Raw genomic sequence first — 144,179 nt, forward strand, 5'->3', positions numbered from 1 at the left:
CCCTTTTCTCTTCCCCCCCCTTTTCTCTTCCCCCCCTCTTTTCTCTTCCCCCTCTTTTCTCTTCCCCCCTCTTTTCTCTTCCCCCCTCTTTTCTCTTCCCCCCTCTTTTCTCTTTCCCCCCTCTTTTCTCTTTCCCCCCCCTTTTCTCTTTCCCCCTCCCTTTTCTCTTTCCCCCCTTTTCTCTTTCCCCCCCCTTTTCTCTTCCCCCCCCTTTTCTCTTCCCCCCCCTTTTCTCTTCCCCCCTCTTTTCTCTTCCCCCCTCTTTCTCTCTCCCCCCTCTTTTCTCTTCCCCCCCCTTTTCTCTTCCCCCCCCTTTTCTCTTCCCCCCTCTTTTCTCTTCCCCCCTCTTTCTCTTCCCCCCTCTTTTCTCTTCCCCCTCTTTCTCTTCCCCTCTTTTCTCTTCCCCCTCTTTTCTCTTCCCCCTCTTCTCTTCCCCCTCTTTCTCTTCCCCCCTTTTCTCTTTCCCCCCCTTTCTCTTTCCCCCCCCCTTTTCTCTTTCCCCCCCTTTTCTCTTTCCCCCCTTTTCTCTTTCCCCCCCTTTCTCTTTCCCCTCCCCATTCTCTCTACACTACCCTCATTTTCCTCCCTCTATTATTCCCTCCCATCCTCCCATCTCCTCTTCTTCCCCACATTCTCCCACCTTCCCATCCTCTCCTTCTGCCCCGTCTTCTCCCCCACTCCTCCTCTGCCCCGCCGGTCCTCTCGGGTAGTCTTTCAGTTCAGTCGGGCTGCTCTGTCATTTTGGTGGGGAAGCTGTATCCCCTCCCTACCTCCCCACCTATCTTCTTTTCTCTCCATCTTCGGTCCGCCTCCCCCTCTCTCCCTATTTATTCCAGAACCCTCACCCACCATCCCCCTCTCTGATTAAGGGTCTAGGCCCGAAATGTCAGCTTTTGTGCTCCTGAGATGCTGGGCCTGCTGTGTTCATCCAGTCTCACACATTTTATTATCTTGGATTCTCCAGCATCTGCAGTTCCCGTTATCACTGATACAATTTTAACCTCACTGCGAAGCCTCTTCAGGGTGCCTACACCTGAAGAAGTTACCCTCCTCCCTCCGGACCAACCTCAGGGAATCTCTCTCCCGTTGCAACTCTCTTGTAATACCTATCCCCTCCCCACCTATCTTCTTTTCTCTCCATCTTCGATCCGCCTCCCCCTCTCTCCCTATTTATTCCAGAACCCTCTCCCCATCCCCCTCTCTGATGAAGGGTCTAGGCCTGAAACGTCAGCTTTTGTGCTGCTGGGCCTGCTGTGTTCATCCAGCCTCACACTTTATTATCTTGGTGGAGAAGCGGTTGAGTGGTCCCGGCGTGCAGCGGGGTACGCGCCTGCGCGGTGTTGAGATATGTCGGTGCGGCGGGAGGAGCTGTTAGTGTGAGTTTGTTGTGTCCGGTATGGGCTCCGTGGGGCCGGTCACTCAGGGTGAACCATGTCCATTGCGGGTATTCGGGTCGGGGTTGGTAGGCGGTGGGTGGGATCAGTGCAGCATCTCTGGCCATCATTGGATTAATTTTGACAACTTCCTCTGTTTAAAAAGGGGACTCGCTGCGTCCTGGAATCTCTCAGGCGATAGTGTCTGGTGTTTAAAATCATTAACTATTTAAATGTGATTGGTTATACTTTAATGTATCCGGAATTGTGACTTAGTGGGTGTGAATCCATCAAAAGTTATACTTTCATTTATCCCTGGCTAAGTTTCCTGACAGCTTTTTAAACGATTGTCATTCGGCGGAGAGAAAAAAAACTTGCAAATAACTGTTACTGGTCCAAGCGGGAATTAATTTTTATGCTATCCAACACCAGTTTAGATCAATTACCAGTCATTTCCAGATTTCATTTTTATCCTTCATTGTCAACATCAAGTTAAACATGAAAATTATGATCCAAAAGAATTTGAAAATAATTTGTTGTATGTAGGCATGGCACCTGGTTGTTTCTTATTCCTTGCAACTCAAACTTCCCGCAACCCGTTGAAATGATACCACTCTTGAAGCACTGCAGTTCTATCTTCCTAAAGTGTTGTTGGGTATGATATTCTAGGATTTTGAGTCCGTGACAATTAAGCCATAGCAAGTCAGAATCATTTGCAACATGAAAGGAAACTTGGCGCGATGGTGACCCTGTGCACCTTTTCGGGTTGGAAGAAGATCAGTGATTTTGGGCTGTGTTGTTGGTAGAGTCTTAAGTTGTTTCTGTGTATCCCTCACATCGTAAACTGTACAGCTGCTGTGAAAGAACTGCTAATGAAGTGAGCCACATTATTCTGTCTACTTTTGAGCTTCTTGAGTGTTAACACAGTTGTACTGATCCAAGCAAAATGCAGATTATCCCATCATATTTTTACTTGTTTCCTGTAGGTGGAGATAGTTAAACAGTGAATCTTTTGATTGTAAACATGTTAGGAAGAAAGTGAAAACAAATCAGTATAATACATCAAAACAAAACAACTGTTGACAGGTCTGGAAACATGGCCCCCTTTGTCTGAAGTTATGTTTGCAGGGATCTCATCTTTATGATAAACTCTGTTTGATACCTCCGGTCTGGAAGGATGTCCAGAGTCTTATCTAGTTTAGTGAAATGTCTTTTTTTAATAAATTGTGCAGAGATTTCAAGAAATCTTTCCAAAGGGTAACAGTAAACATTTTTTCCAAGTTATGTTTGCATTATCAGGGCTTTATTTTTACCTAGAGTTAATTTTCATTAATATGAAAATAAATATCAGTGTTCTTGTACTGTCCTGCTGTACTATAATTGTGGCAGTGCTCCTGTTAGTGTAAAATTGTGGGGTGAATTTCACTGCAACTTCACTCATGCCCAACAAAAACAGAAATTGCTGGAGAAACTCAGCAAGTCTTGCACTTTCTGTGGAGAGAAACCACGGTTAACATTTCAAGTCTAGTGACCTTCAGAGTCACAGGACTCAACTTTAACTCCACTTCTTTCCACAGATAGAAGCAGCCTGGATGCCAGACCTTGAGTTTTGAAGGCCAGTTAGGTCTGGAGATATGGACTGTGGTGGAAGGACTGTAAATTGTGTACATTTTTTATTTTTAACTTTTATTTCTGGGCGAAACTTTTACTTTTTTTTTCTACTTTATACCAATACTTAAGTATCTGTACCTAGGCATCTTGTACCTGAGATGGCACCATGTTTTTTTGTACTCATTTGAGTACATGTGACAGTAAAACTAATTGATTGATTCATTCAAGTTGATTGCATTGAATGATGCCTAGAAGTCTCAAGCCATACTTGTAACAGAGATGCAACTTGGTACTCGGATGGAATCCTTTTCTTGAGTCTATGGGTGAAGGTCAGCCTAAAAGTGAAAGGACTGCTGCTCTGGGTGGATTTTCTTGTGCAATTTCATTCTTCGCTGTTATATACATATGTAATTTTATGAGCAGCTAGTTAGGAAGTTATCGCCCAACTTGCTCCAAGCCACCAGGACCTTTCAAACGCCATACTTAAAACACAACTAAACAGCACTTCACTCTGTACAAACCAGGAGAATCAATCGTTGCTTACCATCCCCTCACATCCCAGAGATGCCAGAGGCCAGAGAAAATGTGTACTATGCCCTTGTAATGCCTCCTTGGATGTCCTCCTGAAGACTCCAGGAGAGAAGGGCGCAATTTTTTCCTATGACTACACAGTCAACCTAGCAGAGATGGTTGTGGAGGTAGTGTCCAATAGATGGCTCAAGAAAACTTGCTACTGTCTAACAAGAGGATGAATGATATGCAGTATGTCAGTGCATGTCCTTCTGTCTACTCAATGCTTCATGCCTGTTTGAGCATGTTAACATTGTAAGGTTCCTACTGCAGAGGACTGTCAAACAAATTGGATGCAAGTGATCTTCTGCAGATGCCTTGTGCAATATGTGACTGTCACTTCATTATCCTGCCAATACACATGTAACACTGATTGTCTTGCAGTACTGCTTCTCACATGTCCATTCATACTCATGTTAAAACATAAAAGGAGCTACAAAACTCAACATCTCAAGCACCATCAGTTAAATGATCTTTCTTCACATTTAGTGGAATATATTCTTCAGATATCTTGACCAAAGGCTTGCTTTGGACAGGGAAAACAATTATAAAAGTTAGCTTTGGAATGAACCTCACAAATACTCAAGCATTGTATCATACCTTTATTGGTTTTCATCAATTGTAGTTCTTTGATGGCACAGAACCAATTTTCATTCACATGCTTAAACACCCATATACCACATTTTTTTTACCATTATTGCACATGGACATCATAACCCTGGAGATCGATATCTTCACCTGCATGTATATATGCAGGCACAGTCCTCATCTACCCATACTACTGTCTCTTGACGCTTCTTTCCCTCGTCTGGAGAAGAACATTCACCATAAGTTTGAGTGTGCCCAGACTTGGAAGGAATTGATTTCTGATAAGGTTCCTGAACTCTTTGAGAAGCAGGCTGCCACTATAGCTGGAGAGTAAGGGGAATGTGCTATGCCCAATAAGTGATTGGGTATCTACAACCATCTAGTGAGAATTCTACAATCTCCCAGTTGCATATCAAGCAGCAACGTGTTAAGGGAACTTGGGGTAAGAGTGGCAGAACATGTTGCTAAGAATGAATCTATGCAGCCCCTGGACTCTTCGCCATAACGAAAAAAAAAAACAACCATCCTAGTTCTCTGGTTCATCTCTACAATTCTTGAACACACACCACTGAGAAAGACCATTCCTGAGGCTCAGAGAATGCACTATTTGAGGCTTTCTTCCCCATGCTCCAAAAGCTCAAAGACATTCACTTCAGTCGATAATCTATATGGTATAAGCTTAGGTTCACATTCTGGTGAGCACAGCATTGAGATGGGCCTGAGAGGATGAAGAAACACTCAGAGGACTGCCATTGAACAGGCCTTCGTTGAGTACAGCACAGATGCTGAACCTCTGGGCAAGGTTATTAATGAGCCAATGGTGGTGCAAAGGCAAGCAGGGAACATTTGACAGAGGTACCAGAGATCGTGTGCAGACTGATGCAAAGGCACAGGAATCTGCCCAAGTCCTCCTTCTATGGAACAGCTGGTGATCATGCATAGAATCTGTTCTAGCAGAACAATCAGTGTCTGCCTGATATGCGCGGGGTCTCACTTTATCACTCCAACTATAGATGTATTTCTTCACTGCCTGTACAAAAGAGGGGCCTCAACATTTCTTAATTTGCCCCATTCCTTAAAGGGGTGAGAAATGGATGAAAGGGATGGAGCTGAAGTAAGCAGATATCTGTCATTGTCATCTAGAAATGTTGTAGAGGTGCCCTGTTGCACAACCTCCCCCTTTTCCACAGGCCCAAAGCCTCCTTCGGGTCAATCCCTAGAGGTTGCACTGTGCAGGAGAACAACAGCAAGCTGGATCCTTCTGGGTCCTGGTCAACTGGAGAATACTTGCAAAAGGCATCTGAGGTCAGTTAGTAAAGCAATCGGTCCGCTTCCTCAAGCTCAGCTGCTGACATGGCCGCAAAAGTGAAACAGGAGGAAAAGAATGACATTGAAGGCACCATGAATGCACAGATATTATCAACCTTCCATACAACCTGACACTTTACACTTTAACTTGCTACCATTGTCCTTTGGTCTTCTTCAGTCTGTCATGGCTTCTAACAACAAAATGTGAGGCTGGATGAACACAGCAGGCCAAGCAGCATCTCAGGAGCACAAAAGCTGACGTTTCGGGCCTAGACCCTTCATCAGAGAGGGGGATGGGGTGAGGGTTCTGGAATAAATAGGGAGAGAGGTGGAGGCGGACCGAAGATGGAGAGAAAAGAAGATAGGTGGAGAGAGTATAGGTGGGGAGGTAGGGAGGGGATAGGTCAGCCCAGGGAAGACGGACAGGTCAAGGAGGTGGGATGAGGTTAGTAGGTAGATGGGGGTGCGGCTTGGGGTGGGAGGAAGGGATGGGTGAGAGGAAGAACAGGTTAGGGAGGCAGAGACAGGTTGGACTGGTTTTGGGATGCAGTGGGTGGAGGGGAAGAGCTGGGCTGGTTTAGGGATGCAGTTGGGGAAGGGGAGATTTTGAAACTGGTGAAGTCCACATTGATACCATTTGGCTGCAGGGTTCCCAGGCGGAATATGAGTTGCTGTTCCTGCAACCTTCGGGTGGCATCATTGTGGCACTGCAGGAGGCCCATGATGGACATGTCATCTAAAGAATGGGAGGGGGAGTGGAAATGGTTTGCGACTGGGAGGTGCAGTAGTTTGTTGCGAACTGAGCGGAGGTGTTCTGCAAAGCGGTCTCCAAGCCTCCGCTTGGTTTCCCCAATGTGGAGGGAGCCACACCGGGTACAGTGGATGCAGTATACCACATTGGCAGATGTGCAGGTGAACCTCTGCTTAATGTGGAATGTCATCTTGGGGCCTGGGATGGGGGTGAGGGGGGAGGTGTGGGGGCAAGTGTAGCCTTTCCTGCGGTTGCAGGGGAAGATGCCGGGTGTGGTGGGGTTGGAGGGCAGTGTTCAGTGAACAAGGGAGTCACGGAGAGAGTGGTCTCTCCGAAAGCAGACAGGGGTGGGGATGGAAAAATGTCTTGGGTGGTGGGGTCGGATTGTAGATGGCGGAAGTGTCGGAGGATGATGCGTTGTATCCGGAGGTTGGTGGGGGGGTGAGTGAGAACGAGGGGGATCCTCTTTGGGCGGTTGTGGCGGACATGTTGCGGGAAATACGGGAGACGCGGTCGAGGGCGTTCGCGATCACTGGGGGGGGAAGTTGCGGTCCTGGAAGAACTTGGACATCTGGAATGTGCGGGAGTGGAATGTCTTATCGTGGGAGAAGATGCAGCGGAGGCGGAGGAATTGGGAATAGGGGATGGAATTATTGCAGGAGGGTGGGTGGGAGGAGGTGTATTCTAGGTAGCTGTGGGAGTCGGTGGGCTTGAAATGGACATCAGTTACAAGCTGGTTGCCTGAGATGGAGACTGAGAGGTCCAGGAAGGTGAGGGATGTGCTGGAGATGGCCCAGGTGAACTGAAGGTTGGGGTGGAAGGTGTTGGTGAAGTGGATGAACTGTTCAAGTTCCTCTGGGGAGCAAGAGGCGGCGCCGATACAGTCATCAATGTACCGGAGGAAGAGGTGGGGTTTGGGGCCTGTGTAGGTGCGGAAGAGGGACTGTTCCACGTAACCTACAAAGAGGCAGGCATAGCGGGGGCCCATGGCCACCCCCTTAGTCTGTGGGAAGTGGGAGGAGCCAAAAGAGAAGTTGTTGAGGGTGAGGACGAGTTCGGCTAGGCAGATGAGGGTGTCGGTGGAGGGGGACTGGTCGGGCCTGCGGGACAGGAAGAAGCGGAGGGCCTTGAGGCCATCTGTATGCGGAATGCAGGTGTATAGGGACTGGACATCCATGGTGAAGATGAGGTGTTGGGGGCCAGGGAATTGGAAGTCCTGGAGGAGGTAGAGGGCGTGGGTGGTGTCACGGACGTAGGTAGGGAGTTCCTGGACCAAAGGGGAGAAGATGGAGTCCAGATAGGTGGAGATGAGTTCGGTGGGGCAGGAGCAGGCTGAGACGATTGAGACCACCCCACCAACGTCCGGATACAACACATCATCGTTCGACACTTCCGCCATCTACAGTCCGACCCCACCACCCAAGACATTTTTCCATCCCCACCCGTGTCTGCTTTCCGGAGAGACCACTCTCTCCGTGACTCCCTTGTTCGCTCCACACTGCCCTCCAACCCCACCACACCCGGCACCTTCCCCTGCAACCGCAGGAAATGCTACACTTGCCCCCACGCCTCCCCCCTCACCCCCATCCCAGGCCCCAAGATGACATTCCACATTAAGCAGAGGTTCACCTGCACATCTGCCAATGTGGTATACTGCATCCACTGTACCCGGTGTGGCCTCCTCTACATTGGGGAAACCAAGCGGAGGCTTGGAGACCGCTTTGCAGAACACCTCCGCTCAGTTCGCAACAAACTACTGCACCTCGCAGTCGCTAACGATTTCCACTCCCCCTCCCATTCTTTAGATGACATGTCCATCATGGGCCTCCTGCAGTGCCACAATGATGCCACCCGAAGGTTGCAGGAACAGCAACTCATATTCTGCCTGGGAACCCTGCAGCCTAATGGTATCAATGTGGACTTCACCAGTTTCAAAATCTCCCCTTCCCCAACTGCATCCCTCAACCAGCCCAGTTCGTCTCCTCCCCCCACTGCACCACACAACCAGCCCAGCTCTTCCCCTCCACCCACTGCATCCCAAAACTAGTCCAACCTGTCTCTGCCTCCCTAACCTGTTCTTCCTCTCACCCATCCCTTCCTCCCACCCCAAGCCGCACCCCCATCTACCTACTAACCTCATCCCACCTCCTTGACCTGTCCGTCTTCCCTGGGCTGACCTATCCCCTCCCTACCTCTCCACCTATACTCTCTCCACCTATCTTCTTTTCTCTCCATCTTCGGTCCGCCTCCCCCTCTCTCCCTATTTATTCCAGAACCCTCACCCCATCCCCCTCTCTGATGAAGGGTCTAGGCCCGAAATGTCAGCTTTTGTGCTCCTGAGATGCTGCTTGGCCTGCTGTGTTCATCCAGCCTCACATTTTGTTGTCTTGGATTCTCCAGCATCTGCAATTCTCATTATCTCATGGCTTCTAACAATTTGTTTTCCTTGTAGACCACCGTGTTGATCACTATACACATTCCCACGTGCATCATCTGGAGCAGTACAAAGACTACTGAGGCTATCATTTCCTGCTGCTTTCGAGAAAGAACATTAACCTACGGAAGATTGGACTTTAAACTAGATATTTGGATTTTGGGTGTCAATCAGCATGGTTCTGCCCTTCTACGTTTCTGCAATAGGTGCATGCCTCTGACAGACTAAGGTTTGAACCTTTCTTTTATTCATTGATGGAATGTGGTCAGCACTGGCTGGGCCATCCCTATTCACCATTATGAGAATGTGTTGTAGAGCTGTCGTCTTGAACTACTGCAAGTTGTTTTTGTGCAGGTAGACCCTGGATGGCATCAGAAGGATATTTCAGAATTTTGACCCAGTGACACAGAAAGACTGGTAATATATTTCTGGGGGTCAGGATGATGAGCGTCTTGGTGGACAGAACTTGCAGGTGGTGGTGTTCTCATTTATCTGCAACCTTCCTCATTCTAATTGTAGTGGGTTTGGGTTCGGAAGCTGGTGTCTAATGAACATTGGTGAATTTCTGCAGTGCGTCTTATAAATGGTACGTGCTATTGTTCACTGGTGGAGAAACAGATGAATGTTTGACCAGAAGTACCAATTAATTGGGCTTTTTTTTTATCCTGCATGATGTTGAGCCTGTTGAGTTATTGGAGCTGCACTCACGCAGGCGAGTGTGCAGCATTCCATCATACTCTTTGTGCCTTGTAGATAGTGGGCATGCTTTGGGGAATCAGGAGTGAGTTACTCGAAGCAGGACTTACCCTTGTACCCACTGTGTTTATATAGTTAGTTCAGTTCAGTTTCTAGTTTGTAGGGGATTCAGTAATAGTAATACTGTGGAATAGCAAAGAGTAATGGTTAGGTTTTATCTTGTAGGAAATGATCGTTATGTGGCACTTGTGGTGCAGATTTTACTTAACACTCATGAATTAGAGATGGATAATGTACAGGTCTTGCTACATTTCAACATTGCACAGTGTTTCTTTAATATTGAAGCAGTGAATCATCAGCAATATTACCACCTCTTATAATAGACCTTATAATAGAGAGAAGACAATTGATGAAGTAGCTGAAGATGGTTGGGCAGAGGACACTAACCTGAGAATCCTACAAGTGACATCCTGGGTCAAAACTGACTGACCACCAACATTCACAGACACCTCCATCGTGGTAACCATGATTCAACCAACAGAATTTTCTCCCAGTTTCCCATTGACAGTAATTTTACTAGGGCCAACACAGTGTGAAGCTGGAGGAACACAGCAGGCCAGGCAACATCTGGGGAGTAGAGAGAAGGGTCTTGACCTGAAATGTTAACTTTCCTGCTCTTCTGATGCTGCCTGACCTGCTGTGTTCCTCCAATTCCACACTGTATTGACTCTGACTCCGGCATCTGCAGTTCTTGGTATCTCCAGTTTTACTTGAGCTTCTTGAAGCTACAGCTGATCAAATACTGTCTTGGTGTCAAGATCTGTCACTCAAACTCCCCGCTGGAATTCAGTTGCTTAATCTAAGTTTGAACTGAGGCTATCATCAGTTCCAGAGATGAGTGGCCCGGGCGGAACCCAAATTGATCAGCTATGACCATTATGAATGATGGAGCAGGTTCTTCGGGCCAAATAGCCTACTCCTGCTCCTAATTTCTTTGTTTCTCTGAGCATTAGTATGTAATTGTTCTGCAAATGTTGCTTGATAGCACTACTGATAGCTGTTACCATTATTTTACGTACAGGTGCAGCCTTCATGTAATCCTGTGTAACTCCATACTGATGCTGTGGTGAGGAAACTGAACTGGAAATTCTTGGTGGCAAAGGAATTAGTTAACTTAAAATAACAGGCAGTACCCAGGTTGTGAATGGGTACCTTTCTTGAGTTCATAAGGAAAATATTTTGTACATAAGTTGAAACACAATGCAGGACAATACAATGTAGCCATTCATAAGAATGGGAAATATTCATATATCAGACCTTTTAAAATTACTTGTTTGGGATGCATTCATAAGTACAAACATTTGTAAGTTGGATGTTCGTAAATTGGAGACCCCGTGTCATGGGAAATAGAGAGTCTCAATGTTTAAAGGTATGAATCAAGCATTCCTATCAGAACAGGAATGGCACTGTACTATATTTGGCTTATGGTTTTGATTGTCTATGTACGTTAAAGCAAAGTCATTCAATCTCTGATCCAGCTATAATCATGGTACTGTCTGCCTTACCAGCGTTTGCAGATACACCATGGAAAGCGTTCTATCTGGGCGCATAAGAACTTGATACAGCAACTGCTGTACCCTGGACTGTCAGAAACTACAGCAAGTTGTATACACTGCCCAGAACATCACAAAAGGCCACCTCCCATCAATGGACTCCTCTCACCCCAGTAATATTCTCTTAAATCAGGCAGAAGATACAGAAGCTTGAGTACAATACCAACAGGTTTAAGAACAGCTTCTACCCCGCTGTTATTAGACTGCTAAATGGACTTCTCTAATTTCAAATCTACTGTTGATCTTGTTTTTCTGCACTTCTTGTGCAGCCATAACATTGTATTCATCGCTCTGTCTAAGCACCCTATAATCTGTATGATAATAAAATGTGAGGCTGGATGAACACAGCAGGCCCAGCAGCATCTCAGGGGCACAAAAGCTGATGTTTCGGGCCTAGACCCTTCATCAGAGAGGGAGATGGGGTGAGGGTTCTGGAATAAATAGGGAGAGAGGGGGAGGCGGACCGAAGATGGAGAGAAAAGAAGATAGGTGGAGAGACTATATTTGGGGAGGTAGGGAGGGGATAGGTCAGTCCAGGGAAGACAGACAGGTCAAGGAGGTGGGATGAGGTTAGTAGGTAGATGGGGGTGCAGCTTGGGGTGGGAGGAAGGGATGGGTGAGAGGAAGAACAGGTTAGGGAGGCAGAGACAGGTTGGACTGGTTTTGGGATGCAGTGGGTGGAGGGGAAGAGCTGGGCTGGTTGTGTGGTGCAGTGGGGGGAGGGCATGAACTGGGCTGGTTTAGGGATGCGGTGGGGGAAGGGGAGATTTTGAAACTGGTGAAGTCCACATTGATACCATTTGGCTGCAGGGTTCCCAGGCGGAATATGAGTTGCTGTTCCTGCAACCTTCGGGTGGCGTCATTGTGGCACTGCAGGAGGCCCATGATGGACATGTCATCTAAAGAATGGGAGGGGGAGTGGAAATGGTTTGCGACTGGGAGGTGCAGTTGTTTGTTGCGAACTGAGCGGAGGTGTTCTGCAAAGCGGTCTCCAAGCCTCCACTTGGTTTCACCAATGTAGAGGAAGCCACACCGGGTACAGTGGATGCCACATTGTGTGATATACCACATGTATACCACATTGGCAGATGTGCAGGTGAACCTCTGCTTAATGTGGAATGTCATCTTGGGACCTGGGATAGGGGTGAGGGAGGAGATGTGGGGGCAAGTGTAGCATTTCCTGCGGTTGCAGGGGAAGGTGCCGGGTGTGGTGGGGTTTGAGGGCAGTGTGGAGCGAACAAGGGAGTCACGGAGAGAGTGGTCTCTCCGGAAAGCAGACACGGGTGGGGATGGAAAAATGTCGTGGGTGGTGGGGTCGGATTGTAGATGGCGGAAGTGTCGGAGGATGATGCGTTGTATCCGGAAATTGGTGGTGTGGTGTGTGAGAACGAGGGTGATCCTCTTTGGGCGGTTTTGGCGGGGGCGGGGTGTGAGGGATGTGTTATGGGAAATACGGGAGACGCAGTCAAGGGCGTTCTCGATCACTGTGGTGGGAAAGTTGCGGTCCTTGAAGAACTTGGACATCTGGGAGCAGATGCGGCGGAGGCGGAGGAATTGGGAATAGGGGATGGAATTTTTGCAGGAGGGTGGGTGGGAGGAGGTGTATTCTAGGTAGCTGTGGGAGTCGGTGGGCTTGAAATCGACATCAGTTACAATCTGGTTGCCTGAGATGGAGACTGAGAGGTCCAGGAAGGTGAGGGATGTGCTGGAGATGGCCCAGGTGAACTGAAGGTTGGGGTGGAAGGTGTTGAAGTGGATGAACTGTTCGAGCTCCTCTGGGGAGCAAGAGGCGGCGCCGATACAGTCACCAATGTACCGGAGGAAGAGGTGGGGTTTGGGGCCTGTGTAGGTGCAGAAGAGGGACTGTTCCATGTAAGCTACAAAGAGGCAGGCATAGCTGGGGCCCATGCGGGTGCCCATGGCCACCGCCTTAGTCTGTAGGAACTTCCAACTTCCTACAGCTACCTAGAATACACCTCCTCCCACCCACCCTCCTGCAAAAATTCCATCCCCTATTCCCAATTCCTCTGCCTCCGCCGCATCTGCTCCGACGATAAGACATTCCACTCCCGCACATTCCAGATGTCCAAGTTCTTCAATGACTGCAGCTTTCCCCCCACAGTGATCGAGAACGCCCTATACCGCGTCTCCCGTATTTCCCGCAACACATCCCTCACACCCCGCGCCCGCCACAGCCGCCCAAAGAGGATCCCCCTCGTTCTCACACACCCCCCCACCAACCTCCGGATACAACGCATCATCCTCCGACACTTCCGCCGTCTACAATCCGACCCCACCACCCATGACATTTTTCCATCCCCACCCCTGTCTGCTTTCCGGGGAGACCACTCTCTCCGTGACTCCCTTGTTCGCTCCACACTGCCCTCCAACCCCACCACACCCGGCACCTTCCCCTGCAACCGCAGGAAATGCTACACTTGCCCCCACACCTCCTCCCTCACCCCTATCCCAGGCCCCAAGATGACATTCCACTTTAAGCAGAGGTTCACCTGCACATCTGCCAATGTGGTATACTGCATTCACTGTATCCGGTGTGGCTCCATCTACATTGGGGAAACCAAGCGGAGGCTTGGGACCAGCTTTGCAGAACACCTCCGCTCAGTTCGCAACAAACAACTGCACCTTCCAGTCGCAAGCCATTTCCACTCCCCCTCCCATTCTTTAGATGACATGTCCATCATGGGCCTCCTGCAGTGCCACAATGATGCCACCCGAAGGTTGCAGGAACAGCAACTCATATTCCGCCTGGGAACCCTGCAGCCCAATGGTATCAATGTGGACTTCACCAGTTTCAAAATCTCCCCTTCTCCAACTGCATCCCTAAACCAGCCCAGTTCGTCCCCTCCCCCCACTGCACCACACAACCAGCCCAGCTCTTCCCCTCCACCCACTGCATCCCAAAACCAGTCCAACCTGTCTCTGCCTCCCTAACCTGTTCTTCCTCTCACCCATCCCTTCCTCCCACCCCAAGCCGCACCCCCATCTACCTACTAACCTCATCCCACCTCCTTGACCTGTCCGTCTTCCCTGGACTGACCTATCCCCTCCCTACCTCCCCACCTATACTCTCTCCACCTATCTTCTTTTCTCTCCATCTTCGGTCCGCCTCCCTCTCTCTCCCTATTTATTCCAGAACCCTCACCCCATCCCCCTCTCTGATGAAGGGTCTGGGCCCGAAACGTCAGCTTTTGTACCCCTGAGATGCTGCTTGGCCTGCTGTGTTCATCCAGCCTCACATTTTGTTATCTTGGGTTCTCCAGCATCTGCAGTTCCCATTATCTCTGATACTAAAATCTGTATGTCGTTGTTATGATCTACCTGTACTGCTCACGAAACAAAACATTAAACCGCACTTAGATGCTTGTAACAGTAATAAATCAAGCCAAAATCAAAATCTCATCGCCAGTGTTGGCTCCTTGAACACTCCTGTAGAACTCCCTTCTTCTTTATGTAAGGAGCCAGATACCCTGTGAAAGAACCAGATTGTACAGGGTGCAATAAATAATTGCTTTTCTGGAGACTGTGTCTGAGGAGTGGCAGAGTGCTCTTCTTGAGCAGTCCAGGCAATAGAAGTTCATCTTCAGAAGAATAATTGTTTGTTCAGTGATAGCCTGAGTGGATGCAAGAGCAGCATTGAAGCCCTGCTCAGCATCAGACGGAAGGTTGAGCATCATTAGCCATGTCTTCTGGGAATACTGCTTATTGTTCATGAACCAGCCCTAGAGTTGATGTAGGGGAACAAAGAATCAAGAAACCGGTGAGCTGTACAGGATTAAAGTCTTGTGACAGTTCCCTGGATAATGTGTGCACACCTGCAGGAATTGTTGCCGGTAGTCACAATGAGCTGGGTCTTGAAGGAGAGAAATCCCTACCTGGTGAGGAATTGGAGAATGATGCCCTGGGATTTATAAGTGCTGCATGCTTGCAGTTGATGACCCCTTATACCTGAAGGAACTTAGCAATTGCTGCAAATCCAAAAGTTAGGGCACTTTGCTGCAGGTTGGGACATATGTTGCTGTTGAGGTATGAAAGGAAACAGTGACTCAGAGTTCAGTACCACTGATCTTCAGTGTTAAAGGCATAGATTTACCACCCAAGCCACGCAGCTGTAGATCTACCTGCAGGAGGCGGCAGATGGAGATGACAGTGTCACTAGTCAAGTGAAGGTATCTCTGGCGCTTCACTCATTTGCAGTAGCTGCAGTGCCTTTGGTACTGGTTGCCATGTTATAGAAAGGAACTGAATGTATTGGAGAGAGTGCAGAAGTGATTTACAAGTGATGGGAAATTTCTGTTATGAGGAAGATTGAAGAATTTGAGACTGTTGCCCTTGGAGAGAAGAAGCCTAAAAGGCGATCTGATAAAGGTTTTCAAAATCTTGAGTGAACTGGATAGAGTGATAGGGAAAACTCATAAAAGGAACAAGAGAAATAGAGGCACGATTTAAAATGCTTCACAAAAGAAGTAACCGAAGTGAGGATTGACTTTCACTCAGTGAGTAGTTTGGGTATTGAATGCACTGCCTGAAAGGGTGGTGGAGGCATTCAAGAAGCCATCGGATGATTATTTGGATAAAAATAATGTGCAAGGATACCAAGGAGATGCAGGAGATTGATACAAAATAATGATGCTTGTTTGAGCCAGTACAGGCACAATGGGCAAAGAGGCTGTGCCATAACAGTTCTGTGACTTGTACCCATTTTCTTAGTACATTGCCCAACAATAGAGAAGCCACTGGCTATCTTTATACTACTTGTTTGTTTACAGCTGCAGCCTCCTGAACCTTATGTTTCTGATTCTTTTGGCACTGGGCATTCTCCTCTTATATAACCTTAGCAAATCTAGTACAGTTACTGCGTTACGTTGATCAAACAATTGGCTCCGAAGTACTAATTTGTAAGGCAATATCAGAAATATTATTTTTGTTTTCCACATCACATCTTTGTGTAGTCAAACTGCCCATTAGACCATTATCTGGCTGCTCATGTGTAGATTGAAAGCCTGCCCAATCATCCTTAAGTGGCGTGTTGCATCCTTTAAACTGCACTGATTTTTCTGCTTCTTCTTTGTACACGTGAAAGATCTTTATGTTGAACAATATACCTCAAGCATGGAAAGGAAGCTGATTCTCAATGGCCTTCATGTTTCCTGTGATATAGTCCTACAATCTTGGAATCTATAGCCTGCATACCAGTTTCATCCAGTGTCCTTAACTTTCAGATACAGGGCCTGTGATGCTCTTTATAGCTGAATGTGGAATAACCTCTCACCAGCAATAGTTTCACCCCTGTTGGTAAGTCTTGGGATTCTTCTTTTCAGAGTTCAATAAATTGCAGAATGTGATTGAGATGTTGAAGTTAGGCTATCATAGAGCTTGTTCACTTTGCCGTGAGTGCTTCCCTTCATTGCTGAGGACTTAGCAATGCTCATGCAGTAGGATTTTGCCAACTCTGTTTCAAGTCCATTACTTGGGTGTGTTTGCAGGAACACATGAAAACAGGTCTCTGGTCTCCTTCCTTTGAACCACATTTTCTCTGTGAAACCTTCTGTTGAAAGCTGATGTAGAGATGATGGTTGTGAATCCTTCATTTAATTTGTTTACCCTCCGCCCTCTCTCTTGACCTATACTTTGCCCATCACCATCCTCATTATAAATAACCTTTTCCTTTGGCATTCCCTCTGCCCATCTTCAATCTCTCCCTGTGACAAACATCCTTTTCATTATCTCCCTTGATATTCCTGCTCTTCACCTTGATCCCACTGCATTCAGATCTCCATGCCCAGTGTTAGACTTCTCCCATCCCTGATTCAATTCACTGCCCTTTCTCCCTTCTTAGCACCCCAAATCATTCCCACTGTGCTCCGCACCCAAAATGTTTAAGAGGACAAATATGCCTAAAGGGATGGCATGTTTATCAAAGAATCAAGTCACTGAAGAACCTTATACTCACTGGTGTTTGAAGGAGGAAGTCAGCCCCACCAGATGTAAACTTAATAGTCAGATTCATGTACAGTTCTGGTTTCCTGTTTTACCTAACAAGATTGCACCCATTAACATAACTCTGTTGGGCTGGGGTGTTTTGGATATTCATGGAAACAATGAATACAAGAGAGACCCAAGGTAGTAATGCTGATCAGCCTGAAAGATTCTAAGAAGTTAACACCAAAACTTTAAACTGCTGTTAGGAAACCAATTTTTTTCTCCCACCCAATTATATTGACCCCCCACCCTTCTAAACCCTCTAGGCAGGCATGGATAGCTCTACCTAGGAATGGGTTACAGACTAGAATCTTGTCGAAGCATTGGAATCATTTTGTAATTGAGTATAATAACAACTTGCAGTTAGGTAGCAGCCAACTGGTAATTCTTTTGGTAAAGAATTCCACAGGTTCACTATCCTCTGAGGGAAAAATCCTTGTCATCTGTCTGAAATAGGCAACACCTTACTCTGAGGTTTTGCCTTCTAGTCCTAAACTCTCCCACAAGTAGAAACAATCTCTCAACACTTACCTTGTCAAGCCCCCTAAAAGTGTTTATACCTCAATTAAGATCAACTCTCATTCTTCTAAACTCTAATGTGTATGGTCCAACCAACTTAGCCGCGCCACAGAAAACGGACCTTCTATACCTAGGATTAACCTAGTAAAGGTTCTCGAGCTATTTTCCAATGCTAGTATATTTTGCCTGATACAAGATGACCAGAACTGTTTACTGTATTCTAGATGTGATCTAACTTGTATAATTTTGGCAAGACTCCCCTGTTTTTCTATAGCACTCCCTTCAACATAAAGCCCAATGTTTCACTTATCTTCTCTACTACTGATTGGACTTGTGTGCGAGCTTTATATAATTCTTGCATGAGAAACATCATATTCCTCTATTTTTAATGCTTTGCGCAATCTTTCTCCATTTAAATTACATTCAGCTCCTCTATTCTTCCTGCCAATGTGTATAATTTCACATTTTACCACTTTATGTTCCAGCAGTCAAGTTTTTGCTCACCCCACTGACCCTGTCAGTATCCCAATGCAGACGATTCGTATCAATCTGTGGATGTTTTGTAGAATATTTGTATTGGGGAGTTGATGGCCTAATGGTATTATCGCTAAACTATTAATCCAAACTCCCTGGTACTGTTCTGGTGACCTGGGTTCAAATTCTGCCTTGGCAGAAGGTGGAATTTGAATTCAATAAGTAACTGGAAATAGGAGTCGAATGATAACCATGAAAACATTGTCAGGAAAAACCCCTCTGGTTTACCAATGTTCTTTAGGGTAAGAAATTGCTGCCCTTGCCTGGTCTGACCTACTCATGACTCCAGACTCACAGCAATGGGGTTGGCCCTTGAGGCGGTTAAGGGTGGGTAATAAATGCTGGCCTGGCTAGTGAGGCCTTCATCCTATGAATGAATAAAAGTAGTTCTCACCAAATGTCTTCCCAACTATTTTGTGTTATTTGCAAATTTGGAAATAGTATATTCAATTCCCTCATCCAAAGCATGAGCATTGCGAACAATTTTGGCCCATGCACTGGTTATTGTGGAAATCCAGTAGGTACAGACTGCCACCATGAAAATGCCCTCTTATCCCAACTCTCTGTCTTCTATTAGTTAAGCAGTTTTCTATCCATGCTAATATGGTATGCCAAACACCATGGACTCTTATTATATAGCTTTATGTGGTAACTTATTGAATGACTTTTGGAAATCCAAACATATTACATCGATTGGTACCCCTTCATCTGTGTTACATTATTCATCAAAAAAATACCAATACATTTGTCAGGCATGATTTTCCCCTAGCAAGTTTTGAGAAGATTTGTAGCTCAGGTTGAGTATCTGGATGTGAGTTTGCTCGCTGAGCTGGAAGGTTCATTCCCAGACGTTTCGTCACCTTTTTTTTATTTGAAAAAATATACTTTATTCATAGAATGCACAAAAAAAAACATTTATACACCTACCCAGTCGTGCAAGCCGCTCCAGGTTACGTACACCAACTAAAGGCAAAAACAAAACAAACAAGAAAAGAAAACAAAGCAAAGAAAATACCCCGGCAGTCGTCTCCCCGCACAGTCCCCGTTGGCCCCCTGACCAGTTGGGGAAGGCGCCAGCTGGGCCAAGGTCATAGCCAACCGGGTCAGGTCTGTCCTGGATGTTGGTTAGGTGCCCTTCCACCTTCACGTACCTTCCGAGGAAGGTCAGGACATCAGCTGCTGGCACATGTGGATTGTACATGTGTACAGTCACCATACGGCTCCTCTGCACCGGCATCACAAACAGCGGGACAGCGGTCAGTACAGAGAGGGGGCCCTCGCCTCCTGTCTCCTTAAACCTCCAGGAAGTGCTCGCAAAGCTTGGCACTCCTGAAGGTTACATCGTAAAAACCTCCTCCGGGGAAATCCTGCAGGCAGTAAATGCCCTCAGAAGTGAACCCACAACAGTCCAACAGGACCCTCTTCACAAAGAAGGTGTGGTCCACAGGTGCAGCTTCATCCACCTTCTTCACGAAAACGCGGATGGTGTTCCGGACCCCCGACCCGGGGCACGAGCACTCGCCACGGCCATTGTTGCAGGTTGTGCAGGTTGGCTGCTCCCCTGAACCAGCATTAGGCCGAAGCCAGCATTAAGATCCACCGGTTGCAAGGCTGCACAGCCAACCCGATGTCTTCCTTCCACCTCCAACACAGCGCTCTCCTCCTCTCGGTCCACAAAAGAGTGGGTCTTTATTTTGTTCCGGATGTAAGCTGGTTCACTGAGCTGGAAGGTTTGTTCCCAGATAATCCGTCACCAATCTAGGTAACATCAACAGTGAGCCTCCGGTGAAGCACTGGTGTTATGTCCCGCTTTCTATTTATCTGGTTAGGTTTCCTTGGGTTGGTGATGTAATTTCCTGCGTTGGTGATGTTGTTTCCTGTTCTTTTTCTCAGAGGATGGTAGATTGATTTGGAGCCAATGTGTTTGTTGATGGAGTTCCAGTTGGAATGCCATGCCTCTAGGAATTCTTGTGCGTGTCTCTGTTTGGCTTGTCCTAGGATGGATGTGTTGTCCCAATCAAAGTGGTGTCCTTCCTCATCTAAAAAAACTGACCTTCCAGCTCAGCGAGCAAACTCACATCCATGATTTTCCCCTGCATGAAGCCACTCTGTCTCTGCTTGATTATAGTATCAATTTCTCAATTCTCTGTTTTTATATCCTCTATTATAAACTTTGATACTTTTTCAGGGACAGATGTTAACTGGCTTAAATTACCTACTTTTGTCTTCCTCCTTTTTTGAATAAAGGTGTTAAACTGGATTTTTCTCAATACATTGAAAAATTTCTGGAATCTAATCTTCTGGGAAGATTATTACCGGTGGCTCCATCACCTCTGTAATTATTTCCTTTAATAAACTATGATCCAAACAGTGCGAATCATCGGCCTTTAGCCCATTAATTTCCCCAGCACTTATTTTGTAATGAACATTTATTGTACTTATTTCCTTTCCACCCTGTTTTCCCCTTGATTATTTAGTATTTTTATAATGCCGCTAGTGTATCCTGCTATGAAGGCTGATGCAAAGTATATATTTGTCTTCTTTGCAATTTTCTGGTTTCCAGTAAAAACCAAAATCAGGAACAAAAACAAAGTTGCTGGAAAAGCTCAGGAGGTCTGGCAGCATCTGTGGAGGAGAAAACAAAGTTAATGTTTCGGGTCCGGTGACCCTTCCTGAGAACACCTTCTGGTTTCCAGTTACTGCTTCCCCAGCCTCATTCTCTAAAGAGCTGACCTTTGCTTTGATACATTTTTGTTTTTGTGTATTTCAAGAAGCTTATACTCTTTTTGCTTTTATGTTGCCTGGTAGTTTGCCTTCAAAACTATTTTCTCCCTTTTTTGTAATCTTTTGCTATTTTATAAAACATTCCATATCCGTTGGCTTAGCAATATTTTTTGCTGCATTATTTGCTTTCTTTCAGTTTATTCAAATCAATCCTTAATTTCCTTTGTTCACCGTTGTTGGTTTATCCCCTTCCTAGAATATTTCTTCCTCACTGGGATATGCCTGTGCCCCAAGCCATTAACCATTTTCATAAGTGTTTGCAGTTGTTCATCAACTGTCCTTTCTGCTAAACTCCTCTAGCAATCTACTCCAGCCAATTCAGTCCTTATTCATTTTATTTAAATTTAGCACTGTTGTTTCTGATCAAAGTTTCTTACTCACAAACTAAATGCTAAATTCTATCATGTTCAGAATGTTCAAGGCTGGGACGGTCATATTTTTAACCAGAAAGGGAATTAAGGTTTATGGAGAAAAGACAGGAAAGTGACATTGAGAATCAGTCATAAGGAGCCGAATGGCCGACCTCTGCTCTTGTTTTATCATCTTATGGACAGACTTTGATTTCACAGCATCAAGGGACATGAGGAGTAGATAGGAAAGTTGTGTTAAAGACAGAAATGAGCCATAATCATATGGAATGATGGAGCAGGCTTCATAGGCTATATATTCCATTCCTACTCCTCTTTCTATATTAAGTATCTTAGAAATACTTTTCCTCTCAGAGCTCATCTTCATGGCACCATGAACCACATTGAAACATTGGAAATTAGTAGCTTGAGTAGGCCGTTCAGTCCTTCGAGCCTGCTCAGGAACCCAATATGACCATGGCTATTAATACAACTCCGCATCCCGTTCCTGTTTCCTTGTCCTACCCTTTGATCATTTTAGCATTAATTCCTCTTAAAAATAAAGTTCAGTGTTTTGGCCTCAACCACTTCCTGTGGCAGAGAATTCCACAAGCTCGCCATTCTCCAAGTAAAAATAAATTTCTCCTCAACTCAGTCCTAAATGGCCAACCCTGTACTGTTAGACTGTTTCTGGACTCCATGGTTATGGGGAACATTCTTCCTGAGTTTACCTTGTCTATTCCTGTTAGAATTTTATAGGTTTCTGTGAGATTCCACCCCCCGCCCCTTTCTTCTAAACTCCTGTGAATATAGTCTGAATTGATACAGTCTATCTTTGTGCCTCCATCCTGCCACCCCACCAAGTAAAATTTTACTGCATAGATTCAGTAGCCAGAAAATCCATCCTTTGATAAGAAGTCCAAAATTGCACATGGTACTCAAGGTGGGGTCTCACCAAGACCATGTACAATTGCTGCAAGACATCCCTGCTCCTGCACCTGAATGCAGTCACTATGAAGGCCAAGATCCCCTTCTTCACCAGTGGATCATCCCCTTCTTCGCGCCTCCTCAGGAACCCAATATGACCATGGCTATTAATACAACTGATCCACTGTGGTACTTCACAAGTCACTGGCACAAGCCATCCAGAAACAGACATGTTTATTCCTACAGAGATAGTAGGAACTGTTGATGCTGGAGAATCTGAGATAACAAGGTGTAGAGCTGGATGAACACAGCAAGCCAGGCAGCATCAGAGGAGCAGGAAAGCTGATGTTTCGGGCCCAGACCCTTCCAGCTTTACACCATGTTTATTCCTACTGTTTGTTCCCTGTTTGCCAACCACATGCTTAAATTTTACATGCCAGTCTCTGATGTGAAACCTTATTGAAAGCCTTCTGAAAGTTTAAACCACACCCAATAGCGCCCTCTTACCGATTCTATTAGTTGCAGTAAAGTCCAATGGGTTTGTTACGCATGATTTCCCTTTCATATATCCATACTGACTCCAATCCTGTCACGGAAAATATATTTTATAATTGACTAAAGCATTTTCTTTACTACTGATGTCAGGCTATAATTTCATGCATTGACCCTACTTTTAAAATCTCTTTTACATTAGCAACCTTCCAATCGTATAGACCTCGCATCCGATTAGAAATGCTGGTTATCTATTTTGAGACTGCAACTCTATTCTATTATGAAAGTGTATGGACTGTTTAAAGTGAAGCTATTTATAACCCAATATCTTCAACATCTTGAATTTTGGAGACTAGCTATCTCACTACTGTGTGATCAAATATTGTTGTCATTGCCAACGGCAAAACAACCCAGGCCTCTCTTAAATCTCAATTTTACTATTCCAGGGTTTTTGATGATGTTAAGTTTATGGATGGTAGAATATAAGAGGCTTATTGGGGTAATTTTAAGAGTGGTCAAATCCAAAGCTAACAAAAGATAGGGATTAGTGTGGAAGTAGTAGGTGAGCTGAAGCAGAGGTAGCATCTAGTGATGCTAGAGTAGTGGACGTAGGTAATCTTAGTGCTGATATGTCAGCGGATGGTCGTGGAGTGAATTGTCATGCCAAGGTTACGATCAAATTTGTTCATATTTGGACAGTTGCCAAGAAGCGGAATAGGGTCAGTGTTTAGGGAATGGATTTCATACTGGAGCAAAAGATAGTGCCTTCTGCCTTTCTAATACATAGTTGATACCCTCACATTGGAACTGTCTTGGGATTTACTTCATTGTAGGTCTAGGAGCGACTGGTGTGTGGAGCAGCTTTCCAAACAGCCTTTATTAGTTTAACCAATTTAGTGTGGACTTAATGTTGGATTTCAAACTTGATTAGGATACTTGATATAAAGTGAGCTCTCACCACCGTCTTCTTAAATCATTGAAAAAACTTCAACTTCCAAAAGGGCAAAAAAGGATGGAACATGGGATTAAAAAACAAAAAATCAAGCTGATGTCTTTAAACTACCAGATTTGCACTGGAGATTTTTGGCATTGAATAAGGCTCCTATTAAAAGTGGCAGACTTAAAATACAAAAATTGCAAAGCAGTTTTTTAATATTCAGGTGGGATGGGTAACAGACAGAGTCCTCTGCTATCTATTGCCCAACAGCATGAACAAGACACAAGATATCTCTCATTTTGAACTCCATGAGAGGCATAATTCAGTCCATACTAATTAAAGTTTTGAAGAGGGGTAATCTACATAACTACTGGTTTCTAAATTACAATCCAAAATCTTCATGGCTATTTTTACTGACGCCAGCTTTTTAAACCTCTAATGCGAAGGTAGTGCTTTCACCCATTAGCCTTTTCAGTTGAAAACGGCATACCTCAACAACTAGCAGATCAATTTAACAAAACAGTTTGGGGCTATCCCAAGGAAAGATGGATTAGTATTTTTAAGTAATGATCCAGATTTGGAATATTGTAAAGGATCTGTTAATTATGGGAGATAGGGCGAGTTATTGCTGATAAGAACATTTTGGATTATCTCAGCTGCTGTGGTGTAATTTTTTACAGTTGCCACACTGTCAACGAAACCTTGTTTTCAGACTTTTAAAACTAGTTTCAAACTCTTAGATAGTTATGATGAGATTTGAACTTGTATTTTCTGAATTTTATATCCATGCCTCAGGGATTACTGTTCTAGCAACATAATGACCACCTGGTTTAGATTTGCCTCACTTCTGTTCCTAAAACATTCTTCCTAACAGTCAATTCAATGAATGTGTTTCACTAAAACTCCATTTTAGGGTTGTCTGCAATGAATCATGGGCGTAGCCAGTGAAGCTCGCATCCCATGAATGTTTATTTTCTGAAACATGAGAAATAATTTTGAGTTCTAAAGAAAAACAGTTGGACTAGGAATATTAACTCTGTGAAATCAATGTCAGTCATATGTTGGTGTGGATAGGAATTAAGCTGATTGAAGGCAGTTTCACAGAAGTGGAACTTGGAGGAGAGAATTTGGGAAATTGTTCATTCATTTCAAAAGACACAGAGATTGAGCAGGACAAGCAGGCATATCATGGTCCAGGTAAATCCAAAAATCAGACTAAGATTTAGAAAGAGAAATGCTGCCCTCGGAGTTGATATGATTTTAACCTCCTCTGCCATCTTCGATGATTAATGGATCTATGCATCCCAGTTTTGCTGTACCCCTCCGCCCACTTTAAATTCATGCAGCTTATTTTTATTGCCTCTAAATATAGCCAGCATTATTCTGATCTGCTCACTGAAAAACACTTGGCTGATTCTAGTCTAAGACATACCAGGTCATTTAAAACATATATACAGTTCTCAATACAAACAGCTTTCAGTATAAGTGCACTTTATCTATTTTGTAATAATCAACATATTAGATGCATCCTATTATGAGTGGAAAATGCCACTAATTGCCTAGAACACATTACTGACAAGAAATTATCTGCACCAAAACTATTTGATGAACTGAAATATAGCACCCCAATATGAATTAAATGATGATTTCCCCTGGTTTTTTGTCCTTTTCAATATCATTTCCCTCTTCCGTCAAAACCAAGTCTTCATGAAATCATTTTATTTAGTTTCCACTTTGCTGAACTCCTCTGCCAACCATATATATATACACACACATAAACTGTAGAAGAGGGTGGGGTGGGATAAAAAGGAGAAAAAGCTATAATTTGGTATTGGAGTCCAGATGACAAGCCCAGTTTATTTCTTGTAGTTTATCATGTCTGCTATCATATTGCTTCCAGCCATTGACACACTATATTTATTTTAATTCAGCTGCCCATTCAGACTCAATGAATGAATGAATGAAACTCTTTTTCGAGCAGAAGGATTCACAAACTATATATTTTTCCCCAAGCAGAACATTTCCTGACAGACTAGATTTATGTGTATTAAAACTTAAAATAAAAATAAACTCCAAACTTTGATTCATCTGAACTAGAATTTGGCCTGACTGCCTAAAGGGCCATTAGGCCATCGCTGAACAGCCTTTTTTTTTATCTTTCACCACGTTATTAAATCGCTTCTTTTTACCTCTGATTATCTTGAATACACTTGGCTTTTCCACAGTTTGCTTCTCTCTTGTAATGTTACGAACTCCAGGCTGAGGGAACTGACATTGGCAGATTTTCAGTTCCTCAGCAGACTGGTTGTTCTTGATGGGCAGAACTAGAATGTTGGCCTCTGCTGCCTCAAAGTACACTCAGACTTTCCAGCAAAAATCATGAAAGCAGATAAGAAATGGGGATGATAGCGTTTTTTTTTCATTTTCCCGCTTTCTAGTCTATTGGTAGTGAAAATAAAGAATTTTATGTAGAAGGAAGAGCAGTGTAGATAAGAAATCTCAGTTTGCACACGACGTAAGATTGAAAACCACCCATTTATAACTATTTGATCTCTTGTTAATTTAAAACTTCTTCTGTAAAGTTATCATGAGGAATTTATTTTAAGTTCTCATGTCTGGAAGCAGTTACCCACTTTGTTGGGTTGAATGGAAATACTTCTATTTATAGTTAAGCATGGTGCAAACCTATGTGTTTATGTAGGTTCAGTCTTGTAATTTAGAATAGCGAAGGCCTTTATTCTTGATGTTGGTTGTTCCAGTTACTTTTGACCCAGTAGTGTATAAATATAAACCTCACTTCTGGCACGACACTGGTGATCCTTCAGCTCGATTAGATTGACTCGGTCACAGATTGAAAAGCTGCACTGTGGAAATATTCCCTAGCTCCTTTGAAATTCTGTAAGTATCTCTGGATAAATTCAACATTTTTAGTTTTTGCAGAATAAGTTATCAATCAAGTGTTCGATTATAGTAACTTATTAGAACCCTCGTGAAACGTCAGTGAAATTAAGCAAATGAATTCTACATTGAGTTTGAATTATGGAGTGCATTGCTGGGGGCTAAAAGCCTTTGAGGTTTGATTGGAGAAGGATGTTATCAGAATCAAGCACTCTGTGGAATATAACAAAGCAAATCCATTGCCAGGTCTCAATACCCTGAGCATTTGAAATAGCTTATTGTTAGGTCAGGGATCTGTGGAGTTTGAATTTGTGAGTAGCTTCTTGTCTACAGAACCTAAGAAAACTTGAACCAGTGAGTGTCTAATGAGGTTCTGAGCCATCTGCAATTTGGAATACATTATTGGGTCATTGTTGTGCATATGAGTACATTTTGAGGTCTGTGAATCCCTCCACAGCTTGAGGTTTTGAGTGTTTTATTGGAAACTGTTTTTTGGACCTAACTGGTTGAGACTATTGCTAAAACCAGGATCTGGTGGAATTTGAACAGAGGCTGGTGCTGACGGTTGTGAGATTTGAACTGGTGAGAGCATGTTATCTGGTAGATCTCATAGAATTTGGAGTATTCTACCTATTGTTGGGATTTATGACCTTTTGCATTTTGTCTACTGACTGTCTTGGTGGGAATCTTGTAAATGGCAAAGTTCCCATATATCTGCTCTATTTGTCCTTCTAGATGGAAGTGGTTGAGTTTGGAAGGTGCTGTCTTAGAGTCTTGGTGAATTTATGCATTGCATCTTGTAGATGGTGCGCACTGCTGCTACTATGCATTTTTTAGAAGTGGAGAGACGGCATGTTTTTGGTTGAGGAATCAGTCAAGTGGGTTACTTTGTCCTGAATGGTGTCCAGTTTCTTGAGTGCGGTTGGAGCTGCACTCATCCAGACAAGTAGGGAGTATTCCATCACACTTCTGTGAGAAGCTGGACAGGATTTGAGAAGTCAGGAGGAGAGTCACTTGCTGTAAGATTCTTAGCCTCTGCTGAGGTAGCCATTGTTATTTTTGTGGCTAGTCCAGTTCACTTTCTGGTCAATTGTAACACCCTGGGTGTTGATAGTGTGGGATTACCATTGAATGTCAAAAGGTGATGGTTAGATTCGCTCTTACTGTAGATAGTCATTGTCATTTATAAACCCCACCCTGGTTATTGTCCAGAACTTGTTGCGTTTGGGGCATGAGCTACTTCAGTATTTGAGGAATTGTGAATGTTGTTGAACATAGTCATTAGCAAACATCGCCGCTTCTGACCTTAAGATGGAAGAAAGTCATTAATGAAGCAGCTGAAGATAGTTGTGCCTAGGACACTACACTGAGGAACTTCTGCAGAGATGTCCTATATTTGAGATGACTGACCTCCAACAACCACAACCATCTTCCTTGTGCTTCGCATGACTGCAGCTAGCAGCGAGTTTGCCTCCGATTCCCTTAAGCTCCGATTTTGGTTGATGCCACAGTTGGTTGAATGCAGTCTTGATGTCAAGGCCTGTCACGCTTATCTCACCTGAGAAATTTAGCTAATGAAATGTGAGGCTGGATGAACACAGCAGGCCCAGCAGCATCTCAGGAGCACAAAAGCTGACGTTTCGGGCCTAGACCCTTCATCAGAGAGGGGGATGGGGTGAGGGTTCTGGAATAAATAGGGAGAGAGGGGGAGGCGGACCGAAGATGGAGAGAAAAGAAGATAGGTGGAGAGGAGAGTACAGGTGGGGAGGTAGGGAGGGGATAGGTCAGCCCAGGGAAGACGGACAGGTCAAGGAGGTGGGATGAGGTTGGTAGGTAGGAGATGGAGGTGCGGCTTGGGGTGGGAGGAAGGGATGGGTGAGAGGAAGAACAGGTTAGGGAGACAGAGACAGGTTGGACTGGTTTTGGGATGCAGTGGGTGGAGGGGAAGAGCTGGGCTGGTTGTGTGGTGCAGTGGGGGGAGGGGACGAACTGGGCTGGTTTTGGGATGCAGTGGGAGAAGGGAAGATTTTGAAGCTGGTGAAGTCCACATTGATACCATTGGGCTGCAGGGTTCCCAAGCGGAATATGAGTTGCTGTTCCTGCAACCTTCGGGTGGCATCATTGTGGCACTGCAGGAGGCCCATGATGGACATGTCCTCTACATTGGGGAAACCAAACAGAGGCTTGGGGACCGCTTTGCAGAACACCTCCACTCGGTTCGCAATAAACAACTGCACCTCCCAGTCGCAAACCATTTCCACTCCCCCTCCCATTCTTTAGATGACATGTCCATCATGGGCCTCCTGCAGTGCCACAATGATGCCACCCAAAGGTTGCAGGAACAGCAACTCATATTCCGCTTGGGAACCCTGCAGCCCAATGGTATCAATGTGGACTTCACAAGCTTCAAAATCTCCTCTTCCCCCACTGCATCCCAAAACCAGCCCAGTTCGTCCCCTCCCCCCACTGCACCACACAACCAGCCCAGCTCTTCCCCTCCACCCACTGCATCCCAAAAGCAGTCCAACCTGTCTCTGTCTCCCTAGCCTGTTCTTCCTCTCACCCATCCCTTCCTCCCACCCCAAGCCACACCTCCACCTCCTACCTACCAACCTCATCCCACCTCCTTGACCTGTTCGTCTTCCCTGGACTGACCTATCCCCTCCCTACCTCCCCACCTACACTCTCTCCACCTATCATCTTCTCTCTCCATCTTCGGTCCGCCTCCCCCTCTCTCCCTATTTATTCCAGAACCCTCACCCCATCCCCCTCTCTGATGAAGGGTCTAGGCCCGAAACGTCAGCTTTTATGCTCCTGAGATGCTGCTTGGCCTGCTGTGTTCATCCAGCCTCACATTTTATTATCTTGGAATCCCTCTTGTCTGTTCCTCCATTCAATAAGGTCAAATCTGATTTGCACCTCAAACCCATTTTGTTTTTATTCCTTCAGGTGGTGAGTGTGTTGCTGGCCAGGCCAGCATTTATTGCCCATCCCTAGTTACTTTGGAGAAGGTGAACTGCCTTCTTGAGCTACTGCCACCCTTGCAGCATGCAGACATCCACAATGCTGTTGAGTACAGAGTTAATTTGAGAAGATAAGATACTGAGCTGTCTTTGCTCCATATCCTTTTTCTTGAACACCCAAGCTCAATAACACAATTTAAAAGATGCAGTTTTATCAGAATGCAGATTGTGCTGGAATGGGTTTCCAAATTTCTACAGCCCTTTGTCTAACAAAAAAAGTACTTTCTGATTCTGTTCCTGAATGGCTCAGTTCACTTTGAAGATTATGTTCCATGTTCTTGATTACCCCATCAGCAGAAATAGCTCCCTACATTTAGGCCATCAAATCTTTTTACAGTTGAAACACTGTGATCAGGTCATCCCTCAGCCTTTTTGTATTAATATCTTTCCTATAGTCTACAGATTAAATAAGAAGTAAAGATAGTCATTTTAATTCCAAGGAATTGTGGGAGTTTATGCCCATTGTGGAATAGTAAAGAAAAGCTAATGGGTGAGCAGGACTCGATGCAGAATAGAATACAGTTAGTGGACATTTAATAAGTGGCCGATGGAAATACAGCCATGCAAGCATGGCATAGTCTTCAGTGTCATTATATTGGACCTGTGCAATGTGTTTTAGACCTGTAATCATGTTACCAAAGTTGAAATCAAGCAGTGGCAAAAGTGACTATTACACAGCAGCTTGTGCACACTTTTGTTTTACAGAAATGTACATTCTTTGAAAATGTGTTAACATGTAAGATTAAGCATTTGAGGAAGATGTAATCTGTTGTTTGTCAGGAAGTCATAAATTTTATTGTTTGTGATTCAGATTATAATTATGGGCCTTTACCTTGGTTAGTCAATTTAAATAACCTTTCTAAATGTGTCATACAATGTGGCAGCATGAAGTTTATAAGGGGTTAAGTTAAAGAAATCATTGGACTTAATGTGAGCAATCAAGAGCTCTCAATAATTTCCTGTTGCTTCAACAATTAATTTTCTTTTCCTTTTCCTTCTGCTGAAGACATTAACTCTGTGACATTCCATTGTTTTACATCTTTAGCTAAATGACTCCTTCATGTGGACACCTTATGGCAACTTATTTGAATGTGAATAAAAATTATAGCTTAGCGTGATCATGTCTTTTTGACTACTAGAGAGAGCCACTAAAAGGCAAGCGGGGTCACAGTTCTTGTCTTACTCTTGTCTTGTTCTTCCTACCCTAATGATGCTGAAACCAAGTGTCACTTGCTCACTACTCTGGCTGAGATCAGCTGATAGTACAGATCAAATATCTGCAATCTTCCTGGTTTGTGTGACTTAACAATTTATAAGCGACTTGTTGAACTCTAGTCCAGCACAGTGTGTGTGGTATGATGCCTATGACACAGACATGGAATGTTCGATTTGCTCATTCTAATGGCAGGGATCTTCTTGTTCCAGATTTGACTGTCCATTGAAGATGGAGAGCACATATGAAGTTATCCTAAACACTCAATTGAAGCAGGTCAGTATACACAGAATTTACCATTGCAACATAACAGCAGACAGATGTCAACAGACAACAGCAGGCTCACATGGCACATGTTTCACATTGGGTTCAGAATTACATGTATTTAAAAAAAGGCTTAATTTTTTTTATTTACAATTACGATGTTTTTAAGAATATCATTTTGGGACTGAGGTTTAAATTCAAGGTAAACAAAAGAGGTTATATGATCTGTTCTGCAATCTGCTTATTGTTTTACTTGGATGGTTTGTTTGTTGGCAATTGAAGGATAGCTCAAATTGTTTCACTGAGAAGAAGGTGCAATTTCTTCCTAACCTAACATTTGGTGATCATGGCTGGACTGTGAATTTCTCACTCTACCAAAAAGCTGTAATAAGTACACCAAATCCTCAGTTAGATTTGTAATTGTATTTCTGAAAATTGCAACTTTAGGGGGTTTTCCCAGGTAATCAGGAAAAAACTGAAAGGTTTACAATCTTGATATATCATTATCTCTGATATTTATATTTCACCTTTTCTCCTCTCCTTATCTGAAGATGCAAACACTTGCTGGTGTGCCATTCCACTGGTGCTGGCTTCCCTCAGTGTTGTCCCCAGGTTCATACTCCTCAAACTGCAGCAATTCTGTTCACGTTTGGAGGATGACTTGCACGCTGAGATTTGTAGTGGAATACTGGGAACAAAGACAAAATGCTGATTCATACTTGCCTTTTTTTTTGATAGACAAGCGCTTATTTGATACTGAATAAAACATGCGCTGCAATGCACTACTCCATGGCATGAAACGCACTGTCAATTTCAGTTTGGATATGTTGTTACTAGCCTTGATATTAAAGCACATTCCGCTCTTGATACCAGGATTTCACTGCATAACTTTAAATGTTGCAGTAAGGCACATTCTAACATGAGCGCAGGGAGAAGAAATAGCTTTTAACCTTTCCAACTGACCTTTTGATATCAGTGCTTTTCTGCAAGTTACTTGTTTCTTTCAATTGTTTGCTTGTGCATTTCCATTCATTTAGTTTCAATTTTAAAGATACACACTGGCATTAAAAACATTTCCCCTTGCATTGGTCTCTTTAATCTCGAGATATTAGCACTCACTTCTCTTATTGCAGTACAAAACAGAATTGGAAATGTCTGATTTTGAATTGTGCCACAATAAGAAAGTTATTGATACAGTAACAAATTATTGGAACGTTTCTGCTCCAGTCCCAGGAATGCAGATCACTATGTTCTTAACTCATTACAGAACAAGTGCAAGAAAGTACCAGATATATTTAAATAAGTACGTAGTGAAAGATCAAAGAAAAGTGCAGGCTGAATAAAATAACCCAACTAATTGCATTGGCACTGTTGATGTTGGCACTGTTGGGTAAAATTTCTGCCCAATATATAGGCCTGGTTAGTATTGGTAGTCAACTTAATCTTAATCTATCCTGATATAGACATCAGCTAGCAGCCACAAATACATTCTTTTCTCCAAGATTAAAAGCTAAAACTCCAACTTTCTTTTGCACTATCAAGGTTGTTTAAAAATTAACCCAATACAGAGTGAGCAATGATCCAAAATTCAGTTCTCATTTTTCTTTAGCATTATGATTGCTCCTAATGTCCTAATGTTATTCCTGAATAAGTCAGACCCTAAATTAAAACTGATTGGATAGATCCAATTTTGCATTTTTGGTTTTAACTATGCAGTCTGTCATTGAAACTTAAACATAATGTTGCAGATTTGTTTTCAACAATAAAACTGAAGTTTCCCATGTAAAGGAAATTAAGATAAAATAGAAACAATATAAATTTTTACCTATAAGAGACATTTAAAGATTTTGAAACACTGAGTAAAAATATTATTCCATTAATCCCAAAAGCACCCCTTTACAATAACTCAGCAGAGAATTTCGTACTGTATCATTTCATTATAAAGGATTGCTTAGCTCACTTGTTTGGATGAGCTGGATGACTTGTTTGTGACGTAGAGTGTCACCAACAACATGCATTCAATTCCCACACCAGCTGAGCATACCATGGAAGACTTTCCTTCTCAACTTTCCCATTGCCTGAGGGGTGGTGACCCTCAGGTTAAACCAACACCACTCATCTCCCTCTAAAGAGGATTAAGCCCTATGATCTGGTGGGCCATATGGTGTGCGACGCTATCTTGTGGAACTTAATTTAAATGTGATTTTAAATTTGAGAATCTGATAGCATCTTCTTGGAGTTTTCATACTAAAATTTCTCAAGTTCAAATAATCCTTTTAAGGTTGAAACAACCCTTCTGTTCTGAACCTTTGCTAAACTCCTTACACTGAGATATTCTAACTCCCTTTCTTAGGAGAAACTGCTTTGCATATCTAACTTCAGCCAAAAGCCCCACAGAATTGCTCAAACTGAATTTAAATAGAAATCTTCTTATTCAGCCTAAGGATATATCCTCAAGTCAAAAGAGAGAGAATCAGTTCCTTCTAACTGGAGCCTAATGCACAACTATTTACCTTGTTTGCTGCTAAACTTTTCCAATCTACGTACAGACTACTCCCTGAGAAGTCTTTCTCTCAAGAAGCGTTTTAAAAGAAATCACCACATTTACGCACGTTTACTAGATAATCATTACATCCCTTCTGAAACACAAAAAATCTATTTGCCACTAGTTCAAATTCCATAATCCAAACACATAATTAAATGATATTAAATTATATGTAGTCATACACTTTATGCCAAATTAGTTAAACACTAATTTAGTTATAAACTAAACCATCAGGAGGTGCTCTACATTAAGAAGGCTTAATGGCACATGCCAGTTGATGTGTAGAAGGATCTTCTTTGTATTGATGGACATAGAATGGTTACAGTGCATATGAAAATTATTAAGCTCATTAAGTTTTGCAAGACTCATTTTCTTATTCCCCCACACCCACCACTCTTTCCTTGTACATGTGTTCCCTTCAGAAAACTGTCCAATTTTATTATGAAAGGCATGATTATTATCTGCTTAGTGGCATCAGACTCTCATTGCATTACTTATCCTAAGCACATGCTGTGTAAAGCATTTTCTTCTCCTATTGCTGTTGTTTCTTTTGCCAACCACATTATGGTTTTCCACTTTCCACCAACAGCTTATCTTAATCCTCTCTCTCTTGATTTTTTGAACACCTCCATCAAATCTCTGCTCAATTTTCTCCTCTTTCTGACAATCTGACATGTAACTGAAGTTCCTGGAACCATTCTTCTAACTTGTTTCTGCATCCTCTCTTGCACTTGCATAATTTTGTTAAATTGTGAAGTCCATGATTGAACAATACTCCATTAGAGGTTCTGTCTGTCTTTTGTAAAGATTCACTATAATTTACTTTGTTTTGTACTCTGTCACAATATTTATAAAACCTAAAATAAATGAAAGCTGTTGAAAAGCAGGGATTTGAACCCAAGTTGAACAAATTAACTTATACATAATAGAACTGAAATACTGTGGATGCTGTAAATCTGAAACATACACTGACAGTGCTGGAGAAACTCAGCACACATGACAGCAGTTGTGGAGAGAACAATCAAATTAACAAAAATTTTGAGTCCCGTATGACTCTTTGTCAGAACCTAAGCGTCACACAGGACTCAAAATGTTAATTCATGCATAAAACTGCTAACAACATAGGGAATTAAGAAAATGAACACCGGTACCAGTTACAAACTCTATATGTTTTAATTAATTTGAGACTATGATCTGAATGAATTTTATAAAACTACATTTCATATAGAAGTTTTCAAAGCTATTTTTAATCCACACAGGATTTCTCTATGCAGTTCTGAGGAAGGGTCACCAGACCCGAAACGTTAACTCTATTTTTTCCTTCACAGATGCTACCAGGCTTGCTTAGCTTTTTCAGCAACATTGGTTTTGCTTTCTACATGCTAAACTGGGTTCACAAACCTGCCTCATATGGTCAGGTGCCCATAGCAGTGATTTTTAGTTGGTATTGTCCCTTTTTTCAAAATGTTGCTTTAGTCCATAGGATTTTAGTCGCATTTTCATTAGGATCATAACTACTTTCTGAAACTCAGCACTTCGTAATGAACCAGCAGCATTTTGGACAAGAATCTGGTGTCTAAAATACAGCAATATTTGAAAGCGATAATGGACTTGGTTGTTGTCTTTGCTTTGCTATTCCTTTCTCTTCCTCATTGCTTCATATAGCTATCTCTTTTTGAACCCTTTCATCTTCTTGCTTTCCATTGTGTGCAGAAGCCCCTACTATGAACATCCTGGGGGTTACCATTGACCAGAAGTAGGGCAGAAAGCAGTTCTACAAATGCTGTGGCTACAACAAGTCAGACAAGGATCACTTTCTGTTTCCCAAGTGCCTGTCCACCAACTACAAGACACAAGTCAGGAGTGTGATGGGATACACTCTATTTGCCTGAATGAGTGCAGCTCCAACAACACTCAGAAGGCTTGACACCATCCAGGGCAAAACATCCCATGCACCACCGTCAGCATTAACTCTCTTCACCACCAGCATGCAGTGACTGGAACGTGTACCATCACAAGGTGCAGAGTAGTAATTCCGAGGCTCCTTTGACAGCCCTTGTGAAATCAATGAATTCTACAATCTAGAAAATCAAAGGCAGAAAGTGCAAAGGAATACTACCACTTGCAAGTTCCTTCCAAGCCCCACAGTGTTCTGACTTGGAACTACATTGCCATTTCTTTAATGTGGTTGGGCCAAAGTCCTTTAACTCCCTTCCTACAGCACTCTGGTGCCCCTAATCCTAATGGCTCAAGAGGGCAGCTCACCACCACGAGATTCTCCAAGGAAATTAGGGGTGGGCAATTAATGTTTAGCCCAATGACACCCATGTCTTGTGTAAAAATAAAAGAACAATGTAAGCCTGAGTCTCTCTTTAATTCTTGCAGCACGAGTACCGTCAGCTGTATGGTGTGACCACATAAAGCATAGTCAGTATTTTGCTGGCCGTCTGAAAACTATGGTTATGTTGCAAGTTCGTACGTGATTAACAAGCAAAATAGAGAAGTTGTTGTGTCAACAATTGGTCAAGTTTCTATCATGTGAATATGTCATCAAATGCATGGTTCACACAACTAGCTAATTAAGTAAAAAAACCATAAGTGTACTGAGAATCTCATTGTACTTTTTCCTCTTTTACATGGAACATGTTTAACTATCAAGGTAGTCTACCATTTTTTGTTCCATCTGGGACTGAGGTAGCCAATTTCATATTCTTGCAGAAAACAAGAGTACAGCATCATCAAGTCTTTCATTCTCAAAGTTCTCACTCATGTAGAGTAAATACTCTGTTACTATAGTGATTAATAATGGAAGATGCACAGGAGGAAGGGGACAGAAGAAAATAACCTATTCAGCTCTCTGTATTGGAACCTGAAGTGCTGTTAAAGTACTCATTGATAATTTGACTAAATTGTGACAAACAAAAGATTCTTTGGCAGAACAAAAGTTATTACTCGCAAAATATGACAATACACAGCACCTTTAATGTGAGTACTGTCCCATGGTATTTAACAGAGGCAAAATTGAAGATAAATGAATGCAAAGACAAAATGCTATGTGCTGTTTGTTGTACAACCTGCTCAGCCACAAGCTTCCTGTGCCATTCTATGTTTTCATTCTAGTTCTAGCTACCCATCTGATTGCATTTACCCCAAAACATAGAGCTGATATGGAGAGTTATATTGCATAGAGGGGTGTGAGCTTCTGCATGAGTAGAGTTTGAACTGAAGAAACTCCTGTTTCTTTTAAAATATTGGAGTATTGAAAATCTGACCTAATTTTGAGGAGGATATAAGAGGAGAACGTTAATTCATGTACACCCCCCACAATCCACTTGGCTTCTGCTGTGTTTGGAGAGGTGATCACTGAGGAATATTATAGTTAGACTATTAATCCAGGAACTCAGCTAATGTTCTGGGGACCTGGGTTCAAATCCTGTCACAGCAGATGGTGGAATTTGAATTCAATAAAATGTATCTGGAATGAAGAATGTCCTGGTGACCGTGAAATCATTGTAGATTGTCAGAAAAATTCATCTGTTTCACTAATATCCTTCAGGGAAGGAAATTTTCCATCCTCACCTCGGCTGTCCTACGTGCAGTTGATTTGCAATTTCCCTCTTAAAATGGTGTAGCAAGCCACTCGGTTTTATCAATTGCTATGATGTCTCAGAAATGAAAAGGGATGGACCACCCAGTAGTGACCTACGCACCATGAAGACAATGGTAGAAACAGCCCCGTTGACCCTGCAAAAATCCTGCTTACTAACATTTCGGACCTGGTACCAAAATTGGGAGAGCTGTCTCACAGACTAGTCAAGGAACAACCTGACATTGTCCTACTCATCGAATCATACCTTACAGACAATATCCCAGACACCACATCACCATCCCTGGATATGTCCTGTCCCAACAGCAGGACAGATCCAGTAGAAGTGGTGGCACAGTTGTATTCAGCCAGGAGGGAGTTGCCCTGGAGTCCTCAACATTGACTGCAGATCCCATGAAGTCTTGTGGCTTCCGGTTAAACATGGGCCATGTACTGCCCTCTGAGTTGATGATTTGATACTCCTCCATATTGCACAACATTTAAAGAAAACACTGAGAGTGGCAAGGGTGCAAAATATATTCTGGGTTGGGGATTTCAATGTCCACCACCAAGAGAGGCTTGGCAACAAAATTACTGATCGAGCTGGTCAGATCCTGAAGTACATAGCTACTAGACTATTTCTGCAGCAGGTGGTGAGGGAACCGACAAGAGGGAAAAATATACTTGACGTCATCCTTATCAGTCTGGTGGCCGCAGGTGCGTCTGTCCTTGACAGGATCAGTAAGAATGACCACCACACAGTCCTTGTGGAATGAAATCCCACCTTCACTTTGAAAGTAAGCTCCAATGTGTTATGTGGCATTATCACCATGCTAACTGGGACAGACTTTGAACAGATCTAGCAACTCAAGACTGGACACCCATGAGGCATTGTGGGCCATCAACGGCACTAGAATTGTACTCCAGCACAATCTGCAATCTCATTGCCTACCATAGCCCCCAGTCAAGCATTATTCCCAAGCTAGGGAATCAGTCCTGGTTCAGTAGCGTGAAGGAAGGTATGCCTGGTGCAGCACCAGGGTAACTAAAAATGAGATGTCAAGCTGGTGAAACTTCCAAACATGACTATTGAGTGCCAAACAGCAAAAGCAGCAAGTGATAGACAGAGCTGTGTGATTCCATTATGAACAGATCAGATCTAAGCTCTGCAGTCCTGCCACTTCCAGTCATAAATGGTGGAGGACAGTTAAATAACTTGCCGGAGGAGAGGATCCACAAATATTCCCATTCTCAATGATGGAAGAGCACAGCACATCAGTGTAAAGGATAAATCTGAAGCATTCACAGCATCATCAACCAGAAGTACCGAGTATATGATCCATCTCACCCTTCTTGAATGAATAAATGATTTATTTATAGAGTCATGTAGCATGGAAACAGACCCTTCCATCCAACTAGTCCACATTGACGATGTTTGTGTACTTAACCAGACCCACATATCCTTCTAAACCTATTTCCTATTCAGGTACTTATCCAAATAATTTTTAAATTTCGTAACTGTATCTGAATCCACCACTTCATCTGGCAGTTCATTCCACACACGAACCACTCTGTGTGTAAAAAAATGTTGCCCCTCATGTCTTTTTTAAATCTTTCTCCACTCAGCTTAAAAGACCCTTGCTATTAACTTATGTACACATTCGCGATCCTTCAGATACTGAAGGAGTCCACGTTCAAATGCAACAAAGCCTGGACAAATCCAGACTTGGGATGACAAAAGGCAAGTAACATTTGTGCTGCACAAATGCCTATCACCAATAGGAGACAATCTAACAACTGCCCCATGATATTCAATGGTGTTTTTGCCACTAAATCCCTCACTATTAATATCCTGGGGGTTACTATTGATTCAACTCAAATGGACTTGACACCAACACAGTGGCTGCAAGTGAATGACACCCTTCCTGACTCCGCAAAGTCTGTCCATCATCTACATGTCTCATGTCAGGAGTGTGATGGGATACTCCCCACTTGCCTTGGTGACTGCAGCTCCAACAACACTCAAGAAGCTTGACACCATCCAGAACAAAGCAGTCTGCTAGATCAGCACCTCATCCACAAACATTCATTCCCTCTACCACCAATGCTCATTAGCAGCAGTGTATACTATCTACAATATGCATGGCAAAAATTCACCAAAGTCCCTCATACAGCAGCTTTCAAACCCATGACCACTTCCATCTAGAAGGACTAAGGTAGCAGATACATGAATACACCACGATCTGCAAGTTCCCCTCCAAGCCACTCACCATCCTGATTTGGAAATACATCGCCATTCCTTCACTTTTGCTTGGTTAATATCCTCGAATTCTGTCCCTAACAGCATTGGGTAGGAGTTGGGGGTTGGTGGTTAATCCATAGTAAGTGGACTGCAATGGTTCGAGAAGACAGCTCACCACCACCTTTTCAAGGGCAACTAGAGACAGGCAATAAGTGCTGGCCAGCCGGCGATACCCACATCCCATGAATGAATTTTAGAACATAGAACATAGAAAAGTACAGCACAGTACAGGCCCTTCAGCCCACAATGTTGTGCGGTGGAATAATCCTAATCCAAAAATAAAATAACCTAACCTACATTCCCCTCAATTCACTGCTGTCCATGTCCAGCAGTCGCTTAAATGTCACTAATGACTCTGCTTCTACAACTTCCACTGGCAAAGGGTGAAGAACCTCCCTCTGACGTCTCCTCTATACCTTCCTCCTAACACCTTAAAACTATGACCGCTTGTGGCAGTCAATTCTGCCCTGGGGAAAAGTCTCTGGCTATCAACTGTATCCATGCCTCTCATTACCTTGTACACTTCGATCAGGTCACCTCTCTTCCTTCTTCTCTCCAGAGAGAAATTTTAAAGAATTGTTGTATCTAATACGGAGATGTTGAGTAAAGGTTGCGTCCATGTATCAGGGATGTTCTGCTTGGGTTCTAACATGTTCCTTCTTGTAGTGGAATTAAGCAACATTGGCAATCCGGCAACCCTGCAGCCCATACTGAATATGATCAAAATGCTTGCAATGTTTGACAATCTGAACATAGGGTTGTATTATATCAGAAATTATAAGCTCATTCCTTCAGTTTAACCTCTCATTCTCTCAAGGCACAAAATCAGACTGATTCCAGATGACGTGCTATTAAGGCAACAGGACCAAACACCTAACATGGAATCTCATGCCTCAATAACCACCCCCGCCATGTGCACTCCCCTCTCTTGACTAAGAGTGGCCATGGTCGTTCACTGAACATCATTATAAAGTGAAACAATCTGTGTTATATATGTACAGTGTTATAAGTTCCAACCAAATGAGGAGTGGGTAATAGGCTCTTTTCAAATTACTCAGTTGACTGCAACAAAGATCTGTGTTCATTTTAACAATAAAGCTCTGCATGTTTCTAATGGGAACAAAAAGGTAGTTATCCAATGTATAAAGTATTATATGAGGCCAACCTCATGGTTTCCTTGAGTGAAAGAAAGAGCAATTTTAGTATCTGCATCTCCAAGAAAAATAATAAAGGTGCAAAGTATGTATACATAGTACAAAATTAAATAGAGTTGTTATTGAATACAAAAGGAAGATGAAAGGATTTTGCAGTGTAAAATCCTTAAGGTGCTTTTGTGAAAGGTTTTAATCTATAACCATAGCTCTTTAACTTATGTCTTGTATCTGTAGCAGTGATGAATTGTAGTTCTCTTCAAATTCTTGGTGTTTGAATGTTTTTCTTTAATCTGTGTTGTCATCTTTGGTTTGTTCTTTGAGAAGCAGAGAGAGATAGTGAGCTTTCTTCATTCTAGCCGTCACAAATCCATCATTTCTGCTCTGCCAAAAGCAGCTTCTTGAAACACAGCTATAATGGGAACTGCAGATGCTGGAGATTCCAAGATAATAAAATGTGAGGCTGGATGAACACAGCAGGCCAAGCAGCATCTCAGGAGCACTCTGATGAAGGGTCTAGGCCCGAAACGTCAGCTTTTGTGCTCCTGAGATGCTGCTTGGCCTGCTGTGTTCATCCAGCCTCACATTTTATTATCTTGAAACACAGCTGTTTTGTTTATTTCAACGTTTGGGCCCATTGCTTTCAACTTTGAGAATGACAGATGATGTCTTTCATCTCTAAAACATGAAACTTATCGGTTATCAGGAGGTGATGGTTCTTTATACCTGACCAGTTTCACTATTTTCAGTGTCTTTTGATAAATATATTAATGACAGTTCAAGTAATTTTTGTTTATTTCTTTGGTTTCATGAATCTTAACTAACCTTTATGGTCAGCTGATTGATATGATCATTTTAATTCGGTGTATCTTCCTTTGTAAAGGAAATTCACTGGTTTTAAAATTATAATGAAATTCAAAATTCAATAATCCATATTTTAGCACAAACAGGACATAACCCATGCACTGGGAGGGTATGCAATTTTTTAAATACAAACTATTATAACATTCTGCCTCACTCCCACTCAGAAAGTTCTTATAGGAAATGCTTTTAACTGACATGAATATGAAAATATAAATTTCAGTTCCTTTCCGCTCTTCCCCATACCTGATTTATGCTGATACAAAATTTCAGTGATGAGGCATTCCTTTTCCAGAGTCTTCTGTGTTTATTCAAATTTCCAGCACCTACAGTATTATGCTTTTATTGAAAGCTATGTCATTGCTGTCATGATCGCATGATAACCACACGAAAACATGTTGAGAAGGTTAGTGTAAGAACACTAGGTTGGTCTCAAATAGAGTCATAGTGATGTACAGGACAGAAAAAGGCCACCAGCCCATTGTGTCCAGATCAGTCATTAACAACCACCTAACTATTCTAATCCCATTTTCCAGTATTTGGCCCGTAGCTTTGTAAGACTTGGCATCACAAGTGCATATCTAAATGCTTCCCAAATGTAATGATGATATCTGTGTCTACCACCTTTAAAAGAATGGAATTCCAGATTCCCACCACTCTCTAAATGAAAAACCTTCCTTATATCCTGTCTAAACCTCCTGCCCCATCCCTTAAATCTGTGCCTGTTGGTTATTGATCCCTCCACCAAGGTTTCCTCCCATCTGTCCTGTTTATGTCTCTCATAAATTTATACTTCTCAATCATGTCCCCTTTAGTTTTCTCTGATCCAAGGAAAACTACTCCAGTATGTCCAGTCTGTCTTAATATTTGGAGCTTTCCAGTCCAGGGAATATCTTGGTAAATCTTCTCTGCATCCTGTCTAGTGCAATCACATCTCTCTTGTAATGTGGATTCAGAAACTACACACAATTTTCCAGCTGTGGCCTAACCAACATTTTATACAGTTGCAGTGCACATTGCACACTACTGACCCTCTGATCCTCAGTTCTTCCCGGGACCCTACCACTCATTATTATTCTCTTGCCATGTTTGTGCTACCCGAGTGCATCACGCCACATTTATCCAGATTGTATTTCATTTGCCACTGCTGTCAATATCCTCCTGTAATCTAAGGCTATCCTTTTCACTACTGCACCAATTTTTGTATGATCTGCAAATTTATGGTGTAGCAAGCCCATTATAGATTTAAAGTCTGGAATTTTGCAAAAGATCAGTAGGTTGTATATTAATTATCAGTGTTTTTATGAGATTATTAACAAACAAAAGCAGAAATTCCAAAAACAGACTAAGTTCAGCAGTTCTGTCGAATATTTCAGATCATCCCCTTGAGATGGAAAGATTGTCGTCCCTGAAGTTGGTTTATTTTATTGCCAGCCGCTTGTTTTATATAAATGTAACTTTGAGGTTAGGAAATATAAGTTTCAAATTACATATTGAATTTCATGTCTTCCTTTCTTGGTAGTAAGTAATTATACTGGTTTTGTTTCAAACCCTGAGGTCTTTTAACAACGTGTGCATCAATTTCGGCAGTTCTGCAATCTTTTGCTATGTTGTGGTCTCTATCATTCTCAGCTTGCTTTTTGTTCTGGAGCCACCATTTGGCACAGGTTTGAAAAGTAAACCATATCGCATCTTTGTTCACTGAAATGCAGTTTCAGTTTGTGGGAAAATGAAAACTTCGGTGTTTTAGGTATTCCAAACTTGGCAGCCCTGCCCTGGACCACGTGATAAGATTAATAAACACAGGTATCTTATACTTGCACAAAAGGCTTAAATCTCAAATAAAATATTGGAATTTACACATTGAAAATTTACCATTTTCAAGACATACAATAGAAGTCTTATTTTACTCCATTGCCTGTCTTCAGTTTAATATGACACATCTGTGTCATTTTATGTAATTTCGAAATTTCACTTTCCTTTTGACTTGTGGACTGGGTGGTTGTGAATGTCAGCAATTATCGTATCTGAATGTTTGTTTCTTGCTACTCCCTAGCCATGTGACTGTGCACAGCTGTATAAAAGTATTAGCATAAAAACGTGTGATTTTTGGAATGCCTCAAAGAAAGAACACAAGGTAGCGGGTTAGAGTGGTGAAGGTAACATATTCCAGAGCTGGGAAACCAACACAATGGTATAGAAAAATTCAAATTGGAATGTGCATGAACCAGAATCTTAGGAGTACAGGTAACTTTAACAGCTGAATGGCTGCTGAGAATTACAGAGAAAAGCAGGGCAAGACTGTGGAGGGATTTGAAAACAGGGATGAGAATCCTTAAATCAAGATTGTTTGAATGTTTCATGACCCTGGATCACAAACACACATATCAAACTCTGATGAAGGGTCTAGGCCCGAAACGTCAGCTTTTGTGCTCCTGAGATGCTGCTGGGCCTTCTGTGTTCATCCAGCCTCACATTTTATTATTTTAAATTCGAGTATGTGCTTTTTAATAGAGGACTAATAGAGCCAAAATTACTATCACTATAAATCCAGTGGCTGTCCGGAGAGCGAATTCTGGAATGTCACATCTGCAGGTGTTGGAACCTGCTAAGGGTGAAATGCACTATAATCCGATCTGGAGTCCCCTGTGAATTTCTCACACTGTGAACATGATGATTAAAAAAATTACAGCGGTTTGAGCAAGTCATCTGTTGTGTTTTCCCATTCAACAATGCAAATGGGCAGAGGTCAAAAGCTAACTTCACCCTAGGATTATATGTGTCGGTAGCCTGACTTCATGGTGTGTGAGCTAGCATGCTATGAAGATCACAAGTTTGAATACAGACATTAAAACACCCCTACACTACAGGGGAAATAAAGGGAGATAGCTGGGTGCTGCCAGCCACTTACTGTTGAAAGGTATCTTAATGGACATTAGCGCTGGAGACACTGACATAGAGAGAGAGGAGTGAGGCCCTAGAAAAATTGAATGCAAGGATGAGAACTTTAACATTGAGGCACTATTTAACCGGATGGTATTAGAACCGGGATTCAGTGAAATTCCGTATCCTACCTTTGCCCATTGAAGTAAATCGAGGTACTGCTTTTAGAAAATAAAAACCGAAAGAACTGCAGATGCTGTGAATCAGGAGCAAAAACAGAAGTTGCTGGAAAAGCTGAGCAGTCTGGCAGCATCTGTGAAGACAGAAATAGAGTTAACTTAAGTGTCAGAGATAGTAGGAACTGCAGATGCTGGAGAATCTGTGATAACAAGGTGTCGAGCTGGATGAACACAGCAGGCCAAGCAGCATCAGAGGAGCAGGAAGGCTGACGTTTCGGGGTCACCGGACCCAAAGGGTTAACTCTAATTTTTTTCTTCACAGATGCTGTTGGACCTGCTGAGCGTTTCCAGCAACTTCTGTTTTCGTTACTACTTTTAGAAATAATATTCTCCTGGAATCCAAAGAGTTAGTCATTCTGTTGAGCCTGTAGTCTTTAATTGCACAGTTGTTTTCATCACGTCTTTATTTCCGTTTTTTCTAAGGAATGATTTGCCTCTATTCTTTATTTTTCTGCAAAGCAAATCTTATTTCAGGATGACCTGTTATATGGAATTCCATGCCCTGATCACAATCTGTTATAGGTTGTTAGAGATTAGGATTATCCTCTTGGACAAGTTGATCAGTGATAGACATGAGCATAAAAAGATGCTCGCCCTATGATGTACAGCACCCCAAAGCTATTGCGTAGCACATTCAGAATTTATTGTGCAAGAGTATTCCAGTTCCATAGCATCACAGGCAAATCATGAAATATGAATTCACTAAAAAACTGGACTTAAAAAGTAAGCCTAATAGTGACCATTACAACAAATGCTGATGATCATACAACCACATCTGATTCCCTAATATCTTTTAGGGAAGGAAACCTGCAGTCCTTATCTGTTCTGGCCTATATGTAACTCCAGCAATATGGTAGACTCTGAATTATTCTCAGTAATGGCACTAGCTAGCTCCTCCATTCGTGTGGTAAATGTGGATAGCCAATAAGTAGTGGCCTAATCAGCAACATCCACATCTCCAGTGAACAAGTAAACAAGAAGGAAATCATTGTGGAGTAATAATGGAATCAAAGATTTAACAATTTGTAACCTGAATCCTCTCCATTACCATAACTGAGATATGAATATGACATGCATTATCCTGCGTTACACTAGCCATTTTCTCTCCTTTCCATCTTTTCGATGCAGAAAGACCCAAAAGAAGCCGTTTCAATTGCTATCTCAGCCCGGGCTCTCTTTGATATGGAAGAAGAGCATGAGTTGTTCTTGACAGAAGGAGAAGAAGAGTTTTTGAACCATCAGATCACCAATGAAAACATACCACTAAAGGAGGGCGTTGTTTCCCCATTCGTCAAGGTAGATTGTAAACTAAACCCTGGGTCTGTCTCCAGCCATTCTGTGAACTATTCATAGCCTTGCATTCGGGCAATTCAGAAGGCATATTGGCAATATTTTACTGTTACGTTTTGAGGTGTGAAATTAATTTAAAGGCTCTTAATTTTCACAATTCTTCAACACATCATTGCCATTCAGTTTCGTGGACCTTCGATTGATTCTTACCCATCCCAATTTCTGCATTACACATGTTGCAGGCCACTCAGATCTCTTCAGTTTGTCAAACAACTTGAATTCCCCTTATGTGAAAAGCCATTATATATGCTCTCAAAACTTTTATCTTCATACCTCAAAACTATCTGTGTATTTGTTGAATGGCAACAATAATTTATGGATGAGTAATCACTTCTGTCCTCCTTGGACCTTATAGTACACTTTAATTTCCTTTATTGCATCTTTCAGGCAATCCAAATGGTAAATAACAAGTTATTGGCAAGAAATCCTGATGAAAAGCAACTCTTTGAAATTATTCTTCTGTCAACTCACAGTGCTGAAGGTGGGGTGAGGATCATTAATAGTGTTAATCATTATGGTGAGTTGGAATATACGATGGATCATATTTGCATTCATTCTTGCATACTTTAAACATATGGGTTAGGAGCAAGAGTAGGCCATCTGACCCCTTGAATTTACTCCATCATTTCATACAATTGTGGCTGGTCTCATTACTCCACATTCCCGCTAACTTTGAATAACTTTTCAAACACCAACTTATAAAGAATCTATTAATCTCTGGCTTAAAAATATTCAAAAATTCTCTTTCCACTGCCTTTTGAGAAAGTGTATTCCAATGACTGTCAACACGTTGTGAGAAAAAATTCTTCTCATCTCTCTGTTAAATGCAAAACACCTTATATTGAAACTTGGACATATAGGACTAAGTTCACCCACAGGAATTAGTAAAATGCTTTCAAAAGTACTCTGTAAGAATGGCACATTCTGAGAACAGAATAGAGAGTAGACTGTATTTATTTTAGCATTATGTAATGTGGCATCGCTTTCTAGCATACCCACATGAAGACTGCAATACTTTTTCAATTGTTCTGCTATTTCCTGTATCACTAGATGTTGCCAGACCTACTGAGTTTCTCCAGTAATTTCTGTTTCAGATTTCAAGCATTGACAGTTATTTTGTTTTATTTCAGTAACTTTTTTTTAAAATGCAATGATCTATTAGCCTCCCCAGCTCTTCAAGTCAAGGTTGTAAAGCTTCAGTAAATACATGTAAACAAAATAAACCTTCAACCTTCTTGGCAGGAAGCCCAAAACAATTCTTAAACAATGAAGCTAAAAATCATATCATCCTCCTCTTGCACATAAAATATAAATGAAATTTAAAGTTATGCATTGTTTTAACAATAATCATGGCTAATTTTAACCAAACTATAAACTGGAAAATTCTGATTGGCAGTATGTATGAAGAGTTCATAGAATGTTTTCAAGATAGTTGCTTGGAGCAGCCAGATTCCAGATTATACTACACTTGGAATTATATAATGTGACGGGATTGATTAATGACCTCAGAACGGTGGCGTCTCTAGGTCCCAGCAGCTCTAATATGTTTTGCACCAGTTTGAAACGGAGAAAAGTGGATCTAAGACTGGTATTTAAAACTTAAATAATGACATTTATCTGAGCTTGAAAGCTGAGCAGTTGAAGTGAATCTGGATATTAGGCTAGGAGATAGATCAGATGAGAAACGTCGCAGACATTTAAATGAGTACTTCAGAATTATCGGAAAAAATACATACCTACTGTAAAGAAGAATTCATCTGTGGTTAACTACAGAAGTTATGGAAAACATCAGACTTGAGGTAAAAGCATATAATTTGCTCAAGGATGAGGGGCAGTCCAGATGATTGGTTAGAATACAAAGAATGACAGAAAATGACTTTAACTTTGATCGGGACAGTAATTCAGAACATGAGAGGAGGCTAGCTAGAAATGTAAAAATAGTTAGCAAAAGTACTTATAGATATTTAACAAAGGAAGGAATAAGTAAGGTGACTGTTGGCCTTTTAGAGGATGAGAATAGTAGATAATAAAGAAACAATGGATGTATTGAATAAATACTTTACTTTGACTTCTCCAAAAAGGATGCAAAATATATCCCAGTAAATCAGTGAATTGAAGGAAAAGAGGAACTTGGTAAAATTATAATCAGGAGGGAAATGGTACTGAGCAAACTGATGGAACAATGGGTTGATAAGCCTCCAGGTCCTGATGGACTTCATTCTAGAGTTTTGATGGAAACAGGAATTGAGTAGTAGATGTTTTTGGTGAATTTTGTTAGGTTCAAGAAGGGTTCCAACAGTTTGGAAAATGGTAGCACATAGAGTTTCTTTCTGTTCAAAAAGGGGTGGAGGCAGAATGCAGGAAATTATTGGCATCTCTCCAGCATCGGCAGTTCCGACTATCTTAACAATTTTAATCCCACTGCGAAGCCTCTTCCAAGGATGCCCACCTTAAAGAAGTTACCCTCCTCCCTCTGGAAAAACCTCAGTGTAACCCTCTCCCACTTGCTAACCCTCTCGTAATCTCTTGGACCCTGAAACTGCTTGACCACGTCCTAAAGCAAACCAGGTACTACAGCCACATTGTCTTTCTGAGCACCTGCCTACAGAACCGGAATCATCCCCAACGGACTATGGTCTACAATTAAGCCTTCCCAATTTAGCCCCAACCACGATGACCACTACATTCAGAACATTGATATCCTACAGAAGCGTTTCTCCCTGCGACTCCTGAAATACACACTCGCAGCAATGCGCCGGCATCTCCTGGCACTGCAATTAAGCCTACCCCAGCTCAGAACCACCTTCTTCTAGACCTGCAAAGGACCTCTCCTGTTTTTTATTCTTCATAAGATCCACAACCTGAACTCACAATTCTACTCGGCTTTATTGGACATTAAAAACCGAAAGTACTTGAAACTTACTGGTGCCTGCCACCCTACCCAGGACCTTCCCCACCATGTTTCCACCGCCTTTGCCCATGTGGCCACCTTCGGAGCACCAATGGTTTCCACGGATGACGTCACATCTGCCGCCGCGCAGTACACCACTTCCAATACAGCCAATGTCATCGACACCACTGCTGATGCCACCGCCTCTGTTTCTGAGGCCAACACAGACATTGAGGATGCCGCTGCCACCGACATCCAAGATTTACCAGCTGATGTTGCTCCACCCACCGCTGACATTGTTCCGCCCACCGCTGACATCGCTCCAACCACCACCTCCACAGCCAGCAGCTCCAGAGGAGACTGTAGCACCTAGCCCTGCCGGGTCATCACCAGCCCCTCAGACCACCTCCCTACTGAGGACGAATGGTCAGTCCTCAGTAAAGGACTCACCTTTGCCCCCCTCCAACCAAACATCAACAAATATAACTCATATTTGGACATTGAGCAGTTTTTCCACTGCCTCTGCCTCCACGCTTACTTCATTACAGTGAGCTCAACTTTCCCTCTACTGACCCCTTCTCCCTTCTCCAACACACCCCCTCCTCCTGGACACCACCCTTAGATCTCATACCCTCCCCAAAAGTCTTCATCTCGAACTGCCATCGAGACATCGATCGCCTCAACCTCTCCACCCCTTCACCCACTCCAACCTCTCCCCCACAGACCGTGCAGTCCTCCGCTCCAATCCCAACCTCACCATAAAACCCGTGGCAAGGGTGGCGCAGTTGTAGTATGGCGCACTGACCTCTACATCGCCGAGGCCAGATGCCAGCTCTCCTCCTATCACCCCCTTGATCATGATCCCACCTCAATCACCAAACCATCATCTCCCAAACCATCCACAACCTCATCACTTCAGGTGACCTCCCACCCACAGCCTCTAACCTCATTATTCCCCAACCCCACACTGCCTGTTTTTATCTCCTTCCCAAAATCCACAAACCTGACTACCCTGGTTGACCCATTGTCCTCGCCTTCTCCTGCACCGCCAAAGTTATCTCCACCTATCTCAAGAGATAGTAGGGACATCTGATGCTGGAGAATCTGAGATAACACGGTGTAGTGCTGGATGAATACAGTAGGCCAAGCAGCATCAGAGGAGCAGGAAAGCTGACATTTCGAGTCGAGATCCTTCCTCAGAAATGAAGAAGGGTCTCCACCTGAGACGTCTGCCATTCTGCTGTTCTGATGCTGCTCCACCTATCTCAACTCAAAATTTCCCCCTTGGTCCAGGAACTCCCTACCTACGTCCGTGACACCACCCATTCGCCTCGTCCAAAACTTCCAATTCCCTGGTCTCCAACACCTCATCTTTGCCATGGATGTCCAGTCCCTATACACCTGCATTCCCCATGCAGATGGCCTAAAGGCCCTCCGCTTCTTCCTGACCCACAGGCCTGACCAATCCCTCTCAACAACTTATCTTTCAATTCCTCCCACTTCCTACAGACCGAGGGGTTGGCCATGGGTACCCGTATGAGCCCACGCTATGCCTACCTCTTTGTAGGATGCATGGAACAATCCCTCTTCCAAAGCTACACTGGCCCTATCCCTCACCTATTCCTCTGTTACAGTGATGACTGTATTGGTGCCAGCTCATGCTTCCACGAGGAGCTCGCACAGTTCATCCACTTCACCAACACCTTCCACTCCAACTTTAAGTTCACCTGGGCCGTCTCTGATACCCCTCTCACCTTCCTGGACCTCTCTTCCTCTATCTCTGACATCTACCTGGAAACCGATATCCATTTCAAGTATACCGACTCCCACAGCTACCTAGAATACACCTCATCTCAACCACCTTCCTGAAAAAATGCCTTTCCCTATACCCTATTCCCAATTCCTTTGCCTCTGCTGTATCTACTCCCAAGCTGAGGCATTTACTCCTGGACACCACAACTTCTCCTCCACAGTGGTCAAAAATGCCATCGACCGTGCCTCTCGCACTTCCCATAACTCATCCCTCATATCCCCTACCCGCAATAACAACCAAAACAGAATTCCCCTCATTCTCACATATCACCCCACCAACCTCTGAATCCAATGCATCATCCTCTGACTTCCACCATCTGCAATCTGACCCCACTACCAAACACATTTTTCCCTCCCCACCCTTATCTGCTTTCCAGAGGGACCACTCTCTCCGTGACTCCCTTGACCGCTCTGCACTCCCCTCCAGCCCCACCACACCCAGCACTTTTCCCTGCAACCGCAAGAAGTACTACACCTGCCCCCACACCTCACCCCCATCCCAGGCCGTAAGAAGGCGTTCCACATCAAACAGATGTTCACCTGCACATCTGCAAATGTGGTATACTGTATCCGCTGTTCCCGTTGTGGCCTCCTCCGTATTGGGGAAACCAAGTTGAGCGTAGGGGACCACCTTGCCGAACACCTACGCTTAGTCTGCAACAAACAACTACACCTCCCCCAGTCGTGAACCATTTCAACTCCACCTCCTACTCCTTGGTCAACCTGTCCATCCTGGGCCTCCTGCATTGCCCCAATGATGCCATCAGAAAGCTGTAGGAACAGCAACTCATTATTTCGCCTGGGAACCCTGCTGCCCAAGGGTATCAAAGTGGACTTCACAAACTTCAAAATCTCCCCTCCCCGACCGCATCCCAAAACCAGCCCAGCTCATCCCTGCCTCCCGAACCATTCCTCCCACCTCAAGCCCCACGCCCATCTCCTACCCACTAACCTCATCACGCCTCCTTGACCTGTCCCTCCTCCCTGGACCGACCTATCCCCTCCCTAACTCCCCACCTACATCACTTTTACTGGCTCCAACCCCACCTCTTTGACCTGTCTGTCTCCTCTCCACCTATCTTCTCCATTATCCATCTTCTGTCCCCTCTCTCCCTATTTATTTCAGTATCCTTGTTTCTCTTGTGGGGAAGAGACCAGTAATTTTAAAAATTGCAGCTGTGCACTTAGAACAATTAAGAACAATCAGCATTGTTTTGTCAAAGTGAACCCTTGTTTAATCAATTATTGGAGTTCTTTGAAGACATTACATGTGCTTAGATAAAGGGGGGTCTGTAGGCATACTGTCCTTGGACTTCCAGAAAGTATTTGATAAGGGGCCACATCAAAAGGTCATTGCAGAAAATAAAAGTTCATGTTATAAGGGCAAAATATTAACATGGATAGAAGGTTGGCTGACTGGCAGAAAACAGTGAGTATGCGGAAGCGAATCTTTCGCAGAATGTGATGAATGGAGCCCCACAGGAGTCTGTACTGAAGCCTCAACATTTTACTATTTACATCAGTGATTTAGGTGAAGAGCAAAGGTCCACAGACATCATTGAGATAGGTAGGAAAACATGAGGACACTGACAGATACAGATAGGTTCAGTAAGTAGTCAAAATCTTGCAGATGGACGATAATGTGAGACAATGTGAAGTTATTCATTTTGGTAAGAAGAATTAAAAAAAAGTGTGACTTAAATAGAGAATAACTGTGGTGTTCCGAGTGGCAGAAGATCTAAATTTCCAAATGCATGAGTCACAATTAGTTAATACGTAGCTATAGCAAGTAATCAAGCAAGCCTCAGTTTCTGAAGGAATTGAACATATGATTGTTATCCTTTACTTATCCAGGCTGTTGTTGAGACCAAATCTTAAATACTTTGCAGTTTTAGCTCACTTCTTTAAGAAAGGATATACACACAGTGGAGCTGGTTCAAGGGAAGTTTACTAGATTGATACTTAGAACCAGCTGGCATTGGCAATTCAGTTGCAGTATGCAGAACCTTGGAGCAATTGTGCAAATTTAGCCATGTACCTTAGAGGGAACATTGCCTGGAATGTGAGTCTTATAAAGATAGGTTAAACAGCTTGGGCTTGTCTCCACTGAAGTTTAGAAGAACGAGAGTTGACATGATTAAGTATGTATGATCCTGAATGGACTTGACATATTGGACATGGAAAGGATGTTGCGTTGTGGATCAGTCCAAAAGTAAGGACACTTTTTTAAAAATCTTGAGTGTTGTCCTTTTAGGACAGAGGTAAGGAGATATCCCTTTTCTCTCTAAACAGACTTAGGAACTTGCTGCCTCAGAAAATTGTGGAGCTGGCTTCATTAAATATGTTTCAGCTGGCGTTGGATAGAATGTAGAATTGGTAACAAACAGAAATGACATGATTATATTTAGTGGTGGAGCAGACTTAAGAGACCGGCTTGTCTACTCCTACCTGTTTTGCATGTTCATAAGAGAAAACCTTTCCTTATCCACCCTTTCAAGACCCCTCAGGATCTTACATATTCCAGTCAAGTCACCTCTTATTCTTCTGAACTCCAGTAGCTGCATATCTAGCCTATCCAATCTGTCCTCCTGAGATAAGCCACCCAGACTAGTTGTTTGTCTACTAAATGATCTCAGTTTGGGGTTCAGTTAGCTGAACAGCTGGTTTGCAATGCAGAATAACACCAACAGCGTGGTCTCACTTAATGCACTGTATAATGGAAGCATAACATCTTTTCTATTCAGTTGCCCTCTCAATAAATGATAATATGCAAGTAACTTCCTTATTTATTTACCATACAGACTATGATTTGTGCACTAAGACACCTAGACCTGCGTCTTAGAGGTCTGCAGTCTTTCACCATTTAGTTAATGTGTTCTTTTTCATTCTAGCTGCCAGAGTGAAAAATCTGACATTTTCTTACATTACATGCCATTTGCCAGATATTTGCCCACTCGATGAACCTTTCTCCAAACTATGTGTTTTTCTTCCAGAAGCAAAGAAAAATCCTGACTCTTCTATCTGAAAGCAAGCTAATGCTCTTCAATGTTTACACTCTCTGTTTATAAAACTGTCCCACTGCAAATAAATTCCCATTTATGGAAGAGGCCACGTTGGGAGCAGCGGATGCAATAGACCACATTGGCGAATGTGCAGGTGAACCTCTGCCTGATGTGAATGGAATTTTTGGTTCTTTGGATGGAGGTGAAGGGGTTTGGTGTAGGGGCAGGTGTAGCACTTCCTGTGGTTGCAGGGAAAATGTGCCGGGGGTGATGGGGCTAGTGGGGAGTGTGTTCCCGATGTGGCCTCCTCTACATTGGTCAGGCCAAGCGGAGGCTCGGAAACCACTTTGTAGAGCACCTGCGCTCTGTTTGCGACAAATGACAATACCTTCCAGTTGCGAACCACTTCAACTCCCCCTCCGTGGGTGACATGTCCATCCTGGGCCTCCTCCAGTGTCATAATGCTGCCACCTGGAAACTACAGGAGCAGCATCTCACATCCATCTTGGGAGCCTACAGCCCAATGGTCTCAACATGGACTTTAACAGTTTCAAAAGCTCCCCATCCCCAACCTTATCCCATGACCAACCCTCCCTCTCATCCCCATCTCCTTGACCTGACACAACCCCACCTATCCACTCCTCCCACCACTGCCGACCTGCACTCGCCTATCACCATCCCACCTACATTCCCCAGCCCCACCTCTCCTTTTTCTATTTATTTCAGAGCTCCCTGCCCCCTTCCCCATTTCTGAAGAAGGGTTCTGACCCGAAATATCAACTTTCCTGCTCCACTGATGCTGCCTGTGCTTCCTCCAGTTCCACAGCATCAGCAGTTCTTACTATCTCTGCAATTACCCAAGTCTATCTTTGGCTGAGATCAACTAAGTCATTGATGTTAAGATATAACCATTGAACAAATTACATCTCATCGCTTGTATTCAAGTTAATCATGGATTCACCATTACCATTGGGAAATGCCATGCCAGTTGATGATGAAAATGATACTTCAAGAACAAAATCTTATTTTGTTTGCTGATGTTAGGGGTGTCAGGTTTCTCTATAAGAGTGGTTGGCATGTATTTTGTTAGTACAGCACAAATACAGATGGTTCAAATAAAGCAAAGAAAGGTCACCTATTGCAACAGGTAGATGCTTTAATTGCATCTCCCATGCCAATGCATCGACATTCAAGCGAATGTTAAGCTTATGCATCAGTCATTAAGATGTGCAGTTGATAGATTCATTTTTTAAATATCTGTACAGAATAATAGTAAGATGTGGTAAATTGGATCTTTCGTAGTATGATGGTTTCTTATGGTTCAAACTAAAATTTAGTAAATTAAAGGTGACCACAATCCCCGAGAGCCATAAGGCTGCTGTCTCGTTATAAAGAGATGACATGATGATTTACCCTAAGGATCACCATGCCTCAGACAAGGAGAGGGGTTTGTAAAGGAGAGACCTTTATTCATGGCAACTTCAGCCAATTTAACAAATGAGCCCATGGTATCACTCTGCATTGAAAACCAACCATAGAGCCAACTGTGCTACCTGCAACAGTCTGATACATGAAATTTTGAATTCAGCATAGTTAATTATTCAACAACTGTAAGTAGACAAGTGGAACTCTGAACCAGAAAAAATTAGAGTTCAAGACCAAGTTCTTGACTGATTTGGGAATGTAGGCCTCTCTGAAAGCTGCAATTCGGAGTTTCTTAGTTGCATCACAGAACTGATCACTTTGACTAATGGCAGTCTCAATTTTTTCTTGGAGAGGAGGGAAGGAAAATAGTGTCTTGCCTTTCATGAATTCAGGATGTCCCAAGCAATTTGCAGCCAGTAAAGTATTTTCAAAGCACAGACGCTTATGTGATGTGGCAAACATTGTAGCCAGTTCATTCACAGCAAGATTCAACAGCAGCAATTAAATAAATGACCAGGTTTAGTGACTTATATTGAAGGCTACATGTTGATGAGAGCACTGGGAAGAATTTCCAGCCTTTTCAATTGCTTTCACCAACTCAGTAGGGCCAACTCGAGCTTTGACAGTACTCGCTAAAGCTTTCTTTCCATTGTGGTGCCAATTTAGTCCTTGTTAATAGCCAATACTCCATATCTATGTAAACAAGATAGGGGTGTGTAGTGGGCAGATGGTTTCATTTGCAGAGATTTTAACTTTCAGCACCTGCTTCAGGTCTCAAGTTTCAGCTGGTGACACTGTCTAATTTTTTAAAAATCCACAGAAAATCGGTGGTGTGATACCTAGCTAGGAGGAAAGCTTTACACCACAAGATAGTATAGTCAGGGTGGTCAAATGGGCTGAACAGTGGCAAATGGAATTTAATTCTGAAGAGTGTGGGGTGAGGCATTTTGGTTGAACTAACAAGGAAAGGGAGATCAAGTTGAATGGTAAGAACTTAGGAAGTGCAGAGGATCACAGAGACCTTAGTGTACATGTCCAGAGATTCTTGAAGATGACAGGACAGGTAGACAGTGTGGTTCAGAAAGCATGTGGGATACTGCAATTAACCAGAATGTTGCTTGGACTGGACCAATTCAGTAAGCAAGGGGCATAGTTTTAAGGGAAGAAGCAGGAGGTTTAGCAGTGATTTGAGGAATGATTCTTTTCACCGAGAGGGCTATCTGAACCTGGAACTCACTCCCTGAACGAGTGGTAACCCTCATAACATTTAAGAACTGTTATAACACCATAGCATACGAGGCTACGAGTCAAGTGCTGGAAGATGGGATTCAAATATATAGATGTTTGAGAACTAGTGTGGATGTATTGCGCCAAAGGGCCAACCTTTTTAAAATTAATATGACTGTATGACCCCAACAATTTAAAGGCGCCACAAAGTTTCTAGCACTATGTTGGGATTGCACTCCATTTCTACTTTGGAGCAGACAACACTCAAAAACTTCGACTCACAGTTTGATAAACGCTAGTCTAACATCTCATATTAAAGACCGTACAGTCCAAGATGCACAACTATTCATTCTTACAGTGAGGCCCCGGCATAATCTTGTGTCAGGTCTTGGTATGTGGAACCTAAACCTGCAATCCCACAGTAATATCCTACCTGGAAATGCAGTTGCTATTAGCTTAGAGTGCTGATTAAAAATCTACATCTTGTATTTCCAGATTTCGAGATTAGCAAGTTTTGCTTTCTAGATGGAAAAGATCCTGTAAAGTTCCTACATGCAGAAGATGTAAAGCTGTTCCTTTCAGCATGTGAAACTTCTGTTTGCAATGCACTGAAGAAAGGTAAGTTTATTGATTTGTGGAGTACGTATGTTAGACCGAAGAAAAACGGATCCTTCCAGACTTTCCACCTGAAATATCTGCCGTGGAATCAGCGGGATTAGTGGTATTAGGATGGAATTTCTTGGGTGATGAAGTATTTGGAGCAGGAATTGCATAGAAGGATGCAGGATGCAACTGAGGAAATTGCATTGCAGTTGAAGTCAACCAGCAAAGGAGATGAAGAAAATGAATTGGAAAATACTCTTGTGATTTTGGAAAGAAGAAAGGCCATGCCGAATAGTTGCTGTGGCATAAACGAAATGTACCTTGTTGAAATGCTAGAGTGTATTCGTTCTTTGCACACATTCTCCCTGGGGTGCTTGTTATTTTCCTGAACAGTTACTGCTGAAAAATGAGTAATGCCTAACTAATTTTAATATTTGCATTCAAGTTCTAAATCATGGAGTCCAACTGCAATCATGCAGCTTTATTACTATAAGCGTAAAGACAAAAAAAAAGGCTTAGATGACAGGGAGCTTTTCAGAATCACTGGACTGTGAAGTGAAGTACTTTTGAAATGTTGGAATTTTTGGAATGTGAGAAACAAATAAATGTGAATTAAAGCACAAGTTTTTTTTCCCTCCAAAGACATTCCTGCTGCCCTCGTAATACAACAAATGAATCAGATAACAGAAAGTCAACTGAAGGTGGCATTTGATGGGGATTCAGTATTGTTCTCAGATGAGACTGATATTGTATTCAAAGAGAAAGGTCTGAATGAAGTTATCAAATACGAGAAGGACATGGAGCATGTTCCTATTGGAGAGGTAAGATTTTAATTGTTTGATCAAAATTGTTAGATGATATTTCAAATTTAACTTCAGCGCTTAACCATTTGTCTTCTGATTTACGCCTTACATATCATCCTGAAGCAGCTTTGCTGCATCCAAACACGTGATGTTAATAGGGTATCTTAATGACTGCAGTTCTTCAGGACGGAATGGAACTGTCCAGTTGGGAGATTTTGTCTATTACATCAGTAGTAGTAGCTGGTACAAATCATAACCTTTCTACAAGAGGCTTATGCATTGTCTTGGTGCTCTTTTGTTTTGTTTTTGTGCTGGTGTCTAATTTCAGATGGTGGGGTGGGGGGGTGTCGGGGGCGGGGGTGGTGGCTGGCGGTGGGGTGTACACAACAGGACAGACCATTCTACAACAATTACATAGACTTGTCTTCACTTGTTGGATGTTGTTTTGGAATAGCCATGCCTCCAAAAAGTATATTCTTTTACTGGTGACCAGAAGTAGAGTGAACAGTGATGCAAATCACCTTGGATCAACATCCCATAGTAAGATATGCAGTAAGTGGAGCAGCTAATCTAGTTACATGAATATAAAACAAGAACCGACTTCCAGCTTGCATTGTTAGTTACAGTATTTATTCAATCCCTAACATTTTTTTCTTTACATTAATTTTGACAAATCTAAAAACTTTGTTTTGCATTTCCAGAATCACTAAGCTGTCAGGGAAATATTGTGGACCGAAATGCGCTTGTCTTAAAGGGGCACTGTGTCATTAGTGTGAGTCAGGCTGCTGATGAATAGTCCATATTTTTGCTGAGCGTCCCCCTCCCTCACCCAAAGATGTTTGGCATAACTTTAGCAATTTGGGCAGTACTGCACTATTCATTGGATAATCGAAGCCTCTTTTAGCTCAAAAATGACTTCTGTGACAACACTGTCTTATTTGACAGGAATTGTATCATCTGCCACATTGGTAAAAGGGTTTGCACAGGGACACCTAACAGCTACTTGCATGATACAGCACGGGCTAAACATTCAGTCAGTTAGTGTGCAGTGTTGATTTGACAAAAGCACTGCCATTTCCAAATGTATGCTCCAGCCATTGTCTTATCTTAATCCATACTGCTGATGATGATTTATGAACAAGTGTCATTCTATCAGAATTTACCGAAAACATTGACCCTTTTACTGGTTAGTTGCCACATTATTCTGTTCTTGGTGACTGTTCCTGTATAGGGGACCCTGATTTAAGTACTTAAGTATGTGATCCACACCTAGTTTTTAATTTTGGAATATCTAACATGCAACATTTCCTGTATTTTATGAACAGCTGCTTTCCATTGTCCTGCATTGTGCTCTGTCTTGCAAACAAATCAACTTGAGAACATACTGCAGAACAGAACCTGTGTGCAACCTAGGGATTGCCTGTACTTCTCTGTAATTTCAACCTACTGAGAGTAATCAAACTAGTGCTGGTGTACTTCAAAAAACTATTTATTTGTAGACATTGTTAATCTAGTAGAACTTGCTTTTGGAATTATACGTGACTGGAAGAATAAAGACAGGCCATAAGGGACAGAAAATGCTACTAATAGATTGAAATTTCAAAGAAACAGGGACTAAGCAGTTAGGTATTTAGGGAGCATTTTGTTCTCTGTGCTTTGACCATAATCACTGTTTGCGATATCAGCATTTCACTATAGAGCTCATTGCTGAAATTTCTAAACAGCTACAGCCGTCACTCCAACTTCCCTACCCAATGGTGCTATTAGTAAACCTACAACATGTGTCCTGCAGCAGTTTACAAAGCTTGCCACTCCCTCCTCCAGGACATTTAGGAATGGACAATAAATATTGGCCTTGCCAAATTTCATGTACAAATAAAAAAGAACAGAGCATTCCATAGGCCCATTGCCTATGTCTGCCAAAGCATAGTGAATGTGAAGATTAATGCATCTCTCTTTATTCTTTTGTGAGAGTTGAGATTAATGGCTATCTCTAATTCACCTTGTGATAGCAGCAGCATCAGGTCTCAATAAACCCAACGCTCCTCAGCTCAGTGTCTGAAGATATGAGTTCATATCTTCAATCTTGCCATTATGAAGGAGCAACCCTTCCACTAACTGTCAAGCAAGATGCTGAGAAGGAGGAAGACTGGCTGTAACAAAGACCGCCCCTTTCTGTCCAGACTCTACACAATCACGTATTAATGAACTATAACTTCCCATTTAGTAAAATTCACATATTCTTCCCACCATCATGACCATCACATTATCCTTTTCCTAATAGGGCAAATACAAAAGCCAGCACAAATTACGCATTCTAAACTAAATTTATAAATGCAGTTTGTATATGTTGTATCACAGTTAAAAATGATTACTCCTGTGCATTTCTTACTGTTTTCCATGCATCATTACCACTCCTAGTACTTCCACAATGTAATTTATAAAGGCTCTGGAATAGTGGATGGATATTACTGACGTTCCATAAAGTAGTCTTTGAAGAATGACTTTGAACAATGACCAACTTCAGACTGCACCGTTCTGCCTGCGCTACAGAGGTTTGAGCTAACTGACTGTCAGAAAGAGGAAAAGCGTTGGTGGAGTGGCAGGATTAGCAAACTAGATGCAGTCATCCTGAGGTTAGACAAGTTTGTATTCTAAGGAGGCATTGCCATCCACACGGCCCACTCCCCCCACACCATGTGTGCCATAACAATCTTAGCAATCTGTTAGAGATTTTTATTTCTTAGATTTAATGCCCTTTCCCAATTGCCTTGAATTGAGTGACATAATGGACTATTTCAGGGGGCAGTTAAGTTTTAACCACATAGTGATGGTTCTGGAGAAATTGGAGACCAGATCAGGTAAGGATGGTAGATTTCCTTTCCAAAAGGACTTTAGTGAACCAGATAGATGTTTAAGACATTCGGTGATGGTTTCTTAGCACACTGAGGTGAGTTTTCAATCTCGGAAAAAGGTTTTATTAAAACGCTGAATTTATGATTTAATGAAATTTAAATTCTACCAGTGTCGTTGTAGCATTTGAATTTGTGTCCCCAGAGCTTTAGGCCAGGCAGTTGGATTAATTGCCCATTGTCATATGTATTAGAAATTTCCGTTTCCTTTGGGGATTTTTCCTTAACTGTTTTCTGATTTGCTTTCTATTGCTGTTGTCAATATAGCTTGCATAATAGTTGTTAGTAATAGTAACACCAGGTGGAGCTGGAGGAGCACATCAGGCCAGGCAGCATCAGAGGAAAGTTGACATTTCTGATGAGGACCCTTCTTCAGAAATTTCTGCGTGGTCTGCTATGTACTTCCAGCTCAACACTGTGTTATCTCTGACCCTAGCATCTGCAGTTCTAACTATCCCTTGTTAGTAATGGTAGTTTTCCATTTTTAGCTGTAGCAGCAAACAGTTTACTCTTTAGATAATGTTTCAATCTATAGAATACACATTCATGCTCTTTAACCCCTAGCATACAGATGTATTGATCCATCATACTGCATAGATACGTGTTTTTGGACATTATGTTCACTCACGCGTACATGCAAACACTGTACACTTGTACAGCATGTATGCATCCAGCCACCCATGTATGCTGCCACCAAAGGTGTCACCTATAAAGAAGACACCCAGAGAATAGACAAGATAATTAAAACTTGCAAATACCTTTATGATTGTGGATAAGCTCAAGTTCCAAATACAGTACCCAAAATATTGCCTCATCAAAGTTCAGACAAGGGAAAACGTAGACCTCTTAATGTAATGCTAAGGTAGTCAATTTATGTACAAAACTAATCCATCAGCAACAATGCAATGGTGTTCAAATAATCTGTTTTAGTATTGTAGGTTGAGGGATAATTTCCAGATCATCAGGGAGAACTTCCCCTGCTTTTATTAGAATGAATCGTAGGATCTTTTAAGTCCACATATAAGAATAGACATGTATCCAATGTAATTTCTCATCCGACAATAGAGTGAAAATGGTAGTGAAATAAATTACCTATTTGAATTATCTATGACAAATGATAAATGTTGTCCATGGCAATTCTTTGATAAGACATGCAAGGCTTTGTTTTAGTCAGACAGATGACCCTCTCATGGTGCGACCTCTCTTCGGTACTACGTTGAATTGTCAGCTGAAATTATGAAATGGGATTTAGCCCCATGATCATTTGACTCGGAGGTCAGAGGACAATCTGTGAGCTAAGGTTTAACCTTTTTTTAATCACCTATTTTAAACAAATAAAGGAGGCATAGGTTGATTCAAAAGTAGAGTACCCACAACTATACCAAGATAACAAAGCAGATCCAAGCACTTGCCTGGCCTGCTGTGCTCCTCAGCTCCACCCGATGTTACCATTAACAATGACTATTGTAGTCTGATGTAACCTTTGAGGATAAATTGTACCACAATAACCCAGTAAACAACATCCAATACAGATTTCAACACAGAAGATCCCATCCAAAAAGGTAAACAATTTTTTTGAGGAAATGCCAATCAGTTCGACTTTTGTAAATATTTTTTAAAAAATTTATAAAATTCCATATTTATTGAACACAAACCCATGAAGATTCTGGTCAGAACTTAACAGCCCCAGAAATTGTCGGAACTGTAGAAAGTAGTTGGTTTGAAGGGTGCAATTCATGCTGATAATTTTTAATGTTCTCAGGCACTGTTCCCATTTAGATCAATGACATAGCACAGTGCCAAGATAGGAAGGGCAATGTCATCGGAGACAACCTATAAGTCACGATTGAACTACGTAAAATATGCAAGTGAGCCAAAAAAAACAAATAAAATATTACACATGGGTGTTTAAATACATCCTAAGTATCAAGTCGAAAAATCATCGTTTTCCATGGACCCTCTGTTCAAAATGGATTGTTCTGTAGAGTCACATGGATGTGATGGGCTGAATGCCCTCCTGCTCTGCTATGATGATCCCATTCCTAATTTGGAAAAGGAATCAAGACAATGAAACAATGAAATCTATGGTCATGGCTAATATCAAAAGTTGATTCTTTTTTGGTATGACCTCTTAGTGAGGTAGTGCAACTGAAGGTTAAAGTAAATCAGAAGTAGTGATTAAGCTGTACCATCAGATTGTACCTTGATTGTTATGTTTAATCTTGATTAGTAAGAAATATGGGAGATATTCAGTGCATTGAATTGAATGCAGTGCAAAGGTGAGTCACGCGGCCAATTATGATATTGGAATTATTTGGGTTGTGAGTTTTTAAATGTGGGAAAGACCTCCAAGTAATGTGTTTTTTTTGAGGTATGTCGTATTCTTAGAAATGGAAATGGTTAATCAGGAAAGCAAAAACAAAATATTGTGGATACTTGAAAATCAAAATGTAAGCAAAATATGCAGGAAAGACAGAATTAATATTTCAGGCTGTTGGCCTTTTTTTTCATAATTGGCCAATTCATTACGATTAGAATACACTTTCACCTTCCTCGCCTCTGTCTTTTGGAACATCCTCCCTGGCATTTCCCCATTTTTCAAGTGACCACTTTTCATGAATGAATAATGACAGAGATCAGTGGTAGGCTATTCAACTGTGGAGTGTATTAAAGTCAGTGCTTGTCCTATTCTCATCTGGAATTATACTATAACGCAGTAGTTATTCAATGGAGAGTAAACTTAGCTTTTACTTATCTTTACTGTAATAAAGGCAAGGTAATGGCATGTGGTTGAATGTAGCACATTTGCAGACTAGTTGTACCACTGCTATAACTTAGCTGATATCAACCACCAAGATGCATACCAAGGCCCAAACCTGGGAGCTCTGCCGATAAAACAGAATTTCTGTTGGGTACTAATTTAAAAGCTTAGTTATTTAAAATCCTCTTAACTATTTACTTGCAAAGTATTCTAGCCTGCCTCTGAAATGACTAAATTAACAGATCTAGTAATAATTGCAGCAATATGTCTTTATTTATAAGCTGTTTCCTTGGCAGTGTGTTGTTTAAAGGTGGGTGAGAGGAAGTAAGGAAAATGAGTTGAGAAAAGGGCGTTCTACAGGGTAAGAACTAGAAAGCTGGAAGTTCTTTCGTTGATGAGGAATAACAAAACAATGGCAGCAAGAATTTGAGCGGAAAATAGTTCTTGGAGAGAAAACAGTTTTAAAAATGAATAATACTTGGAAATGGGCGTACTGGTTATACTGGAACTCCGTTTTTAGGTATACAGGATGAATCTGAATAGTATGTCATTCGCCTATTTTACTAGTTTTTCCTTCTGGATCTACTGTGCAAAATAATTGGAACATTCACCAAGGTAGGGAATAGAAAGGCTGGAGAGATTTATAGGTAATATTAGATTTTGATGAAGGAGCACTGAAGAATAAGAAGCTAATTCAGGGTAAGAATTATTGGTATCATGGGAACCAGAATGCAGAAATGTTGATGAAATGGAATTTCTGACTGTGGAGCTTGATAGGGGACTGGTGAGGAGAACATTTGAACTATAAATTTGGGAGGTGACCAGGGTATGGTTTCAGTGATAAAAGATGATGAAACTGAAGTAGATTGCAGAATTAAGCTGTCATGATAATGACTAGCATTGGTCCCCCAGCTTATCTTGCTGTACACAGCCAGCTTTGTTATGCTGCATAGTTCCTTTAAGATTTGGCATGTAACTGCATGTGAGCACATCTTAAAGAAAATGTTAATTGTGCAAAGCCACTTTGTTCCCTGCAGAACACATTCCCAATTGCTAAAGTGTCATCTACCATGCAGCTTAGAAGGAACATTGGGGACTGAAATGTGAGCTTTGTAATTCACTTCTGCAATATCAGTTAATAAATCAAGGTGCAGCAAATTAAGCATTCAGAGAAGGAGATAAAATCAATTCAAAGAATGCAGATGAGTTTTGTGCAGAGATGGCATACAATTGCTAATGATCCCAGATACACTCTGGAGTACCTTTACCCACTATGTCATCACTGGTATTGTGACAAGATAAATCCTTAAAACAAATGAAATAATTCTAATACTCAATGATTTTCACTGTTGACCGCCTTAAGTATTGCCTAAACTTCCAAGTCAAGCTTATGAGTTGTCCTCAAGGGTGAGTAAGCTGCTTCAGATTAGGAATGGAGAAAAATTAAATGCATTTATGTCATAGTCATTTAAGCATGGTCTTACCATTTATCATATACAATTGGTGTCACTCATTTTAAGTTTACAGTAACCCCAAACGTATTTCTTTAATATATTTTTGTATCATTTATCTGTAATATATATCCCTTGTAAACTTTATGAAAACTTGTTGTTGTTCATTTAATTATCTAATTGTTCTGTCAATAGGGCCCAATGAAGGAGTTTGCCATGATTCTTGGAGAGATGAAAAAGAAGTTTAGTCCAGAGAATGATCCGATTTGCACATACCTGGTGACGGCGAGAAGTGGCAACAAGCTGGGTATCCGAGCCATTAAAACTCTGCGTAGCTGGGGTCTCAAGATAGACGAAGCTTTCTTTATGGCAGGGAGTCCTAAAGGCCCACTTTTAGCTCACATCCAACCTCACATTTTCTTCGATGATAATGCACGTAATATCAAAGGAGCACGTGAATATGGAATCCCAGCAGCCTTTGTACCATTTGGCTGTGAATAGTTGAATATGACACTTTCCTTTTCATTAGGCAGTGGTGGAGATGTGGGCTAGCATCATAGGGTAGTTGTTTTGATTGCTCGATGTAAAGGCAGAGCCTTGCTAGCTAGCCTTGTCGCAGCCTGCAACTTTTTATTCATTAAAACCATGAGCTGTATATGCACAAATTGCTAATATGCACTTCCAACAGATGAGGGTCATCAGAAAAGGCGCACATTTGAAGAATTTATCCCAGTGTATTAAAGCCTTCCATCCCATTACAAATTAATTTTACTTGCTGAAGAGCACTTGTAAAATGTTATGAGTTTTTCTTCACACTTTGTTCCATTCCCAGCATTTGCAGCTTCCACGTTGTGATTACATAATTGTTAAAAATGTATTTTTGAAATCAAATCAAAAGCGTTGTCATCAGAATGCCACTGTCCTCATGAGTAGAATTAAACTCAGAAATTTTAACATTGAAGATTATGATTTTCAACATGCTTTATGAACTTTTTTATTAGAACTTAAGGCCTTTTTTACCATTTAGATTTCCTGGAATTCCATTAGTTTGTTTCAAGTTTTCCTAAATTTAGGCAGCTGTGTAGAATTGTACCAAAGTGAATAGAAAGAGACCATAACTCCCTGGACTGGAGCTTTATCAAATTCTTGATTGTCTGGCTAAATTGTTGTTTGTAATTCTGGCATTTTTGGGAGATATTTTAAATGATAGCCCATTAAAAATTTAGTCCAATTTCAAGGGCACTTTAACTTCACAGATTAGGGCATAACATCAGTTAAAGTTGAGCAGCTGTTTTTGAGCTTTGATCCCAAACTTCAAAGTGTTTTAATGCTGGGTGGTTGCATGCTTCATTATAATATGTTAATCAGGGTCCTATCCTTAAGATAGGAATAAGAGGTGATTTTAATAGTTCTCTGGCCAGACCAATGAAATCTATCTAATGCTCAGTGAAGGCCTTAAAAAAGGAAGTAAGGTATTTTTCTTTGTGGGGCCAAGATAAGCAGCAATCTTCCTAAATCCCTTTTGCCAATGTTACAGGAAAGCAACCGGCCAACAAAATCTTAAATTCTTCCAGGCCTTCCATCAAACATGTTACTCGTCTAATTCTGATTTTTCACAGGGAGTTAAAGGCCATACACTTCTGTGCAGATATTATCAGTAAGCCAGCACAAAGGGAAGAGATCCCACTGCTTGAAATGTGCTCCAATATGGAGTTTTTTTAAAAAGCACAGAGTAACCTTTGCTTATACAATGAACAGTTCCTCCTCAGTGAATTCCTGTATAATCTCCAATTTACCAATAAATATTAAAGCTGGAGAACCTGGTGAGCAGTACCACATGTGAAACTCTGTCAATTTTAGCTATGCTAGCACAAAGGTTGAATAGTGTTTGAATACAGGAAGGAACCCAGGCTTTGGTTTACATCATCCCACTGTGTGAGATTCACTGTTGCACTGCTGGATTACAGGGTGCACAGGGCCCTGCAATGGAGAACATTTTAAAAAGTTAACTGTATTAGGCTGAAAAAATACGTGCAACAGTCATAATTGGTCCTTTACGAGCTCTAATTGCTTCTGTATCAATCGTGTTAGTATAGTTTGATATGTCACAATTTTGAAGCTGAAAGGAGTTCTTTCAGATTTCTGTTGTATTCAATTTATGTTGATGATGCTGACAACCTGTGTGTAATTTTGAAAGGAGTGTTACTAATACTTCTTAGCAATATAATGCATTTGTGATCTCAGAGATGTATGGAGTACAAATTGGTTTGGCAGTAGAAACTGGAGTGAAGTTGTTACATCTAGGAAATGAGCCATGGCTAGAGTCCAAATACGTACAAAACACTCATCCCACAGGTTACTTGCACTTCAACAGCTTATATCTGTACAGCAAGCTAGAAGAAACATGCAGCTTACCCTGCTATGAACAGGTTCCGTATAGGCTTTGTGAAAATATGTATCGGAGTATGAAATGAACCTTATCCTGTAACTTCATCTGTTGTGGATCTTTTTGCAGTTTATATCCTCCTTTTATATATTTACAGATTATTGTTCTCCCCCTCCCATGATAGTTCGTGAGTTTGTGCTCTAGGGGATGAAACTGAATAGGTAGAGCAAGTGTTATACTTGATTCTGTTCTGTGTTGAATTACGTGATCTAAACTGGGAGAGGAATGGAGATGCTATAGTTTGCCAGAATACATCTGGATTAAGGAGGAAGACATTGGCTTGTGCTTTGCCCAATCACTATCTGGTGACCCTTCCAAAGAGTGCATTGGCATTAGTTGTCAAGTGAAGATGATCTGAGTCCTTGTAGTATATCTGTGCCCTTGATGAACAGCTTAGCATTTACTGGTAGGTTTGCATATGGAGGATCGTTTGTTTCAGACGTCAGAAGATTATTATCAGTGCAATCAGCACAAGGAAAGCAAAATGTTAAGGCCAGAGAAGGGAGTAGTGAATGTCATAAATGGCAGTATTTCATTATTGTAAAAACTGTGCTGTCAACGAGGAACTGAACTATCAGAGCACATTTGAAAATGCAATTGAATATTACAAAATTCCGAGTTGAAGCTTCAGTGAATTCTTAACAATGCCATCACACATATTCCCTGCTGAATGATTTCAACTATTTCGTGTTAGAGAGAAAACTAGTAAACTGAGATTGATAAATTATTTTAATATAAAACCAAAGAGTTTTTTTTGGATTTTCTTTAGTTGTAAAGGTTTTTCAGTACGTACAGAGAGCTTAAAACTCAACACTCTAGACTCCTGTTTACATGTTGGAATATTGCAAGTTCATATCTTGAGAGGCTTTTTGTTATTGCTTCTGCAAGTTAATGCCATTGATCTTAGAATCCTGAGTTCAAATGGCAGAAGGAAGGACAGTCGCACAATAAAAAGGCACCTCCTGTTGTTCAGAATTGAGAAAGATTATGTTGTTACAAATAGATAAGGATGGATGATTATCTCACTTTTTTTTAGCATGTAGCTGTTACATTTCAATTGAACTTAGTTAGGAGAGCCAACTCCATGGTTTTCCGAAGCGAAAGAGAGTGGAGCTTAATATCCATTAAACCTAAAGAAATAGGAAAATGCAACATTAAACACACAAATGCGGGTATAGATTTAAAAAATGTGAGAGGGAGGTGTCTGTGCACACAGAAGGGTAAAGGCAGTTGCAATTAAGTGTTTAATTTCCTTGAGCTGAGAGTGAAACCTAAGACTCAGCTGCTTAGCTGTTGTCTTGTTTTCTTGTGACTGACAAAGCTTGCAGATTTGCTTGCTTAGTGAATAGTGATATTTCTAAGTTGCTTTTCATCAGCCCTAATTTCTGAGGTTGAGAGAGAGAGCATCTTTTAATATCCTTGCTGTTATCAGTTCACCTTGCTTTCCTTCTGTTTTGTTGCCCAAAGGCTGTTGTTGATATACATGCTCTTTTGCAGATTTGGATTTCTGTGTCACTGTTACGTTAGATAACTTGTAGGCAGCTTTGCATCTCTCCAGTAATGCCACCGTGGCTGATCTTATGTGAGTTGCCTAGGTTTGTCAGGTGATCAAAGCAGCCAATTAAATGTGTAATCTTTTACAACCATTTTAGTCTATGAGAGTCTCAGGTATTAAAAGTTAAATAGTGAAAGTTGAATGTTGATAATCCATTTCCACTGTTATTGACAATTTCCACAAGCCATAACATACCATTTCAACTTCTGGCTTAAAAGTGATGGAGTGACAGGATGGAAAATGATTAATTACATTTCCATTTTCCTATTGTTGTAACTTCCTGTCTCCAGGTGTTAAGCCTGAGCATTCTGGTTGCTCTCAGGCCTCACTGTAATTTTAAAATTATAACTTGTTCAAAGGTATCACTAATGAACATTTTAAGTTTAAATGTTATAAAAATACAGACTGTAGCATTGCTTATTGTTTGATGTCTAAAAGATGTGATATGAATCTTGCAATAGCTGAAACACTGTTACAAAACTGTCGTACAATAGACTAGATGATGTAAGATCAAAGCCAAAATGCGAACTCATCCAGACAATCTAGATTTAGTTCAACAAAAGAATTGAGCACTTATTTCTACGGTCACAAGGGCTGAATATTTAATAAGGTTGTTGTACTGTACCTATCAGTATTCATAAATTTTCATCTTGTAGGAAGATAAATAGTGTAAATATGGAGAATGGAGTTCTTGTAGGATAGTACACAGTGTATATTTAGGGAATAGCATTCCATAGGAAAATAACATTTTAAATATCTAACATATAGAGTAATGGCATATTCTATGAGAATGACAGGGTAATTTTAATCGGTATCCTAGATGTTCCATTGTTTCATGGAATGAACTTGGGGTGTTTAGCTGGATATTTGTGCACTCCTTGTATTTCTGCCCCTTTATGAGTGTGATTGTTCTTCTATTGAGAAAGCATGCGATTCTCCACTCTGTACTGGTGTTAACTGGGAGAGACATCTTTTCAAAAGCCGAGACCCTGACAGATAACCCAAGTGCTCTGCGTGCTAAGTTGGCCTCACTAAGAACGTCTTTAAGAACAATTGATACAAGAGGGATGGATTTTCGTTTGGATTTCGTACCAGGCATAAAATATTTAATCAGAAAATCTTTTAAATCCTTGTAGTTCCTGGCCAAAACAGTATGTTAACCCTGTCATGACATTTGTGACATTCCATCACTTCAGGTGAGTGGTCACTTTTTTAGTGCTACCAGGAACATATGCAACCACACTTTAATGACTCCACCTCCAGCATTTGGGTCGGTTGATAGTGGGATTAAAAACAGTGAATGAAGCTGTGGCTGATGCAGTCCTGCACTGTCAGAATTCATACTGTTGTGTATTTATAATGAAGATTAACATGCTGTCTATGCACGTTGTATGAGCACATTCCAAGCTATATTTTGTCTCTCTCATGAAAAGAACAGGTAAAAGATGGGAATTGTGTTTTTTAGTATCTAACAGGGCTTTCATCATTTTAAATATTGTACATTGACACATGTTCTCTCAACCAAAGTTACTGGGATTTATGTTTCAGTTTTTTGCAGTAAGAGTTCTGACAAACACTTTCCCAAAGATTGGGTTCCATGCAAAATGTAATTGTATTCAATCAAATTATGCAATACTATTCAATGCAGATGTCATCATTAACTAATCATGTAAACTGTATAATTCCTCATTTTGAAATGTTGTCTTTGCAATTATACATACAAAGCTGGAGGTAACCAAAATAAGGTGGTTTCAAATTATTTCTCCTTGATTTGAGAATACTTTAGTTATACTGCAATTTATCATACATTGGCTTTATTGTTGGTTTATGTGTAATAGTTAGGAAATGGCTAAGGGAGTAGATTGCTATTTATTCTGTATTGTACATAACAATGAGTTGATGCACACTGTCAATGTTTACAATAAATGGTTTTACAAAATACTCTTGTTTTTATGCACTTTCAAGCCTGTAATCATCTATACATCACTGTGGGACCCATACGTACAATGGAAGTGTGCTTTGAATGTCCAGACTTAACACAATAAACAGCAGATATCAAACTTTGGTTTTGCTAGTGGATATCACACTGCTTGCCTGGAATAAGCTTAAAGCTGTGTGAAATATAGTCAGTAACCTATTTTTGCTGAATTGTCAGCCCAAAACTCACCCTATCACTAAACGTTGCATTTTCTGTAACACCATCCACCTCTGTTTCATCTGCTGTAGAATCTTTGGACATGCCTTTGTCATCTCCAAAATTCACTATTTAAATGCTATCTTGGCTGGATTCTGTCATCAGTCCTCTGTAAACCAGTTCACTTTGTTATCTTAGAGATAATGGGAACTGCAGATGTTGAGGTGAGCATAGCAGGGGAGGTAGGTAGGGGATAGGTCAGTCCGAGGAGGACGGACAGGTCAAGGGGGCGGGATGAGTTAAGAGGTAGGGAATGGAGGTGTGGCTTGAGGTGGGAGGAGGGGACAGGTGAGAGGAAGAACAGGCTAGGGAATTGGGGAGTAGCTGGGCTGGTTTTGGGATGCAGTGGGGGATGGGGGAGATTTTGAAGCTTGTGAAACCCACATTGATACCATTGGGCTGCAGGGTTCCTAAGCAGAATATGAGTTGCTGTTCCTGCAACCTTACATTGGGGAAACCGAGCAGAGGCTTGGAGACCGCTTTGCAGAATATCTACGCTCGGTTCGCAACAAACAACTGCACCTCCCAGTTGTGAACCATTTCAACTCCCCCTCGCATTCCTTAGACGACATGTCCATCCTGGGTCTCCTGCAGTGCCACAATGATGCCCCTGAAGCCCAGCTTGTCCCCGCCTTGCTAACCTGTCCTTCTTCTCACCTCAAGCCCCACCCTCATTTCCTACTTACTAACCTCATCCTGCCCCCTTGACCTGTCCGTTCTCCCTGGACTGACCTATCTCTTCCCTACCTCCCCATCTACACCCACCTTTACTGGCTCCACCTCACCTCTTCGACCTGTCTGTCTCCCCTCCACCTATCTTCTTTATCCATCTTCTATGTGCCTCCCCCTCTCTCCCTATTTATTTCAGAATCCCCTTCCCCTCCCCCATTTCTGAAGAAAGGTCTAGGCCCGAAATGTTAGCTTTCCTGCTCCTCTGATGCTGCTTGGTCTGCTGTGTTCATCCAGCTCTACACCTTGTTGTCTCAGATTCTCCAGCATCTGCGGTTCCAACCGTCTCTGCTCTTTATGATCAATTGTGAAAGCTGGCAGTTGAATTTCAATAGGTCGTGAATTCATTCAGGTGACCTATGCTTACTACCAAGCAGACTAAGTTTACAGATTGTCAGCCAGGCCAAGTTTTATTCCTGGTTTCTTATCATTGTTATATATTTTAAGTTTATTTCATCGTTTCCGTGTGCTCCCTTGATCATTCTTTTGCGTTGGCTAAATGAAACACCTTTTTAAAAAAAAAGTCTCATCCAAGTCAATCCTTGAGATTCAGAACCTTCACCTCCTGGGGTCAGAGTTTTAACCAGGTATCTGCACTGTACAGTGCTGCATATATGAAGATGAGCATAGATAATCCACAACTGGACACACACAAATACATTCAAAAATACCAAATTGTATGACGTGCTATTGTACAACGCAATTGCATTGCTGCCTGCAAGTTGGGCAGTTTTGGTGTTTCTCCTTAGGGATTAAGACTCACTTCTGAAGCTTGGTGTCGGCAATGAGTTGTGTGAATCAATGAGTTAGGTTTTATTAATTATTTTTATAATTGCATGTATTTTTATGAAAATCTCAATAGGAAGTTATTTATATTGCCAGTTATTTTGTTAAATCATTAGAGTCTATTTTGTATTTCTCATTGCAGTTGATACTATGGAAATATCACAGAATTAATTTTTATTTAAATAATATTTGCCTTTGAATTTTTTTTGTCCTTCCTTTAGAGTACAAATGATTTCATTCATCTCACTACAAAACAAAAAGCTCAGTATTTTGGTTGGGCATTGATGATATTATGATACTTCACTGAGATAAATGTGCTGACATTTGCAAATAGGCAACACACATCCTATGATCTAACATCATGTGATTAAATATCTCAGCAAGTGAGGTCACTTGATTGAATGTCATCTTTTCAAATGTCACCTGACTAGATTCCCAAAAATGTCACCTGACAGCCTTCCAATAGACATTGATTGAATGCGTCAAAGTTGAAATGGCCATTCTTTTTAAATCTCTGTGTTCTCACCCTTCATTATTTTTATAATCTCTGCAGTTATTAAAACTTCATCACTTCTATTTTTCTGACTCTAGGTATCCTTCTTGCTTCGATTCATTATTAGCAGTCATGTCTTTGGCAGGCTAGGCCTTATGCCTTAGAATTCCTATAGGCCTTTTCTGGGTCATAAACTACCTGTTTGACTAAACCACTAATTAGGTCTGTAGCTAAGCCAAGGGGTAATACGTTTAGAAGAGGATTCTTTATCCATTCACAAGATGAGGGAGTTGCTGGCTCAGTCAGCATTTATTGCCCATCTCTAATTGCCTAGAGGGCATTTCAGAGTCAATCAATGGCTGTGGGTCTGGAGTCACATGTAGGCCAGACCAGGTAAGGACATTAGTGAACCAGACAGGACTTTCCCCGACAATCAGCAATGGATTCATGGCCATACTTAGACCCTTAATTGCAGATATTTATTGAATTCAAATTCTACCATCTCTGTGGCAGGATTCGAACCCAGACCCGTAGAATGTTACCTGGGTCTCTGGATTAACAGTCCAGTGACAGTACCACTAGACCATTGCCTCCTTGGTACTTCTGCCTCCCAAGGATAAGAACTCACTTATCTCAATTTATAATGTAAATGCTAGCTTATTTATTTTTACTGAGTGTTTAAATCTGTATGAAAGGGTAGCACCTGTCCTACTCAATTGCAAAAAGTATTTGCTTAGCAGTGTGTGTTAAGACACAAGTACCAACGTTGAATGCTCGTTTCTTACGAAGTTACTGACAGTTGTTGAATTCTGACTTCTCATCAGCTTTCTAATAGTTAACCTAAGTGACCATTTTACCGATGTAAGCTTCAATACCCTCACCTAGGTTTTCTTATGATTGGAAAAGTGATATTGGATGACCTCATTACACAGGTTCACCTCAATCTAAAGAGTAAAGCCAAATTTCTCTAATGAGAATTCCCTTGCTATTTATTTTGAATAAACTGTGGGCACAAGAAAAACTTAACCTAAAACTTTGGCCTGGCTGCCGCTCTGTAAACTTATGTGGCTTTTTAGAAGTTCTGGTTGGCAATAAGCATAAGTCACCTGAATGAATTCACGGCCTATTGAATTTCAACTGCCAGCTTTCACAACTGAACATAAAGAGCAGCTAGCTTTGCAATGTTGATCGTTAGAGACTTTGAACAGAGTGTATCCCAGAAACAGAGCAAGAGCAGTTGGGAACAACAGGCGAAGACTGGTCTTTCAGTGTTAGCCATCAGGCACAATGTAGAAGTGAGTATGTTCCAATTTGGAGAACTAGAAACAGTTTTTAAAAAAAATTAAGAGCCTGGAAAGACCTTGGCATGACCAGGAGAAGCAGTGACTGTAGTGTGCCTTGCTGCTGGACATCCTGTCAGCGATCTCAGAAGACTGAGGGAAATGAGTTTTGCTGAGCAGTGTGACTCAGCAAAATAAAGAGAAGTGAGCTTGTTGGAATCTAGAAGTAACTTCAGACTGGTTCCCTTAAAGACTACCATTCTGCACAGTGTGTTGTAATCTATGAGCACGATATTGGGGTTTCTGGACATGTTAGGAATTTAAGATATGGTATTTTTTCTGTAGTTTTACATATTGCTTGATTAATAAGTAATGTTTGCTCAGTGTTGCTTTTAGTATTTGTTCCAGAAGAAGTCTTACTATGAAATGTCACGTAATCCTTTGAGTTGGTAACTGGGAATTCAAATCTCTTTTAAAAAGTTATATGCCTCGACAAGGAGAACAACAAACAACTGAATAACACCAAAGAGTTGAAGGGTAAGTTAAATTATAAAGCCACTTCCAACCCGTCATAAAAAAGCAAACATGAAACAGCTACTTGAAATTTAATTTATTTGTGCAGCAAGTGATACTGTACCTCAAGTTGAATATTGTAATTTATGCAGTAATACTATCCAGTGAATCTCAGAAACCCTGTAAATTGCAGGAGTATTTAATTTCCCACCAAGAAATATTTGAGAACAAGCAACATTTATTGTTTGAATGAATTGGCTAAGGACCTAGTTGTCCCAAAATGGTAGGAAAATCCAGAGCTGGTAGTCTCTCTGATAATCTTTTATTTTCATCAGAATCAAAATAATTTCACACATTTCAAATAACGCAACACCTACTAGTCCTATTGAACCTACGGGAATAAAATGCATTTTCAGGAAATGGGGAAAGAGCGCAATAGAATTTTTAAAAATGGATCATAGATTGGTTACAGCATAGAAGGAGGCCATTCACCCTGTTCAGCCAGTTCCAGCTCTTTGACAGCCTTTGTTCCCCTTGGTAGTTAAATTATTCCTTTCAACTGCTGTTCCAGTACCTTTTTGAAAGCTAGTTTAATCGGTTTTTGCTATCCTTTGAGGATGTGCATTTCCACATTCTCACAAGTTACAACTGTGCAAGAGTCAGGCTGGGCAGAGAATAGTGAAGATGCCAATTTCCTATAGAGGACCAAACCCCACATTGGCTCCACTGCATAGTAATTAGATGAGGCTATTATTGGGCCAGGCTACTGCAGAAGTAGACATACCCAAATGTTTGTAGTATCAGAAACCGTGTTGAATAGCCAGTACTCATTGTTAAGGAATACAGAGGTAATACTACCCATCTGACACTGGTTTTTGAATAGAGCTCAGGGCCCATTGTTTCCAACCTTTATTTGGTCGGTTATCACCTCTGTTACTCTACCTTTGAAATAAGCCATGGTGGAACTTCTATCTCAGTTTTTAGGCTAGCTCATGAAGAAGCTACCCAATATCTGGTTGCTGCAGTGCACGCTGAGATTGGTGACATTGTGGCTCTGATACCATTTCAAAGGGGCCTCCATACACTACAGCAATATGTTCTAGTGATCACTAGGATTGCTGAGCTACTGTCCAGGGAAATGACTGTTTGCTTGCAATATAAACTTACACAATCTCAAGATGATTGTTTTTATGCTGTCAACCCCACCGGTAGTTCCCCCAATACTTTTGCTGTTCTTTGTCAACTGGTCAGCTCAGTTCAGACTGGTGCAACCCAGGCAGAAAATATGCAATTTGAAGCCTGTCATTCCAGATCCACAGCTACTCGTAATCAATCTGAAAGGTCATCTGCTGTATCCTTTAAAAATCAAGAGTATTCCATCAGCCAATCTGCACATGCTCAGGATACACCTCATGGGAGCACTAGGAGGAGCAAAAACAAATGGACACAAGGAGAATACAGGCAGACAATTTATTAACTTTTGAAAATGATGTAATGAAAATTTGGGTTGGAATATGAGTTTGTTTTTATTTTTGTACTTTCATATTCATGCTTACAGAGGTGGCATGGTTATGTCACAGGATGTCTATCCTTACATTTTGTCTCAGTGAAGAGGTACATATCATCTTGACTAATAAGAAACGAGAACTTATCAAGGTGTTGAATGATGGTATACGGATGAATTCTCACAAATTTAGCTCCCATGTCTTTGCTCCCCACATTTGCATCAGTCATGTAAATTATAAAAAGGCTTCATCATGGACCTCTGCAGGACTCCACTCATCACTACCTGAGAAATCAGATAAACATCCATTTAAGCAAATGTTCTGTCTTCGCCAGCCAGACGACCATTTTTCTGCCCATGTTAGTATGTGACCTCCCGCACAATGCACTTCTTTATGACACAGCAACCTTTTATGCAGCATCTCATCAAATACTTTCCAAAAATCCCAATACAGTACTTCAAAAGGGAATACCCTTATCTACAGCATATGTCACTCCTCCGAAGAATTCTAATAAATTGGCAAAACATGACTTCACTTTGACACATCATGCTGACTCTTCCAGAGTACCTTGAATTTTTCAAAGTATCTAATTGTGACCTCCTTAATGACTGATTCTAACATTTCCAAACAACAGATATTAGCTAATTGGCTTCTGTGCTCTGTTTTCTGCCTCCCTGCCCTTGAATAGAGGTTATACTGCTACTTTTCTATTAAATAAAACCTTTCCAGAATCTAGCAAAAGTTGAAAAGTTCATACTAATATCCAGAACTAGGCATCATAGTCTAAGAATGCATGAGTGGCCATTGAGGACTGAGATGAGGAGAAATCTCTTCATCCAGAGAGTGGCGAGCCTGTGGAATTCTCTGCCACAGAGAGCAGTTGAGGCAAAACATTGAACGTTCTCAAGGCGAAGTTAGATATAGTTGTTAGGGCTAGAGGAATCAAAGGGTATGCGGAGAAAGCGGAAATAGGGTACTGATTTGGCTGATCAGCCATGATCATATGAATGTTGTGGCAGGCATGAAGAGCCAAAGAGCCTACTCCTGCTATTATTTTCTTGGCAGGTTTTTAGCAGAACCTCTTTCCTAGCTCTACACATGTGGTGATAATAATATAGACAGCTGTCACTGGATCATCCCTCTCTCAATGTAAGTTTTCCAGCGCAGAGCAGATATCACAAACTTTGGAATTGGGCAGACAACACAACCATCTGACTTGACAAATGATTTCAGTCTGAAACAATGAATTTTCTGCTCTTTGGATGCTGTCTGACCTGCTCTATTTTTCCACTTTCACATCTATTGGTTCTGGCTTCCAGCATCTGTCTCCACCACCATCTGGGTTCCTGCTCTTCACTGTACAAAACCATGACAACCCCTCTGTCCACTTGAATGGCTTCCTGAATCACATTTCCATGGTCAGTCAGCTCATTCACCCAGCGGGCCTCACTCTTACTGCAGGGAAAAACAAAGGGCTTGAACTTCCACACTCCTGCTGTCTAGGTCCCTTATTTGTCTTACTCACAGTAACACACCCCTGGTCCTGGCCACTAACCAGAAGATACCAAGATGATGCTGTTCTAAGGGGTGTGATCACCTCCTGGAATAAAGTCTCTGAAGTGTTCAGATCTTTTAATGATATGCACGTGAGTTGCTATTGTCAGTTTGATATCTGCTTGTTCCCAAAGGGTGTTCCTTCCCTGTGGAGTATCATCCCTGTTCTGAGTGCTTGATCATTTTTTTTCAAATTCATGCCTCTGCTGGGTCAACGGTTCCAAAGTATATTGAGCTGTTGTTCCTGGCATTTTGATTTGAATGAACTGTGCCTCAGTATTGCTGCATATTCTTCACAGTGAGCAAACGCATACTCTGATGACAAATTAAGCAAGAATGTTGCTAGGTAGTTGACAGATCCAACAGATCATTGCTCTGCTTTCACATCTGTTTTTCAGCTCTTCTCTATGACAGCTGTCACACCTTGTCAAGATCTGGCCAGAATCTTTTTGCTGTCAGAACATTCTCCATGTATATGCCTTCACCACCCTCCTTCACCTAACTTCTTTAACTTATCTCACTTTCTCCGAGCCAAAGGTATGGCTCTCAGCTGTGCCTGTTTCCTTATGGGGTACGTGGAACATTCCTTGTTCCAGGGCTACTTGGAAGCCAGCCCACAACACCAGCTCTGATACATTGATGATGTTTTTGGTGCTGTTTCCTGCTGTCATCTGAAATCAGAAAAAAAAATCATTAACTTTGCTTCTGATTTCTATCCTTCTCTCACCTTCCCCTCGTCAATCTCTAACAATTCCCCTTCATTCTTTGACTCCTTGGCTTCCATTTTGAGGGTAACCTGCCCACAGATAACTATTATGAGCCCACTGACTCACACAGTTACCTCAACTGAAACTCCATATGCCCACTTTCTGCAAGGGTTTCCACCCCATTCTCCCAGTTTCTGTGTCACCCCATCAGTTCTGTTGATGCCACCTTTCACTGGGCTGCATCCAGCATGACATCATTTTTCCTCAACTGTGGATTACCCTCGCTATGGTTAATCGGGTCCTCAGCCATGTCCAACCCATTTTCTGTGCTTCAGTCCTCACCCCTTCCCCTTCTTCCCAGAAGAACAATAGGGTTCCCTTCGTCTTCACTTTCCACCCCACTTGTCTCCACATTAAAGGCATTATCCTACACCATTTCCACTATCTCCAGCAGGATGCCACTATCAAATACATCTTCCCCTCCCCTCAACTGTCAGCATTCTGCAGGGTCTGTTCCTTCTATGACATTGTGGTCCACTCTTCCATCACTCTAAACACTTCCTCAATCCCCCAAGGCAGATTCCCATGCAATCACAGAAAGTATAACAACATCTACCTGTCCACCTTCTCTCTCCTCACAACATCTACTTGTCCACCTTCTCTCTCCTCACTCTCCAAGGTCCCAAACAGCTTCCAGGTGAAGCAGCATTTTGCTTGTACTCCATGCAATACAGACTGCTATATTCACTGTTCAAAACACAGTCTCCTTTACATTGGCGAGATCAAATACACACTGGGTGATCACTTTGCAGGCCAGTCATAGTTTGTTTGTAGGAATGACCCTGCCCTTCCAATTCCTTACTATTTCAATAAACCACCTTGCTCGCGTGATAAGTCTCTGTCCTGGGCCTGCTGCAACATTCCAATGAAGCACAAGTCAAGGTCAAGGAACGACACCTTAATTACCACTTACTCCTCTGCTTCTGTCAAAGGCATAAACACCATAATTTTCCAACCTTTCCAGTTCCCAAAGAAGACTTATGTCGTACTAGAAGCGTTCACCTTATTTTCTTTCTTCACAGCTGCTTCCAGACCTGTTGTTGGTTTCTCCAGCCTCTTCTGTGTTTGTTTGGTAAAAAGCTTCTAGACTTATTCTGGTGTGAACACAGTAATCAATTCATTAGCTTTTCTGTGGCCCTGGAAATGTCAATATAATTTAGTGCAACCTGTTTATGCGAAGCTGAACTTGCTGCAATGACATTAATGAAAACAATGTGCTTAGCCAAGTTGAAATTTTGAGCATGACGTGGATATACCTATGAAGGATACCTCCACATCTTATTAGAATTTTGCTCAGTACCAGCAACAAGCTTCACATTAAGTAAAATAAAAATAATAATGGTAAATAGATATGTTTAATTGTATAACTAATCTTGTATACACAAGATTATTGTCTGGCAGAAAGCAGAGAGTGGGAATAAAGGGATCTTTCTCAGGATGGCAGCCGGTGAAAAGTGGAGTTCCGCAAGGGACAGTGTTGGGACCACAACTTTTCACTTTATACAATAATGATCTAGATGAAGGAACTGTGGGCATTCCGGCTAAGTTTGCAGCTGATACAAAGATAGGTGAAGGGACAGGTAGTACTGAGGAGGTGGCAAGGCTGCAGAAGGATTTGGACAGGTTAGGAGAGTGGGCAAAGAAGTGGCAGATGGGAAAGTGTGAGGTTGTACACTTTGGTAAGAAGAAGAAAAACATGGACTATTTTCTAAATGGGGAGAAAATTCAGAAGTCTGAAGTACAAAGAGACTTGGGAGCTCTAGTCCAGGATTCTGTCAAGGTAAACTTGCAAGTTGTGTCAGTAGTCAGGAAGGCAAAAGCAATGTTGCCATTTATTTTGAGAAGACTTGAATATAAAATCAGGGGTGTACTACTGAGCCTTTATAAGGCTCTGGTCAGGCCACATTTGGAGTATTGCATGCAGTTTTCAGCCCCATATCTCAGGAAGGATGTACTGGCTCTGGAGCGGGTTCAGAGGTTGTTCATGAGAATGGTCCCAGGAATGGCATGTTTAACATATGAGGAACATTTGAGGACTCTGGGATCATATTCATGGAGTTTTGAAGAATGAGGGGGGATATAATTGAAACTTTCAGTATACTGAATGGGCTGGACAAAAGTGGCTGTCGGGAAGATGCTTCCATTGATAAGATAGTCTAGGACCAGAGGACACAACCTTAGAGTAAAGGGAAGACCTTTAGAATGGAGATAAGGAGAAACTTCTTCAGCCAGAGAGTGGTGAATCTATGGAATTCACTCTTTCAAATGGCAGTGGAGGCCAGGCCATTGAGTACATTTAAGACAGAGATGGATAGGTTCTTGATTATCAAGGGTTTTGGGAAGAAATCTGGACAATGGGGTTGAGGAACTTATCAGCCATGATTGAATGGTGGAGGAGACTCGATGGCCCGAATGGCCTAATTTCTGTTCCTATGTCTTATAGTCTTGGTCTTATGGTCTGCACAAAAACACACATTATGTACATGGAGTCTATGGATCTTTTCATGGCAATGGATGAGGGCGGCAGGAGCAAACTTTTTGCAAACACCATGCACATGGCCACTGGGAGAAGCCTTTGTCTTTGTCTTCAGTTAGCTTTAATATGTGGTTGAGCTACTGACGTGTATGTTTCAGTATGATAGTCAAAGCTAGAGTATTTACCTCTATGCCTTAAACCTTATTTCTGAGTAAATTAGGGCAGATTTACTTCAATGCTTTTCTAACTAATAATGATGGCCCTCAGGATTGCTTAAAGTGGCCTGTGGGCCTTTACTTATAGCTAATCTAAGTAATTAGTTTGGAGGTTGAAGGTTAAATGATCATTGCACAAAAATAAGGCATTTTCATCTTAGACAATGGAACAATCAGTTCCAAGCATTGTTAAGATAAAGGGTTGTCTGTGAAATAAACGCAACATCACAGTTATTATTTGAAGTGCATGCCTACTGATTCTGACTTGAAAATATTTCAGGATCCAATAGAATAGCAGCATTGTTAACTGTGACATATTTTGAGCAGATTATTATAGTTTGGTTTGAGCTTGATTATGTCATGCTTCTAATTTCAAACAGTGCTGAGTAAATCTAGCGTTCAGATCCAATAGAATAGCAGCATTGTTAACTGTGACATATTTTGAGCAGATTATTATAGTTTGGTTTGAGCTTGATTATGTCATGCTTCTAATTTCAAACAGTGCTGAGTAAATCTAGCGTTCAGATCCATTTAAGAGATTTAGCAGGATTGAGTTGTGAAACTAAAGTGTTAAGTTGACCTTTCATCTTTTAGAACCCATCCTCCATTTACTTACAAGAAATAACCCAGTCGAATATATGTGATGTTTTGCAATTGTTCACAAAAATTTTTTTGATTTCAACTCCTCGAATGCTTGTTGGTTTTTTTTTTGGCTGCTTCGCTGTGATAGCCATTACAATGCCATTGTATGAGTAACTTTGACCTGACAATGCAATGAAAGACCTTGAAGCAGCCAGCGCTATCCTTGATACTCTTTAACTTACTGTGGGAAAGTGCAGAGTCTAAGCCACTTGTTTCTCGGCTTCTGTTCATGTTCAAATATTTGGAACAGAATCTTTGGAACTTGTTAGCTGGTATTGAGCTGCCTGTTTGTTATGTAGAATTACAAGATGTCACGCCTCAGAAGGGAGGCCTCATGGTACAGGAGGTAATTTTCTGGCTTTGACTATATCAGCAGCGTCATGACAATGGATCAGAACCCCAAAATACATATGGACATATGGAACTTTTAATTCCAAAGTGTCTTTTGCTTTTAAAATGAGGACGGCTACAGCAAAAAGATATTTATTTGCAAATTTAAATTCGCAGATGGTCTAGACGCATGGAATCCATGGAATGTCACATGTGCATTGAGCCTTCAATTAGAAAGTCTAAAAAGGAGAAGATAGTGAGAGGCTGTCTATCCACATTTTGGCAGGGAACAATCTCCTACAGCCATGTTTCTGGTTTACCCTTCCAGGGACAGATATAAAAGAGCAGGTAGGAATGTTTTTGGCCTGAGGTACTAGACTAGTGTATCATGAAGGCCACAGTTTTAGAACTGCAGCGAACACTCCTGCACTGCAGGTAAAGAATGGTAGCAGGTACTCTCTCACTCTGATTGCTGTCATCCAGCCACCATCAAAAGGAACTGGGAGAAAGGACTTCAATTAGTCTACAAGCTGAAGAATCTCAAAATTGATTGTGCAATTACTACAATCAATGCTATTGGTACCATCCATTGAAACAGCAGTAATATTCTACTATCGACTCTTCATGAACAACTCAGAGACTGATCCATACATCCTTTTTTAAAAGCTTTTATGTATTTTGGACTCATTTCTTATTCCTAACTTGTGTATTTGTTGTAATATTATTTTTTCCTTGACTTCGCTTACCAATAAACTCATTTTTTTCCTTAACTTGAGAAAGCATGGTTACATTGTCTCCTTCTAAAACTTCAGCTCATTAGGTGTGTGAGAATGGTATCCAAAAGGATCCTTTTAAATTAAACCTAGTGAAGAGGGCAGATGATGAAAAAGAAGGGCAGCCAGTTCATTTGTACTCACCTGAGAGAACTGGATGTTTTTGAGTGTCCTGACTCAAATAGTAACAATTGAGGAATCTTGCTAGGAGACTGGTATTAACAGTACCAGCCTGCAAATCATTCAATGACAAAGCATAAGATGGGAGAGATTCCTAGTCAGCCATGTGATAGAAAGAAAATTGGGCCCAATCTTATCACCAGAATACAATATGCTTGCAAAAATACATGTTGCCAGATATGCTCAGACATCCCAGTGATCTGTAAAACACCGCTACAGCACAGAAACAGATCATTTGGCCTAGCCAGTCCTTGCCAGTGCTATGCTCCAATTGATCCTACTTTCCTCATCTAACCTGAATAAGCAGAACTGTCCATCTCTTTCTCCTTCATATCTTTACTTAGTTTCCCTTTAAATGGATTTGAACAATCACCTCATCTCATTTCAAAAATAGCAAATGCAACATTTTCATCAGTCTTTGGGTGAGAAAGTTCTTCTAAACTCATTATTTGATTTCTTGGTGACTATCTAATGTTTGGCTGTTTTCTACAATATTCTCTTTGTTATCATTCTATCAAAACCTTTTGTAACTTTAAATACCTCCATTAGATCATCCCTGAGTTTCTCATTTCACAAGAATTGAAATGAAGCCTGCTCATCCTTTTCTAATAAGTATAGTCTTTCCTGATCAATGCACTGTGGAGCTAGAGGAACACGACAAGTCAGGCAGCATCGAAGGAGTAAGAGAGTCATCGCTGTAGACCACCCCATCCAACTTTTGCAGATGAGCAATCATATCTGAAAGGATTGAGCTGAATTTCATCTTTTGAAATGTCCTATGCTTTATTTTCATTCATTTATTCTTGTGTATATTTAGGTAGTTACTATGTTATTCTTGATTAATTAACTTACAGCAGTGTTTTGATATAAACTAAACTTTAAGACTAAAGCTTTGCTGCTGGTTATTTTAAAATTGAATCCACCTAAATTGAAAGGAAGCTTTACCTACACACAAATTCTTTGCTGTTGGAAGAATAGCCTTTTTATATAGTTGTGATCCCTTAACCAATCCTATTATTACATCCGAGAAAAAGCTGTAATAAATTTGTCAAACACTACCTTTTTTTTGTAAAACAATGTTGGCTGTTCATTCGATGATTTCATAGAATCCCCACAGTGTGGAAACAGGCCCTTCAGCCCAACAGGTCCACACCAACCCTCAGAGCATCCTACCCTGACCCATCCCCCTATAACCCACCGAATCGACAAATCCTGGAACACTGTGTGCTATTTAGCATGGCCAGTCCACTTAGCCTGCACTTCTTTGGACTGTGGGAGGAAACCAGAGCATCCAGAGGAAACCCATGCAGACACGGGGAGAATGTGCAAACTCGACACAATCAGTCACTCGAGGGTGGAATCGAACCTGGGTCCCTGGCACTATGAGGCAGCAGTGCTAACCACTGAGCTACTGTACCTAAATTTATTATTAGTATTTCATTAATAATAAATTTTAGCACCTTATAACAACTAATGTCAGGCAAATTGATCTGTAGTTCCCTGCTTTTTTTGACTCGCTCTCTTGTTGTATCACATCTAGGACAGGTCACTGTTAAATACACTTACATTCTGTTCAATTCAGTTCAAAATCTTTGGTAGATTTGGGAAGACAGCATAGCACCATTTAGGTAAAGCATATTGTGGCAGCCAATTTAAAATAAGGAGAAGGATGGCAGGAGCAGTTAGATTCTAAAACTTTACTCTTTTTCGCCCATTGTGTCACAAATATGCTACTTTATCATGTGTTTTCACATCTTGAAGAAATATGTTGTTAAGAATCATTAAAAGATAAAGTACTGAGGCCATTTCTGAAAGTATTTTGAATTCTTTCTGGATTAAGGGGTAAAGGTTTTGTTTGAAATGATATCTTATAAGGTTCTAAGCTGATAATGTGGGAGGATAGCCAAGAGGAAATTGAAATTGATGTCAAATGCTTTGTCTTCCCTCTGCAATTTTGTGTGAACTTAAATTCATCCTTTAGCTGTGGACTAAACATGAAGATAAGAACAACCTGTTACAATTAGGGTCTGGTCTTAACTGTTCTCTCATATTTTTGTTCGTTAACAGGATGAGCGTGTCACTGGCTAGGCAGCATTTATTGCCCATCCCTAAATGCCTAGAGGGAGATTCAGGATAAACCAAATTGCTGTGATTCTGGAGTCACATATTGGCCAGCATAGGTAAGGATGGCAGTTTCGTTCCCTAAAGGACATTAGTGAACCAGATGGGTTTTTCCCCAACAATCGGCCAAGGGATTCATGGTCGTCATTAGATTCTTAATTCCAGATATTTTATTGAATTTAAATTCCACCGTCTGGAATTGGTGGGATGATGGAATCTGCTATTGCAGGATTCAAACCCAGGTCCCCAGAATGTATCTGGGTCTCTGCATTAACAGTTAAGTGATAATACCACTAGGCTATTGGCTCCCCTGTGCAGTATTCCTTACTCCCATTAATGGTTTGAGCATTTTAAATTTACCAGTAAGCTTGTATAGTATCCTGTGTTCAACCATATGACAACTTAACTTTATGGTTGGGAGAAGCTTGTGAGACATTTACTAATACAGTCAAAGGATGTCCAGGGAGAAAGAGAGGAGTAGGATTGGGTTGGGTCCAGCGGATTGGAGGATGTCATATTGGGGTGCCCAGTCCAGGCCATTCTGGCAGCAGAGGAGTTGGGTCGGCTCAGGTCGAGCCCAGTGAGGGATGGTGGTTGGTTGGATCGTGTCAGGCCAGGCAGCAGGGGGATTGTTAGAATTCTTCAAAGGATTGACAGGTGCTGTAGATAAAGGAGAGCCCATGAATATACTGTATCTGGATTTCCAGAAAACACTCATCAAGATTGGGAAATAAAAGACTCACAGTAAAAGATTATCGTGCAACATACCATCAAGGTTTTGAGAAGATTTGTAGCTCAGGTTGAGGTTCTGGATGTGAGTTTGCTTGCTGAGCTGGAAGGTTAGTTTTCAGACTTTTCATCACCATTCTAGGTAAAATCAACAGTGAGCCTCCAACGAAGCACTGGTGTTATGTCCCGCTTTCTATTTATCTGTTTAGGTTTCCTTGGGTTGGTGATGCCATTTCCTGCGTTGGTGATGTCATTTCCTGTTCTTTTTCTCAGGGGATGGTAGATTGGCTCCAAATCAATGTGTTTGTTGATGGAGTTCCGGTTGGAATGCCATGCTTCTAGGAATTCTCGTGCGTGTCTCTGTTTGGCTTGTCCTAGGATGGATGTGTTGTCCCAATCAAAGTGGTGTCCTTCCTCATCTGTATGTAAGGATACTAGTGACAGTGGGTCATGTCGATTTGTGGCTAGTTGATGTTCATGTATCCTGGTGGCTAGCTTTCTGCCAGTTTGTCCAATGTAGTGTTTGTCACAGTTCTTGCAAGGTATTTTGTAGATGACGTTCGTTTTGCTTGTTACCTAGAATGGTGACGAAACGTCTGAAAACTAACCTTCCAGTTCAGTGAGCAAACTCACATCCACAATACCATCAAGGATTGCAGCAGTTCAAGAAGCTAGCTCCCCACCCCCAAGATTCCAAGATAATTAAGAATAGGCAGTAAATACAGGCCTAGCCTGTGAAGCTAACATCCCTTAAAAAAAAACAGAAGTTGCTGCAAAAGTTCAGCAGGTCTGGTAGCAACTGTGAAGAGAAAATCAAAGCTAATGTTTTGGATCTGGTGACCTTGCTCAGAACTGTTATTTGAGGAATCACAATTGTTATTGAATGCTGCGCGATCATCAGTGAACAACCTCTGAGTTTAACTGGAGAGATCCTCTGATGTGTTTGTTCTGTGATGGGACAGGATATGCCCAGCAGTGATGTTGGAGGAGATTGGGCTGAAATATTGATGTCATAAGTACAAAACGTCTGGCACTGGACATGCTCTGACCATATTAATAAATGTGTCACATGTTCCCCCAATCATTAAGTTGTCATATAGTTAAATATTGGATGATATGTAAGCTTACTGCTAAATTTAAGATGCTCACACTTCGAGTGCATTGCCCAGACTTTCAACCTCTGAAACTGAAGTTCTGGGTTCAAGTTCCATGTCAAGACCTGATGATCAAGGATAGTGTGTTTGTTATGCAACCAGCTTTCAATCTGTAACTCTTCCAACATACACCAGGGGCAGATAGTAAGATTGGGAGACTTTCCTAGTCACCAACATGATGGAAAGAAAATTGGAAACTCACCCATCACTGTTCATGGCTACAATTACAACGTGCATTTAAAAACTCATGTTGTCACAGCAACTCAGGGAGTCAGTCAGCTCAACTGGCTGCATGGGATTGTCATGCCAACAGCACAATGTTTGATCTGCACTCCGACTGGGGTGGATTTGGGACTCGCCTCCTTGCTCTACCCATGGTGGATATCATACCAATGTGGGTCAGACCTACTTTCAGACAGAGAACTGAAAGTGAAGGAGAAGATGGGGAAGAAGAGGATAACTATGTTAAGGTGTTGCTTGCTGACTGTGCACAGCACTCTAACTTTTGGTACAAGTCAATCCTTTTGGAGGGTTGGTTAGGCTTGATGTGTCATAATCTACGTGATGGTCTGTATGGTTTTATTTTTGTTCATCATTTTCATGACTTTTTACCTTAATTCATAAAGCAGTTAAGAGATTAGAACTTAATTCTTTCCAAAAGTACATGAGTAAACAAGTTTCTGTGACAATCCTGTGTCACAAACTTTCTTTTGTTCTAGATTTTTAAAATTCATTGAATTTAAATTTTCCAGCTGTTGCAAACACATCTCAGAAACATTAGTTCAAATGTCTGATTCACTAGACCAATAGCCAATGGGAAAGCCACTTCACTTTTGTTGGATAAGCCCAGTTGAATTAAATGCACCTAATTTGTTAATTCTTCAATGTAATTTCAGACCACAGCAATGAAAGGCTAGCTCGCTGAGAGCTGACATCCAATTAGATAGAGACCTAGCTGGTCCTAGTTGCACTTAGGTTAGTGAAATGGATAAGGATCACAGAGAGAGGTCACAAGAGATGGTGAGAGTGAGTAGGCAGGGGCAAGGGCAAGGGCAAGGGCAAGGGCAAGGGCAGGGGCAAGGGATGATTTTCATTGGACATCCTCACCCATACTGTCCTGAAGGCAGATCCCTCAATAAAGCACAGAGTACCTATTGATGAGGGATCCCACCCCAGTCTACCACTAGCAAGCTTATTGCGGTTTCCTGAGCAGGTTTCAGGAGGAGTGGGAGAGCTGTGCAATCCCCACTCAAAGCCTGAGCCAGAACAAAACCCAGCTGGGCTCAGAGACAAATTGTATCATTTGGCTTAGTAATGAGCAAATCGATGTCTGAGTTTCCCTCCCAAACCCCTCCCACCACTGACAAATGTGGGAGGCTTTCCCACCACCAGGAGACTGATGTTTGTCCCATAGCAAAAAACAAAACAAGAATGCTTGGAAATGAACTTTACTACATACTGGGCTTCCATTTGGAAAGCTACAAGTCTGATTAGTATGTTTCATTCACCAGTTTTTCCAGGTTTTCCTTCTGAGGGGCAGGCTCTTTCAAAATCAAATGATCAGAAAACCACATTGTCATAGACTGGATTAGATTCTGCCCATTAACCATATATAACTCATTACAATCTTACCCCCTTATCAGAGTGGAATTTGCCTTTATGTATTAGTGCAAAACAGATGATAGTGTGTGGGTAGTCCATCATGCAGCTCTCCAGATTCTCATTTCCAACTATTTCATGATCTATCCCATTGTCTCAGTGGCCTATTGTCCATTTGCATGAATACACTGAGCTTTAAAAGATAATCTTTAAAATAAAACTCTTTCCCAACACCCTTTTTCAGAAAATAAATTCTAACGATTCTACAATGTGGCAAGAATGAACTCATTTCTCCTCATTACTCATGTGGATCACATGTAGCTGACGATGACTGGGTTATGCAACAGATTAAGCAAATCTCCTAGTCATGGGTCATTTGAGTTGTTCAGAAAAACAGCTCAAATACTTAATCGTGTGGTTAACATGACAAAATGAAATTCCTCCTCTCCTACTTTTATTTCTTTCTATCCTCAAATTTGCATTTAGGTGCTGACAAAATTCTTTTTCAATATTCTCCCCATCATTCCCGAACCAACTCTTTCTTAGAATAGGTTTGTGTGGGCCTTTATAATCCTTTGATCTCCTATTGAAGTGCTCCGTTATGAGACTAGATAATATTTTCTGGCAGGTATCTGGCCAAGATCCCCTTCTCACCTGATGTCCATACATAACTTGCCAGCAGCTTTTTCAGTCAATGCTTATCAATCAGAATTTTTTTTACTTTTACTCAGTTCTTTACTTAGAGAGTAGTAAGGGTGTGGAATGCCCTGCCTGAAACAGTAGTAGACTCACCAAGTTTAAGGGCATTTAAATGGCCATTGGATAAACATGGATGATAATGGAATAGTGTAGGTTAGATGGGCTTCAGTTTGGTTTCACATGTCGGCGCAACCTTGAGGGCCAAAGGGCCTGCAATGTGCTGTAGTGTTCTATGTTCTATGTAAGTTAGATTTTTGCCTGTTCTTGCTGGCCCAGACATGCAGTCATGAGCCAATCCCTAGATAATAAAATGTGAGGCTGGATGAACACAGCAGGCCAAGCAGCATCTCAGGAGCACAAAAGCTGACGTTTCGGGCCTAGACCCTTCATCAGAGAGGGGGTTGGGGAGAGGGAACTGGAATAAATAGGGAGAGAGGGGGAGGCGGACCAAAGATGGAGAGTAAAGAAGGTAGGTGGAGAGAGTATAGGTGGGGAGGTAGGGAGGGGATAGGTCAGTCCAGGGAAGACGGACAGGTCAAGGAGGTGGGATGAGGTTAGTAGGTAGCTGGGGGTGTGGCTTGGGGTGGGAGGAAGGGATGGGTGAGAGGAAGAGCTGGTTAGGGAGGCAGAGACAGGTTGGACCGGTTTTGGGATGCAGTGGGGGTGGGGGGGAAAGAGCTGGGCTGGTTGTGTGGTGCAGTGGGGGGAGGGGACGACCTAGGCTGGTTTAGGGATGCAGTAGGGGAAGGGGAGATTTTGAAACTGGTGAAGTCCACATTGATACCATATGGCTGCAGGGTTCCCAGGCAGAATATGAGTTGCTGTTCCTGCAACCTTCGAGTGGCATCATTGTGGCAGTGCAGGAGGCCCATGATGGACATGTCATCTAGAGAATGGGAGGGGGAGTGGAAATGGTTTGCAACTGGGAGGTGCAGTTGTTTGTTGCGAACTGAGCGGAGGTGTTCTGCAAAGCAGTCCCCAAGCCTCCGCTTGGTTTCCCCAATGTAGAGGAAGCCGCACTGGGTACAGTGGATGCAGTATACCACATTGGCAGATGGGCCCTCCGCTTCTTCCTGTCCCGCAGGCCCGACCAGTCCCCCTCCACCGACACTCTCATCCGCCTAGCTGAACTCGTCCTCACACTCAACTTCTCTTTTGACTCCTCCCACTTCGTACAGACTAAGGGGGTGGCCATGGGCACCCGCATGGGCCCCAGCTATGCCTGCCTCTTTGTAGGTTACGTGGAACAGTCCCTCTTCCGCACCTACACAGGCCCCAAACCCCACCTCTTCCTCCGGTACATTGATGACTGTATCGGCGCCGCCTCTTGCTCCCCAGAGGAGCTCGAACAGTTCATCCACTTCACCAACACCTTCCACCCCAACCTTCAGTTCACCTGGGCCATCTCCAGCACATCCCTCACCTTTCTGGACCTCTCAGTCTCCATCTCAGGCAACCAGCTTGTAACTGATGTCCATTTCAAGCCCACCGACTCCCACAACTACCTAGAATACACCTCCTCCCACCCACCCTCCTGCAAAAATTCCATCCCCTATTCCCAATTCCTCCGCCTCCGCTTCCACGATAAGACATTCCACTCCCGCACATCCCAGATGTCCAAGTTCTTTAAGGACCGCAACTTTCCCCCCACAGTGATCGAGAACGTCCTTGACCGCGTCTCCCGTATTTCCCGCAACACATCCCTCACACCTCGCCCCCGCCACAACCGCCCTAAGAGGATCCCCCTCGTTCTCACACACCACCCTACCAACCTCCGGATACAACGCATCATCCTCCGACACTTCCGCCATTTACAATCCGACCCCACCACCCAAGACATTTTTCCATCCCCTCCCCTGTCTGCTTTCCGGAGAGACCACTCTCTCCGTGACTCCCTTGTTCGCTCCACACTGCCCTCCAACCCCACCACACCCAGCACCTTCCCCTGCAACCGCAGGAAATGCTACACTTGCCCCCACACCTCCTCCCTCACCCCTATCCCAGGCCCCAAGATGACATTCCACATTAAGCAGAGGTTCACCTGCACATCTGCCAATGTGGTATACTGCATCCACTGTACCCGGTGCAGCTTCCTTTACATTGGGGAAACCAAGCGGAGGCTTGGGGACCGCTTTGCAGAACACCTCCGCTCAGTTCGCAACAAACAACTGCACCTCCCAGTTGCAAACCATTTCCACTCCCCCTCCCATTCTCTAGATGACATGTCCATCATGGGCCTCCTGCACTGCCACAATGATGCCACCCGAAGGTTGCAGGAACAGCAACTCATATTCCGCCTGGGAACCCTGCAGCCATATGGTATCAATGTGGACTTCACCAGTTTCAAAATCTCCCCTTCCCCTACTGCATCGCTAAACCAGCCTAGTTCATCCCCTCCCCCCACTGCACCACACAACCAGCCCAGCTCTTCCCCCCCCCCAACTGCATCCCAAAACCAGTCCAACCTGTCTCTGCCTCCCTAACCGGCTCTTCCTCCCACCCCTCCCTTCCTCCCACCCCAAGCCGCACCCCCAGCTACCTACTAACCTCATCCCACCTCCTTGACCTGTCTGTCTTCCCTGGACTGACCTATCCCCTCCCTACCTCCCCACCAATACTCTCTCCACCTACCTTCTTTACTCTCCATCTTCGGTCCACCTCCCCCTCTCTCCCTATTTATTCCAGTTCCCTCTCCCCATCCCCCTCTCTGATGAAGGGTCTAGGCCCAAAACGTCAGCTTTTGTGCTCCTGAGATGCTGCTTGGCCTGCTGTGTTCATCCAGCCTCACATTTTATTATCTTGGAATTCTCCAGCATCTGCAGTTCCCATTATCTATGAGCCAATCCCTGTTGAGATTAAGATTTGTTGCACCCATTACAAATTGAGAAGAAAAATATCTTAATGAATACAGATTATTATCCAGATGGTGTATGCATTAGGCATGAAACTACTGGGAATCATGAATTTTAACGTATTTTATTTCACGTTATTTTTGTTAAGTACCTAAACAGAGTATAATAGGGCAAGGCTAGGATCACAGCTTGATAGTTTTCAGAAAGTAAAAGATTTTAATCTACATGTCAGTAAAATATGACTAAGCATTTTTAGATTATCTTTCTTGTTGATTGTCAAATATCTGGTAGAGTACATCATTACTACAATTTTGATAGCTTTGAGTCAAGCTGCTGCAACTTTTATAGAACAATGGTGGGGGCTCGTCAGACAAGGGGAGGCTGGATTGACTTATGAGGGGAATTAAGTCCTCTAGAAATAACCTTAGGTTGAACTGCTAACATTAACTCACCTATGAGTTTCACCTGAATGGATCTGAGGCCAAATGAGGCCCTGTGTGGATGTTAAATAAGATATTCGACTATTTAACCTAGTAATGGAGTTCTGCTTTAGTTAAGGATTCTGGTCTTAAATAGACAGGAGATCTAATTCCTGAGCTGTCAGCTGTATGAAAGATTCACTGAGACACCTGCAAAGTGGGGAATATTATTCAGTGAAACTGATAGGCCATGGAGGCTTTAATCAGTGAAACTGAAGAGCTGCAGCAAGATGAGCTGACAGGCTGATGCTCAAATTCTTCTCGAACTATTCTTTCATTGGATGATAGGTGATTGCAAACGTCTTGAAAGTCACTTCAGCCATGCTTAGCTGGATTTCCCTGTTGCCAGCTTTCACAACAGTGTGGAAGCAGCGCTGTCCTGCTCTGATGAAGAACAAGAGGAACATCAACACCAACAGTGAACCAAGTGGTTGCATATTGAAAGTGGCCATTTTGATAGCTATTGACAATAGTTCTCTGTTTCTCCCTGAAATTATGTGCTCTCAACCCCTGCAAGGAGAGGGTTATGAGTGTTAGAAGTGATTTCTGTGGATCAGAGAAATGTACAACAGTTTGTGGGATGACTTTGAATTACAAGCACAAATGGCCACTTGGACAGTGTGTACACACAGTGCTTTAATGGAAATGTGAGATGTCTGGAGACATAAATGAGTTGATCCACAAGATGCATAGTTCTGAAGACTGCTGTGCCGAAGAAAGCTAGGCAAGTGAGGGTGTGGGGCTTGGTAATTCTAAATCCACTGATGTATGAAGAAAGGTTGGATGAGTTAGAGCTATAGTCACAGGAGTTTAGACGCTTGAGGGGAGAAACCCATACAACTCTAACGGGACTAGACAGATGAAACTCAGGAAGGATGCTCCTGATGACCAGAGGTGACGATCAGCCATGATTATATTGAATGGTGGACCAGGGTCAAAGGGCTGAACAGCCTTCTCCTGCTCCTAGTCTCTCTGTTATGCCACCTCTTCTGGTCCTCTGTAACCTTGGATCCTATTTCTGTTTCTGCAGAAAGGATGGACCACAATTCTACTGAAGACTTCCTGGGTCACTACCAACTATGCCCGTTTAGATGGAGTTTTTCTCTTTCTCCAGATCTTTGGAAGAGCTCACCAAGCTGTCATCCCTCTGATCCAGTCGCAGGCACTCCAGGTAAAAGTGAGAGATGCAGGGAGTAGCCTTCCAAAGTCTCCATTCCATATATGCAGTTAGTGTAACATAAAAAAAATTATGTGCAGGTCTGAATTAGAAGCCTAGTAAATAACTGAAAACTTGGGACTGAAGCTGCTCATTCCATTGAACTGGCAATATTTTGGAAGAAAAGAAATTTGCAATACAAATGTTCTAAAAAAGCAAAATGGCTTTGACCTTTGGACCATGCTAGCTTTCACTGACATATTCAGAGATGTAGTCAGTCATGTGACACTGCGTCTGAGCACTTAATACATACATAATGAAGTTCTTTGTGCTTCATTCTAGTGCCAGAATCTGAGTTGCTATTTCTCAAATCAAAGGAAAGGAAGCAGATTTTGAAGATGTCTGTTGGTGGGTTTAAAGATCTAAGCCACTGTATCACAGCTCTGGAACTGAAAACTTAAAACGTTTTTCTACCTTCCAAAAATGCTACATTGATAATGTCCCAGGCCTTGCTGTTATAGTACTTCTGACAGTGCTTGTAGTTGTTTAAATGTGTTATTCGTTTAGGTTATTACATTTTTCATGTTGTGCATTCCTGTATATGATTGCTGATGATAGCACAGTGAACAAAACGATGCAACTGAGACATGAGCGAACAGGACAGTTAGTTGCATATCTTCCTGATCTGTGCGGTTAAAGGATTGAGAAATACACAAAATAATGATGATAAAGAAAGAAGTGTAATCTATATTGGATAGTTTCAATTTCAATCAGGCACAGAAAAGGAAATAAAAGGAAGGAAATATTGTGTTAAGATTGATGAGAGAGACACAAAGGAAAAATGAAATGAAAATTAAAATTGCCATTTACAATTATAATCTGCAAAAATTGGATTTCACACTTGAGTCAATTTTTAGTCCCAGGGAAGTTGACTGACACTAAATCATGTTGATTTAAAAGGTATGATTTTACCATTTGAGGTGTAGTTAATGGTATAACATTATTGGGGTTGTGAAAAAGACTGCAAGCTGCCATTTTCCTGAACTAATGGCAGATAGATAAAACTCAGTTATTTGATAATAAAAGTATCGCATCCTACTTTCTGAAAGGTACGGTTTTAAAAAGAACAAGTAGATGCCTGGATAAAGGACAATATAGGTGAAATAATACAGTAAACTGGGTATTTCAGTAGACTGTACTAAATTAATGTAGCAACAGAGGTTGTAGCTTATTTTGTATGATGAGGTAGTGTGGTATCTTGAGGTTGGTGTCACGCTTTCATTCAACATCTCACACAGGCATCCCGTCATATCCTTGTTGGTGTGTGATCTCTGCACACAGAATTACACAGACACAATTTTGTATCATGTCCTCCCTCTGTATGCTTGACCTTCCACACATGGAACCTCAGATGTGACCAGAATGTCCTTTCATAATCTCTGTGTCTGTCATGTCCCCAACAAAAGCATTATGATCATTGAAGGTTGAAGGCTGAGGAAGATGGCAAACATGTCTCCTGCTAACAGTTTCTGCACTTAAAGGATTGTAATGCCTGTTCAAAGTGAAACATAACATTAGCTTCCAGCTCAATCTCAGTCATTCAGTAAGTGATTTTGAAATTCTACAGAACTCTTTCTGCGCTTTAAAACATTTGTCAAGATCAACATTAAAGAGACTCTAAAAGTTCAGTGCATCAGGCATCATTACAGAGCAATTATGCGTCACAACCTTATGACTGTGCAGCCTAACAGGAAGCTACAGGACCTTTGAAACACCTTAAGGTTTTTTAAGGCAATAAATATCCTTATAGTCTTAAAGTGTTTGGGAATCATTAATATATTCCCCTTTCATGCACACCCTTTAAGATAACAGACTACTTAAATAACTTTATTAACTTCTTCTAACTCACCTTCATGAGTTGTCTCTGCCACTTATCCAAACTCTTGGATTAGCCAAGATATGAACTTAAAAATATTCACCCACATACTGTCACATCTTCGAGGATCAAGCTAAATATTACAACTTCATTTTCATTTAAAGAGCAGCATTTTTCTTGTTCTTTGGAATCCCTGGTAAATCCCTGAATTAGAATCTCTGATTGAAGGATGGTCTGCTTGAAATGCATTTGAATGCGCAGTTCATCATTCTTCCAATATGCAAGTCAAGTGTGCACTCTGACACTGTTGGTGCAATTGGAATATCCAGGCCTTTGATCTGCTTGCTTCTTCTACAAATTACCTCATATCTATGCCATCTTGTGCTTCTTATATGAGTAGAGACAATTTCTTCCTATCTACTCTATTCAAGCTATACATAATTTTGAAAATCTCCATTAGATCTCTTTCTAGCCACTTTCCATCCAAAAAGAACAGTCCCAACTTCTTCAATCTATTCTCATAATTTTAACTGCTTTTGCAAATCACTACTGTGCTCTCTCTAATGTGTTGACATCTTTCCTGTAATGTGGCACCCACAACTGTGCACTTTGGCTGAGGTCTAACAAGTACCTTTACCCTGGATGGAACACTACTTTGGATTTCTATGCTATCTTCCTCACAGTTTACAATTCTTAAAAATTTTATGTCATCTGTAAGCTTTGAAATTGCTCCCTGTCCAACAAAATGAAGGCCATTAATATATTTCAGGAAAAACAAGGCTTCTAATCCTAACCCCTGGGAATGCCACCACAAATTTTTCTCCCATCTGAAAATTATCCATTAACCATTACACACTGTTTCCTACCACTCAGCCAATTTTGTATCCACTTTGCCCTTTTCTTCCATGACTTATAATTTTCCTCACAAGTCTGTTGAATGGCACCATATGAAGCAGCTTCTAGAAGTCCATAGTATATACCACATTAACAGTGATACCCACATTGATCCTGCTTGCTATCTATTCAGAAATCTCCAACAAGTTAATTAAACATGATATCCCCTTTGGAAATCTATGCTGACTTTTCCAAACCAACTCACCTCTATCCATGTGACTACTAATTCTACTCCAAATAGCTTCCCACCATTGACGTTAAACTGACTGATTTGTAATTGCTGGGTTTATCTTGACAACTCCTCTTGAACAAGGCAGTAATGTTTAAATAAAAACCAAAAGAACAGTGGATGCTGTGAATCAGGGACAAAAACAAAGTTGCTGGTAAAGCTTGGCAGGTCTGGCAGCATCTGTGAAGGAGAAAACAAAGTTAACGTTTTGGGTCTGGTGACCCTTCCTCAGAACTGAACTTAAATGTATAATGTTTGTTGCATGGTAACTATAGCTATTGCATTATGGGGTAACCCTCTCTCTCAACACTTCAGGCCCCACCATGGCATTGACAACAAAAACAAAGTTGTTGTCATGGCATTTGTTGCTTTCAGCACAGCTATACAATTTTCGCGTACTCATTGTCCCCATTATCAGCTTATTTTTTTCTCCCCTGGCTTACTGTCAACCATTCCTTTGTCTGCATAACTTTCTTTGTCTCTCTTTGGGCTCCAACTCTGTTTATCTATTTATTCCTTTTCGCCCTTACCCTGCCATCAGCATATATACCATCTTTTCCTAGCTAATTCTAACTTCCCACACTGCCTCTGCTGGGGGATTGCCTTGGTCAGTGTTATGGTACAGAATAGGTGACTCCCCACTGTAGCCATGAATGTGCCTGCATTGGAACAATTACAATACAATTGATGGGCTAACAAGATGTGGAGCTGGAGGAATACAGCAGGCCAGGCAGCATCAGAGGAGTAGGAAAGCTGGCATTTTGGGTCTGGTCCCTTCTTCAGAAATGGGGAAGGGGAAGGGGGTTCTGAAATAGAGAGTGCGGAGTGGCGGGGAAAGAAGGTGGATAGTGGAGCGGATAGGTGGAAGAGAAAATGGACAGGTCAAGGAGGCGGGATGAAGCTAGCAAAGGTGAGTGCAGGTAGGAAGTGAGGATGGGGTTTAGACAGTGAGGAGGGAGGGGCTGCTAGGTGGACGGAAGATGGACAGGTCAAGGAGGCTGTGACATGGGGGTGGTGCGGGGCTGGTCTTGGGATGAGGTCAGGGGTGGGGAGATTTTGAAGCTAGTAAAATCCACATTGAGACCATTGGGTTGTAGGCTTCCAAGGCAGAATATGATGTGCTGTTCCTCCAGTTTCCAGGTGGCAGTGTTTTGACGCTGGAGGAGGCCTATTGATTCCTGGCTAATTAGACCCCAACTCTTTACAGCTCGTTAAAACATAATGCCCCTTTCACTGTGACTTTACACCATTAACCTTTCTTGACTAAAGATTATCTATCAGCTTCTTTTTATTTTTGGAAATAAATAAAGCCCCAGTTTTAGAGATTTTTTATACTGCATATTATTCTCAAAAAATATTATTAATGGTATTCCTTCGGTGGTAAGATGTTCCACTGTCCTGCTGATTTGGTACATGACATTGCCTGTGTTGAGTTGGCACACTGCCTAGGCCATGTTGGGAGGATGGATCCTGGTGTTGCATTAGTCATGCTTTCCCTTGCTGGCAGTGTCTTGCTGAAGAGTGATGTTTCTAATGTTCTGTTAATAATCTTTTCTCCACTGTAAGTCAAATTTGGATTTTAAAAAAATTTTTCTCATTTCCTTACAAGTTTCAGATCAACTATCCTTGCCCTTAGAGTGTAACTTCTGTAACAATATTTGTTGGTTTCTGCTTTTCATGATTGGAACGTGATTGGTACAATTTGTCCTTTTAACAGAGCAGGTAGGAATTGAATATATTTCATGAAGACCTGATCTTCTTTCTTGTGCTTCAGTGAGCTGTCTGATTTCCCTCTGGTCACTTTGTATTTTGCTTGAAATGGGTGGATTAGAGTGACAATAAATCCCCAGCCCTCCTCCCTCTCACCTCCTTGACCTGACACAACCCATCCGTCTTCTTTTCCACCTATCTGCCCCACCATTCCCACTAGCCAATCCCCACTACCTCCAACCTGCATCCACCTCCACCTACCTTCCTCCAGCCCCACCCATCCTCCCCTTTATTTCAGAGCTCCCTTCCCCCTCCCCAATTCTGCAAAAGGTCCCGAAACAAAACGTCGACTTTCCTGTTCCTCTGATGCTGCTTGATCTGCTGTGTTCCTCTAGCTCCACACTGTGTTAGTCTGACTCCAGTATCTGTGGTTCTTACTATCTCCAAAGGAAAGTTTGGGTCTTCCATTGGTTCCATCTCAAAGGTTCCTTTGACCATCTAGACATAGCTTTACATAAACCTGTGCCACTCAGGGTAATGTGTTGATGAGGAGACAATGTTCAGAGAATTCCTTAAATTCCAAGTTTATGTCATTGCCATATATTAATCTTCCCAGAATTCCTTGCTGACCAAACAGATCTCATACTGCTGAGATGATTGTTGTGGCTATCAAGTTTTTCATCATCAGAGTAAAGTGGAATTTCAAGTAGTAGTTGGTGATTATGAGACACCATTCTTAATTATGAATAGACCAACTCCCACAGTTTGCCATGTTCCAGGTGGCACTTCTATGGCTACCATCTCCTCTAACTACTGTTTGTTTTTGTACCTCTGCTATACACAGCATATAGACTCCATGTCTTCAATGTGTATGCCTATTCATGCACAGCTGAACTGGCTCTGAATTTACACTTCCTGACTCTTATGTTGCCTTCATGTACCTCCCGGAGGGGTGCTTCTTGTTTTGGGTACGATGATTTCAGATCCAGTTCGCACATCACTGTTGAACCATAACCCCTGGCAGTCCAGTATTGCCGTATTGTTGACTATGTTTATTGTATGCCAGGCCATCGCTGGATCACTTTGTGTGGGAACCTCTATAGCTGGTCCCATTTCTATTTTGACTAAGTTTTGAAGATGTTAAATTTACTAGCTGATAGATATTTATACCTGGATCTTCTATTCTGTCTTTCTTCTAAGACACCAACTAAAATTGTAGCACCATTTCTCCGAGTTTCCAAGGAGTGAAACCATAATACTGCAGCCTCAACAGTAACCTGTGTAGTCCTTTCAGTGCGGTCTGAATTCTACACCTTGGTAAACGTCATGAGTGCTTTGCAGGGTGTTTGTACCTGATATGGCAATGCTTATGTTTTATTTTGTTACACAAGGGCTGGGCATGGGTAACTGGCATTGATGAATCTAACAGAACATTTGTTACCACTCACTGGGCTGAATCATACTGATATGTTATTAGGATAACATGCCATTGATTTCTATATTCTCTATAACTTAACACTCTTTATCTGCTTACACAGAGGTACGCAGACACCGCCTTAAAACTTCCTGCCTGACTAGAATTGGGTATAAACTTTGTCAATCTTTATCTTCCTGCACAGGGTATGTGGAAACTGTCTCAAATAAGATTAGGTGGGAAGCGAATGTAAAGGTGTGAGACTTCTGAAATCCTGTAAAGAATGTAACTTCTGTTTCTGCTAAAGGGGCCAGGGCACTGACTTTTGTTCAAGCCAGACACTTCGGCGGCTTGAAATTACATTCTGTCACTTCGGCAACTTGAAATCAATCGCCTCCTGTTGTTAGCAGTCACTTCGCGAACAATCAATGCTGTATCCTGCTCTCTCTATGTTTTCGATGTAGTAATTGTTTGTGTATCATGTCATCGTCCGATGTAGTGATTGTTTCATGTATCATGCCATTGTGAGATGTAAAATTGCTTTATGTAGTATGCACTCGATAAGGTATAAAAAGCGGGGACTGTCCGCTGCTCAGGGAGAATCACTTACAAGACTCTGCACTCTCTACCAGGTTGAGTACAGTGATCCTCCATGGCTTGTACTTGCTTTGTAATAAAGGATTCGTGTTTTTCTAAACAGGTCAGTGTATTGTTATTGCATCAAGTCCATGAGGGTCTCCGAAAACAAACCTAACAATACCTTTTGTTAGCTATGTCCAAATTGTGTATTTTTTTGCAGTGGGATTTTTTTGTCCTACCTTACCAAACATGCCTCATTCATTGCAAGCATTGCCCATGGTCTCTCTCATGTCAGATTCATAGAAGTCCTACATTGTGGAAACAGGCCCATTGGCCCAACAAGTCCACACTGAACCTCAGGGCATCCCACCCAGACCCATCCCCCTAATCTACACCTCCCTCAACACTACAGGCAATTTAGCATGGCCAATCCACCTAACCTGTACATCTTTGGACTGTGGGAGGAAACCGGAGCACCCGGAGGAAACCCACGCAGACACAGGGAGAATGTGCAAACTCCACACAGACAGTTGCCCGAGGCTGGAATTGAACCCAGGTCCCTGGCACTGTGAGGCAGCAGTGCTTCCCACTGCGCTGCCTCACTTTTCTGCCTTTCCAGAACAACTCAAAACTCTGCAAAAGTCATTGTAACATTGTAACATTAGCAACCTTTGTGCCAGCTCCATTTTTAAAAGCTCCAGCTCGGTCATTCTATTACGTGCAACACCTTTGCTTACTTACTTTTGCTACCGTGCCCTATCGTACAAATCTTCCAGACCTTTAACATTGTATGCATATGTTCTACCATTTCAGTGCCACTTCACTCTGAATGCATTAGCACTAGCCAAAGTACCACTCTGCATTCCACTGCAACTCTCATGTTAACCTCACTGTCACTCTTAATCATTGTACACCACTTCTAACCATTGGCTTTGACACCTCCTCTCTCTTACAGATTCAGCTAACCTGCATGCACAAAGGCCTGGCTCTCCGAGAAGTGTATTCCTGGGACTCTGAGGAATGACTACCAAACTGTCAGAGGAGGCATCAGGAAAGCTGCCTGGTGTATCCCTCATCAACTTAGAAACTGGAATTGTAGGCATAGTGTGTGAAATTGTGACAGCTCCTCAGCTGACCAAGAAACAAACGTGCCTGAAAGAAGAAGACATTTTGGTGGAACTTTGTTGGCATGGGTTACAGGCACTTGAACGACACTCTCAGTTTAAGCATACGTGTTCTCGATGTTAAATTTTGATGTGGTTATGAGTCACTCTGTATAGGCATTAGACCCATTTTCATACTATCCAGCAGCACTTCATGGCTACAGCTAAGTCTAGACGGGTAGAGGGTTGCTCAGAGAACCTATGGCACTACTTGCAAACAGGGATATCAACACATGCACATGACATTGGCCAAGAGAAAGCCCCCCAGCTTGAAAACAGAGGTAGCCTATAGTTCAAATCAGAGGACACCTACATCTGGATATGTATTCTCTGCAACTTTTTAAATATTTCAGATGAAAAATGTAGACCTCAGCAACCAAGACACTACAGTTGAGGGGAAACTCTTTCACAGGTTGGCTGTGGCAGACAGTTGGAGAGGTCCTTGTAGCTTCCCTGAAATGCAGCCACTAACTCACCCAATCCCCCAACTCCTCATTCCTCCCCTACCCACCCCTGAGAAGCCACTTTTTGGGCTTAAACTCCATTCAAACTCTGACAGTTGACCTCCTTGAGGACATTTCCCAGCCTCAGTTGTTATTTGTGGATGGACAGTCCTTCTAACACCCATCTTGCTTCTAAGGAAAATGGCTCTGCGACAGGATGGAGTCTGACAGAACTACAATTGCAAAGCAAAATGCAACAACTATGGAAAGTGTGAATCAAAAAAAAACTGTTGAAAATAAGTTGCTCTGATAGGCAGCCACTGAGTGCATGAGGGTCATGCCGGTGTTCTGGAAATGAACAGATTGCTCAGGCAGATCAACAACTCTGGTGACAAAAATGATAGATCCCAATGAAAGCAGTAAGATTTCGTAATTTTCCGGAAGCCTGTTGATGCTGACAAGCCTGCAAATGAATGAGAAACTCGCTGGGGGAAACGATCCTGCAGGAGGAGAGTTTGCAATTTTTTTAATAGGTTGTTCTGTAGCTTCAAGGCGGGGCGTGCTGGGGGCGTGGGGGTGGGGCGAACGGATTTTTTTATATATTCCACTTGACATAGACCGGAGCTGTACGGCTATTTCAGCTGCTGCCATGAAGTTGGGAGCGGAATTGTGGCTGTTGCTGTGGGCAGCATTTGCTGTCTGTAATGGGCTTCTGCGGTAAGAAAGGGGTTTGAAAGGAGGGGAGGTGACTGAGGCAGCCTGGGCTGGGATGAAGGATTGTTTTGCTGGCTCACCGGCCCCAGTCCTGCCTTCAAGCAGCTCTGTTGCTGCGTTTTCTGGGAGCCGCTTCTCACTCTTCCAGATAACAACCAGGGGCGCTGGTCTGCTGAAGGTCAGCGCTGTTCTGGGAAGGGCTTTCCGTGTCGCATTTGTAGCTGCTGGTAGTTTATTTTTGCAGCGATTGTTAGCTTTTTCTCCCTGTATATTCGATTTGTTTCCACGTTTATTTTTAACGTGAAGTAGTCAGTATAACCGGTTCTCTGTTTTAAGGTGTAAAATGTACTATGTTGTAAAACTATCTTTAGTGCCCACGGAAACTAAACCGATAGACTTTTTTTCCTCCTCCCCCCCCCCCCCGATTTGCACCCCCCCGATTTGCAATAGTTGAATCCAACAGCTCCCTTTTTAGATGACTCGGTGCTGTTAGAAGCGGGGGAGACTGTGTGGGGTTTTGCTTTTAAAGGTTATTTTTACTCCCTTCGCGTTGTACAGCAGCGACCCAGCGCCAGGTCCTTCGAACTGGTAGGTTTGAGGCGGCTTTTTTAGTTTTAATGTTGTTTTAGCTTCAGATTACTGTGATGTTAAATAATAGCGTGTCATTTCCCAAACCGGATCACCTTGCCTGTCATGGAATTAAATTCCAAGTGTGTGACTTGTGATGGCAGCACAGCAAGTGGGTGCTGTTAGAGAGAGGCATTGGGATGGTGGGGGGAGACTTGTGATATTGTCGCGGATTTGCACTGCACTGAGAATAAATTTGAGTGGGTGGAATTAGAGTACTGTAAAGACCTGTACTTCCCAGACTTTATCCCCCACTTGTGACCCTTATCCATGTTTGGTAGATGTCATGAATCCCTAATGGAAAGCTTTGGGCCTGTTAGTCATTATTATAATTCGGCCACAGCTTAGCACCGTAACGTTTCAATTTCTGATTCTCCCGGGCATCCTGACTCTCGCTTTGCGAAGCACTGCAATTCTGCATCAGATTATAATATGAGTATGAACTTAAGAAAATGAATTAGTCCTTGCCCAATGCATATGAGTCAGACTGGTATACCAGTGCAATAGCAGCATTTTGTCTTAACCCAGAATAATGTTACATTTTAATCTAAGCCGGAAGACAGTCTTTGGCCACTCTGTAGGGAGCCCTAACTAATAGTGAGGCAACAAGCCTCATGATAAAGGTACTGCTCTACTTTGAGGGGTGAAATCTTCTGCTTTTGGAGATGATTGACAGGCATTGAATCAGGGGGAATGATGTGATGTACCCAAGCTGTGCTCCACCAGGATTAAGTTTTTTTTTTAGGTAGGAAAGCCCAATGTTGATATTTTCATATTCATTAAGTGGAATGATCTGCAAGTGACTTTCATTCCAACATGAAATTTTCAGGAAGGTGTAAATGCAATGGTTGAAGATGGTGTTGGCTGTGACAGTTCTGGAACCTTTCTGTGAAGCCTTGAATCACCCCTGGTTGCTCTACTGCCACCCTCCAATCCCCTGGCCTGAGTGCACTATTATCCTCACCTAAGGATGCCAGCTGCACTTCTGTATCCCCAAAGGTGATCATTCCTCTTACTGCAATGTCACATGCTTTCCTGTAAAGCACAGTAGATAATGACAATGCCAGAGGATTTCCTGTGGAGCATGTCGAAAAGCCAACTCAACTGGTCACTGTATTAAAGATTTGAATTTTCAATAATCCACTTGTCTGCTCTCTAATTTCCCTGGTTATGCTGTGTTCTAACACTCCTTTATTCAGAACTTTGGAGACAGCACAATGGTGTCATGAACCATGTCCTGAGGGGATGGGCCTTTGTCTCCCAGGATCCAACCCTGCACTCGGGTAAAGGTTTCCAAATAACTGTGGCCCCTGGGAGTTCCTCCAAATGTACGTGTCATGACTTCATTAGAAACAGCACACATCTGTTATTCTTTTCTGGTGTTGTCTAACTGAAATTCCTTTCAGTTTGCAAATGTAGCTGCTGTTCCTAGGGATCTGTAATAGCTGCCTGTACAGTTGATGACACACTGTACCTAAACAAACCATCTGATGGCCCTGAGGCCAACTGTTCTGCTGGCCTGCTGTTGGCATCTGCTGAGTATCTGATTCATCGGGAGCTCTTTTTTTAAACAGGGTGTTGGTCTCCTTTACATACCTGTGCATCATAGCCTTGTATTTGCAGTGCATTTCTCATTGATCGCTGAAGTTTGCAGCTGAAGTAGAAATTTAATGTTGCTGTTACATTGAGAGCAACAGGCATGGGTCTCTCTCCAAAGCCATGATGGTTCAATGTCTTATTGTGGGAACCTGTACAGGCCTGTGACTGCCTTCCCAGAAAGCTTTGTAAACTGTCTCTGACATGTGACTGAGAGGCATCTGGAGCTGGTTGATGCATGATCAAAACCACATTTGTGTTACAGCACAGAAGGAGGCCAGTGTGCTTGCCCTAGCTTGTTAAATAAGCATTATTACCTAATGACAATCTTTTGTTTTCCACCCCCCCCCCCCCCATACCCTTGTGCAATATATAATTCAGATAATGTTCAATGCCTTTTCAAATTCCTCAAAAGAAACTGTCTCCACCACACTTCCAAGCAGTGTATTCCATGCCCTAACTATTCTGGAAAAAAATCATGCCTTCACTCTTATAGAGATAACAAGAACTGTAGATGCTGGAGTCAGAAGACAAAGTGTGGAGCTAGGAGAAACACAGCAGGCCAGGCAGCATCAGCTAATGTTTCCTGTTCCTCTGCTGCCTGGCCTGCTGTGTTTCTCCATCTCCACTCTGTTATCTTTGGTTTCACTCTTGCTGCTTTTGCTCATTACTTTAAATCAGGTACTCTGTTCTTGTTCCTCTTGATTGGGAACAGTTTCTCAATGTCTACTGTATCTAGCTGATGGATTTTGCAAAATCTTATCAGATCTGTATATCCTCCTCCTATTCTGTAAGGAGAACAACCAAATCTCTTAAATCTATCTTCATAACTTGAGTTCCTCGTTCCTCTGTTGTGTTCACGTGTTCTTCTCCTTGGTCCTCCTGATCTCCTCCTTCTTTAGCCTTCATTACTTGAAGACCTGTGGCTATGTACAAATGTAAAAGTTATGAAAAAGAGTGAGCCACTCAGCGCTTCAGGACTACTCTGCTATTCAGTAAGATCATGGGTGATTTGATTACTCCGGCTTCCTGCCTACCTAAAATGTTTTCAGTCCCTTGCTCATCAAGAATCTTTTCATCTCTGCCATTAAAATATCAAGGACTCTGCTTCCCTGATCTCTTTGATTAGTATCCCAAAAAGCCCTCCTCACCCAGAGAAAAGTTCTTCTCTTTGCTTTTAAAGTGGATGACCCCCTTCTTTGGGAGTAAAGACCCTTGGTTCTTTCATAAGAGGAAAGATCTTTTTCCATTCCACCCTGTTGGATCCTTCAGGATCATGTGCATTACTTTTCTAGACTGAGTGGAAGCCTAGCCTGTCCAAGTTTTCCTCAAAAAAAAATTTCAAATATTTTCCTAGTAAATCTGAACTGCTTCCAACACACTTGCATCCTTTATAAGTAAGGAAATCATTACTGTACACTGTTCTAGATGTGATCTCACCAATGCCCTGCAGAACTGGAGCATCACATTGCTCTTTTTTGTACTCATTCCCCTCAATAAATGGCAACATTCTATTAACATCACTAATTACTTGCTGTGCCCATGTGCTAATATTTAGTGACTCATTCACCATGACACCTGGATCTTTTCCATTTTAAGTTGCTTCTTTAGTTCTTCCTGCCAAATGCTTCCACTTTGGGGCAGCATGCTGTTTCAGTGGTTAGCACTGCTGCCTCACAGAAGGGACCAGAGTTCCATTCCAGCCTCAGATGACTCTGTCTGTGCACATCATTCTCCCTGTGTCTCCATGGGCTTTCTCCCACAGTCCAAAGATGGACAGGTTAGGTGGGTTGAACATGATAAGTGCCCCAGCGTGTCCATGGATGTGCAGGCTGGGTGGATGGGTTATGGGGCCTGGGCCTGGGTCGGGTTGGGATACTCTCTGAAGTGTCAGTGTGGACCTGATGGGCTGAATGGCCTGCTTCCATGCTGTAAGGATTCTATGATTTTATGAAAATGGACAATTATGTAATTTCCCGCATTATATTCCTTTTTACTAGATTTTTGCCTGCTCATTATGGGTGGAGTGGCTTGATGGCAGTGTTTAGCACTGCTGCCTTTGTGTCAGGGACCTCGGTTTGATTCCATCCACTTGTCACTGTGCAAACGCCACACACAGACATTCTCCCAGTGTCTGTGTGGGTCTCCTTCAAGTGGCCCAGTTTTCTTCCACAATCCAAAGGTCTGTCTAACCCCATGTTGGGGGGGGGGGGGGGGGGGGGGGGGAAGGTTAGTGCGGACTCGATGGGCCATATGGCCTCATTCTACACTATAGGGATGCTGATTCATGATCCATTTTTTTGTTCTGTAGCTTCCTAGTACCTTGTTCACAATTTTCTTTTGTCTTTCTCATCAGCAAAATTTAAGTCATATCTTCAATTACTACTTCAGTCACTTTTTCAGTTGTGACGCCAGTACTGATACCTGTGGTACACCACTTGTTATATCTTGTCACCAGAAAATTTCTTGCTTTGTTTTCATTTCCTGTCAGCTAGCCACATAAACTTCTATCGTTTGCTAAAATGTTTCCACTACACCCAGAGCTTTTATTTCCTGCAACAGTTTTGGTGGCAGTTTCAAATAGTTTTTGGACGTTCTATTTAGAATTAGAATCCCTACAGTGTGGAAACAGGCCCTTGGGCCCAACAAGTCCACACTGAACCTCAGAACATCCCACCCAGACCACTTAAACTACACCTCCCTGAACACTCTGGGAAATTTAGCATGGCCAATCCACCTACCCTGCACGTCTTTGGACTGTGGGAGGAAATCGGAGCACCCGGAGGAAACCCACGCAGACACGGGGAGAATGTGCAAACTCCACACAGACAGTTACCCAGAGCTGGAATAGAACCCAGGTCCCTGGTGCTGTGAGGCTGCAGTGCTAACCACTGAGCCAACGTACCGCCCAACTAATTACTGGCTTTCCCTTTAATCCACAGTACTTGTTACTTTTATTCCCCTGATTTTTCTCTTGCTGATGTAAACATCACCACGGTACATTGTCCCTAGCTCCCCACCTACACTCACCTTTTCTGGTTCCATCCCTGCCCCTTTGACCTGTCTGTCTCCTGTCTGCCTATCTTCTCTTCTATCTGCTTCCCCCCCCCCCCCCCCCCCCCGCCTCCTCTCCCTATTTATTTCAGAACCCCCTTCCCCCACCCCTCCATTTCTGAAGGGCTGCGGCCGGAGACGTCAGCTTTCCTGCTCCATTGATGCTGCTTGGCTCGCTGTGTTCATCCAGCTCTACACCTTGTTATCTTGGATTCTCCAGCATCTGCAGTTCCTACTATCTGAGTCAGTGTAACTTTTTGGTGATTGTATTGTGCATGGCCCCTCCCAGAGGCTGTGTATCTTAGGGGGTGTGTTGCTTATTTTGAGTTTTAATTTGGCCAACCGATGGGCATGTTTAAACCTCCCATGGACCATACCCAGAACTCCTCTCCAGACACAGTCTCGCCCGACCTCTTGTAAAGAAAGATTGCTAGTTGCACCTGATCTTCAGCAAGCTAACAGCTTCTTAGTAATGTTCATGCATAGTTAATACTTCAGCTCTGCAGCTGAAGCCTATCCAACTACATCCACCCTTCCTTTTTGTCACCTATTTCTTCCCATCCCTCATTATCCTCCCAACATTGTCCTGGCCTAGCTTCCTGCTCTCTCTTGGAACATCCAGAAATCCTTTTCCTACTGCTTTTTGTTTTCCCTCCAACCTGCTTTTTGCATCATGTACAGAGAGGGTAGTTACAAAGACATTCAACATGCTTGCCTTTGTTGCTCAGTTCCTTGGGTGTGGATGTTGGGACATTGCATCAAGTTTACAGGATGTTACTGAGGCCATTTCTGGAGTACTGTGACGAGTTCTGGTCACCCTGCTTCAGAAAGATCTCTTCTAAGCCCTCTCCAATTTAATATCCTATCAGATGTTGCCAGGATTGTAGGGTTTGAGTGATAAGGAGGGGCTGGATAGGCTGGGAATTTTTTTACACTAGAGCACAAAAGGATGAGGGTGACCTCTTTTTCTTATAGAGGTTGAAAAAAGATCATGGGGGGGGTGGGTATAGATTATGTGAATGGCAGGTGGCTTTTCTAGGGAGGGGAATTTCAAGACTGGGGGCGTATTTTTAGGGTGAAGAGAAAGGGTTTTTAAGACAGACATGGGGTTGTACTTTTTGAGTGGTTCATGTGTGGATTGAACTTCCAGTGGAAGTGGTGGATGTGGGTAAAATTGTACCATTTAAAATACATTTGGATAAGTATATGAATACTAAAGTTTAGAGGGAAAAGGGCCAAGTGCAGTCATATGGGACTGTTTTAGTTTGACATTATGGATGGAATGGAATGGTTGGACCAAAGGGTCTGTTTCTTTGCTATATGTCTCTCTTTCTCCTGCTTTAAATGCCAGCCCTTATCCTGCCATGTCTTGTGCTGCTGTCTTTCTTGAACCCACAGGATGAAATCATTCCAAAATGGAATGCACGGTGTAGAAAAGCTCCTGATTCATATCCGATGCTGTGCTGCGCTACAGCTTGAGCATCTGAGAACCAGCCTTGTCGCTTACCCATGAGTGGCTCTGAGAGGATGGTTTCTTGGCTAAAGGTGCAAAGTGAAATTTTGAAGGGAAGAACAGCTGCATTCTCTATTTTTAATATAAACTACTGTTGATTTTCAAATGGGCAATCTTGTTGTGCTCAGTAGCCAAGCGTGATCGTATATTTTATTTCCAAGTGCTTGTCAACTCCCAACACGGTATAGCCATTCCAGCTAAAGCTAACACAAATTGCTTGGTGATAACTATCTATTCTGCTACGCCCTGGATAAGAGAACCTCACAATCTATTATGTTGCAATGGGTGTTAATACTTAACTCTTTGCTTTATAATGGAAACCCTGGGAAGCTAAAGCTACACTTTCAGCTCAATCTTTCCAGTAGACTGCTGAGTTAGTCATAGAGCTGTAGAGATGGAAACAGAAACTTCGGTCCAACTTCTCCACATTGACCAGATAGCCTGAATAAATCTAGTCCTATATGGCCCCTGTCCCTCTAAACCCTTCCTATTCACATACCCATCTAGATATCTTTTAAATGTTGTAATTGTATGAGCATCTATGACCACCTCCTGGCAACTCATTCCATACACGTTACCACCTTCTGCTTGGAAAAACTTATCCCTTTTTAGATCTTTTAAATCTTTACCTTCTCATCTTTAAACCTATGCCCTCTAGCTCTGGACTCCCCACCCTGAGGAAAAGACCTTGTCTATTCACTTTGTCCATTGCCCTCTTGATTTTATTAACTTCTAAGATCACCCCCTTAGCCTCCCATGCTCCTGAGAAAATCGATCCAGCCTGTTCAGGCTTTCCCTGTAGCTCAAACTCTCCAACCCTGGCAACATTTTAGTAAATCTTTTCTGACCCTTTTCAAGTTTCACAGTATTTCTCCAGTAGCAGAGAGACCAGAATTGTATGCAGAATTCCGTAAGTGACCTAATCAATGTCCTGTACAGCTGCAACATGACCTCCCAACCCATATACCCAATGTACTGGCAAATAAAGGCAAGCCTACCAAATGCTGCCTTTGCTATCATGTTTACTTGCAACTCCACTTCCAAGGAACAATGAACCTGCACTCCAACATCTTTGTTCAGCAACACTCCCCAGGACCTTAGCATTAAGTATTAGTCCTGCCCCGATTTGCCTTTCCAAAATGCAGCACCTCATTTTTCTAAATTAAACCCCATCTGCCACTCCTTAGCCCATCCGATCAAGGTTCTGTTGTACTTTGAGCCAACCTTTATTGCTATCCGCTATGCCAACAATTTTGGTGTCCTCTGCAAACTTACTGACTATACCTATGTTCACATCCAAATCATTTCATATAAATGACAAAAAAATGGTGGACCCAGCGCCAACCCTTGTGGCACACCATTGATCGTGGTCCTCCAGTCTGAAAAACAACCCTCCATCACCATCTTTTGTCTTCTACCTTTGAGCCAGTTCTGTATCCAAATGGCTAGTTCTTCCTGCATTCCATGTGATCTAAACTTGCTAACCATTCTATCATGAGGAACCTTGTTGAATACCTTACTGATGTCCATATAGATCACATCCACTGCTCTGTCTTCATCAATCTTCTTTGCTACTTCCTGAAAAAACTCAATCAAGTTAGTGAGACACTATTTTCCACTCGCCATGTTGACTATCTCTATTCAGTCCTTGCCTTTCCAAATACACACACATCCTGTCCCTCAGGATTTCCTCCAACAAATTGCTCACCACTGATGTCAGGCTCACCAGTCTATAGTTTCCTCGCATTTCCTGCCCACCTTTTCTTAAATAGTGGGGCCACCTTGGTTTATTCCATTGAAGGGCTATGGAGGTGGGGGTGGGAGGTGTGCTGGAAGAAGAGAAGGGGTTAAATGGAACAATATCTCACCATCTCTGGTTTAAGAAGAGAAAAGCAATTCTAATTTTAAACTCACTTCCACGGTCCTTCTGGCCTTGACAATGGTGTGTGACACGCCATAACTCCTACAAAAGTTCTGTTGAGCAGCAAGACTACTGACATTTATTTTACACGTTCTTTGTAACGTCAGTCCTCTGCTCTCCATCTAAATTAAATTTGAAATATTTATTCTAAGTTTGGTTAGAGGTAGTTGTTAAGATTCTTTTCTTGTACTAAGTAATCTCCTGTAGTTCTTTAAGTGCTATTGAGTTAGGAATGCTTTGAGAGTTTCAGCCCTATAACAACAGGTTTGAGTTTTGCAATTTAATCCTTTTTGGGCAAACTTCGTTACCTTTGTAGTTGCTGTGTCAGTGAAAATGTTTATTCAAATAGTTTCAGAGATTATTCAAGTATCCTCCATGCCCCTCCCCAGCTGCATAGTAAATTTGAATGTAAAACAATCTAGCGCTACTATTCCGAGAGCAAGAAGGGCCTACTAAAATATGCGTTCCTCTTTCAGGCACTACTGAAATTCTACCCTCGGGCAACTGTGCAACTTCCACACAGGCATTCACCCCATGTCTGCATGGATTTCCTCCAACTGCTCTGGCTTCCTCCACAGTCCAAAGATGAGTAGGTTGGGTGGATTGGTCATGCTAAATTACCCCATATTGTCCCAGGATGTGGGCTTACAGGGATAGGGTAGGTGGCTGGACTGTTCTTCAGAGGGTCCGTGGACCTGATAGACCAAATGGCCATGTTTTAATGTATATTTGATTAACAATGATGTGGAAAGACCTAAGATTGTTTGCTGGCCAAATGTTCCATTATTTCCACATTAACTGCTCGGAATTTTTTTGTTCTTGAAAATACAAGGAATGGGGCATTGTGCAGGTGAAAGATCCTTTCAGTTGTTTGAACCAGCTTTTGGTCGGTTACTTCTCTTAGATGAAGTGACGTGGCTTTTATCTACAAGATCATCATTTTGTTATTTCCTAACTGAGCATTTGATTTAGATCAGTGACTTGCATGATGCAACAGTTTTGGAACCTCTAGGCTTGGTCTCTGAAGATGCTTGAACTCTAAGGGGCAGAGAGAATGTTATCAAAATTTTGTTTTCACTTACAGAATTCCTTTGAGAAAATTTCGCTCCATTCGACAAACCTTCACTGATTCTGCAAACAGCATCGAGGAACTTGTTGCAGGAGACCAATCCACCAAATACAATTTGGGCTCCCCACAAAGCAAGGGGCCCACTCCAGAAATGCTGAAAAACTACCTGGATGTGAGTATGGCTTCTAATGTTAATACAAAAGGGAATGTCATTTCCGATGTGAAATTGGGTAAATGACAACAGTAGTCGTCACTGGACACAGCTCTTGCAACAGGGCTCAACTGAAGCTTTACCTGCCAACTTGCATGACTTGGAACTTTTGTAGTTTAGTTTTTGAAATTTCTTATTGACCATACGATTGAATCTTGAAAGGTTGTGATCACAACCAATTTTTGGTCTTTCTACGGCCTTCACTGCAGAATTTTGTACTGCAGTAACTTGAAGCATGGTTGTTGGCTTAAAAAAAACTCTAGCTGACCATTTTTGTTGTCCTAAAGTTATTTACCTTTATCCTCTTCTAAATGGAAGAGGATGATGGACAATAAGTATTGCATAAGTTAAATTATCCACTTTAAAGAACAAAATGCAGCATGTTTTAATGTTTTTGTTTAGTTATTTTTTCATATTCTCACATGCAAGTAAAATCACTTCAGCCTGGTCAAAACAATCGTGTGGAGGTCATGTAATGTGTTGCTGAACTGAGCAGAACAAGTAAATTTCCTCAAGGATGTCAGTGCTAGGCTTTCTATGTTGACTTAAAATGATGAGTTATTTGATGACTGTTGTTGAAAGCTAAACCTAGTTCCGTCTACATCTCTGCACAAACATGTTGTTCATGGTCAAATGATTTTGCTAGATTTGGAAGGATCCTAGGTGTTGTCACAGCTGTGATTGGATCCAAGTGCATCTAGTTGGTGTAGCAAATTTTGTATTGTTTTTAAACCTGAGAATTGTGGTAACAAATCAGTTTACCTTGTAATGTAGAGAAACATATCATTATGCCTCCAATAGGCTCTTCCATTACAACATTGCCAAGCTTTGCTGTCAATATTTCATGTGGGCTCATTTAATAGTAGGACTGTATACCCAATGCCTGCAACTGGAGACGAGCATCCAAATTTGAATATTGGTTGTGCAGTGTGTAGTACAGGCAGAGCTGAAGAGATTTGTTTTGCATATCATGCTTAGGTTTTGGCATTGTTCAAAGGGCCAGCAAAATAGGCCACCATGTTTTGGCAGCATCCCAATTGCTGTTTCTCATCAGTGGGTTAAAATAGGCAGTTTATTTGCCTATTTTCAGGGATTAGCATTATGCCAATGGCAGACTGATCTTGCATTGCGTTTTGAGTCCACTAGCTTTGTGGATGTCTGATCTGTCTCATTGTGTACTTATCTCTCCCAATGGCACTACTGAAGTTTCAAAGCTGTTGCCCTATCGAGCAGCATCATTCACTTCCAAAATAGAAAGGAGGCCAGGTTAAGGTGGGGGGGGTGCACAGTGCATGGGTGGGAATAGGTGTTATGATGAAAACGTGAAGATAAGTGCATTAAAGAAAAGTGGAAGGAATGGAAATTGAGAAGGAGAGCAATGGTAACAAATTTTAAAAACGGTAAAAGAAACACAAGATTTGAGAAAGGTCATGCTGAGCAAAAGAGGGGCAGACAAAGGAGAGACAGTTTTCCCCAGACAAATGAGAATTTATCATGAATGCTGTAAAAAATGAGTTAAGACTCCATCAATAATGAAGAAGAATTGTTAAGCTGTCACCGATATGTCTTAAATGTAAAAGTAAACAAATTTATTGGCTGAATTTCCAAGTACTTGACACCCTGAGGCTCCAAGATTAGTGTTCTGAGAGAATTGGCAAGCCTGACTGAAAATAAAATTGTACTAACTTCACCTGTCAAACACATTTTGCTTGGGACCGTTTTCAGTTCTTGCAGTCTCGGATCATTGGCGTTATAATAGCAGGATTGTTACAATATCCCACATAACTTGTAAAAGTCTGTGTGTCTTTCATTTCTGTGCCATGTAAATTTTTTTGTTCAAGTGTTATCACACTCCTCCTGGAGCTCAGAGGACTGAACTTGGGCCTACTTGGTTTTGATGTAGGTTAGTTACTGCTGTACCACAAGAGCCCTTCAGAAGATTGTATGCAGTGTAAAAAAGTGGAATATGTCTCATGAGATTCATACAAACAGATTATAAATTGCAGGAAGACAGAGGACACCAGTCTAGAACGCATATGTGCGGGGTGGGGGGGGGGGGGAACTTTGACACAGACCAGGAGAGGAGTATTTGGTGACCTGCAGTATGCAGTCCTAGGAGTTTTTATAGTAGTTTTGTAAAACCTTACTTGGTGAAAAGACGCCTCGAACAGTATTTGTGCAGATACACACAGCTTGCAATATTACAGACTCGGGTCCAGACCCGAAACATCAGCTTTTGTGCTCCTCTGATGTTGCTTGGCCTGCTGTGTTCATCCAGCTCTGCACCTTGTTATCTGAGTCTCAATGTGCTTCGCAAATGCCCAACTAAGTTTTTGCCTGAGAGGACTATTAGGCTGAAAAACATGACTACCTCAGATAAATGTTAGGATTATTTTGCATGAGAAGCACATTTTAACATTTTCATCCAAAAACTTTAACAATGTAACACAACAGAAATTCTCTGAAACACAAGTGTCACAGGTTGAGTTCATATCTCAAGTTGGGATATAATCTGACTACAGAATGAATGTGCTGTCAGCCTGATTAGTTAGTGTAAGCACAAATCGCTGTGCCTGCTCATCTATGATACTGGTAATTTCAGTTCTCCAATTCGTTGCTGAAACAGGGCCAGGCATGCAGTGTTTAAAAGACTGTTCATGCCTAATATCAGGAATGGCTCACCAAATCAGGAGTTAGCCTCTTTGGTAATGAGCTGACTAGCTAGCTTCTCAACCTGTCAAATACCTCCAGTGGAGCCTGCCTTCCTGGAAGATGTTGGTCAATTGAGTTGGGTAGCTTTTTGATCCCAAAGTTCATCCCTTCCCCTAGACTTCAGGGGATCTAGTGGTGAGAAAATGAGGAGTTTTCTTATGTCTCTTGCAGAGAGATTGATTTTTACAATGCTTTTTCCCCCATCCATGTCTCCAGCCCGAGATTGGGGCCACCCTGGTGTTGACACTTCTTCATCGAGCCTACCAGGAATTCCAGTAGTTGGGGGCAGCTCAGACTTGAGGCCCTTAAGAGCATTAGTTGATGAAAGTCAAGAATCCCATATGCATCTTCTCAGTCTGAGATGACAAAGTTAGGTTTAGTGTTGGTATTTCGCCAGGACTAACTCCTCCATTCTTTCTCCTTTTTGCCACGTCCAAAGTCAGACAAATTCTGACCTGCAAGTGTTGGCAAAGGTGTTGTCTAGTTGAGGGAAATGTATTTCTAGTGCTTGCTAACAAAATGCTAAATTGAAGTCAAATTAAAATCAGCATTCCAACTTTTGAAACTAAGTGCGAGCATTATTAAAAGCTCGCTGTACTTTTCTTCAACTCTCTGTAGATTGTGCTCGTCTCTCTTTGCATTCAAGTAAACATCCTGCTGCACTGTTCTCTGAAAGCTGTGAAATTGTTGCAGTTATGTTTGAGAGGGAAAAACACACTTCTTTATTTAAAAAATTGATCAATGTCGGTATAGTTGAGCAAATTATAAATCTAATTTCTGTCTGCAGTTTGGACAGCCTAGTCTGTTTCTGATGCAAGTGATGAGTAGGCTAACTGTCAGATGCTAACTTCACGACTGCCAGGTGTTACCATTGCTTTTTAACGATCTTTAAAAATAAAGTATCTTTAATGTTACAATCTTTCAAAGCATTTAGCAAGACCAGAATTAATTTTTTAAAGTTTTTTTTTAAAAAAAAATTTGATGTTGAGCTACGCAGAATCTTAAATGAGCAAAAGCTTGATTGGGGCAAGGACTAACAAACTTTAAGAGGAGACAGCAAGAGAATGCAGTGGATAGATTTAGGGAGAGAATTCCAGAGCTGGGAGCCTAGGCAGCTGAAAGCTAATGACAGTGAATTGAAAAATTGAAAGTGCAAGAAACTAAATAGCTGTAGGGGTGAGCACACGGATGGATTTTAATGGTAAGGATTTCCAAAATTCGAGCCTATAGATTGATGGCTGCAGAACTAGCATTACAGCTAACCAGCCATTTCTGGAACAGCTACAACATCTGCCATTCAGAATTTAGCTGAAAATTATCCAATATCTCCTGTGCTCAAAAAACCCAGAATAAATCAAACCTGTGTTCTTACAGTCCTACCGGTCTGCTCTGAGCCTTCAGAAGTGTGATAAAAGGCTCATCAACAGTGCTATCAGATGGCACTTGCTTGGTGGTAACCTACTTGGGCAGTCTGTTTGGGTTCTACAAGGGCCACATGGTATCAGAAAACCCTAGTAAATCAATGAAAGTTGTGCTTTGAAGGGGAAACTAATGGCTTGTTCAGAGTCAGAACTAGTGCAAAGGAAGGTGGCTATGGAGGTTGGAGGCCACTCATTCTCTGGATTGCTATTTTGGTCAACTTTTGTTTGTCATTTTATATAAATGATTTGAGGGGGGGGGAAAAAGGAGACACGGTTAATATTTGTGACATGCAAATTGATGGTATAGTGGATAGTGAAGAAGGTTATCTAAGATTACAGAATCGATTTGACCAAAATCGGCTGAGGAGTAGCAGAAGGAGTTTAATGGATATCGTTTTGGTAAAACAAACCAGGGCAGGGCCTGGGTAGTGTTGTAGAACAGAGACCTAGGGATTCTGGTACATTATTATTTGAAATTCATGTCACCAGTAGACAGGGTGGCTAAAATGTTTAGGATGCTTGCCCTGACTCTGAGCACAGGAGTTGGGATGTTGTGTTGAAGTTGTACAGGATGTTGGTGAGGCCCCTTCTGGTGTACTGTGTATAGCTCTGGTCCCTGTGCTATAGGAAGGATATGATTAGAGTTCAGAAAAGACTTACCAGGATGTTGCCAGGAATGGAGGGTTGGAGCTGTAAGGAGAGAATGGATAAGCAGGGTCTTTTGTTTTTTCATTGGAGCATCAGAGGTTGAGGGGTGCACTTAGTTTATAAAATCAATGGGCACAGATTAGGTGACTAGCCAAAAGCCTTCCCCCTAGGATGGAGGGAGTTTAAAACCAGGGGGCAAACTTTTAAGGGTGAGAGAAACTTCAAAAGGACTTGAGGGGTGACCTTTTTTAAAAAAAAACAATAGTTTGTGAGTAGAATAAACTGCTAGTGGAAATAGTGCATGAAAGTACAGTTAGAACATTGAAAAGACATTTTGGATAAATACATGAATAGGAGGGATATGAGGCAAATGCAGGCATGACTATTTTTGTTTGGGAACATGGTCACCTTGGACTAGTTGGTCCATAAAGCCTGTTTGCATGCTGTATGGCTGTATTTTCTACACAACCTGTCCAGATGGTATGACTCACCTCTGGATCAGGTGAGACATGAATGCTGGTCTCCTGGCTCAGAGATAAGGGTACCGTTACTATGCTGCAAGAACCCCGGAGTTCCTCAAGGTAGTATCCTAGGCCTGGCCATCTTCAGCTGTTTTATCAGTGACCTTCTCTGCCATCACAAAGTGGGGGTGTTTTTCTGACTGACTTGAAACAATATTGTCACCAGGTCAAAATCCTAGGATTCCTCTCCTGCAGCTTGTGCACTCCTGCACCTCGTGAAGGCAATTCACTACCAATATCTCCTGGGCTACTAGAGATAACAATAAACTGTGGCCTAGCCAGTGACCCCTATGTCCCATTTAAGAATGAAAGAAAAAGTACTGGGTGTTGGTGAATGAATTGAGATGGGTAGCGGAGTTTTGGATGAGCACAAGTTTGCAGTTTGGTAGATGGGAGGCCAGCAAGGAAGGCACTGGCATAGTTGAAATTTGAGGCAACCTCAGTATAGACTTGGAAATTTTGGTATCAAGTGATATTATGGAGGTGGAAGTAGATGGACTTGCCCTGCTGAGTTGTGATCAGAATCTTGTGGTAGTGTCAGACATGCATAAATGTTTTTGTATAAAGGCTTTATTCAAGTTGAGGCAGTTACCGGGCATAGTGATATGGAGGGGGCTAATATACAAGGGTTTCAGTCTTTTGCTATTTGTTTTGAAGAAAATTTCTGCTTACCAAATTGCAAGTGCAGCATGACACTGGAGATGCTCAATGAAGGCTGTGTGCATTTGTGGCTCCTGATGGGCTAGTTTGTATTTTGAGTGGAATCTACCTTCTGTTTGAGTCCAAGATGTTGATTGTTTTGTTACTGAAACATGAAACTCAGATGGATAACTGGTTTTGAGAATGCGACAGTCACATTACGACCTCAAAAGTTACATGCTGGTCAGTTTAAAAATAGTTCATTGTTGCAAATTGCCAGCACTTAAAAGATAATCAATTTACTTGTTCATCTAAATATTTGTACTCATCACTGTCCTCTAGTTTTTGTTTTATACTGTAGTTATTTTTACAATATTGTATTTTAAGGATAAATCAGTGTCACCTGTCTTTAACCACTCCAAGGTGGCAACTTGATTTAACTTTCTATTTTCCCTTTTCTTAATAAAAGCAATTACTTATTTAATCTGTTGGAGGTTTTAAGCTGATGAGTTTAAAACTTGCAAAAATCATCTACTCCCAAAAATGGGTTCCTACACTGAATTTTTTTTCAAAATCCCACTCCCAAGAAGTGACTGAACACGATTCACCTTGTTTCCACATTCTGGGGGAAATTGTTAGCTTATCAGTAGTTTTATTGTTTACAACATCTGGATTTTTGTCGCAGTTTGTGCAAGAAATGGGCAGAACCACTTCCCCCATACTAATTCTATTTTGGGAGGGAAGGCTCCACAATTTTTTTGTTTTTAGTCTGTGTGTCTACCTATTTTGCTGATGCATAGGTCCAGAGCTTGATTTCTTTTTTGGATACCCCATTGGTTTGGGTATGACCAGTGACTGGCTAAGGGGACTGAGTGCACATGTCTTTAACATAAATATCATGAGCAAGGCTTTTTTTTGCATAGAAAAGTAGAATAATTGATTAAAGTGGACGTATTTTGTCCTAAACATGGGCACTTGTTCAGGTCATAATTGTACTTGAGATATTGTTTGCAGTTGTGCATTTGATGCTTTTTACAGGTAGACGGTATCCCCTTAGTCTGCAAGCTAATGTGAAGCACCTAGTGGTGCAGTGTCCGGCTGCTAATGGATCAATGGATTCACACAATCAGAATGTTATCTTGTAATAGTTCATGAAATATTTCATATTGACACGGACCTGAAGCAAAACCATTTTTCTTATAACCTTGGGAGTAAATAGATTCATGCACCAGAGATCAAATGTGTGTTTTGATTCAATTCCAGTTTCCAATTGTTTTTGGAGTTGTTAATAACTTAGTCTGAAAAGCAAAGCATGAGCCATATGTGATGTCCCAGATGTGGTTGCTACTTGTTGAAATGACTTGGTTCCCTTATGGCCATAATTTTCCTGTACACCCCAGCCATCTACCTCCATTGGGGTTTCTGAAAGCAAGAAATTGGAGAATCCATCAGCAATGTAGGAAAACAAAGCAAGAATTTTGAAAGTCAGCATCCATTCAAGGATTTGAAAAACGCCAAAAGGGCATTGGGTTTGGGTCAGTAGTTCTTTTAAAGACATTGAGAATGGGCATTGTGAGGAATGTAATGATGGAAGGGGAGTGCTAACTCTGGTCAGTTTATGCAGAAAAGGGGATGTTTGAAAGCACAAGTTTAGATTCTGGGGGTGTGGCTGCCAGTTATGGAGGTAGGAATACTCATTGAGCGTGTACCCACTGTTGTGGATATGCAGTGATACAGCATGATTGTAGAGAGAGGAGAACCTGGAACTTTCAGAGGCTGGCTGTATAATAGCTTTAGAATGGGCTGAATGTAATGTAGGTTTCTTTGAACTGGCCATTTGAATACAGAACCACTGTGTTTTGAATGCACCCTTTGGTAAGCGCTGTTTTAAGGGTGCTTTTGTCCCTGTATCAGGAGCAGTTGACCCAATTCCTGCATAACTTAGTGACCTACATTTTTCCACTTGCTGAAAGTTCGGGCTCAGTTTTTCTCTGTCACTCAAATGTCATGATTAGCACAAGTCTTGAATAAATATAAATCCTTATTATCAGTAGCATACAATGGGGAGGAAATGTCTATTTTAGTGCAGTTTATTATTCTCTCGTGTTACAAAGCAATCACTATTATTATGCAAATTCCCCCCACCCCTTTTTTTGACCCAACAGGAATCTGTTCAATACAACCTTAAATCAGTGCATTTATGTTTTGAGGCACTCTTTGAGCCATGTCTTTGACACAAAATGCTCGCGCACCCCCTCTCTCTTGCGCACACCCTCCACTGTGGTTGTATCTGCATGCAAGAGCAACATCTACTCTGCACATTTCTGCCATGGGTCAGCTTGTGACTAATGGGTCAATTCTTGACCTGCCAATTTCTAGGAACATGATAGGGTATGGCACATGGCTGTGGGCTCTCCAGGGTCAGGATTTGCTTCCACTCTTGTCGGCGACTGTTCTCTCTCCTTTTTATTCCCCCCCCCCCCCGCCTCCTTGTTTGAGGGGCTTGGACTTGCTGCACAAGCTATCTTTGTAACATTTGGACCATGGGCTGTTTTTAAGGGTAAATACATCAGTCAATGCAGGAGATGCTTTCAGGCCATCAGGCGTGCCCATCCATAATAACTCCTTTATTCTTTGCAAGCATTTTGACTGGAACTGGCTTCAAGATGAACATTAGCATTTATTCGGTGGTTGTCCCTCAGAATCTGATGGATCTGACAGGGGTATTCTTGATTAGAACTGCTCTTGTAGATCATAGATCACTGTCCTGTGCAGCATTGTGGTGATGATGACAGCTGATCTGTAGTAGATCCTGGGTCAGAGGGGTATGTCATTACAACAATAATTGGTGTTTGGGACTGTGGGCAGTTGGTAATGGTCTGATTTGCTGGTGTAAGGTTGGGAGCAGGGGCTTGTGATTTACTGTCCCTGCCTCTGCTCTGTGTATCTTGTGGAGGTCATAAGACATCAAACCATTCTCAACTGCAGTTGGCAGAAGGCTAAGCTGAACTCATCCATGGTGACATTTTGAAAGAGGTGGCTGCCAAAGTATAGGAAGTGCTCAGCATGTTTGTGTTCCAACATATGTGTGGTGGAATGTGCAACTGACAGTGTGGGTTGAAACAAGAACAGGGTAAGTCACTTGAATGCAGAATTGAGAGTCTGTACAAGTAGTTTGTAAATTTGGTGCAATGGTAAATGACATTATATATAGTTATTCTCCTGACGTTCCCTCTTTCTTCCCACCAAACACTGCCTCAGTTTCCCATGTTGGTCAGTGTAGTTTTGGCATGGGGGAGACCAAGTTTAGGGTTTTCCATCTGCAGCATTTAAAAGCGACATTGAAGGGCAGCTTCACTCTTTAGAACATAGAACATAGAAAAGTACAGCACAGTACAGGCCGTTCGGCCCACCATGTTGTGCATTGGAATATTCCTAATCCAAAAATAAAATAACCTAACCTGCATTCCCCTCAATTCACTGCTGTCCATGTTTCCACTTTTTCCACTTGTCTTATGAGGAGAGGTTGGTTGAGCTCAGACTTTTCTCTCTAGAGAGAAGGAGGAGGAGAGGTGACCTGATCATGTTCCTAGAAATTGGCAGGTCAAGAATTGACCCATTAGTCACAAGCTGACCCATGGCAGAAATGTGCAGAGTAGATGTTGCTCTTGCATGCAGATACAACCACAGTGGAGGGTGTGCGCAAGAGAGAGGGGGCGCGTGAGCATTTTGTGTCAAAGGCATGGCTCAAAGAGTGCCTCAAAACATAAATGCACTGATTTAGGGTTGTATTGAACAGATTCCTGTTGGGTCAAAAAAAGGGGTGGGGGGAATTTGCATAATAATAGCTGATTGCTTTGTAACACGAGAGAATAATAAACTGCACTAAAATAGACATTTCCTCCCCATTGTATGCTACTGATAATAAGGACTTATATTTATTCAAGACTTGTGCTAATCATGACATTTGAGTGACAGAGAAAAACTGAGCCCGAACTTTCAGGAAGTGGAAAAATGTGCGTGTCCAGCAGTCTCTTAAATGTTACTAATGACTCCGCTTCCACAACTACCACTGCCAAACTGTTCCATGCGCGCCCAACTCTCTGGGTGAAGAACCTCCCTCTGACGTCTCCTCTATACCTTCCTCCTAACACCTTTAAAACTATGACCCCTCGTGGCAGTCATTCCTGCCCTGAGGAAATGTCTCTGGCTATCGACTCTATCCATGCCTCTCGTTACCTTGTAAACCTCGATCAGGTCACCTCTCCTCCTCCTTCTCTCCAGAGAGAAAAGTCTGAGCTCAGTCAACCTCTCCTCGTAAGACAAGCCCTCCAGTCCAGGCAGCATCCTGGTAAATCTCCTTTGCACCCTCTCCAAAGCCTCCACACCTTTCCTATAATAGGGTGACCAGAACTGGACACAATATTCCAAGTGTGGTCTCACCAGGGTTTTGTAGAGCTGCAGCATAACCTCGCAGCTCTTAAACTCGATTCCCCCTGTTAATGAAAGCCAAAACACCATATGCTTTCTTAACAACCTTATCCACCTGGGTGGCAACTTTGAGGGAGCTATGCACTTGAACATCAAGATCCCGCTGTTCCTCCACACTGTGCCAAGAATCCTGTCTTTAATCCTATATTCAGCATTTAAGTTTGACCTTCCAAAATGCATCACTTTGCATTTATCCAGGTTGAATTCCATCTGCCATTTCTCAGCCCAGCTCTGCATTCTGTCAATGTCTTGCTGAAGCCTCCAATAGCCCTCGATGCTATCAATGGCACCTCCTGGTGTTCAAACTGTGTTTGAAGTGAATAACTGCTGTCAGTGTAGATTGCACATTGTATGAGGACTATCATGTTGTATTGACACTGACACTGATCTAGATTTTCGACATGCCTGTTTCAAATCTCCCACTCATTGGTTGTCATACGGAGCAATTGCAGGATTGCAATTCAGTTTCTCAGCCATCTGAATATTTGGAGCGCAATCCCCAAGGGCCCTCAATTTACCAAGCTAGATGCTTTGATTAAGCTAAATGTGATGTGGCGTTCTCATCAGACAAATAGGTGAAAAATGTCAAAAACCTCCTAGAAGACCTAAGGCTGCATTTCTCCTGTGGGAAGACTTCCTCATCACAGATTCAGAGAATGCATGTTATGGACTACATGGAAACATGGTTTTTCCACCGAGTGGATTAACTACCCTTCTTGAAGATAGTGACAAGATTCTTGTTTTTCTGAAGTTGCTGGTCATAAACTGGGTTTTCATTTTCCTCCCAAATCTCTAAGATGACAGTCTTGGTAGGAACAAAACCCATCTTGCCAAATTTGCTGTCATCCAGCCTTGCCCTGCTGCTTTTGTTACTAACTACATTAAACTATATCCAGTTAACAGGTACTTGTTCTTTTGCGTATTTTAGATTAATAGTCAAATGAGCCTACTTTCCGTTTGGTCTCCCTATTTTCATTTAAATAAGTAGAAGACTTGTCAGTCACTACATTTTTGCCTTTCTGGTCTCAGGGTGGCCATATCCAATTATAGTATCCTCACTGCAGATCCAACTGGGATAATTATTCTCTCATACTGAATTTTTAAAATCGGGGTCTGTTTAGTGCAACATCAGTTATCATCCTGCTGGATATTAAAACGTTAATATAGCAATGTGAAGGGATGGAGAGAGACAACCTACTTTAAATGGCACACTTCTAATGAGTGCTTAGAGACATGGGGGTGTGTACACAATCTTTAAAGTGAATGGAAATAGAATATTGGGTTACGTTAATAGAAACAGTGCATACAAAAGCAAGGATATTATGCTGAGCACTTTAATGCTCTCATTAGGCCACAGGTGGAGTATTACTTAGCTTTCAGTTGCAAGATTTGGTGGAAGAGCCAGGCATGTCTCCATGGAACAGAAGTGTAAATTTGAGCGGAAAAAAAAATCTTCCCTATTGGTTGATAGAAGAACAAGGGAAGACTGATTTTAAGGTTTTGGCAAGATGCAGACTGACCTTTTCTTCCTATTCTCCTTTATACTTCACGGCAATCACTACTCCACACTAAGACACAATATTCAATAAGTGATGATAAATAATGTGTAGCGAAAGAAGATTTCAGAAGAAAGCAGCCGTAAGAACAAGGTTATTAAGAATTCCTTCTTTATCAGCAAATTATGGAGAAGCTTTTATGGCTTCACTAATGGCTCAGTTAACCTTTGCATTAGCAAATATGGAACTGAAATATTTGAAGCAAAACAAAGCCTGTGCCACTTAAAGGTCTTCTGCTTGGCTTTTGGAAATTTTTTGAAATGAGGGAAAATGGAAGTGACATGGAGGTAAAAGAGAACAGAGGAGAGATTGTTCCCAATGACTTGGCTATCAGCAGTCGCTTGGATAAATCACTAGATTCCACCTGTGTAAATAGATCTCCGTGATATGTCACAGTCAATAGAAAGGTACTTCAAACACTTTTTTTATTATACTGTGGCTTAATTATAAAATACTGAAAAATGTTTTATGATATATGCCCTTTATAAAATGTAGATATCGCAAATGTTCCATGCAGTTGCTATACCTTATTTTAAAAATTGTTTTTCTTTTAGGCTCAGTACTATGGAGAGATTGGTATTGGAACACCACCTCAAATCTTCACTGTGATTTTCGACACTGGCTCCTCCAACCTGTGGGTTCCTTCGATTCATTGTTCTCTAACTGACATTGCATGCTGTAAGTTTATCTATTTCCATTTTCCCATGGTCACCCTATTGCCATGCACTATCAGGTCTATTACATGCCTAGCCTCTTAGTTGGTAACTTTGGAGTTGTACTATGTACAGAACATGCTTTTTTTTTGAGTCCTTGGGTATAAAACATCTTGGAGTTGGATTGAGGTGTTAGTTATTGAGTTAATCAGCAATTTGGGTTACAAACTGAATTAGGAATTTGAGTTTGGCGGTGCAGTTTGAGTCTGTTTGTTTTTCCTTTAGGGTAATTGTGCCAAACTCCTAGCAGTCACAAATGCTTTTAAATTTTTTAGCTTAAGATTGAGAATAACTGTTGAAACTAGGTAAGTTTCATACTAGGATCAAAGTGGGTGCTCAGAAATATGATAGGAGGAGGATTATTCTCCAGTAACTCACAATGTACCCAATCCTGTATTTGCCTGGGGAGAAACCATAGGTCACTCCAGGATGTGTGAATTGCTGGTCAGGCCAGCATTTATTGCCCATCCCTAATAGCCCAAATGGCAGTTAAGAAGGAAAGTTGGATTTGATAATAGTGATCTGAATTGAAGGTGTGGAGAAAAGTTTGAAAGTGTTTTTTGTTCAAAACACCCCATTTTGATGAAAAATATAGAATTGATACTTATTAATTTAAAGAACACGCCATGTAGCTTGGTGTAATTAAACTTTTCATAAACTGGTGGTTTGGAGTCTTTTTTTTTGATCGGTTGTCAGCATTAGAATGTCTTTTCATGACTAGAAATCTGCAATCAAGCAGAAAGGAAAACACAACCTTAGAACAAATGTCAATACATACAATTATACCTCTAATTTTGATAATTTATGCCTCAATTGTTTCAATATTCCTTGTCACTTGCTTCAAAAGAGCTATAAGTAGGAAGTTGTTTGAAGATTTTTTTTAAAGCAGCAATGCCCATATTTCACCACCACCAGAATTAAAAAAGGGAAGTGAAACAAACTCATTGAAGCTATAATTGGGGATGCCCACCTTCTTTCTGAAAAAGCCTGTTTGAAGAATGGATACACGTGCTCGTTCTCATGTCTGGACATTAAATGAGGAAGAAAGGAAGATAATGAAGTATTTTATCTTGGATGGCATGTGAGAGTGCAGCCTCGGAATGTTTCTTCTTCAATCACTTAAAATCTATCAGCCATCTTTTCACCAGCATTTGTAGTTTGAGACCTAAATGTGTTGAGTTTCAATTAATCCCTTTTATCATTTCTTCTTTTTAAAGTGGTGCATCATAAGTATAATTCTGACAAGTCTAGCACATACGTGAAGAATGGGACCCAATTTGCTATTCAGTATGGTACCGGCAGCCTATCCGGATACCTTAGCCAGGACACCATTACAGTACGTACAAACTTTTTCATTCCTGTTGGGGAAGACAGTTGGCCAATAATTTTTAATGACTCCTTTTTCAGATAAAGTATTTGTCACAACCATTCCATAGGCAAAGGTTCCCCAATTCATTAAAGCTTCAATTAGAGTACCTCAAATTATTATCTTCCCAGATAAGGGAGAATGAGCTGGTTGCCCTTATTATTCACCCTTCATTGCTGCAGGGTCAAATTGAAAAGGATTCCTTGCGTTGCAGACAGGGCACTTGCTCCCTCAAACTGAATTTAATTTTTGCTTTGAAGAGGACCCAATTTAACCAGGCCCTTTTTTCTTTTGTCCATGTGATTTGATTAGTAAAAAACTAACTGTGGATGCTGTAAATCACAAACAAAAACAAAGTTGCTGGAAAAGCTCACAGGTCTGGCAGCATCTGTTGAGGAGAAGGCAGTTAATGTTTTGGGTCTGGTAACCCTGTGTCAGAACTGAGTTCCTCAGTTTTTGAGTCCAGTGACCTTTCTCAGAACTCAGACGCACTCACTTGTGTGTGTTGTGCCTTTTATTGCTTCTAAGACCTGTTCAAATTTAATGTCTCGACTTGACTTCCAACCAATAATCTTACAAATTCATCCACTTCAGATTTTCCTCTTCTTAGCTGGTAATTTTCACTCCCTGGACCTGAGCATGAGGAAAAACCAATTATTTGAAGATAACAATTCTAGTGACTCTTTTAGGTCTAGCTGTAACCAGAGGTTCTAACTAAGTTTGGGAAATGGCGTTTCAGTAAATTGAGTGAACAAGAGGCAGGGGGTTCAGGCTGAAGGGTGGCACGGTGGCTCAGTGGTTATCACTGCCGCCTACCAGTGCCACGACCTGGGTTCAACTCTACCCTCGGGCGACTGTGTGGAGTTTGCACATTCTCCTTGCGCCTGCGTTGGTTTCCTCCTGCAGTCCAAAAATGTGTAGCTCAGGTGGGTTATAAGGGCATGGGTCTGTGTGGGATGCTCTGAGGGTCAGTATGGACTTGTTGAACATGTTTCCATACTGTAAGGATTCTGAGTGTGACATTTTTGTTTTAAATGTGGTCTGCTGTCTTTGTCCTGCAGATTGGTGATCTCAACATTCAGAACCAGTTGTTTGGTGAAGCCATCAAACAGCCTGGTGCAGCCTTTATTGCTGCCAAATTTGATGGAATTCTTGGCTTGGCCTACCCACAAATATCAGTTGATGGTGTTGATCCGGTGTTTGACAATATCATGAGGCAGAAACTGTTGCAAAGGAATGTGTTTTCTTTCTACTTGAACAGGTAAGGGGTAGCAGTCAAACCAATTCAAAGTATTTTGCCATTCTTCCCTATGTTGTAGGAGCCGATTGTAACCATTTTGCCAATGTCAGTATGCCAGAATAAACTGGCTAGTTTTGGGTTCTCTCCACATGCTCCACAGTTCTTTAGTCAGTCAGCCTTGTAAAGAAGTCAGCATTCAAATGAGAAGTAGAAAGCCTACAAACTAGGCAGCTTAGTCTGACATTATATTATTTGCTCGCGATGATGTAGATGCACTTTTTTCCTCTTCCCCCATTTTCTAGGAACCCAGACACTCAACCTGGGGGTGAGCTTCTGTTGGGAGGCACTGATCCCAAATATTACACTGGAGAATTCTTCTACTTGAATGTCACCCGGCAAGCATATTGGCAAGTGCAAATGGATAAGTAAGTTGCCATTGTGTTTGTTTTTTTAAAGTAGAACTTTTATCTGTGACACGTCCGTGCAGCATGTAAAGCTGGAACTGAATCCGGTGGTAACGTTTTGTTGAGGATAGTTGATCACTTCAGGGCAGTTGTGCTGATAGATTTTTACATCTTTTCAGAATTTTTTAGAATCATGCAAAGGTGAGATACAGGAAGTAAGATGTCCTATGTCATTGCTTACTGGAGCAATTTAAAACTAATCTAAGCTTTGTCATTTTGTGTGTAGAATAATCCAACATTCTTCTCAAAAAAAACCTGAGTTAGTATCTATTACAGGTGATGGGCCTGAAATGCTTGGTTTAGGCCTTCAGTAGTGAATGTTGATTGTCCATAGGTACTGCTTTAGGGAATAAAACTGTTGAGCGCTGCATCTTGTTTGGGTCTGGCCTATTGATCTTGCTATGTTGTCTTTTTTTTGGTGCAGTATTGCCATTGGTGAGACCTTGGTCCTTTGTAAAGGAGGCTGTTCAGCTATTGTGGACACGGGAACATCTTTGATCACTGGACCTACTGTGGAAATTCAAGCCCTACAGAAATCCATTGGAGCTATACCACTTACTCAAGGCCAGGTGAGGAGAATTTACAGTTCTTTCTCTTACAGGAATTTCACTCCACACACCAAAGGTGCCTTGAGTAGTGGATTAAAGAAAGATGATGCAGAACTCTTGATCATGTGATATGTTAAACTTTGGGTAGTAATTGAATCACATTTTGACTACATGCTTTCCGTGATTTGAGAAGCCTGTTCATACTTGCTATCTGAAATCACATGAAGCACAGGTACTTGGGCACAGTCCATGAAGGTATTTTCCCCCCTTCCTTTTGGAGCCAGTAACTGTTGGAGAATGGCAATGTGAATTAGTTATTCATTCAGGAGCTGATACTTGTTTGCAGAAATGTGTACTGCTGATAAATCACCAATAGCAATCACAAGAATAACTTTAATATACTCCCTTCCACAGTACAAAGTTGATTGTGATAAAGTTGCCTCACTTCCTCCCATCAACTTCCGCCTGGGAGGGCAGACCTTTACTCTGACTGGAGAGCAGTATATCCTCAAGGTGGGTACTCTGTTTTTATTTTCTGCATGATTGCTCAGAAAGGAGTAAGCAGATACACTATTATTTTAAATTTTAAACTCGCATACTTTTGGCATTTTGAGGAAGCATCCCAGTTTGTAAACTTTTTGCAGCTATACTAAATTAGGATGATAAGTGCCCTATTTTTAATAATTCAGAATCTCTTCTCCTAGGATGTGTTGTTTACAAAATGGTTGTTTTTTTTAAAAAAAATTCTGTATGTTTGTCTCTTCCCTGTTTCTTCAAAATGTTAAGATAAGGGCAGTTGACATGGTGTACATGGACTTCAGTAAAGCCTTTAAGGTTCCACATGGTAGGCTATTGGAGAAAACTAGAGGCATGGGATTGAGGGAGATATAGCAGTTTGGATTAGAAACTGGCTTTCTGTAAGAAGACAACGAGTGGTGGTTGATGGAAAATATTCAGCCTGGAGTCAGGTCACTAGTGGTGTGCCTCAAGGATCTGTTTTGGGATCACTGCTGTTTGTCACTTATAAAAATGACATGGACGCAGGCATAGGTGGATGGGTTAGTAAGTTGGCAGGTGACACTGAAGTCGGTGGAGTGGTGGACAGTGTGGAAGAATGTTGCAGGGAGACTTGAATAAACTCCAGAATTGGGCTGAAAGATGGCAAATGGAGTTTAATACGGATAAATGTGAGATGATTCACTTTGGGAAGAATAATAGGAAGGCAGAATACCGGGTCAATGGAAAGATTCTTGGTAGTGTGGATGTGCAGAGGGATCTTGGTGTCATGTACGTAGATCCCTGAAAGTTGCCACCCAGGTTGATAGTGCTGTTAAGAAGGCATACGGTGTGTTAGTTTTTATTGGTAGAGGGGATTGAGTTTGGAGCCGTGATGTCATGCCGCAACTGTACAAAACGCTAGTGCAGCCTCACTTGGAATATTGTGTGCAGTTCTGGTTGTCCCATTACAGGAAGGATGTGGAAGCATTGGAAAAGGTGCAGAGGAGACTTACCAGGATGTTGCCTGGTCTGGAGCGCAGGCCCTATGAAGAAAGGCTGAGGGACTTGGGTCTGTTCTCATTGGAGAAAAGGTGGCTGAGGGGATTTAATAGAGACATACAAGATGATCAGGGGATTAGATAGGGTGGACAGGTGAGAGTCTTTTTCCGAGGATGATGACTTCAGCTTGTATGAGGGGACATAGCTACAAATTGGGGGGGCGGTGATAGATTTAAGATGGATGTCAAAGGTAGGTTCTTTACTCGGAGTGGTAAGGGCGTGGAATGCCCTGCCTGCCAATGTAGTTACCTCAGCCACATTAGGGGCATTTAAACAGCCCTTGGATAAGCATATGGATAATGATGGGATAATGTAAGGGGAGGGGCTTAGATTAGTTCACAGGTCAGCGCAACATCAAGGGCCAAAGATGTTCTGTGTTCCCTTTCTTCTTTGAAAAGGTTTGTGGAGGTATAGCCTCTTGAACTACTGCTGTCTTGTACTAAAGTTACAGAAATTTGATACTTAACAATTTTGTCAAAGTCAGAATGATGTGTAAAGGAAACCTGGTATTCTCATGTTGGCTGCTCTTTGTCAAGGTGATAGAGGCTGCCTGTTGGGGAGGGACTGTTGGTGGAGCCTCACCAACCTTTTTTTACATGCTGTAAAATGGGCACACTGTAGCCATAGTACACTAATGGAGAAGGAAACAAATACTTACTGGGTGTTCTGGCACAACTTGGGCTGTTGGGGAGCGGGGGGGAAAAGGTAGTTTTTTTTTGTTCAAGGTATGTTTTAACACTGTTATTGGGTTTTTTCAGGTAAAGCAAATTGGCATGACCATCTGCTTGAGTGGATTCGTGGCTCTTGACATCCCTCCACCAGCTGGTCCAATGTGGATTCTTGGAGATGTCTTTATTGGGCAGTACTATACAGAGTTTGACCGGGACAACAATAGAGTTGGATTTGCAAAGGCTGTGTAACAAAGGCGACCATGTTAACAATCCACTAGAATATTGATAATTGAAGTGCACTAACATTCAACACTAACTTGCAGCAACAATCATGGGAATCCTTTAGACTAGTAACTTTATCGTAATGACTTCCAAAGTGCTTGATTGTATGCTGATTTACTTTTCAAGCAAATAGAAGTGCAGAATGTTAGTGTTCTGTTGGGAATGTAAAATTCTCTTTGCAGTGATTTAGATGCTCTGTTTCACAATATTGTTTTTACTTTGCAGTCTGAGTATCTTACCTTTTTAATGTGGTCATTCCTTATTGAGGTAACATCTATTTCTGTTCATGGCTCTGAGTCCAGTTTGCTTCACTTGAGATTCCACTTTGTATTTTTTTAATCTTAAAAATCTGATGCTTAGCACAATGGAGCATCACATTACAGTGACTGTATATTTTGTTTCCAAGGAGGCAGCGATACTGCACTGATTTTTGGTTTTGTCAAGGACTTGTACTCTACCCAATCTGGGAAGGAATTTTGGTCCTAGTGATGAAGGTGCTAGGTGAAATATCATCCCATTGGAGGGAGGAAAGGGTGGGGGGGGGGGGGGGGGAGCGACAGAGAAATCTGGAAGTTTACTCCTGCTAATTGGCACAAAGGTGAGGCAAAAAAGAACTACAAAACTGAAAAAAATTTGGTAGGGAGGGATGACAGGTAGAATCTAGCAATGTTAAACAATGGGAAGATTTCTTATTTAAGAGATGACCGCTTTTTAATTGTTTTTAGGATTATTTGACATTTTGTTCTATTGTAATAGGACTAGATGGAATCAAATAAACTGAAATACAATAACTGTGCCTATGCAAGTCATTTCGTAGTCTAACATGATTTTAGTTCAGACCACTTGCTTCAAGTCAGATGACTGTCTTGAGTACTATTTGAACCCAATGTTAGCCTCCCATGGTGAGATGTTCAAGCAGGGTGTCTCTACACAGTCTGATAACATTAAAGAGTTTGTCACCATTTGAAAAAGGTATCGCGTGGCCTTTGATGATTTCCTTGTGCAAAAAGGATTAATTGATGTCTAATTTGCAGTTGTCCATATTATAATACTCAGTTATTCAGATGTAAGATTTTTGACACAATGAGCAACGTAAAGAACTTGAATGACTTCCTTTTGTCTAGTGATGCTGTGGACAGACAAAAGTGTTTTGACTGTTTCTGTAGCTAGATTTTACTCGAACAAATCACCACCCTGTTGCAAGAGGCTGTTTTCAGGGGCACTTCTCTTAAGTATAGCTGACTGGGAGACACTGTCTTCTTGCCTCCTGTAATGGCAGATTAGAAGGATTGACAGATTTATTAATCAACCAGTTTGGCCAACCTATGAATGTATCTTCTGTGACTGAAGTCCTGGAGTGGGAACTGAACTCAAAGCTTTTGTCTTTAGAATGCGGAACACTACCTGCAATACCACAAGATCTTGTATTCTTAGAGCTCCCTTTTTTTTAAATAAAGGACCAGGAGTGTGTTCTGCTCGATACGATCATGACTAATCTTTGGCTTAAATTCCTTTCCCTCCCACTTTTCATATGCCTTGATTTTTAACTGACACCAAAATATATCTTGGCCTTAAATATATCCAGTGGGAGAGCATCCACAACCCTCTTTGGTAACTACAACGATTCATAACTTTTTTTGACGGAAGGAATTACTTTGCATTCTTGTCCTACATTATTAGCCTTTTTCAACGCTGAGACTGCTCCATTGTTTTAAATTATTTAGCCAGAGGATACATGTGTCTACACTATCAAGCCCTTCGGAATCCTTGTATGTTTGTGTGAAATCACCTGACATTCTTAAACTGAAATTATTAACCCAGTTTACGCTCATTGTGAGTCTCAATTGTGCAGAGCCGGAAAAGTGCAGCTGGTCAGACAACATCCAAGGAGTGGGAAAGTCGATGCTTCAGGCCAAAACTCTTCCTTTACTCTTTATGCTGATTCTCCATCCAACTGTATCACTTCTCATACACCACTTTGTCTACCATTCTTGTGATTGGAAGCGGAGTCCAATAGTATGCATAGGGATCAATTCTCAAATTCCTTGTTCTTCTATAGAAATAGATGGTCTTGGATTACAGGATGATAGATGTTTTGGACGGATGCCCTGATCAGTGGCAGATGGAATTTAACTCTTGAGGTGATGCGCTTTGGAAGAAGTAATAAGATTGGAGTACTCTATGTACCAGGATGTTCGAAGGAACTCCAGGATCTTAGTGTGTTTGTCCAGATCTCTGACGGCAGTTAGGCAGTCAAGAAGGCATAAGAAACATTTGCCTTTATCAGTTATGACACAGATTAAAGTGCAGGGACATCATGTTAGAGCTGTACAAAACTTGATTAGGCGACAGCTGGAGTGCTGTGTGTAGTTCAGTTTTCTACTTTATAGGAAGGATATGATTACAGTGGAGTGGGTGCAAAGGAGATTGACTGACTCGCATTGAGCACTTTGTTTTGAAGAAGCAACCTCTTAGCTAGAGAAAGCTAAGGCAAGTTGTACATGACTTGTATAAAAATTGAGGGCATAAACAGGGTGGCTAGAGTGCCACTGTTCCCTTTAGTTGAAGGAGTGTTATTTTCCAGTGAAAGGCTACAGGTTTAGAGGGGAGTTGAGGAATTGTTTATCACTCAGTGCATTCCAGGATCCTCTGGGAGAGCAGCAGAGGCAGGAAACTTTTTTCCCCCAGTGCTCATCAAGGTACATTGTTAAAAGAAAATTTCGTAAAATTCAAGGCTATGGGACTAGTGTAGGTGGAGTAGTTTTGTGGGTGCAGAATCAATGGTCCAAAGGGCCTCTTCCATACTGAGATTTTTTTATATATATCAAATTTTATCTTGTCAATATTCTCCATTCTTTTTGTTTTGAAGTTCTACATTACTGTTAGCAGTTTATTATATTTCCAAGTTTCTTTTTTAAATCCTTTGCAAACTTTGAAATTTATCCCTTTCCTACTGTGGTTGAGATTCCTTAATTTCACCCCCCCCCCCCCCCCCCCCCCCGCACCCTGCCTCTCAGGGGAAAAAAAACCAGACCTTAATGCTGACCTTGGAATCTTGACTGAAATCTTCCTCCTGTCCAAAAATAATTGATTTGACCATTACTATTGCCTATTCTCTCAGCCAAGTGGGTGTCACATTGCCACTGATCTTTGAAGTTTTTGTTCTTGTGCAGTCTACTCTCCTGTGTGGCACTGCATAGAACACCTTTCTGAAGTCCATGTACTCAACATCAATACTCATTGCTCTCAATGAGCTTTTACCTCTTCATAAAATCCCAGTGAGTTAGTTAAACATGATATTCACTGAAAAAATCTATGCTGGCTCTCTGGTTAACAAATATTTTTCCACATGACTATCTTAATAATCTCCAAGTTATTGTTTTCTAGAAATATCATCATCATCATCATCATCATCATCATCATCATCATCATCATCATGTCTTTATTCTTGCATTCCCTTTTGCATACAATGCTTGAACACAAGATCAGAATGTTTGTAATTTTCTCATCTTATCGCTAGTGTCCAAGTCTGAAGGCAGAGAAAAGATGGCCAGTGCTTCCACGGTATGAAGAGACCCAGAAGAAAACTCCAGATGCTGGAATCTAGATAGATAACAGGAGGCTGGAAGAATGCAGTAAGCCAAGGAGCAGTCAATTCTGATATACTTGAAACATTGACTGTTCCTTTCCTCCAGATGCTTCCTGGCTTGCTGTGTTCTTCCAGCCTCCTATTTATCTTCCACAGTAGTGTTGCCTCTCCTGAGAGACAACATTAAAAAAAAAGCTGTAAGTGTAAGCACTTAATAAATGAATTGTGGTTTTAAACAAACAACACACTTTTTTGACTACTGTCTTTCACTACCCTGATTTCTTTAACCAAACCCAAATGTTATTACCAGAGAAAGTTCACAGCTGGCCAGGCTAAAACTGCTTGATGTCTTCATCACTCCTCCTGATGGGGAGGTTGGGGGTTACCTTCTTACAACATTAGCATTTAAACTGTTGTTGAACAAAGGAATTCCTTCAGGACTTTTATACACAAGTCTGTGTCCGATTCGTCCCTTACTTGGAATTATGCATGCACGTGACCAGTCCTGACTGTTTTGTCCAGACTTGTATCTTCTTTGGACTTAACTGTGCACATGGGCAATCCAAATGTATACCTTTATCTGATAGAGCTTGCAGGCTCTAACTCTTAGCGTACTTCCATTCACAAAGCAGCCCATTGTTAGGCCTCTTATCAGGTCCTGTTATCTTCAGCCTTATCTAACAGTATCCACTTATCTGTTCCCTTGGTGTCTTTGGATGCATCTCATATGGTTCCACTGTTGGTCAAACTTAAGTACCAACAGCTAATCCAAACCTAACTTTAACCCAGTCTTTAAATCCTTTTAGTGGCAAAATTCCCTGTCACTGAGGCCTGGGAAGCATCTGCTTCCCTTATAAGGACAGATGCGAAGCATAAAATACTCCAACCATGTTCCCTGCTTCCATGTGTAAATGCTCCTCTTGGTCCCTAATTGTAGCTATTGGGAGCTGCCATTTTGAATTGCTGTGGTCCTTCAGTTGTTGTGCAACCTTTGAGCTGTTATAAAGGGTGCTTTAGGATTTTCAGTGTCAACTATATCTAAAGTTCCATTTCAGGCTGGTGTGTAGCTAGGCTAGATTGAAAGAAATGCAAGTACTGCTTCACCTGGAAGATGTCTTGGAGCCTTGGATGTTGAGGAAGTGAGAAGGGTGGCCATTGGCACCTGTATATGCTCCAGGTATGCCTCGCGCCCTCTGGTATATCAATAACATCAGTGCAGCTTTCCTCTCTTTCAGAATTGGAAAAGTTGTAACTATTTTTGCTTCCAATTTCCATTCTGCTCTCCCCTTGCCCTGCTCCATCCCTGACTCCTCCCTGCCCTCTCTTGACATTTCTGCTTCTATTCTGGGGATAAGCTGGCCACCAATATCCACTACAAACCCACTGAGTCCTACAGTTACCTTGCCTATACATCCTCACACCCTGCTTCCTGTAAAGGCTCACTTCCATTCTCCCAGTCACTCCAGCTGTGTTGCATCTGTTCTGATGATACCAACTTCAGAGGTGGCCTTCTTCCTCAACCGAGGGTTCCCCAGCACTGTGGTTGATGGGCTCCTCAACCACGTCCGACCCATCTCCTGCACTTCTGCTCTCGCTCCCTTTCTTCCCTCCCACAGCAGTGATAGGGTTGACCTTATCCTCACCTACCATCCCACCAACATCCACATCCGTGGGAACATTAGCTGCCATTTCTGCCATCTCCAGCAGGATGCCACTGCCAGATACCTGTTTTCCCCTGTACACCATCTGTAAGGACTCATCCCTTTGGGACACCCTGGTTCCCCTCCACTCCCTACAATGCAAGCAAGCCCCATGGCAACTTCCCTTACAACTGTGGGAGGTGCAGCATCTACTTGCTTCCTCTCTCCTCAGTATCCGATGCCACAAACACATCTTCCAGATGAAGCAGCACTTTACCTGTACTTTACTCAATCTGGTTCACTGTGATCAGCAAATGCAATGTGGTCTCCTCTACATCAGGGAAACAAAGCATAGGCTGGGTGACTGCCGAACACCTGTGCTTAGTCAAAAAAAAAAATGACTGAGCTTCCAGTTGCCTACACCTCAACACACCACCTTGTTCTCTGGCCAACATCTGAGTCTCAGGATTGATGCTGTGCTCCTGCGAAGCTGGAATAACAGTACCTCATTTTCTACTTGGGAACTCTACAGCCTTCTGGACTTAATATTGAGTTCAACAATATTAGGGTTTTAACACCTTCCCCATGTCTTTCCCCACCCCTATACACAAGGCCTTGTTATCATTTGTACTGCAACTGAACACAACCCATTGTCGGCCACAACAGTCCTCACTATCAGTCAATCATTCCCTAGGCTGGCCTTTTCTCACTCCTTATTCTGGACAACTGTTTTTACCTGTCTTTGGGCTCTATTATTTACACCTGTCCCCACTCCCCACATTTATTGTCTGCATATCAACCTTTTGCTAGCTACCATCAGTTCTGAAGAAGGGTCACTTTACCCAAAATATTAGCTCTGATTTCTCTTCACAGATGTTCCCAGACCTGCTGAGCTTTTCCAGCAATTTCAGTTTTTGGTACCAACCTCTCCAATTTCTTCTCATCGATACAATTCTCCAGCCTGCCAACATTCTAGTAAATCTCTGCATTCTCCTCAGAACAATTAAGTTTATCCTGAAATTTAGTGACACTGAGCTGTGGCCTCACCAGTGATAGTTTGATCATTATATCTCTACTCTTGTGTTCTATATCCCTGCCAATGAAAGGGAGAAATCATATCTCCTCTTTATATCTTTATCTACCTGTACTGCTACCTTTAGGGACCTGTGCAATGTGCCAAGATCTCCAACTTCTTCTACCCCTTTCTGTATATTCCCATAAACATTATGATACAAAGATCTCTATCACCTAAATGTTCTCCCACTGATATGGATCTGCCTCTCAAGAACTAGACACATTCTTCTCCAAAACACAATCTAGGAGTGCCCACCTCTTTTGTGTTTTGCACAATCATTATTCCAGTTTACAATCATAGATTTAAAATCCCCTATTGTAATTATTCATAGAATCCCTATGGTGCAGGAAAAGGCCATTCAGCCCATCAAGTCCACCTCCAATGCGCATCTCCCCAACCCAGTCCTTCACTCTACCCCTGTATTTCCCACAGCTAACTCACCTAGTCTACTTATTCTTGTCACTACAGGGCAATTTGGTGTAGCCAATCTACCAAATTTGCACATTTTTGGACTGTGTGTGTTGCTCTGGTTTCCTTACAGACACAGGGAGAACATGCAAACTCCACACAGACAGTTGCCCGAGGTTGGAATTGAACCCAGGTCCCTGGCACTATAAGGCAGCGATGCTAACCACTGGGCCACCCTGCTACCTCCAATTTGAGCTTACTGTCTGGATTGTTATTCACTGACAGCTTACAGTTTTTTGAACTACATTTTTGCTGGGTTATTTATGAGTTGTCATATATTTCTTTGTGTGTAAACTCATTTTGTGTAAGTTCACAGCAACAAGCAAAGAACTTATCTTGCACATGTTCAATATTTACCAGTAGAGGTGAGGCACTGTGCACATTACCTGAACCTTAAATTCTCCAAAGCTAACCTGAAGCTCTGAGAGCTCCTTCCAGGGTGACAGAAGATCCTTTTCTATCTCCATATCCACGATTTCCCATTGATTTTTCTTTTTTTGCCCCACCAGAATATGGACATGAAGCAATGAAGAGGGCCATTGACTATCTCTTCCCATTTCATTCACCATTTAACAAGCTCTGTTACCTTCCCTGTTAGCTGGTTTTGGATTGCCTCTGTAAAAACCTCTCCGGTCTATACCAACGTTATATTGCAAAAGTAGGAGTCAAAGGATTAAACAACCTCATTATATCGTGTAGTTTCTTCTTTGATGTCATGATCCGAAAGAAATTCATTGGTTCTGTTGCCAATGATGTATAGGAGCAAACTTACCTGAACTGTGGTTGCTGGTCAAGCCTGGAGGCAGCCTGGTTGCAAATGACGAGTCAACGCCAATCAATCCAATATGAGACTTGATTGAGGCAGCCTACACTGTCAAGGGGTCCTCTATTGGATAAGGCTTTCTACATCCTTCTGTGTATCTGTCAACAGCAGGCATGATCACTTGTTTTAGGTTTCATTAATATTCTTATTGCTGCATGAGTTTCTTGACACTTTTCTGTCTGGCAGATTGCTTCTTTAGTTTCCTGCTTTTCACAGCATTAACCAAAGGCCCCTCAAGACTGTTCATGTTCTGCTGCTACCACGTTTGAATATCTGTATTGGCTATTGTAATGTCTGTTAGTCCCTGGCAATGAAGGAGCACTTGCTAATGGCTAATGACTGAACGTGAAGCACATGATTGTGGGAGGTGATGCATTGCAGGAACCTCACAGTTCTGGCTAACCAAGAATCTGTCTTACTCTTTGCTATAGGCAAAGCAAAATAATTTATAGATTGATGATCCATCTATTTTAATGCTTCATAACGATGTGTATAGATAGAGTTGATGGAAGGTTAGAAGATACGTTTTTAAAGGTGAGAAGAGAGAGATTTAGATAAGACATGAGGGGCATATTTTTTACGCAGGGGGTAGTTGTGTGTGGAATGAACTTCCTGAGGGAATGGTGGATATGGGTACTATTACAACATTTAACACACACTTGGATAAGTACATGGATAGGGAGGATTTGGAAGAATATGGGCCAGGATCAGGCAGGTGGGACTAGTTTAGATTGGAATTATGTTCTGCATGGACTGGTTGGACCGAAGGGTCTGTTTCCATGCTGTATGACTCTATGATGCTATGTCACACCTTCCAAGGTGTTCAAGTCCTGAACTTCTATGCCAGATGCAGGAAGCTATCACTGTACCACAAGACCTCTTCCAACAGATTGGTGTTTTGTGTTCTCATGACAGAAGACAGTCTGCAACCATATTTGTCATAACAAACACTTTTATTACATATTTACACGAGGTACAGGAGAGGCTTAAGCAGGATGTCTCCAGTATCTTCCATACTCAACTCCAGTTTCCATAGTGATCTGACCTCATCTGACATCATCAACAAATCACTCTAGTTGTTAACATATTGTTGTTAATCCCATTCACAACAACCAGCAGGAGGTTCCCTTGCCTATGTTTGACTTGACTCCCCAAGACGCCATAAAGTGTTGAGTCATTTTGAGGAATCCAAGATTCCTGACTGCAGGTACATCTGATACTCTGTCCTGCCAATGGTACTTGAAACATCTCAGAATGATAATGACATATACAGTGTACTGGCTGTAGTGTGGTTTGGTGAGTGTGACCATGTCAGATTAATAATTCTTCATCTACTGGTTAGGAGGATTTCGTATAATAAACAGAACAGAATATGCCTTTGTCATTCCTGCTACCTGAATCCAGGTGGTTTCTCTAGTTTTATTTTTAGCAGTGGTTGGATTGAACTGACTATCTTGCCAGACCTCTCTGAGGGTAGTGAAGAGTCAACTGTGTTGCTGTTAGGATTTGCTGTTTGAATTTAATTCCGCATGTGCACCTTTTCCCATAGTTTCCATAAATTCCCCCCTGTGCTATTTTAACTCTCAACAAATGTAAGCAATTTTCAAAATGCAAGTTAAGTCAAGGATTTATGTAAATGCAATTTGTCTGCATCGAATTGAAACTGTTGCTATGAAGGTAATCCTTCAATTCTACTTCATTGGGCTCACTGAGATATCAGAGCAAACTGATGGATGAAAATAGAAGAGATTGAAGGATGAGACATGGTATTGTGACAGTGTAGAGGAACTTGAGCTTCTATTTGTCTTTTCCATCCCTTGATGTTACAAGAATTTTCCAGAATGCAAGCTGATCAACGCTGTTATTCATGTTATTGATGAGTGGTTAATTAATAAGAGATGTGGAATGTGAATACTTCCATTCTTAGAAATCCTATTCCTTTATTTTGTCAAAAATACGTAAACACGTGCAAAATATTTTTTGTTTTGCTTTCCTTTCATTCAGGAACTAGGGACTTGCCAATTAACCTACCTTCTCCAAGTGCCCATTATTCATGTGTGACCCTGACAGGGTGTTAACAGAATATTTAGCCATGTAGTGATTGCAACTGAGAGCAACCTATGCCCAATGTCAACATTTGTAAATTTCAGTCACCTAATAATTATTAGGCATACAGAAACTTTAATTTTCAATGTCTCTAACCTATAATTTCATAACAAATTTTGGCATTGCTACTATTTTCCAGGTTGACACTGATGAACATTTTGCAGTGTATAACTAACAACAAAACACTAAGATTACCAATTAGCCAGATTCTTGTGGAAGCTCCAACTTATGACTAAGCTTAGGTAGTGAATTGGTTGATAAGGTGAAGTGGTATTGCTGCCCTGGGATTTGAATTATGACCATTAGCCTGACAGTCATTAGCTTCTGGTGCCCTTGTGCTGCTGGTTAACACGAGTGATTTACATTTTTTATCTTAATGTTAGTAAGTTGCTTTCTTTTCTATTTGTAGTTTTTGGACAGTTTAATTTAGTCTTGTTCAGAAATAGGCCTCTGAAACAAATGAGTATTGAGCTACTCTTTTTGAATGCAATTTTACTCCAGTTTCAGTTCTTTGGCTGCCTTTCCCAACTGAACCACAAGATGGAGCTCATGCTGTGTTATCTCTTTCTTTTGATGAGTTGATACCAAACAAGTCTGCAGTCAGGTAACCTAGTGTGGAGCTGGATGAACACAGGCCAAGCAGCATCTTAGGAGCACAAAAGCTGACGTTTCGGGCCTCAACCCTTCATCAGAGAGGGAGATGGGGAGAGGGTTCTGAAATAAATAGGGAGAGAGGGGGAGGCAGACTGAAGATGGATAGAGGAGAAGATAGGTGGAGAGGAGAGTATAGGTGGGGAGGTAGGGAGGGGATAGGTCAGTCCAGGGAGGATGGACAGGTCAAGGGGGCGGGATGAGGTTAGTAGGTAGGAAATGGAGGTGCAGCGTAAGGTGGGAGGAGGGGATAGGTAAGAGGAAGAACAGGTTAGGTAGGCGGGGACGAGCTGGGCTGGCTTTGGGATGCAGTGGGGGCGAGGGGAGATTTTGAAGCTGGTGAAATTCTTGTCCGCTCCACACTGTCCTCCAACCCCACCACACCCGGCACCTTCCCCTGCAACCACAGGAAGTGCTACACTTGCCCCCACACCACCTCCCTCACCCCCATCCCAGGCCCCAAGATGACTTTCCGTATTAAGCAGAGGTTCATCTGCACATCTGCCAATGTGGTATACTGCATCCACTGTACCCGGTGTGGCTTCCTCTACATTGGGGAAACCAAGCGGAGGTTTGAGGACTGCTTTGCAGAACACCTCCACTCGGTTCGCAATAAACGACTGCACCTCCCAATCGCGAACCATTTCAACTACCCCTCCCATTCCATAGACGACGTGTCCATCCTGGGTCTCCTGCAGTGCCATAATGATGCCATCCGAAGGTTGCAGGAACAGAAACTTATATTCCGCTTGGGAACCCTGCAGCCCAATGGTATCAGTTTGGATTTCACCAGCTTCAAAATCTCCCCTCCCCCCACTGTATCCCAAAACCAGTCCAGCTCGTCCCCACCTGCCTAATCTGTTCTTCCTCTTACCCATCCCCTCCTCCCACCTCAAGCCGCATCTCCATTTCCTACCTACTAACCTCATCCCGCTCCCTTGACCTGTCCGTCCTCCCTGGACTGACCTATCCCCTCCCTACCTCCCCAACAATACTCTCCTCTCACCTATCTTCTCCTCTATCCATCTTCGGTCTGCCTCCCCCTCTCTACCTATTTATTTCAGAATCCTTTCCCTATCCCCCTTTTCTGATGAAGGGTCGAGGCCCGAAATGTCAGCTTTTGTGCTCCTAAGATGCTGCTTGGCCTGCTGTGTTCATCCAGCTCCACACTTTGTTATCTTGGATTCTCCAGCATCTGCAATTCCCATTATCTCTGCAGTCAGGTAACCTGCTCTCTTGTGTTTGGCAATTCTATTTCAGTCAGTTGGTGAGGTTGGATATCAGTGCCTCTATTTCAGAAAGTGTCTGGTTTTGGATGTGGCAATTTTCCATTACAACCTTCGTAAGATCATGGCGACATCTGAGAAATGCAATGTAAATCTTTGTGTTTGATTTTAGCAACAATGGAAAAATTTTCTTAAGTGGCCAACCGTATTTAAGAATAAAAGACTGCGATGCAGGATGTCTCCAAGGTAGAAGATAATACCAGATTAATTGAGACATTATGTACACAGAAAGGGGTGGATACAGAGAGAGTTTAGTTTCATCACTTGGAGATGTTGGAAAAGATTGATTCAAGGAGGAGAAATAGCTGAGGGTGCAGCAATAAGTTAGACGATTTATTTGTAATTTATGCAGAAGAAGAAAGTTCAGAGAAGAGCTGGTCCTTGAAGTGCCAGTAAATTGCAAAGGCTTGGACCTTGTGGTGAAGAGATGAAGCAGATGAAGTGATTAAGAGATTGTGCCCGATTTTGAAGGAAAAGCTAATGACCTATCCAGCCTGAATTTCTCATTTCTGACATTGGATTGAACCTGGCACTGTGATGCATCAGTTCAGTGACTTCTAACTGACCAGTGTCATTTGGAAGGAGTGATAATGGGAACTGCAGATGCTGGAGAATCCAAGATAATAAAGTGTGAAGCCGGATGAACACAGCAGGCCAAGCAGCATCTCAGGAGCACAAAAGCTGACGTTTCAGGCCTAGACCCTTCATCAGAGAGGGGAATGGGGTGAGGGTTCTGGAATAAATAGGGAGAGAGGGGGAGGCGGACTGAAGATGGAGAGAAAAGAGG

The 144,179-nt window shown here is 42.0% G+C and overlaps 2 protein-coding genes across 6 annotated transcripts; both read left to right on the forward strand.

The window, feature by feature from the left end:
- Window positions 1-1,060: 1,060 nt before the first annotated feature.
- Window positions 1,061-70,608, forward strand: LOC125459546 (cytosolic 5'-nucleotidase 1A). 4 transcript variants are annotated; one of them, XM_059652021.1, is made up of 8 exons: window positions 1,329-1,376; window positions 8,654-8,864; window positions 30,831-30,894; window positions 45,578-45,745; window positions 46,187-46,316; window positions 56,651-56,773; window positions 57,401-57,579; window positions 64,881-70,608. In XM_059652021.1, the coding sequence occupies exons 3-8, from the start codon at window positions 30,850-30,852 to the stop codon at window positions 65,184-65,186; spliced, it is 951 nt and encodes a 316-aa protein (XP_059508004.1). In that variant the 5' UTR covers window positions 1,329-1,376; window positions 8,654-8,864; window positions 30,831-30,849; the 3' UTR covers window positions 65,187-70,608. The 4 variants fall into 4 exon arrangements, with proteins under 4 accessions (XP_048402072.1, XP_048402069.1, XP_059508004.1 ...); XM_048546114.2 differs by lacking the exon at window positions 8,654-8,864 and adding an exon at window positions 16,185-16,257 and having other exon boundaries at window positions 1,345-1,376; XM_048546115.2 differs by lacking the exons at window positions 1,329-1,376; window positions 8,654-8,864 and adding an exon at window positions 1,061-1,322.
- A 32,198-nt stretch (window positions 70,609-102,806) lies between these two features.
- LOC125459336 (cathepsin D-like) lies at window positions 102,807-132,545 on the forward strand. Of its 2 annotated transcripts, none has more exons than XM_048545682.2 (9): window positions 102,807-102,937; window positions 112,730-112,886; window positions 125,468-125,591; window positions 126,844-126,962; window positions 128,054-128,253; window positions 128,535-128,657; window positions 129,121-129,265; window positions 129,659-129,757; window positions 131,560-132,545. In XM_048545682.2, exons 1-9 carry the CDS (start codon window positions 102,870-102,872, stop codon window positions 131,719-131,721), a joined length of 1,197 nt encoding a protein of 398 aa, XP_048401639.1. In that variant the 5' UTR covers window positions 102,807-102,869; the 3' UTR covers window positions 131,722-132,545. The 2 variants fall into 2 exon arrangements, with proteins under 2 accessions (XP_048401639.1, XP_048401640.1); XM_048545683.2 differs by lacking the exon at window positions 102,807-102,937 and adding an exon at window positions 103,425-103,522.
- Window positions 132,546-144,179: the final 11,634 nt, after the last annotated feature.

This window comes from Stegostoma tigrinum, chromosome 17 (assembly GCF_030684315.1).
Source record: "Stegostoma tigrinum isolate sSteTig4 chromosome 17, sSteTig4.hap1, whole genome shotgun sequence".
In the NCBI taxonomy this organism is placed as follows: Eukaryota; Metazoa; Chordata; class Chondrichthyes; order Orectolobiformes; family Stegostomatidae; genus Stegostoma; species Stegostoma tigrinum.

Excerpts from the sequence above, each read along its gene's own strand:
- LOC125459546 (XM_048546112.2), top strand. The coding sequence starts at position 1,348 with ATGTCGGTGCGGCGGGAGGAGCTGTTAGT. Across the intron at positions 56,774-57,400 it reads TTGCAATGCACTGAAGAAAG|ACATTCCTGCTGCCCTCGTA; the intron begins GTAAGTTTATTG and ends TTCCCTCCAAAG. Across the intron at positions 57,580-64,880 it reads AGCATGTTCCTATTGGAGAG|GGCCCAATGAAGGAGTTTGC; the intron begins GTAAGATTTTAA and ends TTCTGTCAATAG.
- LOC125459336 (XM_048545682.2), top strand. The coding sequence starts at position 102,870 with ATGAAGTTGGGAGCGGAATTGTGGCTGTTGCTGTGGGCAGCATTTGCT. Across the intron at positions 126,963-128,053 it reads TTAGCCAGGACACCATTACA|ATTGGTGATCTCAACATTCA; the intron begins GTACGTACAAAC and ends TTTGTCCTGCAG. Across the intron at positions 129,266-129,658 it reads TACCACTTACTCAAGGCCAG|TACAAAGTTGATTGTGATAA; the intron begins GTGAGGAGAATT and ends TCCCTTCCACAG.